Genomic DNA, 143,796 nt, shown 5'->3' on the forward strand with positions numbered 1-143,796 from the left:
TGACAAGAGTTATGCAGCTATCAGAAGCCCGGGGCTCTGGAACAATTCCACTGTGTGCTCCGTCCTTAACCCAGGCATAACTATAGGACATATATAATAATAATAAAGAAATAGGTGGATGAAACTGATAATGTCAGGTGATGCTGAAAATACACGGTTAAATAAAACATACAAAAAGTGCCACAGTCCAATAAGGGATAGTATATATGTATAGTTTTTTGTTTTTTTTTTCTTTTTTTATTAGTAATACTTAAAACTATTATTATTTGTTACATTGCTTTCAATCTTGTGTAACCCTTCAAATACCTATTATCAATCCACAAATATAATCAATAGGTCTGACACGTTATAACCCCATACCTGGGAACTTTCTAAATGAGCGGACCCTATACATATTAAACCTTCTATAGCTCCATACTTCCCAACTTCTACGAGGCATACGCAGAATGCATTCTCCGGTGTCCCAGACACCCAAGAATGAAATAGGAATCACAGGATTGCAGTACCGAATCCCGCTGTCCAGATGAGCTCTACCCCTGTCCCAAAAAGCAGGACAGAGATAGAGCTCGGAGGGATTGAGTGTTAAAAGCAGGACAGTTTGTAGGAACGTAGTCCATCGCAGGGAATTGTAGCCGCCAAATAGTTCTAATAATAGTGTTAATGAGAACCATTTAATTAGGCTGACTGTACTTAAGCAGGGATTTTTTCAGTGGAATGTCCGCTAAATTAGATGCTCATTAAAAAGGCATCAAAAATGTAAAGGCATCGGTGCCAAACTGTGTGACCCTCAGATCCACGAGACTTTGTAGATATCACCCCCACTGGCTAATCTTTTTTCATGGCCAATTTCCAAAAGAAAGTCTGATAGTAGTTATATATCATTAAAGTTTTGAATAACAAGACTACTTTATTTACTCTCTACCAATACTGTTATGTCCCTGACCAAGTGAGTCAAGTCCTCGTTTACATGAATATATAATAATTGTAATCAACCGTATGAGTGTCATATAGTTCACTGAATAGTACAATATCATAGACCAGGGCTGGCCAAGACATTGTGCTGCCTGGGACCAAGAATGAAATGCTGCCCCCTCACCAAAACCACACTCACATCCATTGTATGACACCCACAGTAACACACGAACACTCCAACTAACGTACACGCGCTCAGACACTCAACAATGACACATACAGCCAGACACTCACACTAACATGCACACACGCTAACATACTCAGAAACATACAGTACATACATACAATATATTCAGACACACAGACCCTCACACAACCAGACACATTAACACACACACACATACAGAGGTACCCACAATCATATACCCAGATACACACACATATGCAGACATGCGCTACCATACCTAAATACACACACATACTAACAAACACACAAACTAACTTACCCAGGCACACAAACACACACACAGTCACCACACTAACATACCCGCATGCACACTAACATACACATGTCACAGCAGTAACATACCCAAACGCACACATTTATCACACTAACATACCCAAACATACAGTCACACATAACTCATCATTGTGAAGCCTTGGCCTGTTCTTAATGTAGTGTGAGTTTCCGCGCTACTACCGCAATGTTGCGCAACATGACCCTGCATTCTCCTTAATAGTAATAATCCTGTCGAACGCCAGAAAAAACATGCCACCTGAGTCCCATTGACCAACCAGGACACATGTAAGGACCGGCTCTGTTTTTTAAGGAATGCTGTGATAAAAAAAAGTTATTTACCTCCTGTGTGATTTTCAGCATTGCTGCATATTTTTCACATTAATTTTGCGTTTTGTGAAATGTAGTAATATTACTCCAGAGAATAAGTAATACCAACAATTGGTATTTGTTTGATTTGTGTGAGTGTGAATCTCAATGTACCAGGTTAGTCAGGTTACTAGCTTTACGTACATCAGATTAATCCTTTTTTTGTACAAGTAAAGGAATCTAAAACTTACAGACACCAGTTTCCATGTGAATGATGGCCTGGTGGATCATGGCTGATCTGAGCAGGACTATGCAATGCCTGCATCTTTCCTAAAGGAACAGCATGTGGTGGAGGCTGTAACGGCATCATTTAGTAACAGTGTGAATGTTTGACCTAACCATTCTGGTCAAAGACAGTTTCCCAAGGGCTAGATTCTCCGAACGGACTAGAGGCAATACATGGGTTATGGTGTTATTCTGTACAATGTAAACTTTGCAAGCAAGAACATTTAGTAACTGATAGGTGAAAGGAGGTTGAATAGGGATTGAAGAGGTTAATTTTTGCCACTGTGTTAAATTGAAACTTCCCCATTAAGTGTTCCTCAATGTGGGTTTCTTATGATTATGTCCATATCCCCTGGCAAGGAAGTGAAAAGTTAAAAACAGAAGGCTGCATTCAGGGCCATAGTTTTCATATGGCACAGACAAATCAAACTGCAAGCCAAAACCGAACAGAAAATGTCTTTCCCTCCTTACGGTGGCTGGTATTGATAAGGAGGCTAATACATTGGTTGAGAGATTATCTTCACCACGACATCTGTATTCATCGTGCAAAACTGGGATACTTGTGTAAGATTTTCTCATTTTCATCACTCTTTTGTAGCATAGTTTTTGAACACTCCTTGGGACATGACCCAAGAGAAAATTCTTCGGACACACAGGCACCCTTTACCACAAAATACCTTCTGAAAAGGCAGAAAATAAACATATATGTTACCTTTTTACATATATATATATATTCAAATAAAATTAGCAATAAATGAATCATATAAATCAATGTGGGAGGAAGTACAGTTACGGTAAATCCCAGCATATCACTAGTTCATATAATACATGAAATCTTACAGTAAGATTGGCTCTATACTAAAGATGTTTAAAATAAGCAAAGAAATAATTGCTCTGCACCCAACTCTTACAGCTTTTTCACTGCTCAGTGCTGTGCTCTCTGCGCCACCTCCCTGGCCTATACACTCTACCATTATATGCAATCACACACACTCACACTGACACACTGTTCATGGACACGCCATTTGGTCTAATACTGTATACTCACACACACTCACTCTAACATTGTAAACTGACACCCAACAGATATTAACACTGGCATACCCCAAAACACACACACCTGAAAATTGTACACTGACACACAATGCAACACCGACACCTTCATTCTAACACCCCACATAGTCTCATTCTAGCAATGTGCACTGACACTCCCCTGTATGCTGACACATACTGTACAATGTTTACTTTGTACACTGTTGCCCCCACATGCTTATTCTAACCTTGTATATTGACACACACATTCTAACCATGTACACTGATGCCCACAGTCACACACACACACATATTCATTTTAACCAGGGCTAGGCACAGACATGGTCGATGGAGGACATTTTCACAGTTGCCGGAGTTGGCAAATGACTACAGCGTTACCGTGAATCATTCTATACCCTTTAGGCCCCAAACAGTATGAATCCATACATACACATTGCCCTTACACAGATGTACACTGCCCTTACACACGCCTGCTCATACACACACACACATATACACTGCCCACATACAAACATATACAATGGACCTTGTTTTGTGCAATGGGGCACAGTTATGGTGGAAAATGGTCTTCCTCAATCTATTTCTTGAAAGCATAGCATTGTCCATAATGTGTGTGTGGGATTATTATCAAGTGGGGGCCACAGGGCATTTATCCAGTGTGCCAGATGGCCAGTCTGGGCTTGTATGTGTTTGTATGTGTATATATATGTATTCAGTGGCATAGCCATTTTAGGACTTAATCAACATTATATATGGATGGATGGCAACAACTTTACATAAGATTTCCTAAAATATTTAATAGCTCACTTAACAGGGGACATTTTCTTCTGTCTTGGTGTCTACCGTTACATATTTTCCTTTTGAATGCTTGTGTGGATTCTAATTTTCTTCTTTGATTAAACCATTTATCTGACAACCTCTCCCTACCTTCCTCCCCCAACACATCCTCCTCACATGTACCTAATGAATGCATTGCCACCTTAGGTTACAGTGACTTGTAACTTATCACCCTTACACTGGTACTGGGATACTCAGCTGGGTCACATAACACAACGCTATGAGACTCTGTATTAGTAAAGAGAGAGATAGGCACTGTCAGTGTGCAAGGTAAGGGTGAGCGTGTAATTTTAGAGTTTAGCGTATGATGTTAGAGTGTGTATGCATGTTAGAGTGTACTGTTAACATAAAGTGTCTGTGTGAGTGTAGGGGGGGGGGTGTAGAATCCTTCCATGCATTTTCAAGGTGTCCCGTTTACGTTGATTTAATTCACTCTTATTTTCTAATGCTCATTTTGCTCATATTTTTTTAAAGGGACCTTTGACTTGATAAAAGATGTGGCGTGTCCTGTCCTGAATATTATATCATGTCTTCTCTTAAGAGCCATCACATACAAGAGATAACATTCTCAAATGTGTGTTACTTCTCATCCCCCACACGGACCAGTTAAACAAACAGTCAGAGGAATGCGTCGTTTTTTGTTTAAATAAAGCAGTTCCTTTGAATTACTGTTTAAGGGAAGTTTTCCACTTTTTTAATTTTAGTTTTGTAACACCCCACATTAACACATTGCTAATTGTCACAACACCACTTAAAGTCTTTTTTAAAAGCCAGTCTATTAATTTCTGAACATTGTGGATGTATTATATTTATATGTTCAACAGATGCATCTCTAGATTTCATATCTCTGTAGCATCCAAGACCAACACATTATAATAATAGTATTAATGATAATAATAACCAATCCTCAGTATTATTATTAAATCCTGGTATTTGTTGTACATTGACACAAGCTGCTTCAGGTACTATCAATGAGGGGTATACCATAGGCTCCTGCAGACCACCTTCTTTAGAGACACAGCCATTAGATCCTCACAAGAGCTTCCTCAAGCATTTCGTGTTAGTCCGTTATCATCACCCTGCCATATATCATGTATTTCCATAAAAGCATTTGTTTTTGCCTTGAGGATGCAGTTGGATGCTCCCGTTTTGGATAACTTAACATACAACAAAATGTATTGTTGGTGGTATGGAGAAAAACAAACCATCTGGTCCACTGAAATATTGAAACGTCTTGTAGAGTGTTCCTGTCCAGAAGACAAGTTGAACGTGTTGATATCATCATAGGTGCTTCCTTCTTGCCTTGTGTTATTGCAGTTGCAAATGGCAGACACATCAACCATTCTCTGTCATTTGTGTAAAGAATTGCTGCTATATCTGATGGAGGGGGATGCTGGTATGTGAACAGTAGGAAGTAAAACTTGCTGAGGCAAACCCTACAAGCAAAGAAGATGAATGCTTCACATTCTTCTATTTCTTTAGAACAGAAATTTATATGGACAATGTGGCTCCTATCGTGACAGGGACAGACATAAACATTTTGCTAAATGCAGTGTTGGATTAGCTAAAGGTCCAAGCATAGGCCCAACAGCTGCCACACAGACTTTTCCCCCTGAAATAACACATTAGCGGTAGGACATGGTTGTAAGCTGTTGGGAGACTGTGGTGGTGGGGTGTCTGGGGTGATGGTTTTGTAGGCAGACACCTCATAGAGTTCCTCCTGCTTTCTGTATTTTGCTGCACGTTGATGAGTGTATTGTGTGTCACGTTGATGAGTGTCTGTTTAGCTTGTGCGTGCCATCAAAATTTTCACCTCCAAGTCCACAAGTCTCTTAATCTAGCAGTGGCCGAATTGTGAGATGTTTAGAAAGCTCAGCCACTTGAAACTTCTATGTTATCTTCTGGATGTGCATTTTCATGCTATAAATAATCTCAACCTTTTTTGCTGTAATTTGTGCAAATATCTTTTTTCGATGTATTGTCTTGCTCCTGACTAGGCCTGTAGGGATTTTTATAAGAGGAACAATGCCATGAGTTGTCTACTCCACTGAGACCAAACATGACGATGAGAGTTATTTTTAAAGAGCAATGTTGGTACAAAATTTGAAAAGTGGGGCTATTACTGCCAGGCAAGTACTGCAGCTCTAAAGTGTTGGGAGACCACTTGACCAAAGTACTGAAACATCCCAATATTATTCCGTGAACCAGCATCCGCTGATTTTATTGCTAAGCGCTCACATTAAACTTCTAGGGGCCAGAAAGTAAATGTCTCTTTGGGTATATCAAATGCTTATGATTTTTATTGTTACTCACTTTCTTCCAAGAAACAAAATGTATTGTGTGAAAAAGAAATGTTTTGACTTTTGACAAAGTCTACCATTTAAAAAAAAATGCTCATTATATATTAAAATACATTAGAATCCTCTCTTTTTATAGATTTTGGGGGTACAGCAGGGTTGACATTATAATTTTAAAGCTTTTTCTGTTTCTGATGTTTCCTTATAGTGTGGAAACGTGGCCAGCTAAAGAATTTTAGAACGACTGAAGCCTTTGAGAATACCGGTATATAACAGAGAATTATAAAAGAAGTTTACTCGTCACTTGTAAAATTACTTTTTGTGTTTCTAAAGCTTTATGTTTGAGCTAAACCAATTTACAATTTCAGTTTTATAGTATAGTTTTATATTAAAGTAAACATTTCAACATGTCTGTATCCTATTAAAAGGTGTAAATCAAGACATACTATTTCGGCTTTGAACTCCTGCTCTGTTGTTTTGCCATTTGATAACAGAAACATGTTTTGCTAGAAGAAGAAAAAAGATAGTAAAAATATATATAAAAAATTATCTCACCCCTCTTGAGTGGTGCAACTTTTATGGTTGCTTTACATTTTCATGGTTTTCCTCTTACAAATGCATGTGAGGGTTCTTCAGAATTCTGTAGCCACACACAGAAAGAGACAGACACACTTGACTACTAGCGGCGGGTACCCCAGGGGCATGGTCTCTATGTCCCTAAAGTGCAGCGATCCATGGAAGGTCTGTTCTTACCTTGCCCCCAATGTGCTGTTGACACATGGTGGAGGAATCCTCTTCTGCAGCAGTCGTGTGTGACAAATGCTACTAAAAAATAGATTATAAAGACACTGATTACAGTTCCTTGCCTTCCTTTGCCTTCCCACTAGTTGTACCATTGCCATTGGATCGTGAACTGTGTACCAGACCCCTGCCTTGGGCTTATCCCTATCTCAAGTCCTGCTCAATATACCCAACCTTGCCTTGACTAAGACTCTGTCTTACCTTTCTGCACTGTGTTCCTGCTGTTCCTGTACCATTAGTTGATACCAGCTATCCATTGTGGATCTGATACCTGGCATGATGCCTCAATTAATTTCCCCATTGGTTTCAAAGGGAGCCCATCAGTGGCATGAATCATTTGACCATGGTAGAGGTGCAGGGCTGCAGCTTCTCCATTAGGTTAGATCTTTAGTTCTTGAAGAATGCATATTAAAGTACTCACAGAATTCTTTAGTATGCGTTCTTCTTCAGTAAACTATCTCTTCATGCACTTGAGCCCAGCATCTGACACAACCAGGCTTTTTAACAAGGGAGGAATGGAGCCATAACTATAATGCCTCCTTAACAATCTTGAATTTTGGTCCTCATGCGTGTCCACATGCATCCACTTTAAGACTTCTTATCCAGTATGAGGGTATTTTTGAATCATTTGTGTAAAGTTCAGAAACATCTCCTTTTCTGCATATGTGAAATATTTTCGAAGCCTCGCTCACCCTTTCATAGCAAGAATATATATTCTACAAAGGTTCTAAGGCCAGCTATACATTCTAGGCACCACATTGCATTCAAATTGTGTGTACTTATGGGTGGAATATGTAAAAAAAAATTAGAATATTTAAAAAGTATAAAAAAGATTTTTTAAAGACAGTAATGGGCATATAACAAGTAGGGCATCAGGGGAAATGCACAGGAAGTGGCACAAAGTTTGGGTGCCACTCCACGTGGTCCGAACAATTCAAGAGTGGGTGTGGCTATATTTAAGTCCCTCCCATTTAATCTGTACCCTTAACACATGTCTTGTCTTCCTAGTATGAAACCTGATACTGCTTTCCATTAATTTGTGAGTTTCTGCTCTCCCATATTATTAGCTGAGCCCATCTGTTATTTATATTCTATAGAAGTAGCATTTATTCTACGCCATATTCTTGTTCTGTAATCTTATAAATTATATTATTAACATATAATGTAAAAATACAGAAATAATCACTCCCAACACAAGGGAGTCACTGCTGAGAGCAAATGTTGATCTATATTGATTGACAGTAACATTGTGTGCAATACTAATCTTTTTGATACATTTTCTGAAAATGGTTAACTCTTTTGATTTATTACTTAGAATATACACAATAAAAAAAATAATATATATATATATATATAATAAAATTATTAAATACACAAAAAAAAACATTTAAATAAGACTCATGGAATGAATCACAATAAAAAATAATGTTCCAAATGCTGACCTCTTTTGTCTCCTTTCTTTCTAATATTGAGTAATTTGTGGTTTTTTTTTCGTGCTGGTGAGGATTAACCTATCAATACTCTGCCCTCAGCACGCTGTAAGGCACGGTCCCCAGAAGGTAAAGAAGATTCCCAATGGCAAAAAGCAGGTGTCATCCTCAATGAACCTTGCAACCAGTTATAATATTGTTCAAGATCTTCCCTTTACTTCTTGGTTTAAATTATATATATATATATATACATATATATATGTATATATATATATATATATATATATACATATATATATATATATATATATACTTACATCTGCAAACTACTCAAGATGTGTTTAAAGGCTGAATATTTAGTTTAGCCTAATATATAATAATTACAATATTTTATAGAAAGTAGGTTAATAGAATTACTTCATAATATGTAATTAATTATTATTATTATTATACTTTATTTATAAAGCGCCTACAGATTCCGCAGTGCTGTACAAAGATGAAAATATTACAGATAACGACAAGTACAATACAGCAATTGACATAGAGATACAACAGGAATGAAGGGCCCTGTTCCTGCAGGAATTTACAATCTAGGTGGCAATTAATGTATTTTTAGTAGATTGACAAGCTCGATATCACACTGTAATCAAAGGTTGCACAACTCCAGTGCTCAAGGGCTGCAGTTAATATTTTTTGCATATCCCAGCTTTAGCAAAGGGGTCACAGTTAAAAATCATTAAACTACTTGTTTTCAGGCAAAGATCTGGACGGTTTGTGGCCCTCGAGGACTGGAGTTGTGCACCCCGGTTATAATCCATAACTATAAATAGCAATCCCATGAGCTTTTAAGAATAGTCTATGCTACTATGAGCATGCTTTATGAATAAATAAAGACATATCACATTATTAGTGAAAAATGCATCAAAGTAATGCACATTTAGAGGAATTTCTGCAATGTCCAATAACTGTTTCAAGTAATCAGATATTGATCTCTATATTTTGTCCGGTCATATTGATGGTATAGCCTTTTTATAAGTAAACGTTATGAAGTTTACAACCAGCAGAGCCCAAGGAGAGAAATATATATATATATATATATATATATATATATATATATATAACATGGTAAGATAAAACATAAAAATAAGTGGAGTCAAACGTCAAACATTATGGTGAGATTATCACCGAGCAACCTCCAAAAAGTAACGCATACATACACTCCACAAATAGCACAGGGTCATGGGTGTTAATTCAGTATATGTTTTTTATGAGAGAGGCAACATCCAGAACGCTAATGGTTCCTAAATAGCCCTGAAACCAATGGATTTAGCCTTATATATCATCGTGGCCACTAATACAATGCCATATAGCATGTTCTTTTTATGAGTCTGTGTAATGTCTAGGGCTCTCATAGAAATTAATACAACCAAGTAAAAAGGCTGCTGTATATAGATCTACTCTATTTTTAATTTTTATAACCCCATACTAAAATGTATTTTTTGACAGTTTTGTATGATGAGTCATTCTGCTTACATTACAGGAGTGTGAGAAACACTTAGGAGATCAAAGCTGGTTTAGATACTATTAGACAAGCTAAAACCTGCCCTATCTTATGATGTAGATTTGGACAGCATCCAAGATATGTTTTAAGTTCAGGCTCAGTAAAAAACTGCAAGGGTCCAGGTGCCGGTGCTTGACGGAAGCAAAGCCAAAATCTGAAAGTCACCTGCTCCTCTTCTGGGTCTTGTTCCTGCCAAATCAGAAGCTGCCGTATGAGCTAATTCTCCATCTACTCCACTCACCTACCTCTGGATTTAGCACAAGCTACGTACCATTCAATTCAATGAGTGCACCTACCTTCCCAGGGAAATTATGTAACTCAAGGAGCATATTAACACCCAGTGATGTACCCTGGCCTAGGCCAACTAGGGGAGGCGGCAGTCCCCCTGGTACAAAACCATGGGGCAGATATCCCTCAAGGTTGATTAAGCAAATTGTGTCCTGCTTCTCAATGGGGTGTTTACAAGGGAGATCTTTGGTCTACCCAACCAGCCTGTTTACGTTATGGAAGCTGTGTCGGCTCAGCACAGCCTCCATAGACTTCATTAAAAGGAACCGCATTAAGACACGGTGTGTGGGGATATGACGCTGACCATGGGGGAAGAGGTGACTGGAGGCACTGCCCTAAATTGGGCCTACGGTGGCCTCAAAGGTAAATACATCACTCTTAACAACCATAAATTAATGTCAGTGGAGGAGAAGTTCAGACATGGGCCTGTGATTTTTGCATTTACTCAGAGCTGTGGTGGACAAGTTTTTTGAGTCTGTTACCATTTCACTAAATGTCTAATGTAAAAAAGAGCTGTTGTGTTTACATCAACATTAAAACATATTCACTTAACGTGTTATAAAGGGAACTTTATTTGCTTATTTATTACAACAAAGAAAATTACCTTCTTAATATAGTAAATAACTAAGAGGGCGCAACGGCTGTATTTATACATGCACCATTATACCATGTAGCAAGGAAGCTTCATGAAGAAGAAAAACAAGAAACAATAACACCTTCAGCAAACCTCCTGGGTTCTAGATGTTTGTAGGTGAGAATAAAGCTTCTTACGTATCTTCTATGAGAAACAATTCTTCCCGTCTCTTCTATTGTAATAGAGTGTGAAAGTTTGTGATTGTTTCATTTGGATGTATGTGCTGTAAAAAGTGCTGCTTAAAGCAGGGGCGTACCTAGAGTATTTGGCACCTGGGGCGGATCCTGTATGTGGCACCCCCCCCCACACACAAACACTTTAAAACTACATAGCTTCTATCGTTATATACTGGCGTAGACATTGAAGGTGGTACAGCATTACACCTTTCACTAGTGAATCTGATACAAGCCAAACACAACATTTACATGTATATTTGAAAAACGCGTAATCATCATATTTATATTTCAACTGTTTTGCTTACCTATGTCAGTAGAAATTAAACAAGTAAATAAAAATACTAAAAGCATCAGTAATGTCTGAGATGCACTGGCATCTTTGAGGTTAAGCCAGCCCCACTATTTTTGGTAAGTAAAACCACATTTACCGGTCGGTGCTTCTTGTGGTCTCAGTTTGCTTCCTTCATAAAGGCATATTTCTACTTTATAGTTTTCATTATCCTGTTCTGTCCTAAACTGAAGAAGTGAAATCTATCTTTGGCAGGATTATGCGTGTGGTTCCACGTAGACGAAACGTTCATTACAGTCTCTGCCAAGCAGATAACCCTTAGTAGATCTGCCATCCTATTCTTTCTCCTGATTGTTCAAAAGGCAACACAGAAACCATTTTTGTTTTTTGCGGCAACAACCTGTCAGTTCCTGTTTTTTTGTCTCCTGATTGTGCCTACTAAGCTGAATTTAACACTTATATAGCTAAATGTAGTATTAGAAATCTCATTCCTAGTAGTGTTGAATGCCTGGACCCTGCCCAGAAATAATAAATTATCATGTTCCCTTTTTCATAATATTTTAGGGGCTGCTTCATTGTCATGTGACACAACAGCAGACATTGATACGTTGTTGCCATAGAAACGTAAAACATCCTTTTGTGTTGTTTTAAAGTGATTTAACATAACAAACGATGGATAAATTAGTTTAACAGGCTTCGGTATTCAATGTTTTGTCTAAGTGGAACTGCATCTTTAATAATAGAATAATGTTACATGCGCAATGTTTGGTGGAGATTTAAACAATATTATTATTATTATAATTTATTGTTTTCTATGGCACCATCATATCCCGCAGCGCTGTACATAGGGTAGACAAGACATAACAAGTAGTATATAACATATCAATTTGGCTTGCAGGAAAAACAGGTGAGGAGGGCCCTGTTCATAGGAGCTTACAATCTTACAAACCAAACAGTAAAGATATTCCAAAACCAAGTATTTTTTTGTAAAGATTATTCTAAAAGAAAACCAGCAAAATACTTGTTTTTTGTTTAGATTTATAGGTCTGTACATTCTCATAATTCTCAATAAATGTATTATTCTAGAGCACCTTACACAGAAGCTATGTGATATTATGATAGACAGAGTCTAGACGTTCTATGAAGGGAAATCCCCCCAAAACACAAACTATTTGAATATCCCCTCTAACACTTCTCACCTATCACCCCCTCCTCCTCCACCCCCGCTTCCCTGTCCTCCTTTCTCTCTTCTGTCTCTGCCCCCCCCCACCCCTTGTCATGTGACGTCAGCGGAGGCTCCGCCGGCGACTTCCTGGTCAGACCCAGGGACCCGAGACAGCTGGGGACGGAGACTGCCGGGACAATGACAGAGACGGTGACTCGGAGACCCCCAGCCACACGTTAAGAGACGGCCTGGTGCAGTAACAGAGAGACACGGTTCGGGACAGTGTCAGGAGAGAGGGTGAACAGACAGACAGACGGACAGACGGCAGGCAGGGATTCGCCTAGAATGGCACCGAGAGCTTGACATGAGACCGCCCTGGAATGATGGTAGACAGGCTGAACTAGACAGCAGCCCGGGCCAGAGGCTGAGTGACACATTCACACATATCATATACATACAGATATAGGTAGAGAGACGGGGCGGCGGACACACTCATAACAGACACGTAAAAAGAGAACCGGGGGGAGGATGCAGCCGGCGTGACAGACGGACATGCACACGAGACACACAGTGACACACTGTCACATACAATCCACGCAGCGGGTCACACAGGGACAGACATGTGACAGATCCACCCAGCAGTGACTGGGACCGAGATGAGCTGAGCATGGACACCAGGACCAGGTGAGAGCCGTGCTGTGGAGATGGATAGTGGGGAGAGCCAGATAGATAGATACAGACACACATATATACTATATATACTATATATATATATATTCTACATAGGTATAGTACACACAGGCGTGTCATATAAATACTTATGTAAAGTTTTATTTTAGGAAGCTGTTGTAAATGGATAGTATACACATGGCTGTACTCGCAGCAGTGTTTCTGTATTGGCGCTTGCATGTGTTTATATACAGTATATATGCATGTATCTAAACACACACATGTGATCTGTGCAAATATATACATAAAATGCATTCACCCGGGCAGATGAGGAAGTATATAGGCTGATGTTCAAAGGTTTGGGGTCACTAAGGCAAGAAAAGCAAATTGCGTCCATTAAAAAAACATGAAATGGATCAGAAATACGGTGCAGACGTCGTTAATGTGGTCAATGACTATTGTAGCTGGATTTTTTATAGAATATAGGCGTACAGAGGCCGTTAATCACTCCCATCACTCCTGTGTTTCAATGGCACATTGGCGTTCACTGATCCACGTTTAAAAGACCAATTGGTCATTAGAAATCCCTTTTGCAATACATTTCATTATTCTCCGTAACAACTAAGTGACCCCAAACTTTTGAATGGTAGTACCTATATATTTACCTGAGACTTAACATGGCGGCAGATGGTCATTTCCCAGCATGCTGTGCAGCATATACTGTTTTTTTTTCTTCTTCTTTTTGCTGACATAGGCCGCCTTATCACAGGGCAGCGGAGGGTCAGTATGTCCTGTCAATCACACCTGTTACGGAGCGTCATTCCTACAGGAGTTTGCCCCTTTTATCCCACAGGACATGCCGCCGTCATTAGGTCACATAGTAGTATCGGGAAATGATTTCATTAGAGATCCTATTGAGCAGCTCCTTTTCCAGCTCCAGAGAAGACTTTATTGCATACCTAGAAAGGCCAGCAAAATATTTTATTACTTCGTGGTAACCGGTTTCTAAACCATCTGTCTTTCATTAAATCAACATTTTCTTCAGCAAACAACACTGAGATATATGAGATCAGTAAACTCCTTATCCCTGACAGTTAGATGCAAGTATAAACTATGCTATTAACTTTGGGATACAGCGACAGGCAAGCAGAGGTATTTAACTGTGGGTTTGAGATGTGTGTATTACACAGAAACAAAACAGGATTACTCTGACAGCTGCAAGTTCTGAAGAAGTCATTAGCCATGCCTTGTAGCTACGGTTCTCCAAAGATGACCAGTCTTGCAAGTTTAAAGAGACGCCTAATGACTAATGCATTGAGTTGAGCTGCACGCACACACACTGCCTACCTACTTTTATGATGTTAGGAGGAAGAGAAAGGAAAAGCATGAACTACTTTTGTTTTTTATTTAATGGGAAAGGAGCACCATTTTCCGCTGACTCTTAACCAGAAGACAAGTTAGGGTCTTAGGAGACACCTCAAGAATCCCATGTAATGATTTGAATCAGTGGTATTAAATATGGGAGCTGACTGCCCCAGACTACAAAAGTTTACTGATACCCATCTATCCTGTGCCTAATGCGTGGGGTTAGTAGAACTGACATATTTAAAGCCCCCACACACTATCTACATTGGATATCCATCCATGGTGGCACCAATCTATCTAGCACTGAATCTGTTTAATAATCTGCTGTAGGTTGACAACTGAGAAATGGGGGAAAAAAGTTTATTAAAGGGGCAGTTATGGCTAATATTTTCTGGAATCTGTGAGTCAAATAAGATAGAGAATTAAATAATTAGCGATTAGATAGATACAGGCACCCTACGCCAGCCGTATCCAGCCGCTGTATGGGGTGCTGATGGCCAGCGTTCCACATAGCAATTCCCTAGTGTGCCAGTTTGGGCCTAGATAGATTGATGATAGATAGATAGATAGATAGATAGATAGATAGATAGATAGATAGATAGATAGCTCTGTGTCTGACATCACACAGTGAAACACCCTCTGTTGACAGCGACAGCATTTAGATACAAAGTCTGAGAAACAATAATAATTACCATTGAACTGGTATTTTAATTCTGTAAATGAAAGTGGAATATAATTTACCACAAGGGCATTAATCACATCACCAGAGGGGGTGAAACAGACTCTATCATTATTTTCCAGGGAAACATTTCCTAGTTTATGCTTTATACGGAAGCAATTATTGTTAGCTGCCGGAATAAAACGGTTTTATTAGAATACAGCAGCCGCAGCTTTATGTTGTAAATTTTTTATAATGCGTCCTCACCCAGTTTACACAATGCATGCAAGTGACCCTAAATATGAATTGTTCCTCTAGCAGAAATTAATATAGGGCGAATCTTGACTAAGCGGGTGTTTACAGAATGTGTTTAGAAGTATTTCTATGGACTCTTTACTAAGAAAGAACTTGTGTTTTGTAACAGGGAAAAGCCAGAGAGAACCTTCGATTTGGCTTTGAAAGTGGAGTGTCCGGCGTCCGAGAATGAAGGTACAGTCATTAATGGTTTCTATTTATGATGTGCTTTTAAAACCAAGCAGTTACCTTTACAAACTTAACATTTTCTAAACAGGGCAAAACTATTTTTTTTATCATTTTAGAATGAATATATATATATATATCTTATATATATAAGATATATATATATATCTTTTTAACATGACTTATTATTGGTACAGATGTCAAGAAATAGTAGGTAGAACTGGTGAAAAAATATCAATTCCATAATAGGGTCCACAGGAGTTAGACTAAAACCTTTTATTAAAACTACATTTAAATGTGCTGAATTGTTTAAATAAATTAATTTGAGTCACATTGGGTTTGCGTTATTGGTTCCTATAGAGAAGCCCCTCATGGGAGCTTCCGAGTCTTCTGCTCATCCTGATTTTGAACGGGTTGTAGTCAGCCGTCTTTATGGATATGTGTATCACTGTAATTAGAATAATGCTTCTTTTAGAGCTTGGCGGCTGCTAAAAGAAGAAGAGGTTGTGTGGTTTAGTGATAGTGATAAGACCTGAAACCTGTATTTCATCAGAAATTAAAGAAGAACTGTGAAACCGCCATTCTCCATACTGTGTGAAAGAGACATTGTTAGACATAAAAACTTTTTACTGACAGGTCTTGTAAAGTGATATGTTTGAAGTAAGGTTACCAGATCAGTCATGTAAAGGGACACTCCAGGCCTATGGTGTTTAGGTGTGCCCTTTATTTTTTTGGTCCCTCTTGCACATTTATGGAGGAATTGTGCAGAATTCCCCCTATGCATTCACCGTCTCCTCCTCTGCCCCCCAACTCCTAGGCTTTCAGGAGATGTGTTCGGCTAAAGTGCCTGTACTCACTCCCTGCCAGCCCCGGCCCTGGCTTCTGCAAGAGTTCCAGGGGGGTCTAAAGAGACCCACCCTTGTCAAAGAATGGTCAAGAATACTAGATTGCCCAATTAATACCATGCATTAATAGCATACCATGCACACTCAATTAGGGTGAAAATGTTAAAGCAAAGTATCTTAGTTTCTATCACATAGGTGCAATTTCAAGTACAAAGTAAGTATAACAAAAACCTACCTTTCATTTCACCTTGAAAAATACCTTTTAAGGTGGAAATGTTGGCATATATTTTTTTATGCAATGCATTCTGTTCTAATTTTTTGGTAGCATGATTAATAAAGTAGAAAACCACAAACAAAAAGCAACATATAGTTGACTTATGATAGCACACCTACTCCAGTTAATGAAGAACCCAAGGGATACTACGGAGAGTAGGTAGTATGTCTATACTCTTAAACTATACATCATACAGGGCCAACCAAGTTCTTCCTGCAGCGGGAACTTACTGAGGAAGGACCTTCATAATAGTGAAGTCAAGGTGTTGAAACCACAACCCTCATGCAAATTCTCCTATCAACTCTTCCTTTAGAGCCCTAAATCAAATGACCTGGTAACCCCTTTTTCTTTTTAGAAAATCACTCCTAATAAATATGTTGTCGTGGCTTTTACTTGAAGGCATAGATATATTATACGTTGTATATCAGAGGATCTAGCTGTCTGAATTTTTTGTAAACCGTGGATGCTACTTTCAAAGTTCTTCCAGTAACAGTCATTGTGGTTCTTCTACTAACACGCCTCAGACTCTCGGTGGATCCGCTGAGTTTCTATGTGATGTGTTCACAGCTAAATTGAGAATAATACACAGCTGCCCCCTGCCTTATTATTTCCTGCTTGTGTCATTAACACCAGAGTCTTGGCAAAGCTTCAAAAGACTATTTAGCTGTAACACAAACACAGGAACTCGTTGGGAACCTTTCAGATCCGTTTAAATTGTACACCACTTAAACAGGGGGGAAGCGGCAATGCAGAATGGGGCTTACTATGGACTTACTAAAGAGTCGTAATGAGGAATAATAATTAATAAGGGTATCCTTTTATTACTTATTGGGTTCCTTGCTAGTTCTCCAAAAGGAAAAGAGTCAGTAAACTGCTTAAAAAGGGCTAAAAATATATGTTAGCCAACAGACATTAAAAAAATGTACTATGTTACACTAACCTTTTGTTTCAATGTTTAGCAATGATTTTTATCTTGCACAGAGTGATAAGACATTTCAAAGTAAAGGGGAAGCGTCTAATTATAGAATAAATGTACTGCGCTGCAGGCTAGCATTGGTTTCAACTTTATAGAAAACATTTTCTTGCACATCTCCGCGCCATCATGGAGAAGTCTACCCCCCCCATCAGTTTAATGTTTACAGAGCAGAATGTTTCACGACTTGACTCTGGATCTCAGTTTAGGGGAAAACTTGCCATACTTGAGCTTTATGTAAATTCCCATGCATTAAAGTGAATCTGTCACTTTTCCCAAATCTTACGCTTTAGTGAATAGGAGCAGCCATGGCCACCTCCTTTACTCAGATTATACGGGATTATTCTTCTCCATTACGTTATCTCTCATTTTTTATGTTACTGTTTGTCGTTGATTGGTTGAGATAGGATTTTGAACGGTGGGGTGTGGAGAAAGGAAAGCAGTTCAGGCACCTGATAAGGATTAGAAAGGGTTGCCCTGCCAGCAGATCTCTGGTTCCATGAAGTTAATGTTTGAACTAAATATCTCTAAAATACCGACACTGATTGTCCAACAAAAAGCACATGCTGTGATGGTAACAGTGTGATTCTGTACTTTAAGAAACCCAGACATGCTTACAATAAATGTAAACTTGAGAGAACCCAAGGATGCAAGGAGATCACTAGCAAATTATAAGGGCTGGTCTTAGACCAAATGGCACAACAAACAAGAATACTCTCTTCCTCATCCCTGCCATATTTTAGATTTAAAAAAAGCAATGTTTTCATACAAATATTGTGTTATTATTTAAAACGTAACATACAGCCTCTAATAATCAGCCCTAAAGTATTTTATTTTGTTGATCAGGGGTTTATACACATTTTGTTTCTTTGGCAACAGAGCTACTGGGAAAAGGTGTGAGAGATTATTTCCTCTCCTTCCTATATTGTTTTCTTCTATTTTATAATGATATTATTACATAGTGTCTTCATATTCTGCAATGGAGCCTCATTCGTGTTATCTGTTTTAAAAATAAGATCCTAGTCTGAATAATAGGAACGATCATTTACTCGCTAATACTCCTTATACCCTAAATTTATGCCTTAAATGCCTTCACAATAATTCAACATATATTCTTTACATTAAACTTACAGACCCAAAATGATACTTTGCAGTTATTTTTAATCTTATGAAAATATATATTTTTCCTTTTTTCCCCTAGTGTAGTACTAGTCTAAAGAAGAGGTGTTGGTTCAGAGGAGGCGTCTACTATGTGGTCGTCATATGTCAAAATTCACGCCCCTATGTTAAAAGTTATGTAGCCTTCTGGACACATTTTCTGTAAGATGATGCAACCCTTTTGTGGACATACTTTACAAAGTAAAATTACAAAAAAAGTGTGTTTTTATATTATTAATACATTTTTCATACCAAATGACTGACTATCTATATAAAAGTGGTATTTAAAGAAGGCTTTTATTGTCCTTGACAAACAATATATGATTTATGTGGGCACACTAGCCACAGAAATTAAAACATATGGTCAAAGCAAAAAAAAAAAAAGAGACCCAGTCAGTAGGGTGTGGAATGCTCCTGGTTATGCAGGGGTTAATTATGAAGTACTATTTGCAATCTTGAATAGGCCTTCCTTTTCAGCAGAAGTCTTTTTCCATTACACAATGTGGGTAGAGTGGATCCGGCTCAGCAGTCACACCTCTTTTCAAGGCTTGGTGATGTCACTGGAATGAACTAGGATAATTATTGTGAAGTTCCTGTGTCAGGAAAATAGAGCCGATGAAAGTGATGAGAAGGGAAGGAAAGGATTAAATTAAAAACATACATATATATATATATAAATATTTACAATATATATACAATATATATACAATATATATATTATACCCATAGGTGTAAATTGGTTCAACTGGGACAGGGCTGGCAACAAGGGCTTAGCTCAAGGGGTAGGTTCAGCCATGAGCAGTAAAAAAGCAGCCGAAAATATATTTGGCTGATAAATGGCTCAATATGTACTATCCAGTTCTATGTTAAGCACATTTACAGAAAGTGAATGTAAAGCCCATAATAGGCACACACAAAGGATTTGGCTAGTGAGTAAATACTGCCTAAAGTCATTATTTTTTAAATGGTCCTAGTGTCTATATATTGAATTAACACACTGCAAGGTTTCTGGCCGTGGCTCCAAATTATTTTAATCAGAGCTTTCCAGGGCCATTAGCCAACTTCTCCCCTTGCCAGCTTTCCCCTGAGTAGGATTAGTAAGTGTCGTAAGTACAAGCCCAGACAAACTTCTTCTAAATCTTTATTAATTTAATGTATTAAAAAGAACAGATTTGGTAAAGATGATACCTTTATTGGCCAAGAGAAATATAATAGGTTACAAGCTTTTAAGGTTGTCTAGGTCCCTTGTTTGGGTAATGAAAGCCAGTAAAGGTATCATCTTTACCAAATGTACTCTTTCTTCAACTGTTCCGCACAAATGCTTTCGTAGAGTTTCTATGCTTTCATATGTTAGGAGAAATTTTAGTTGTTCTTTATGTGGAAGATTTATAGAATAGCACCAATCTTAATTGTATGTAAATAAAATGCTTTCGGATAACCTCCATGGTGTCACGAAACGTCTTGAAGAACTCACTAGAACATTTTGTTTCAGGTGCCGAGAAACCCGCCAGTTTCAGGTGGAGAATTTGGCTGAGTTGAACCCAACCTATCAATATTGAATGCCATAGGTTATAATTCTTGGTGTGTTGCTCAAGCGTCAATACCACGCTGATGAGCTTGTGACAAAATGGCCGATATACGTTAGCTAGGTAGATGCGTAAAGGCTGATGTTAACTAGATAATGGTCCTAGCCTCAGTGAAGCACATTGTGCGATGGACACTTGAGGCGTTTGGCGTCCTAGTGCTTAAGCACGAAGCACCTCTTGTGTATGTCTTCCTTTAGATAATATACAAGTAGACATAAAAAGCATTTTGATTTGAATTGAGCTTTGTTTGAGACGTTGTAATGTCTATCCACCTGCCTTGTGTCTTTCATTTAGCTATGGGCAAGGTTTGGTTGGTGAAAGGAATCCATTGTTGTGTTACGATCCCGGTAGTCTGGGGCTTACAAAAAGACAAAAGATGTCAGTAGGCCCGCTCCACCTCTGAGGGGCAGATCATTGACATGCACCATAAAGCTAGTAAACAAAGAGAAATCATTTTTTTCTAATTAAAAACACAGATATTTTCTTTTTGTGCGGCGGCTGTGGGTCTTGGCACTTTGCCCAGAACAATATTGAATTTATGTTGAAACAAAATGCAGTGTAGTACCTCTCTAGGTGGGATTCCCAGACTGTTACTATAAATGCAGAAACAAAATGTATGGCTAGGTCTAACTAGGCTGAATTCCCAGATCGTTACTATAGAAGTAAGGCTTCGCTGTAGCAAATTAAATTTCTCTCCAGTCAGGTAATTTAACATCTCACTTCACTTCAGGTGCTTACGACTCGCCCTCTTGCATAATCATACACCTTCTCATTTTGCTTTCAACCTGGACGCAATCCCAGAATGGTGGAGTCCTTCATCGCAATCCCGGCTATTAGGCCCGAAGGACCACCTCTCCAACCTATGCCATTTGCATCCAAAAGTAAAACCATATAGTAATTGCTTATAAATCTAGTTTCAAATTGTTCCTTCCTGTTCTCACTTTCTATCTCATCAACATAAGCTTCCCCAATCCTAAGGATCACCTTAAAAGGTTCTGCTGATGGTCTGTGAGCCACAGTCTGAGTCCTTGTTCATTTACATAGGCAAAATGTATATACAGCTAAATACAACCACGTGCCGTGTATTTAGTGTTTAAAGGTGCCGTTCCACTTTGAGTTATATTTCCGGTTACCCAAAACACCACAAGTCGATACAAGCTGTCTTTCCATATTATATAAAGACATTTTAAAAACAGAGTATTGTGTGCTACATGCAGTAGCATGTCAATTTTTTTAATATACATATAGAGTAGTTATAATTATATGTTTTTTTCATTTTACCCAACTATGCTTTTTCATTTCATATGATAGAGGCAGTTAATGGATTCTCCACATTGCTGGCAACTTCAGCAGATGGTCGGTGACCAATTTCTCACTTTACTCAAGACAACCTTGCCACAACCCTAGCCTTTCGTAAGCCTTAGTATTAATATTATAATATTAATAATATTAGCTAGCTTCCATCAAGCTGTTTTTCCTACATCTGCTGTAGTTACCCTCAGATTTTTTTCTAGCGTTGTGGTAGGCAGTATAAATGTATAAAATGTACACTTTTTAAACATAAAAAATTATTTTAGAGAGCAATCTTTTCAAAACTGGCCTTGATTTAGAATTATTTTTTCCCTCTCAGCGTTTAAGAACCACTCAGGGCCATGTATAAAAAATATATTGCACCTCCGATTTTTTATGTCTGGTTTTCAGAAGAATCAAATAGGCCACATAGGAACATAATTGGTATAGAGACCAAAATAGACATAAAACTGCTGTCAAAAGTACGGCTACAGAAACGTTTAATATAATGTTGGCAATGGCCATATGATGTGTATGTGTATTTTTTCCAATTCTGCTGGAAAAATCTTCTGTGGCCCTTTTTAATGCAAATTCAGGAAATCACAAGAATGAGAGGCATACTTTAAAAGAGACATGTTCATAATCACCTGTGTGTTAGAGGCATGACAACACTCAAAGGTTTAAGATGTCTGTGCTAAAAATACTACAGATATAGGTTTCTATGTGAGTGTGATTCTCACATATTAAGCACACATTCCAAAAAAAGTAATTTCCTTTTGTGAAGATCTGCATGATTATTTCTCCCCATTTGGCATCCCCTACTGTTGAATCTCCGATAACTGTTGATAGAATCAGATATGTAAGAGTGGCGTGTTCATGACTGGATAAAATACAGCACATGCATACATAAAATAAATCTTTACCAAATGTTCTTGTGCCGCAAGGTCATGTAAGGTGACCCCGTGCTGAGCACCTGCCTCCGGGTTACAGTAGCCTGCCAAACATGACATTGTATCGGCCAGGTTATGCAGTGGAGCTCTGGGACCCCTCAGATAATGGGGCCCTAGGCATGTGCCTAGTATGCTTAATGAATAATCTGCCGCTGGATTTGTAGATTAAATAAAGCTGACCCTGCCACATTTATGCCAGAATGTTAACTTTCCATGAGGTTAACGTTTCCTCCAAGACAATTCCAGAAATCAGAAAGCAAAGGCTTTAGGTCAGTTTAAATAATTTATTTTATTTTCTTGAAAGCTTGGTCCATGGCAGCTCCGCTTGAAACCTTTGAACCCCAATACACCCCAATCCCGTTATTTGTTTCACCAGACGGTGTGAACTGATTAAGAAAACAATAATCCATGGTTTACCCATTCAGTTTCAATATGAAAGAGATTTCTTTTGGGGCAAAACCAAATGAGACCCTGTTAAGAGTCTTCCAGCACTGACGTGGTTAAATCCTAAATCTTTGATTTGACCCATCCTTGACTCCCAGCAGGCTCCCAGGATTAATCCCTATTCACAGGGTCCTTTCAGCATGGGATAATTCCTTACCCTTGGATTTCCTGGTGACAGGGGGATCAGGAGAGACATCTTAGTTCTCTTTATCCCAGCAGAAAGGAGTATTCTTTAGAATGTTGCTAGTACACCGAGGAATTGCCAGTACAGGAGTCACAATATTTCTCCTCTTACCGTCCCAGGCTCGGATCAGATTTCCAGCAACACAAGCTTACTCCATTCTTACCCCATGTGTGGCTGCATGGGGCATCAGACTAAGGAATGCCACTAACCTCTATCATTATGTAATACCATAAGCAATAAGGTCAACAAAAGTACCATAATCAATAAGAGAACAGGTGGGAGACAGGATGGCCACCACTCATATAGCTGTATGCTCTGCGACATTACCATATACCATTAAATCATTGCTTCCTGTCGTCACTGTCTATGGTGATATTTGTAATGTGTTTATCATATATCACATCATTACACTGCAGCATCTTATTGTTATAATGCGTGAAGTTCTATCATTATTCTTATCCATTAAAGTGTTTCATTATATTCCATTCGCTTGGAGTCCTTTAAAAACATCAGGTGTCATTGTATATTCCACTATGTTTTGTATGCTTATTGTTAGCTTCAGCCATAGCATTACACATTGATATAATGCAACACATCTGGCTGTCTATGGTCATTGTACCAGTTTGCTCTTTCATAAAGCCCCCGTACCTTTAATGACTTTGGTTGTTTAAAGGCTCTCCCTGGCCAGCAGGGAAATGTCTGTTTTCACCATATGCCCCTGTACTGAGATGACCATCGGCACCACAGGATCCTCTCCACATTTCCACTCAAATGACTGAGAAGATTCCCCTGACCTGCCCCCCCAATGCGATGACCGAGAAGACGCCACCAGTCAAGGACCCCCACTGTATGAGAATTGTGAGAGCTGGCCCCTCTGCCATGCTCAGACAACCAACACAAAAGACACTCTTTTGTCTGCCACAACAAAGACTCAACAAGTCTGGCACAATGGCCGAGTCTTATCACAGAGAAGCTGGACTGTGTGGGGCACCTTACAGCTTCAGTCCCCGCTAAGAGCAGGGAAGTCACCGCGGTGATCAGGGAAAACAAAGTGTTTTTTCTTCTGTCTCTCCATATGGCCAGTAATTATTTCAACTTGGGAAGACTAACTGTTTATTTTGTGACAACTTGCAAATTGCCCTATGAGAAAACAAAAGAATACAAAGTAAGGGTAGTAGTAACAAGAGATAAACCATTAGAATAAGAAACCATTAGATAAGAACCTTAAGCAGTCCTTGGTATTAGATTTAGGATAACTTCCCATGCACATGTTTAGGTTCCCTCACTGTATTAGCCTCTAACACTTCTGCTGGGAGGCTGTTACATTTATCTACTTACTTCTCAGTAAGGTAAAACTTCCTTAGGTAAGGGGTACAGGAGGGAAAAGAATGAGTCTCGCAGCTGCAATTGCTTCCTATAATTCCCGCATCTAACGAATGAGTAATGTGTCAGAACTAGAATGCGTCATCCAATCCATAGATTTACTGTGCTTTATACATTCCAGCACTTCTCTTATGTAGGGAAACAAGGGGTCTTTCCAATGTCTGGCTATGATTAGCTTAGCCACAAACAGGACATTGATCATAAGTCTTTGATAGTGTTTGCAAATGTTTAGAAAGCATATGTGGAGCAGGTCTAGATCTAGGGATTTTACAAAGTCTGTCGCAAGTGTGGATTGTAGTATCTGGAAAACGCGCTTCCGGAAGACTTCTACAGGGCTATTCAGTGGGGTAAGAAAAGAAGAGGATTATGATTATTTAAATGTGTGTGAATGTGTGTGCGTGTGTGTGCATGTGTGTACATATATATATATATATATTACATTATCAAAAACAACTTTTGTTCAAATAATACAATTTAATACATAGTAACTAAAATAAAATATACATGCGCGGATAAAAAATACCAGAAGCAATTTAACCCTTTCAATGGCAAAGATCAGACTGTAGCATCAAAAAGAAGCCACAGTGCTACACATGAGCTAAGTTTTATGCCACTGAATTAGACGTTATAGGCTTATTTAATACCACAGCACATTCACAGTCACTTCTATGGTGATGACTCTGATCAAATCATAGATTTCCCCTTTCATTCCAATTTTAGTCACACACATCTATTTATTTTCTTAAGCAAATTAATATATTCAAGGAGCAAGGTTGCTTCATACAAATATGTTGGTGGTATCTTATCTCCTGATTCTGTGTTCTGTGGATTGTGCCTTTATTATATTTGAATGCTATTAAAAAAGTAAAACTTTCCAATAAAAAACAAAACAACATATAGCCTTAATTTTTTTTTTTTGCTCTTATAACTAATGTAATACGCTTGTAAGTGGTTGGATTAATTGACATTATTGGCACTTCATTTTTTATTGAATAATATAGATCCTTATAGTTGCACCCCTTTCTGGCTCCATTCTAATTGTTCTACATGGTGTAATAATGCACTCAAACTTAACAATACCTCCGATTGCATTACCTGTATTCCAGCACAGATTTGTCTAGATGTTTCTACAGTTAAAGGACAAAGTTAACGATACAGTATGGTTTTTATTACTAATTCAATACAATGCTGCAAGTAAAATTGTACTAATAACTTTAGCCGGTGAAGGAGAGCCCATGCAAGCGTTTCTTTCCTGAATATGCATCCTGTCTAGGATCTAAATGGCCATGTCTAGGAACATTGTGCAAAAATAAGCCAGTGTATTATAACAAACACCTTGCATATAACTGGTAATAAACAATAACTTCATGAGTCATTAGCAGCACATGTCATTATAGCCTGGGGCCCACCTGCACTACATTACTTCCCGGCTTCTATGTGCTCCTCAGAGTGTTTCTTCACACATGCTACGTCAAGAGCACTTGTGCAGTAGACCCTGTCTGCCAGGAGGTAGGCACGGCCATCGCTAACATAGATGAGTAGTTTTTGGAAAGACTGCCTGAATAGTAGCTTCCCCGAAAGTATTTTTTTTTCTGGGTATATTCAGGGTGCTTCAGATATGTTCTTTTACACATCCCTATGAAGGTCTCACATTAGGTTCATCATTTTTGTGTCTGTTCTGCAAACACTGGTCAGCTTGGTACAGAGCGTTGCTGCTTGTGCTGGGCTGAGCATTGGACATCTTGACACATCCTGGTTCCTCTGCTCAGGAGGCCCAAAGGACACTACAAGTCATGTTCATAATTGACTGTAAAAAGCTGCACAGATCGGTGTTCTCTGAATTCTCTACGACTGCACAATCCATTCTGGACACAGGTGTTGCATGGAGATTCAAAGGGCTTGGAAGGGACATCATGTTGGCACTCCTGCTCAGAACATCCAACTGGAGACAGCAGCCACAAGGGGCTTCAAAGGCAGGTCTGTGATGAGGAGTTCCTCAAGTGATTTCCCCCCCTTGAGATGGAGACACTTCATAAGCCTATAAACAGGCTTGCCTTATAGAAGCCCTTTAACTATAGTGAGAGAATTCTGAAGTGTTCTGCCCTAGACTGACTAGGCCTAGGGCTGCAGGTCCAGGGGCAGCTCAGACTCCCTGCAATGCCACGACTCAATGAGCTGGTTAAAGGTAGATAACACTTTGGAGGCCTGTGTTTCCTTTAAGAGTGGGGTGCTGGCATATGACGTCATATCTCGATGCCCAGGACACCGGCGCAAAGGGAACGGCATTAAAGTGCCTAATTTTGTGTATATTATATTATGAAGTATTTCACCACAAAATTACATTCAGATACTTTATTTTTTCATCACCTAACAGTGGTGAGAACTGTGTATGTTTTAAAAGAATATGATTTTTTTTAAAATGTTGCTCTTTTATAGGAAAAGGGAAAAAAGATGAAAACGTTCTCTCTCGCTTCCTCTTTCTGTATCGTAACAGGACCAATGCATAAGCTTCATATCTTATTTTACAGATCTTATACCTGATTATGGTCATTTCTGTAGAAGTATCTTTTTTTGTTTTGTTAACTTTGTACAGAGCTGAGAACAGGCTTTACCCTATGAGGAAAATGATCAGCTTTGTTCAATTTGAACGTAACACAAAAATATAATTTTTTTAAAAAATACATTATTGGTCCTTTTGTTTCCATTATGTTATTTTCAGAGGCGCATGGCTGCATCTCCTTGATTTCTTGCTTTTTTTTTTTTAATAAATTCACATACTTCTTAAAATGTAAAACTAACCTCACACATTACCCACATGTTTGTTGAGAGGAACCGTTTCATAGTATGATTGTGGTCAACTTTTGAAATCTAATATGTAGCACTAAGCTTTAGAACTACACCCACCGCTTTTTGTATATCTATGAACTACAGGACCTCTTATCAAAGATTTGCAAAGGTCAAAGTCTACAAAAGGAGCTAAGGGTCAACATTTTAGTCTGTTACGTGACATTTCTTCTCTTAAAAGTGCATCTGACAGTGCCTACTCTTTTTTTGATGATAATACTTTAATTTTGTTAGTTTACTTTCTATCTCTCACTCTGTCACTGCTCAGCACTTTTTCCTCCCTAAAGGGCAAACCAATCCATGCTCTTGGATGCAAAACGCAGGAAGCAACCCATAGCTGGAAAAGAGTCATTAAAGCAGATCTGTCAGTTTCACAAATGATACATTTCACAGTTCAGCAGGCTAAACAAACCTATGTAATGGCGTTTGCAGAAATATATCGTTTTATGTGTATTATTTCATTTATTTACACAAAATCCACAATGCTAACTCCAGTAAGCAAAGGTTCTTACAGAACTCAATTTAGTAGGCCAAAAGGGCCGGGCCTGAAAGCTTACTAAATATTTATTGTACTGAACCTTTAGGGCAGGGACGCTTATAACGGCAGTTCTTCGGTAAAGCTATTATCACAATTAATTTAGGGTGAGGCTGCAATTTGAAAGTGAATGAGACGCAGCTTGGCAGCTGCACTCTGCAGCACAACAAATGTTAGGTTTTTCAGTGGAAACAAAAAAAAAAATGGTTTCTTCGTTGTAAATAGGTTAGAATAGGTGATAATCTAAAGTGTGACTTTGTCCTTATATAGTTCTGGCAATTGCTTATAAACATCATTTCCTCTCTTGGGATTCTCATTCTCTCACCCATAAAATCAGCAGAAAATTGATTAGACAGCAGGCAAAGAGAACACATACGCTAATCAAATTCCTACGATTTATCTGATGTTTTCGATTCTAGCTAACTGTTCTTTATAGGATCCTCTCTCTTGACCTGGAAGTACCAATCTCTGCTTATTCCAAATGGTTATAAAAAGGCTATCACAAACAATTGCACATTGAGTAACACAGGAAAAACACTGTTTATTATTTGTTGCGTTGGTAATCATTCGTACAAATAAAATGACTTATTTTGTTTTGACCACGATTTAAAAATAGGTAACGCAACATACTTAGGGGGAATAATATGACATTTAATTTTATTGTATTGGTCATATCATTTAGCCTGCTGTGCCTAGAACGCATTATTTTGTGTGTATATTTAACATACTTAAAGGAAATAATATGACATTTATTCTTTATTGTATTACTTGTATTATGCAGCCTGCTGTGGCAGAGAGTGTATTTTTATATTGTGGATGTTTTTTATGGGCCTGTTTACCAAGCGGATGGTTTACTACAAGATTATGTAGAAGTTAGGAGCCAGAAAGACACATCTTGGAGCAAGCTTTGGTTTTTAGGCACCAGTTATTGGTAGACCCATAGAGAGCAATATTAAATGCCACACAAAGTTAGTAGCCAAATCTAAATATCTAGGAGCCATGGTCTACTAAAATAAAATGTTTATGGTTTCTAATAGATGTTTCCATAGTGCCTACTAGACAGTATAATGAAGCGCTTATTTTTAGGGGGGTTAGAATAGACAAATAGATGTGACTGATTACTGTTCTATTCCATATATATATATATACACTATTTTCTTTTATATTGTGGTTGTTGTATTTATTCTACTTATTCGACATAATGTTATATGTTAAGGATAATATAATAACTTGCTTGCTATTTTTGGTATTTGCCCAGAATCAGTATGTTATTGACCAATTAAAGAGCCCGCAGAACACATACAGTATGCCCTTTTCTAACAATGAGTTGACCTTTGGGCAGTCATGCTATTCAAAATTATTGTTTTGGATTAGGGCTTTAAGATTAAATGTTTGGACCTTACAGGCATTCTGAAAATCCGCTCCTTACTTTAGCCTATTCCCCAGTACAGATCGAAAAATTCATTTTATCCTCATAGTAGATAATGGGGGGTTTCCTCGACCTGGCTTTACAATTTCTTTTAAATAAAATGATCAAATATTTATGTAGTTTAGTGGAATCTGTGAGATTTTCAGATTTCTCGGCAGATTTTACATCCTAGCAAACATTTTTTTTTTTCCATTTGTCATTATCGCGTTCCACCTGAATTTCTTGTTTCCTTACAAAGTTACACGCAGCAGCAAATTGACATTTAATGGGATGAAGGCAGCTGTGAGACATTGGACAATGTGCAATCTAACATACGTGTGTATCGTTTTCAACGCGCCATCATTTTTTTATGTGGCATATTATGCTACATTGTAACTCAGCAGACATGGTTATCAGTGTGACAAGTCAAATGCCTGCTCGGAATCTTTTGTCACATTGTAACCACTTGAAGTGTCATGTTCAAGAACAGAGCGTCTATAAAGCAGATTAGCGATGGGTCCCGTGTGTATTGTTTGAGGTTTCTGAATCAGCAGGATGGGCTCACAGAGAGAATAGCTGCACCATTCACTCATTCAGACACCAAGCAGTTACTTCGTCTTTCACTTCTTCAGCCCCACGATTAGGTCCCTCCGACATAACGTTGGTAATGTAGCTTATACTAAAAGAAATTAATAGCATTGCTTCGTTCTCGTGTCGAGACCTCCCCACCTGTTGTTTCTGTAAGTCTAATTGTTATGTTATATACTACCTGTCATGTCCTGTTTACCCATTCTACAGTGCTATGGACTATGATGGCGCTATATAAAACAATAAATAATAATAGATAATTTATCTAAACCCACTGTACAGGGCTATGGAATATGATGGCGCTATATAAAACAATAAATAATAATAGATAATAATTTATCCAAACCCACTGTACCATGCTATGGAATATGATGGCGCTATATAAAACAATAAATAATAATAGATAATAATTTATCTAAACCCACTGTACAGGGCTATGGAATATGATGGCGTTATACAAAATAATAAATAGATAATAATTTATCCAAACGCATTGTACAGTGCTATGGAATATGATGGCGTTATACAAAACAATAAATAATACATAGATAATAATTTATCCAAACCCATTGTACAGTGCTATGGAATGTGTCGGCGCTACACAAAACAATAAATAATAAATAGATAATTTATCCAAATTATATGAACAGACACAAGTAAAGTTACAGAACGGTCTTACAAAACGGAACTGTCATGACTCACATTGGAACTTCCTTTTACATACATTTATATATATATTAGTCATTTGTGGAAAGCTTTGTGAATTGACAGACTAAGACAAACCGATATTTTAGGTAAAGAGGCTCCGCTCGTAAGCTTACATGCCTTCCTGGTTTCTTGTACAAAAGAGGCGATAACATGGCGCATGCATGAGAACTACTCATAGGGTTGGAGGAAATGTGCCTCTATTTTTCAATTGGCCAAACTTTCTATTTTATTTTCTAGTACATTACAAAGTCATAATAATGACATATTTGAATAAATAGAGGCAACTTCACCTAAATAGTTTTTTCCTTTACATATTTAGGAATTGTCACTTTTCTGAAGGGGTGGTAGATAATTGGAACAGCCTCCTAGCAGAAATGGTAGAGGTTAATATAGTGCAGGAGTTTAAACATGCATGGAGTAGACATTGCTTTCCTGGATATAAGACACAACACAAAAACTAGTTAAGTCTTTACAGCATGAAAGAAACAAACAACCCCCCCCAGAAAAAAACAGAAAATTCTACATTTGGTGGGCTGGCTTCTAAGTTTGTCTTTCTGGCTCCAAGCTATTTAATATGTCCATCCTGTGTTCTGTCTTTAAAAATATAATATGTCAAAATAGGAAGAGAGATGTTTGGATATGATGTCTGAGATTATGTATGTGACCCCCAAACAGATACGCTACATGCAAGGAAAACCTACGTATTTATAATGTGATATAACTGCATTGTATGACGTTTCAATCATAGGTTTACACGGTTAATTTATGTCCACAAATACCAAGTTACCCACTGTGGGGTACTTTTTCATTATGCATTAATGGCATATATTTAGGGCAGGCAAATATCTGAAATATATAAGTGCTTCTAGTTTTATTTAGGCTATATTAATATCAGTGTCCTTAACACGGGTCTGTTTATTTAGCTTTGCGCTGTGGAATACGATGGCGCTATATAAAACAATAAATAATAATCAGTTTGATAAAGAAGTGTCAGACCCTCCGAGCACTGCGATGCATGTCTTGCCCCTCTGGTAGGGAAACTGTTAATAGGATGGCTTCAGTGATAATATACTGCACTCACGCCTCTGATTAATGCTCTCTGTCAATTATTTACAGACCCAGTCTTGCTGTGGAAGTTCCCAGAGGATTTCTCTGACCAGGTCGGTAACATCACAGCGAGGTTTGATTTTGTTAACATAGAAATCCAAGCGTATAATGGTGGCTGTAATGATGTGTACTGGCTGCAGCTTCTGGCATAATCTCTGGAGGGTCCGAAGGAACTGGGGCTGAGGTGTAGAATACACAGGTGTATGCTGAATGTATATAGATTGTATGTATGTATATATATATATATATATATATATATATACATACATATATACATACATACATACATACATACATACATGCACACACACATACACACACCTGCCTTTTTTACTATATAGAGAATCTAAACTTGTCTCTAAAATTTTATAAACTCAATATAAAACACTGATAATTATAAGGATATCCTTTTCTCAAATATATGTGTAAATGCTGTTAATTAGGACATATATGTTATTTTGTTCATATGGAAAGTCTCTGCCTGAACTAGCACGTGGTCCAGTAGTTTTCCATAAAGAACTATGAATTGTCATACTCTGAATTGTCAAACAACCTCATTTTCTCATTTTTAACACGGAAATGAGAAAAAAGTAAGTTTATCTTGTCTAATGCCATCTCTCTTTTGGCACCCACGCAGTAAAGGGTGCATTTCCTTTTTCAAGGGACATTATAAACCCTCGTACATTTATACAGCAACTTGCTGTGAAACACCATTGGGTTGGGATACAATCACAAATCTTGGGGTCCTGTACAAACGTAAAACAGGTCCCCCATGCCCGATCCCACCTCATGCTTCCACCACCACCCAACCCCAGTCCAGTGTAGAGGGCCACGAGGGCCAGGCCTCCTGTTTGTTTGGGCCCCATACACAGGTACTGGCTGTGTTGTGGATATTCTAAGCCAGGGCTACATACGGTAACTCAGTACTTGAAGGCCGCAAACAGGCTTTAAATTTTTGAGTATCCAGTTAATAGTTAATTTTTTTTACCATTAAATAATTATATTGAAGAAAACACAACATTTTCAGTAAACAAAATTCTATGAGTCTGCCCAAACATCTTAACCTATCTTAACTAGTTCTTATTGTTACTGGTTTATCAGCATGTTTCTAAATATCAGCAACCACAAATCTTCAGAGAACAGTATTATCCTATTCCATGCTCAGTGGGTTATAATGTAAGGATTTATTGAACATGATTTATTTAGTTATCTGGTGTACACACCAAATAAAATATGCTCAGGTACTGTAACTGAACGTATAAAATGCTGTCATCTGCCAGGAGAATAGTTCAAAAGAGCAGTAAGGTTAAGAGTGCAGGTTGAGGATTAGTAAAAAAGATTTTTTCCTTTTACCGGGAGGGTTTTTTTGAAAATCACATCAGCATATGGCACCAGCCAAGACCCCCCTAAACCACCCTCTTTCGTCTGCCAAAAGTGCCTTTGTTAGAGCCCCATTGTTAGGAGGACTTATTGACAGTTGTAGAACGCAGCTCAGGACACGAGGGACACCCACCACCCCAGGGAGAGGAACAAGCGTGGATTATGGAAATATGAATTGATCTTTAAAAGAACCCCCCCCACCTTCCCTTCTTGCAGAAAATACAATGGGGGGGGTGCTGTGACATGATGTGAAATCCAAGAATGGGCTAGAAGCTCACCCTTCCCAGCTGTTGGTAAAAAATAAAAAAGAAAATGTAGCGTTTGTACATCATAAGGACTCTTGAAAAGACAGCGGATAATGAAGCTACTTGTTAGACATATTCTGAAATAATGTATGCAGCACAGTTTAATCTCCTTCTATCCATGCATTGGTTTATTAATGCAGGGGAAGTTGCCAGCAGGTTTTAAAGATACAGTCAGTCAATCTTACTGGTTGGGATATATATATATATATATATATATATATATATATAGATATATATATTATACACATATATATATTATACACATATATTGTGCTTGTCTGCATGGTGTATACATGGATAGACATGCATGTTGGCTTTGTGTATATGTCATATATGTGTGGATCGAGGACTTAGGCAAAACAGAGAATGTAATATACACAAAAACATGTTATCACTCTGCAGTACAAGAAAAGTAATGTATTAACTGGGATCCATTTCACAGCTTTTTCCTGATTTCACAATTTCATGTGATTTTTGTTAGACAATTTTTATATTTTAAAATTATTTTTAAATTAGGATGGCAGTGTTATTTATATGGTGCTGGAATTACGTAAATAAATTAATGTAATGTTATGTTATGTTTAAGCTTATTATAGTAGGAATGTGGATGGAAATGTTTAAAACATACCATGAAATTGTATACAGCAAGTAATGTTATCTATCTATCTATCTATCTATCTATCTATCTATCTATCTATCTATCGATTAAAGGTTCTTCACCTAGCATTTTCACAAACAAAAAAACAAAAAAATGATTTGTGAAAAAGAGCAATGAGGACACCTTATGGCCATGGAGTGAACTCACACAGCGCAGGCTGGGCAACAGTGTCCTTCAGCATTACCAAACTACAGCACTCGGCATGTTCAGAATTGGCAAAGCATACTGGGAGTTGTAGTGTAAATATATTTGGAGGGCTATTGTTTCTGAGCCCTAATCTGTAGCAGCTCTTTCTATTTGCTTTTCCATAACTCCACCCATATGTGCCCCTGCATCCCCACCCACAACTACAAGCACTCAACACTATCCTGGTAACCGCTCTCAGAACTGCACCACCAAACATTCCGTAACCAACTTTCAATCAACTTTCTATCATTTCAGTCTTCTATTCCTGCTGCTACAAACCGCTCACACTTCTAGCTCCATTATGTAAAAATAATCTTCTGCAACTCTATTATTTAAAACTTTAAACCACCTAAGCCACCTCCATAACGCCACTTTTAGTAGTCCTATATGTTTATTCAAATACTCTCGTGTGTAAGCGACCCATTAGTTCAACTTCTAAATGCTTGCCACCACCTCAAACTGTACAGTTCCAATAACTCCTCGTTCACTGGCCATTTCACTGTTCCTATAACGTCACCTTTAAATGTTCATCAACATCTGCCATGCCATCTACCTGCACCATTAGCCACCAAAACATTAAGTATCCCCATAATGCCAAACTGCTCCAAGAGCTCCTATATCTAGACCTATCACTGCTTCTGGGGTTCAGCTATTATGTTTTACTTCCATTTTAACAAAAAGTATAAAATCTTCTCAACAGTTCCTACAACTTTTTGAAAACCCCCAATAAACAGCCCCATTTTATTTCTTTTTATTGTCTGTTCAACTATCTACATCGGTTCCTGTCATTAAATTTCCTGTAACTCAAAAATGACGGCTTCAATGCACCTCATCTCTGTTTCTTTTCTCTTAACCCCCCATTCTTTATCTAATATTTCCATCACTTCAATTGTTTTCCCTATTCTTATCCTCTGCAAATGCTCATATAATTAAGGGAGAGATTTCAAGCGTCACAGATACACAAGACAGGTTTCTATTGATCGTTAAAGCCCTGACTCTCGCTATCAGGGAAAGAACGTCAGGCTAAGGGGCTGCTTTTGTCTACGACATAAGCCGACGGAGGATTTTTTTCTCCCCCTCCCTGTCTCTGCACTGTTTATAAACGCTCTACAGACCTGCTGGCTAAATGAATTTTAAAGACTACGAATGTTTTAAAGTGGATATTCCCTAGAGAACGGAGCCAGGCAGCTCGCCAGCAAGAGACACACCGCCCTATTCATAATACACTATATGTGTGTCTCCAGGTGTCTATGAACCTTTGTATGTGTTCACATTTCATTCATTCTTTTGTAATGTTGAATTGTATAAGGCCTTCTGTATTCTTATATGACCATGCCATACATATGTCTCACTGTATCAAAGGCTTCCATTTTCTAAGCATCGTATCCATTTGAATGGATACGATGCATGTTGAATATTTGGGGGTGGCAGACGTTCCACTAAATGCCCATATGCCCCAATCACTTCAACAAGACTGGTACACTTTGAATGACCTGGTCACTACTTGAAGTCTTATTATGATGCCCCTTGTCGATATAACTCTGAACTGAAAAAAATGCATGAGTGACTCCACTTTGATGTGCTTTTTGCATTCTCCTTAAATAGGGTTCACCCTGTGTCTTTGTGTGTAACTACATGATACAGACCTTACAGTTTCCTAGTAATGGTCAACAGATTCTTCACATGTTTTGGTGTTTGGTGATATTGGCCTTTTTGGATTTGGATGTGTTCGACCAAATCAATCAAAAACCTCTTTCTCATATTATGACGATAGAAGCATTCTTGAAGCTCCAAGCATTGCGGTCTATCACTTTAAAGTAAAAGTTCCCCAATTGTGTATTTTTTATGCATTTTAGGGCCATTTTTTGCATGGCCTCTAATATATTTAACTGCGTTCTGTGGGTTTGTATCAGGAGGTAGTTTTTTACATTTGATGGTCTGCAACATGTAAAATGTACTTATGTCTTGAGAAATGGCTGAATGTGGTCACTGTAGTTGGAAAATAAGACTTTTGTCTCTTTTAAGCCCTCTACTGCTTGCCTTTACTGAAACCAGGAACTCCGCAGAACTCCCACTGATGTCATTGGAGGAGCCGCCAATTGCATGCACGCCAGCAAAACGTCAGATAGCATACATGTGATTGGCTGCTGCAACTCCCAATAAGAACTGTTCTCTTCTGGCTTCCATATACTGACCAGTCAGTCCATCTGCTCTTTGAAGTGCAAGATATGCTTGCTTAATGTGTTCCACTATCTATCATTATAGTAATAAATACAAGAACTTTTATAAACGTGGCAATGGATTGTAAGCAAGAGAATATGTGATTTTTCTACAAAGCACATTTAAAAAAAAAATAGCAATAATTAAAATAGGGAATTTCTGTATCTTATTTTTCTTTTCCGATTACGTTAAATGATGTGATTTGTGAGTGTTTTTAGGGACGCTTTGTCAATAAAATAAAATAAAATAACCCAGCTGGAGAGGCCTCCTGCCGGCGGCCTGTCTTTTCCAGTTTATTGTGTAATTGAGATAGAACTTGGCAAAGACCTGTCAGAAATCACATCGGTAAGAGGACAGGGATCGTTTCCATATGGCTTGGAATCTCCTGTGGAATCCATATGGCTTTATTAAAAGAGAATCACAGCAGGAGTGTGAGAATCGCAGCCATTCACGCAGAGATCCAGTTTATAATTCCCCTTGTGATTTTTGCTTGTGGGTCCTAGAAATATCTTTAAACACAGTATCATGACAGCAGAAAAAAACTAACAGGGCCACCAATTCCAGTTCCCGGATGCTAATGTATTCTTAGTCTTTATATGGTCCAAAGCGATTAGCATTGCTAAATGTTTTAACACCATACATTTCTGTATGCATTTACAAAATCCCCATTGCTGATTAGGAATTCAAAGTAGTCCACCAACCAGGTACAGTCATGGAACACTATGTACAGGGGTGGTATCCCTGCGACTGTCCGTCACACAGGCGTCCCATACTTGCATTAGAGGCATTGAGGCGTACATTTTGAAGGTGCAAAAGACCCAAATGTCTGACTATTTTCTCTCCAAAAGCCTAAGCCACCTTCTGCATTTACTGCACAGAGCAGCTCTGTGTCTGTCCCCACCATTCTTAACTCCACTTGACTATACAGAACCTATATATTAAAGATAATATGTATTGCTGTCTCACTACAGCCAGAAAGACAACCTGTAAGCCAGCAGCATACCTGTGCATTGCATGCCACAAACACCACGATATCCTCAAATCAGTTTTACAGGAATATCTCTTCATCATTTCTGTTTTCACTATTTCTTTTAATCTTTGAAATTTCTTCAGTAGATTATACGGATCTGTCTGCACATTTAAGAGCCTCTGTTATGATCATCAAAGTGGGCCCTAAGGATCAGATTATTGGTCTAGCTGGAAACGATGGCAGCAGAGTGGTTACAAGATCAAACCGCTATTTACTAGAGCGTTACTCTTGTCTGGCATTATAAGACATTTTAGCTTTTTACATCTGTTTAAAATAGCAAAATTAGAAAAACGTCTTCCAAAGAGTTTTACTATATCTGGTTTCCCAGTGACATCACAGTCATTTTTTTTTCTTTTGTAGGACATTCTGTGCATGGTGCCAAAGTTCTGCTTTCCCTTCGCCATCGAAAGGTATGAGTCCATTACTTTTTACTTCTCAGAAACCCTCAAGGGACTAGGATAGGCGTTCACAACTTCAGTCCTCGAGAGCAGCAAACAGTCCATGATTTTTGGTATCTCTGCTTGATCATAACCATTTCAATAAAAAATTCATGAAATTACTTGGTTTCAGAATGAATTGTCTATTTGCAGCCCTCAATGACTGGAGCTGTGCAGCCCTGGCCTAGGGTATGCCCACATAACCCCAAATCTGGTGATTTGTGGTCAAGAAACTGTCAGATTAACCTGTTTAAGGAGATCCTGAATGCCTACATTCTTTGATGTTTCTAGTAATAAAAACTAGAGTGTCGTGCCCCCCATAGGACCAAATAGGGCAGTGGCCCCGGACCTTGCTGTCAAGATGTCTAATCATCAGTGTCTCTATTCCAGCAACCACATGACAGCAGCTCAATCCATGTCAGGGCAAATGGTTTGGGCCCCTAAAATTAAAGCCACTTTGGGGCTTTTTCCCCTAATGATACCCCAGATTATAACAGACAATATGACATTTAATCCCCAATATGCATACATAGACAACTGGCAGTGCTTTATGATGATGAGCATCAATGTAAATATAGGAATTATTTGGCCTTTATGCTGCTCCAACACTCTCAGCCAGTATATATCTGCAAGTATTTGTGGTTTAATCCGTTTAATCACTAAATGGATAGTTGATAGGAAAGTTTGCAGTAGCCTTGTTGCTTTAGATCCTCCACTCTGCTCATAATGAAGGACCAGCACTGGCAGGTTCCTCCGTCTAGATTGACTGAGCTGGCCGAGCATAATGCTTAATTTAATGGGTGAAATCAATTAAATATTCTGCGGTTGTTGTTTTAAGGACAGGCAGTCTCCTATAGTGTGACACAATGTGTATATACTTATAAATAGAATGTAATGGTGTTGACGACTTATGTAAATAGCATAGGATGAATTTGCTTCTTATGAGGGGTCTCTTGACTTCTAGAGGTAAGCTAACATGCCATGGTCAAAATAAATGACTTTGTTTTTAGCTTTGATATAATACAAATGTTTTCTTCTTCGTTATCAAATATGGGTTAAATCAATCATTAGAACACAAAATAAGCATCAAACCCTCAATAGGTTTTAATGAGTAACTCTCTGGTATTCTCTTCATAGTTGAAATATATAAAATGCCATGGTTATTTCTAAAGCACCAATTGATTATACTCAAGAATGTATAGTAATCTGGAGACTCTCTGTATCCCCCTAACCGCAGAGTAACCCAGACTCAAGTTGGACAGCACTTCACATTTGTTCTGACTGATATAGAAAGCAAGCAGAGGTTTGGATTTTGCCGTCTGACATCGGGGGGTAAAATCTGCCTGTGTATCCTCAGGTGAGTAAAGGGGGTGTGAAGCGGACTGTGGTGTGTATTCCTGAAATTCTTTCTCATTACCTATATTCCCAATATTCTGTCACTTCTCGGTGTCCTATCTGTATTTGTAGTTTAATTATGCTCAAAAGGGACTATTTTACCTCTAGAAGAGCTGTTTCAAAAGGTGACAAAACTAGCAAATCAATTAGTTGTCTGTTTTTAATAATTCCTAATTCTCTTCTCCCCACCCTCACAAAGGTTACCATAACCTGCCAAATCAAAGAGCCCCAAAGGGGGGCAGTTACAAAAAGAGATAACTTAGTAGGGAAGAATAATTATGCAGATCCTTCGAACACGAAGTTATGAACCATGTCAACATAAACTCAGTTTCTAATACATATACTGTATATTGTTTATTTAAATATAGAAACACTATGGCATATGGCCATTTATTCACCTGTTTACCTGATTGCTAGGCTTCTGTTCTATGCTTTATGAGCCTTCCTACACTGTTTCTTCCCACTGTGCATTCCCACTTCCAGGTACTTTCTCTCATCCACTCTAATTCCAGCCAGCTAACCCACATTGTTTCTTACGCTGTTTTCCGATCCCATATTGCACACCTCCCCACCTTCCTTCCTCTTTCCCTTTCTAGAAGGCATGTGTATCCTTGAGCAAATGTTCGTAATCGATCAAAGCTGTGTGTCCTAGACGGAAAATGTCTGTGACCTCTACTTGCAGACGTCTGGACAGAGGAAAAGCGGCTTCCCCTTACTTTTTAGATGTGAACTTGCAATTGAAGGGCTTTAATCAATAATTCGAGACAAGTAACCGCTCACCTGCCCCTTACTACAACACCCATTTCCCCTCCGCCACTTAACCCTTGACTCCTTCAATTTAAAAAGTGTCCCCCTGCAGTGGTACCCAAGTGACACAGGAGCCTGGAGGGAGGTTGGGCGACTAATAAGTAGCAGATTTGGGTATCCTTTCCAGGGAAACACTTTGAATCGCCTTCTAATGAGCCATGAAATATAGGGAGGTTTGTTAACTTGGACAGGCCAAGCCAGAGCATAGTATTTCACACCGGGCCCAAGACTCAGCAAGCCGCTGACCTTATATATTACATACAGATGGAGGCACTTCAGTGCATTATAGGATACATAATTATTCTGTTATTTCACAAAACTCATGTGAATCTGTCACTATAGCGTTATAATCATATTTTTTACATAATGGTATTTTAAATAAAAGAAAATGCAGCTATAATTTGTAGATATAGATATATATATATGCGTATATATAGATATGTATTGCACAAACACATGTAAAGGTAATTCATTATGCTGAGGTATGGACACACAATTGGGATATGTAGCGGTATCGTTGCGGCTTTTCAAGCAGTGAAATAGATGCTCAGGGTTCATGTGGAACACAAAGCCAGCCTCCATCATCCACTCCGTCTAATGACCCCCATATACTGAAAGTCTGACACAACATTGAAATGCATGACCTCTCCACGCAGAACCACGCAGTTTACTATCCCTCGGCTGCTGGGACATAAATCTGCCACCCACAGGAGGGAGAGACCCACACCATGGGACAGGCTATTTTTCATTAGCTAGTGGAAGGCGATATTCATGCAGTAATATGATAAATGGCCCTGCATTGCGGTGAAGAGCACTGTGTCTTCTCAGGTAGATAAATCAGTACCAATCATCCGTGCTGCGGCAAACACTGCGGGGATAAATGTACAGTTGCGTGTGCTTGTATGTTGATTGTATGTTGATATGGACATGCTTGTTATGTGCATGCACATATATGCACTGTGCATATTGAATGTTTTGGTTAAATAGCACAATAGTAGCAGGTTACAAGTGGTAACAATAGTCGAGAAACACCAGTGGTCCAGGATTGTAAGCTATAGGAACCAGATAGGAATCCTGGACAGTTTTACGGATTGGTTCAAGAGCCACCGGGTTTAAACCTTAACAGGGAGCAGTAGTTGACATGTTTTAAGATACCCATTGCTAGGCAGATTGATGATTTCCTGCCAATTGTAATATGCCCGATTAAATGACCCATCTGAATCTGATGAAGGCGAGTAAAACATGGTTTGCAATGAAATTACCGGTACTTTTCCGGTACGTAATTAAATGTGAAAATAATAAAGAGTCCAGTGATGTGACCATGACACAAAAATGTAAAAAGTAAAAATAAAAATGTTAAAAACCAAAACATGTAAAAATAGGTTCCCAAACACCTTGTGCCCGTTTCGCTAGAAATATACATTAAAAAAACCCCTTTCTTGGCCCCCAAAGTACAAAAGTAAGAAAAAATTGTGTAGAATGTAAGGGGACATTTTACACGGGGTATAACATTTTCATTATATTTTCTAGGAATCTATTTTGTTATTAGTTCTAGTAGATGAGCAAAAGATTTTTCAAAAAAGTCAGAAAAAGTGTTTTTTTTTACCATATTTTATTATTTGCAGGGGTGCCGATCAAACAAATGGTATCTTCTCCTGAAAACAACACCAATATATATAACTTGTTTGGGTACTGTTAATGAAAAACAAGAAAATTACAGCTAAACACAAACACCGGTGAAAATTTGAGAAACGGTTCAGTCACGAAGGAGTTAACAATGCTAAAATGAAAGCCAATAAAAACCGGCACTGCCATTTATAGAAAACAATGCCATTTTAGTCTGATTTTCTACACAATCAAAGGCAAGTCTAGAAGTAGATGAGTGTAAAGTCCATTATCACACCCCTAAAGGGTTAAACTAACACTCAGCACAGATGCAGAGAAATGTAAAAACGTTGGGGCCAACAAATTAACCGTTTCATTATCGTATGAAATGTAATAGGTGCCGGCATTGCAATAAATAATAGTGTAGTTTATGCAGTGCAGGCGTAGTACAATTTAGTAACTACTAGAATTAATAATAATATCAGAAAAAAAATTATTACTGGATTTAATTTATTTTAAAAATTCTAAAGATATTTTTTTTGAAACTTTTTTTTAATCCCAGAATATTTTTTTAATTGTCCAACTTTTTAAATCCACTTTATTCTGCTGCTCCAATGCTATTTAGAGGTGTTATTCTGATATAGAACTGTACAGCGTGATTCTTGTGCAATGAATCTTATCAAGGAATGACCTTGCAGAAAGGATCATTAGACTGGTTGCTATAGTGATAAGACCACTTTACAAACTTTGCACCAGGATCCACAAGATACACCAGCCCTGCAGGGTCTCTATTACATCCATTGACATTTACCCCTTCCCAATTCCTTCTATTTTTGCTTATTTGTCACATTGAAATGTTTCATCCAACTAATTGTAATATAAAACAATGCGACCAAATGCAAAATGCAGCTTTAAAATGATCATGTGATTTATTAAATGTAATGTGTTAATCAAAACCTATATCCCCCATGTGAAAAAGTAATTGCCCCCTAACCCTCATAACTGGTTATTAAGCGATTCGTAAACTGTTGGCACTATATAAATAAAGGATAATAATAATAATAATAATATTAGACGGCAACAGCTGCAATCATACGTTGTGATAACTGGAACTGCCTTTTACATCGCTGTGCAGGAATTTTGGTCCACTCTCCTTGGCAGATTTCTTTTAATTCAGCCACATTTGGAGAGTTTTTGAGCATGAACTGCTTTTTTAACGTCAAGCCACAAAATCTCAATCAAATTCAAGTCAGGACTTTGACCAGAGCATTCCAAACACCTTCATTTTGTTTCTTTCGAGCCATTCAGAGATGGGCTTGTGTGCTGCAGATCATTCCCATGCTGTATAACCCAACTGTGCTTGATCTTTACATCACAAATTGAAGGCTCCACATTCTGCTTCAGGATTTTTTGGTAGAGAGCAAAATTCATAGTTCCAGAAGCAGCAAAGCAGCTCCAGACGAGCACACTACCACCCCCTGTTGGACTGGTGTTATGCCGGGTGTAACAGGACCCGTGTCCTGGATGAGTCGTCAAAGCACTCTCGGAGGAGTTTTAGTGGGACGTTTCACCACTTCATTTGTACATAACGACGCTCAGTCTCAGAGCCTTAGAAATGGCTTTGTAACCTCTCCCAGACTGATAGATGTCAGTAACTTTGTTTCTCGCCTGTTCTTGATTTTAATTCGATCCCGGCATCACGTGCTTCTTCTTGAGACTTTTTAGCCTACTTTACTTTGCAAGACAGGTTCTATTTCATTGATGTTTAGATTCAATAGGGCTGGCTGTAATCATGCTTGGTGTGTCTGAAGAAATTGAACTCAATTATCAATTACATTTGGTTAATAGTCTGATTTAGTAACTAAGGGGGCAATTACTTTTTTTCACAGGGATGGATAGCATTTTCCGTTCTATACACAACATATTTTAAAAACTACATTTTGTGTTTACTCAGGCTATCTTTGGCTAATATTAATATTAGTTTGATGATCTGAAATATTTAAATGTGACAATTATGCAAAAATAGAAGAAACTGGAATGGGGGCAAAAACGTTTTCTCGGTCCTGTATGTTTAGGTGTGGAAATCGGTATAATGGTGCTTACAGCAGACACTCTGGTTTCCCATGTTGATCTCCCAGCCTGTGTGAAAAACGTAGGATGTACTAGGATGTAGTCAGTCTTAGAGTTTTGAAAGAATGTTAAATAAATTGTGACACATTGGTCGTCCCACATTGTTTGATATCTGTCTACGCTCCCAATCACAATATGTCGGGTTCCCGTGGGTGTTTTTAAATTGGATCTGTCACTTTTCCCAAATCCCACACTGCACAGTTTTGTATATAAAATAAACTCGTTATAGCGGAGTTCACAAATAAAAATAACATGTGAAGAGGACAATTTGATATGAGTACTGTGCATTGTTAAAAACGAAAAACAACATTGTGTACAGCTGCGAGTGGTACGGCAAATCTTACCACTGATTGGCTGCGTTAAGCAGCCAATAAGTGGCAGGAAACACTGACAATCAAATCAATGGAAGCGCTTTCTATGCAGGCGATAAATAAGTATTTCATCTGCAATATCCTCTCCTGCACGGCTAATGGCTAAGGGATGAGGGCCGGTACAAATGCAGATGGAAGGATTCTGCAGAGTTGCCCCACACATTTGCAAATGGGAAAAAATAAAAAGTGACCACGCAGCTAACAAATGTGGTAAAGCGATGCCCGGAGTGTCCCTATAACTTCGGTTTTGCAGGATCTGCATTATTACGCCTCCTAATTAAGACTAGTTTTGTCACATTTTGCCACGGACCTCTGCTTCACTGGGGTACAATGACCCCTTATAAACAATATCACTGAAACAAATATAAAGATTGAGCAAGAAAAGGTACAAACTGTAAGTAGTTTTAATAAATACATCTTGTTAAATTATCTGGTTACGCTAGGTTTTTGGTATACAATTACAGCACAGTGGTGGGATTTCACTGGTGTAAGCAATTGCTGATACTGCAAAAATGTTACTTCTATACACATTCAAAGACATGTCATTATCGGCAACCTGAAAATGATTAAATGCTGACTGAAGACACAGCCTTTCAATTTAAAAGCAAATTAATTGGTGCAAACAAAATTCAATACTATTTACAGACACAATAGTATGTACACAACAACAATACAGTAACAAAAACACACAGACAATGACAGAAAATGATACACAAATTAAAGAAGCAATCAAGCTACAGAGACAAGAACAACATTACATATAAATATAAACACTAGTATATACATAAAGACACAACGAGGATATTATATGTACAGACACTGGTAGACACAAAAAGAAATCCTAATATACAGCAACAATGGTACAGACACCAGCAGAGCGATATATACAGTCACAACACAGACACTCATAGACACAAAGGGAATATGATATATACAGACACATGAAGAAGACAGCAACAGAATCTCATATATATATATATATATATATAAAAACATTGACTATAGAGATAAAAGGTAACAACGGAATCTGATGACGTTAATGGCGTTAATGATACAGAGACATTTAAAGACGCAAACAAACAAACCCTTATAAATAGAGCATTGGCAAAGTAATGCTTGCACATAAAGGCAGGAACAGAATGTGATGGATTGTGGCGTTTCTTTTCTCTAGTTACCTTCCTTGGTTTGAGGTGTACTACAAGCTATTGAACACTTTGGCAGACTACTTGGTAAAAGAACAGGTAACGCTTTTCACCATAATCGGCATACCAAATATTTGTTTTCTTTATTTTTAACCTTACAGTTCATAGCTTTAAACTTTTCTGTTTTTCATTTCAGTAAAATGGTCTCTATAAAATGTTTTTATTGGGTGATGATAAGTTTCCTTTGAAATAGAAAAATATTGTGAAGAAAGTGTAGCATGTGTGACAGGGTGAGGGGGGGGGCATGGTGGTGGCTGGGGTCTATGTGTTTGATAACCCCAGGGAGAATAGTTTGTGGCAGGCAGAATAGAGGACATTCTGTGGTTTAGTTTGGGTCCCTGGGGAGGTGCATTTTGGAGAGAAGGGAGGGCCAGTGCTCCACTCCACAGTTTACTTCCAGCCGGTGGGGAGTCCAGTCCGGGTGTTGTGGATCTCCCAGGTGGGTCATCACCTATTGGCAATGAGCAGCAGTGGGCAGTTCCCTGTGAGGGATTCAGTGGGGGGAATCCAAGCAGTATGTAAGCAGCGTGTATTTCCATCCCTAAGACTGTGTGGTTATATGATCTCAGCTCACACATGATTCTTTCTTTTAGGAAAATGACTTGAATGATATGTTAAAATCACTGTACAACCACCCCGTTCCTGACGCTCACACTCCTATCAGCCTGAGCTTGGTAGGTATATTACGAATACTTACTTTCCAGACCATGTTGCAGGTGTGAAAGATAAGTAGTCATTATGTGGGATATTAGTCATGAACTTTTGTTGGATGCACTAGGGGTTTTATTCACCAAACACAACCATAGTTATAGGTGGAACCCTCAACTCATGCTGACCTTGCTTTTAATTTGTAGTTCCCTCAGAGAGATTTGCTGACAGAACTTAACCATAAATTATACAGAGATAGAGCTGGACCTTCATAATTTATCTTGACTTGAAGTGTCAGCTCATTGGCAAATTCACTTTTTAGTGAATAACCCCCCAGGTTAGAGATCTGTCACACCAGTTCCAATGAATTCATCTGAGAAGTTTTTTTATAATCTAGTACGTAACACAGGAGCTAGAAAGCTTTTTTGGCTATAGGGAAAACTAAGCCCACCCTTCTTAATCTCGTTTCAACCCGTTTCTTTAGTATGTTAGTTTGTTGCATACACTGTGGGCTTACTCGAGTGTGTGCCGTTTATCGGTATCTACTTTTTTGCTTAGCTTGCATATTCTTTATGTAATGACTTGCTTGTCATACCAAAATCCAGCCATAAATCCAGCGTCGATCACCAATAAGGAACGTACGGTAGTTTCTGTGATACTTTTTAAGAAAAAGGAAACTTTCTCCTACCGAATCTTACCCGTAGCACGCATCATAACAACACTTCAGAAGACACTACACAGCCCCCTGGTACCTGGTTAAACATATCTCAGTGGCTCTAGTTGTAAATATAAGCTTTAGCAGACATTTATTTGATGATTGTTTATTATTAATTAGTCCTTTGTTCCTTTATTGAAGCGTTTTTGTCATTTGTACGACAACAACCATATAAATTCCCTTTGAAGAAGGCACTTGCGGTTGAGCTAATGTTACCTTGCCATATGGATCTGCATCCTAGCTGGCCTGTCTCCAGAAAATAAGCATTACATTAATTATTACGGTCCAAAAACGAGTCTGCTTGCCTTTTAAACCAGTTTTAACATATTCTTATTAACAGAATTCTGACACAGCGCTTATTTTACATGTTGTAAAGCTGATGCAAAGTGATCGGGCAATCAGGAAGGGCAGCCTGGTGTCTGCTGGTAAACGTTAGCTTCCAAACACAAGAGGCAAGAGAGTATTAAGTATATCTTAAAACCCACTGAACCATTTGGACAGCTGCTAGCACAACATTGTCTGTTCGGTATACCCGAAAAGGTGTTTTTAGATGACGGTTCTGCTCTCGGCATCCCATATTGGAGCGGCTGCCTGAACGTGTAGAAGTGCAGCTTTATTTAAGAGCACATTTAAAATCAATTTGCATAAATATATTGCTGGCTACATAAAAAATAAATAGGTAGAGTCACTGATGTACAGGTGGATTTTCTGTTTCTTATCTGCAAGAACGAACAGCTGTTTATTTCCAGCGAACACGTTTTAAAAAATGAGCCATCTCCTCTGTTGGTAAGTTTCAGGGTTCGGTGAGTTCTTTAATCCTAAGAGACAAATTGCCCATTCTCAACAGCGATTACAATGAAAATTCTCTCTATTCTTACTTCAAATTGTCATTTTTTTTTTCAATTTTGTTGTTTAAAATCAAAATCCTAATTTTCTTTTTACCAAGAGACAACTGATTTTGCAGTTCTAAATCTCTGTCTAATAAATAAAACCCTAACATCTTGGGATGACTAACTATTTCAACTAAGTTGCATGCTTCTTTTTTTTATAATTGAGAAATAATCAGTTATAACATGTCTTTTGTATATGTGTATATATATATATATATATATATATATATATATATATATAGTTCTCAGTTCATTTTCTATGTACATGGTGGGGCTCCTGGTATTTAATTATTAATTATTCTGAATTTTATTTTGGTCTCTGTTTTTCCCCCACATCATTATTTTTTTACATATGTCTGTATCTGTTTCTAAAAGTCTAACTTAAATGTCCCAATGCTATTTTCTTGGAGCTGGTAGATGACAGCCTTTATTGCGCAACCTTTTAGCAGCTTCTCTTTAGTAAAGCACTGACTATAATGATTTCCTATCAATACCATGTGATGGAAAGCAGATGTTGATGTATATCTGGAACGCACCAGAGGTACACATACCATAGGCACATCTCAAAATGTCTACTTCGATACATTTAGGTGGTATTTAGGATCAAGGAACAGATACATTCATAAAAAATCGGTATCAAAATAGTTAACAAAAAGTGGGTGTCAGACAGCAGTGAAATGTTTGTAGATGTTGATAATTGGGCACCCCAACTTTAAAAACAAAAATAATGCACTTTTGGGCTGAAATGTATTATTTTTTAATCTAGCCAGATGCCATAGCAAGGACATCTACGCCCTGTCAAAAAAAACATGCATAGATGCTAAGTGTGTGGTTTATTCCTCTGGCAAAGAAAAGGTTAACATTACCGCAGTTCCATGAGACTTTGGGAAGTCTCTGAATACAGTTTAAACATAAAAAATGTCTGTGTTATGACACAAAATGCACGTGTCGATAAACAGGCAACGGAAATGCAAAATATTGCCCCGATTTTTGTATTTAATCACCGAATATTGATATTGTGTATAGAATACAGTATAAAACACACACTGAACTCTCATTGTGTAAGATCATCTTAAGATTGTGTTAACACTAAGAGCAAAGTTGTCTGGCACTCCACTCAACAAGAGCGATCATTATATTCTTCTGTCATTCATTGTTGCAATAATTTTATGTACACATACCACAAAACTCATTAATCATATTACACCCCCCCCTCTAGCACGAAACCCTCAATTAAGATCCTTATTAAGACCTAATTAACCTGCGTTTGTATTTTTCCACCCCTCCCTCTGCCTAGCACTCGTATTTCATTACTCCTGATGTAACCGGACTGCCGACAATCCCTGAAAGTGTATGTATCTAATTGGTTTTTAACCACTTGTCTGTTTTCCTTGAACGAGCCTGCTTACTTGTTAACTTAATCACTTTGCACGTTCTGTTTTGTATTAGAGAGACCTGCGAGAGTTAGGAAAGCCAGTAACAAGACGGAGTTGCTGGCTACGTAATGATTCAAAGTCCCCACTTCATCCAAAGTGAGAGGGCATTTATAGTCAGGGGAGACATAACATTATATCTACAGAATAGCATATATGTGGGCTGTCGGGTCATTCAATCTATCAGAGGAATCAAATCTAATAAAATCAATATAATAGTCTAAATGCCAAAGTACAGTTAAGGGTGTGGGAATGTCTCCAAAATCAAGCATGACAGCCCCTTTAACCCCTTAAGGACAATGGGCGGTCCCTAAACCCATTGAAAACAATGCATTTTGAGCCCGTACATATACGGACTTTGTCATTAAGGGGTTAATATTGTTCTACGTGGTAATATGATCAACAGGTTTCAAAATATTTCATGATTGTTACATTGTAAAACATGTATCAAACCAGAACATAGATAATATTATTCAATGAATGAAAAGACATCTGAACAGGATTATGTTATGTCTTCACTGTGCCTGGGAGGTCACATTTTCAATCATAGCAAGCCCCCTACGCAGCCTTTCACCTGTTCTCATGAATACAAATCAGCCCCTAATTAGTCAATTAGCTTTATGTCACCGTACTTTCTATTAGCACACTGTATTAAATAGAGCAAATTATGAATGGTATGTATGCTTATTAAGATTAATAGGGTCAATGACTTCTGCTTCTTTGATAATTCAAGAACTATGTTTACAAGGTGTATGATTTTTTGTTTTGTTTTGTGTGCATTTTGCTGTTAAGACATTAACATGCACTGATTTAGGTTGATTTAGGGATATTTACCATACAAGATCTAATTTATATACTGTATACGCACGCACACACACTTACACATACGGGGGGGAAGAGATATCCTGAGGACTAGGAAGCGATCATTCATAAAATAAAAAAAAAGAACATGGAAAAACATCTTAAATGCACCTGAGAGCTTATCAAATATGAGTACATCTCTGCAACAGCTTCCTTTACATTTAGAAAGTTACTAGGTACAGGACCATGCCCACCATGTAGGTGACCTTTGTAGAGGACAAGTGAGAAGAGTGCCGCGGCCGCCACCAGTTCGCCCCTATATTACTAAAAACCACTAGAAATATTTCAGAATAGGCGTTTCTTTTCTCAGAGGACAGTAGAAATGTTACCTTATTGCTGCATGTGATCTGTCATTTCCGATTAATCCTGCAGTTTTACGGATGCTCCCTATACATGTCCCACAGACTTGCTACCTGCATTCATTATCCTCGCTCACCTGCCTTGTAGCGTAATCACTTGCTACAAGCGGTCACTCTACCTCGCAGGCAACTACTTGATATTTTCTGATTATCCCAGTGCTGCCGCAAAGGTTTCAGTACAAACACAAACCAAGAATCATTGGCATAAGGTATTGCCTGGTGGATTTAACGGGGCTAGTAATCTAGGAAAAGAAAGCAGTGCAAGTTACACATCTCAGTGGCTCCCCTGACGGATCTTTAAGTTTGTGCCGCTATGTGAATGTACATAGACCAAATATTATCTGGCGATTCCAGCTTGTTTAGCATATGTTTTATAGCTTTAAACTCATTCAGGGAGATTTTGTTATGTTGCTATGGCAGCACAAACTTAAAATGGCCCTCCCTGACATCGCTATAGATTAGAGAAACTGTTGGCCTTGAAGGCCACAAACAGTTCGATGTTTGTGATATCCCAGTCCGAGCACAGCAGCTAAATCAAAATGTATTATTTAATCACTATTATTAATGCTCGATTGTTTTATCCACATGAAGGTATGGGGCTCCTGGTCTCATTGAGCCTGGGGCTTGGCACCCCTAGAGGTTTATTCACTAAATGGGGAGTTTGCTGGAGAGTTGCAGCTTCTTATCACTAACTTCACTACATGGTATTAAGAGCCAGTCCCAGACGGCTTCTACTTCAAAAGTAGCTTGGATGTCTCTGTATAATGCCTATTTAAATGAGATTTCTTAAAATATACCTCACTGATTGAACTATACATTATGCAGAGTCAGCTCAACCCATCTTGCAGAGAAGTTTGCCTGGTATTTTATAATATGTTAATGAATTTTGGAAGCACAACTCTCCTGAAAACTCTCTTGCCAACACCCAATCCTTCATGTTGTGTACTGTTTTAATTTAGTGGCCACTAAGACCACCAGGGGTTCCTTGAACACCTAGTCCAACCTGATAGTGATAACATGATACACACATTTTTATTTGGGCAACGTCCCTAGACTCTACTATAGTCACACCTCACATTAACGTACATGTATGTAAAATAAAAATGTACTTTAAGTGAACCACAACCTTTTTTCACTGAAAACCACAAAACGCGATACGCTCAATAGAAGCTTGAAAAATGAACTGAAGAGCTGTAGTATGTACAATTTCCAAGAATATTTTTACATGTTAATCATTGCTTTGTGGCAATGCCCACCGGTATAATATGTGTGTTTTTCCCCAGAGGAACCTGACGGAATATTTTGTGGCAGTGGACGTGAATAACATGCTTCAGATATACGCCAGTATGCTCCACGAACGCAGAATCATCTTCACATCCCGCAAACTGAGCACGGTGAGATTTCTTTCTACAGTTTGGTGCACATATAGAAAAGGTTATTTCCTAGGAATCTTTTCTGAGTTTGTTGTAACTTGGAATCTTGGAATATTTGCTCTGATCTTAGGGAATTTTGAAGATGCTTGGTGAATACATACCTCTATCACATTGCTGTTATTAGACCTGATTTCCCGCTTTGACAGTAAGGACATGTGGATATCACTTGCTTGTGAATAATAAACATCATTTTATATTTTTATATTTTTCAGTAGTTTAAACTAATCATGTCCCTGTAAAAGAGCATTGAGTGGAGTAGAACTCACTGGATGAGCTGTAAATGCTACTAGAGACAGTATCTACCACAAGCTTCCTTCAGTAGGCAGCGCCCACAGAGAATACCCCACACATATCTTATTTTAAGTGTTATTCTTAGACTGAGGCTCGAAATTTAATAATCAAGAAAGGTCCGTTACTCTGCTACTTCAGTAAAACGGTAGTGAACCAGCATTGTCCGTGAGACTTTCTATTTTACCCTTTAAATGAAGGTGAGAGGCGTTCTTACCCACTCAAAGCATTAGGAGTCTGTTTTTCTTATTTTTTTTTGTTTAAGCTCACATTTTTATATCTTATTTTCCAATACCACACCATCTCATGACCAAGCGCATGCATCATGATTAATCCCTACCTACCTATCCTCTCCTGCCTACTTCCTAAATGCTTCTCTGGCAAACCCTCACACAAGCCACTTGACAATCCCGACATCCCAAGTCCACCTGCTTGGCTTTCCTGAAAAAAAAGACTGACTTACAGGAACAACATTTTAAATACATTAAAGTTCATTATTATTTTTCTTTTCACTGTTCATCAAGAGTCCTTAAAGCCCTTTTATTTCATTGGTTCTTGGAAACCCTCGAGAAACATAATGAGTTTTTTGATTATTCACACATGCAGAAGGAAGATAAAAAGCCGGGTAAAGAGGTTCTCAGAATAGAGTCCGCCATCACCTGGTGCAGATAGATTTTCTTTTTTTGACCAGAAGAGGGTTATTTTAGAGTGTATTCTACAAAACCCCTCTTCACTTTCTCAAGCTCTCCTTCTGCACTTTTTTTCTTCTACATACAATACCTTTCCTTGACTTCTTGTGCTTATTTTTTTTTTACATTTTCACTGTGCTATCACAGAGCCTCAAAGTGCCTACTTGGCACTGACATGGTTAATGGTGGGCCTTTTTATACTTTTGGTTGCCCTTTGTCTATTTGTCTTTGAAAAAGATAAGCTTTCTGTTTAATTTAGTTCATCTATGTATAGATGTACCAATTACCGTATATTCTCGTATTATTTATATAATTATACAATTTAGGAATCCATGTTCTTACCCAATTGTTCTTTTCTAAGATTTTTGTAGAGAGCTAGGGATGTACGTTCAGAATAGAAACTTTCTCCCATATTCTAAAAATTGCAGAAAATACCACTTTTAGCCCAACAAAAACTAGAAAAAAAGATTTCTACAACCAGTTCTTCATGAAACTTACATTTCCTTAAATGATGTAAATGCTGTTTACAGAATAAAAACTCACCAGAAATTGGGGTCCATTCTAGCTTCTGCTTGATTATTCCTCCTATTATGTTGTGTCTGGCCTATTAAGTTGCCAACTGTTGTTAATTGGTCAAGGCAGCCATTAAAAGAGTTTGAGGAGCAGAAGGGAATAACTTCAGGACAGGGGATTGATTAGATATTGCTAGTTTGGCCACTTTTCTGAGCTTATTCGAGGTAAACTTTGAAGCAGTATCTTCAAAACAAATGACTAAAAAAGCAAATAGTACAACATACATGTACTTAGTTTTTCATAAATGTGTCAAGATGAAGCTCTTCTTTAAAGGGACAATTTCATATCTTTCTGAGTATCCCTTAATTACCATTAATGTGTAGGGTACTTCATGCAAAAATGGCCATACAGGACCCATGACGTATCCTGTACGTTATGTCTATTTTACACCGGCAGGAATTTAGCCCTGCCAGTGCACAGGAGCTTGGTCTCCCCTCTGACAGCTGGGGCCAGAATGTGCGGCCCCGAGCTGTCAGATTGAATGTGACAGCACTCTGATCACCATTACACTCAAACGGGGTTTAAATGCTCTGTAAGTTTGGGTATTTCCTACTGGTGACATCATTACTGATGTTGCCTGGGAATCCCCTTCATGGGACAGGGACTCCTGGTGTCTGTGCCATCATGTGTGTTGTCTATGCAGCGGCCCCAATCACAGATCTGTCCTCATAGGATTATGAAAATTGCTGTACCGGGGAACACTGTTTTGTACAGAGGAACTTAACTGGGGAACCTACTGATTGCTATGCAGAGGAGCCCTACTGATGATGTCATCAGTGACATCACAGATTGTAAAAAGTCACTAAAGGGAATCTCTAGGCTATGGACTGCCCTCTGTTAACTTTTTTTACACTAATATCTAAGAAAAGGTTAAAAAAATAAAAATGTTTAAAACTCCACTTTTTGTCTTATCTTTACCTAAAAAATATATATAAAAAAACATTTCCATCCCCTACATTGCTCCTCACTATCATAAAAAAAGTAAAAATACAGTAAGAAATACCCCTAGAAAACACATCTCCTGTGTGGCAAGCAGTGGGGTTTAATGCATTTGGGGATTCTGCAACTTTATTTTTATCTTGGGGAATCACTTTTTTCTTTGCTTTGATTATTCGTTTGCAAAACAACATTTTGATACAAACATACATACATAGTGATGGCAGAAAACAACCAAATAGCCCATCTACTCTTCCCTTCTTGAATCATGTTTTACTTATTAACTCTTTAATGCAGCTTTATGCACATCACAAGCTTTCTTGAATTCCTTTACTGCATTTGCCTGCACTATTGCCACTGGAAGTCCACTCCACATATCTACTACCCTTTTTTGCATTGTATAATTTTCTCACATTAATTAATTTAGGGCAGGTTTTTTTGTCTTTGTCTTTATTCTGAAGGTGAAGAAAAGGTGAAGAAATACTTTAGTGATTTCTTACTTCTACCAAACAAAACATTTCTAGCTGTTTGAAAATTCTGTCTACCGCCATCTCTCGTATTTAAGGGGCTAATTATATTGTAAGGCATTCATAACAAAATATATCCATAGTGTTTTACAGAACTGTACTTAGAAGAACCCCGGTCTGAGAGTAGACAGAAAGAAAACACAAAACTAGTTTTTTTTCCAGGAAAATATTTTTTGTTGGCGTCTTCCTGGGCAGAAAATGTCCCATTTTTCTCTCTTGATACATTCCTTCAGTAGGAGTGAACTCTATTTATCTGGGAGGAGGTGATATAGTTCACCTTCACAGGCTGGCTGCCTTCGAGGGTACAGATTTATCTCAACAAGAAAGGCTAATTATTAAAAAATAGACCTCACCCAACTTCTCTCCCACAGTCCGACGCAGAAATATTTCTACATTTCGTTTTTTGTAATCAGCTGTAAATCTTTGTCAGAGAATTTGGGGAGCCAAAACAGAACAAACGTCCCACATTTTCCATTGTTAACCCTTCGAGTGTAACGCGATTTCTTGTACAAATTCTTCTAAAATGATTATTCTGGAATAATAAATTTATAAGTTGCAGTTAGATGTTCCTGATTTGGAGAATCTCTTCACTCTCTATTTTTCTTTAATAGGCTTGAACTATCATAATGTATATATTTTTTTTATTTCAACGTAACTTATCCACAACCTGTTAATTGAATGCGTTAATTAGTATTGCTTTTGATTTATCTTGTGTTCAAGATCAATAAAACAATGGAGTCTCTTGCTTTATAACAAGGCCTTGAGTCAGGGCAAGTCCAGAGCCGTTCAATTAACCCTTCATAACCCGGGATGTTACAAGATACAGGATGCTCCAGTGACATCTCATCGCATACATAGACACACACAAAACACAAGAACGAATCATGGTTGTACAACAAGGTATCAGTCGCCCTTTCTCTGTGTCAGAGCCGTCAATGAGCCGAATCCCTGTTCTGGAGCAGTGCCGGTGTCTCTCATGCTCGCTCAGGCATAGGCGGCCCTGTCATATGCTTGTATGATTGCTCCCCCTCAGCATGCATCCCATAACCAGCCAAACGAGGCTTTACGTGGCTGGCCCCAGCCTGACACAGGCCTCGCTCCAGTGCAGCTGGTGATATGTTAACTAGAGTGTGTCTGATAATGCAGGCGTCTGCTTGCTCCTCTATCGCTTTTGGCTCTCTGGCTGTGAAGGAGTTAAGGCGGCATCCCTTAACCATTTTGCTGCCAGAAGACAATGGCACAACACATTAAGCATTGCGGTTCAGATGTGATTATGCATATTTTGCTAGAGCTTTGTATAATATAATTATGTTGTGAGATGTCTCCTTCCATACGATAATGTGTCAGCAGATTTGTTATTTTATAATGTTTTTCTAAAACTTTGTATAATAAATATAACCCTGAATTATAGATTTCCCTCCACATATTCGTATAATGCATGTTTATAGTTAGCCACGACTGGCCAGATCCTACTACTGGAGATAAATGTATCCCTGGTAATAGAATACCAAATCTCCCATAGACTGCATTACAAAAAAAAATAGATAAACAAAGGGGCAGATTTTAAGTAAAATAATAGAATCTATACAACTGCAGTAACTAATTTCCTCCTTATTCCTAAATAAATCCACCCTGCAGCACTTCCTACCATCCTGAAAAAAACCCATCACAACGCCTCTTAAAAATATAGAGGTTACAGGTTATAAATATTTAGAAATTAATGCTTTTCTAAGAATCCAATGCTTTCTGCCTTCTTCCGTGCAGTAGCACCATTGCTTCACCTTGGATGGCCCTCATTCCAGGGGTACATTAAACCATCTTACATGATGTTTGGGGACAGGAATGTTTCTGTAGCTTGTTCTTTGAGTAAGAGTTGGCTTAAATATCATTACGGTAGTTAAGAATTTATTGCACAGATTATCTTGCTGACTCTAGGAATTCTACATTTCTGAGATTTTTACAGACAATTAAAGATTCCCTACCATTTTTATTACGTTTAATTTTTAATTGTGTAGACATGTAAAAATGTAAACCATTCATAGTTCCTGTAGGAATTTTGGCAGAACTTACCCGCTTCCAATGGATCTACTTGAAAAATAGTTACCTTTTTACATGTGACTCTTATCTACGTCACGCAGATACACGTTGGGATGTCCAGTCTGTCGTAATAGTAATTTTTCTGCCCCCCCCCCGCATGAACATCACATGTGGCTTGCTTGATGACACCATTTGTCCATCTAAAGTCCACTTATTAAAAGTGGTTTTGAGAATAAAGCGTTGTACAAAGAATATGAAAAAAATATGAAAACCCTAGCTTAAATTGGGTGACTAAAGACTAAATGTCTACTTCTCTGACAGTCTGCAGATATGTGAAATAGTGATAGTCCAGCAGACATGGTAGGGGTTAATGGTGGGTGGCATTTAAGCATGAATTGATAGGCATATGGTTATTATGCATATGAGTCAAGTTAAACTTTTACAACAGGTAGAGACAAATAACTACTAAATGGGCCAGTTTGTTCTTGTCTGGTTTAAGAAAAATCCTCACATGGATGATTTGGGACAGCAAAAGTTTTCATGTAGGTAAAAAACGTGTTTCTATCTCATATTAAGGCGTTTCCTACCATATTTTTCTGTCAACTGTGCTAACTACATTTGGTCATTTTCCTTCATGAAATGTTGCTTGCGGATGTTACTTACCCTACAAAATGGCTCTTATGTGATATAATCTCCTGAGCTGAGCATGCACATAAAACGACTGCTGTGATATATGACTGGCCCTTTAATCCACTGAACTTGTCAGTGTCCATCAAACTCGTTATGTGACTCTTACAAGGGACTAACCCTTCAGCTCTATAAAAATGTCACTGCCATTAGGTCACTGGAACTGACTTTTCGCTCAACAGTCCATAACAGACACATGGTAGCTGTTTTGCTCACCAAAAGATGTTTCTCTCCCTGCAGCCACAATCCGAACATTTGTTCCAGGGACTTGATTTGTACATGTTTCTGAAAGCAGCTTTCAGCACTTCTACTTTGCAAGTTCTTTTATTTGCTGCCCAGACCTCTGAGTCTATCTGCGGCAGTGCTGGCCCAGGCTGCCTCCAGCTGTGATAGCACACAAGCTGACTCCTGCTCAGATAAAGCCCAGGTCCTCTCCAGTGTACCAAACGTCAAGGATCTCGCCAACTTAGTGTTCTGTTCAGATAATGCTGCGCTGTTCATCGGCAGAGATAAATCCAAACAGCTCAGCGTGTAGGATCTGCTGTTACTGGATGAAATGCCAGGCGCCTGTATGCTGATCACCATGTTTTACATACAAACATAGAATTTGAAGATAAGATACGTGAGACCCATTTTCCAAATGTTCTATTATTGAAGTAACTTGTTGGCTGCCAGCAGTGGGTTTTGTTGGGTAGGGCCATCAGCAATGGCTTACATAGTGATATCATGGCTGACGCTCCCTTATATCTTGCAATATTAGCCTGACTTATAAACATGCATAATTTTATGTATGTATCCGGTTGCTCCCAATCCGTAGGAGATGGAACATGATAGGAACAGCACTGTATAGCTTTCATTTATATATATTTGTACTTTGAGTGGCAGTGTGGCTTTACAAGCAAGATAACTTTTCTTGTATCCTCATTTTAAAATGAGTGGTACCTCAGTAAAAGTATTAAAAATGTAAATAACAACTTACTAATTCCATTAATATGATAGTTTATAAAGGGTTAATGACAGCAGAGCTAATAAGTCGGTGATGTTGCACTGTCACCACAAGACAGCTGTCTGGGCAGTGGTGACAGCGTGTGACAGAGCGCAGTCTTATCCCAGGAGGGAGCGTTCTGCAGGATAAGCTCACCTCCCATGATCACGACCCTTTCCAGATGCTCCCTGCCGCCTCCTGGTTCTCCCTTGTTTGGCAGTCAGCCCTAACGAGCTCTCTGGGGAGCTCACAGGCCCCAGTCCTAGCCATATTTAGTGGGGTTAAATGAACTTGGTGGGCCAAGTCCCAGACTCCCATCACAGGCCCAATTATCCCTGTTCAGCAGCCTCTAGGATTCACAAAGCAGTTTAGAGGAACTATAAGGCATGCTGGGATTATCCTTGTGGTGTTAGATCTGCCGTTCCACATATAGTGTTTCAATGTATGAAATGCCACTCACATGCATGTAATATGTATCTATTAACATAAATGCATAATGTTGAAACAGAACTCTGCACGTGTATTTGTAGATGTTGACATGCTGCTATATTTTACATTGAACTGTCCCTTCTGTTTTTCGTATTTCTGTCAACACCACTGTACTGTAAGCTTTTACAAGCAGGGTCCTTCGTATCTTCATTCGTTTTTATCCCTTAAATCCCTCATCATATTTAGAAACTTCAGAAATGAACTGACCAGGGAGTCTTCAAATATTAACCCTTAAAAAAAGTAACTGGATACTAGTAGGAACCTTATGGCTCTAAGAATGGTCCATAGGACAACCATACCGGTTAAAGCATGCAAAGATATTCTAAACTAGATCACCTGAAGATATTGCATACCAGCACCAGATGAGATGCTTAGATAATAAACTGGCCTGCACCCGACTGGGTGGCTATGAGAACGTACCCATCCACAACAGGCAGTTGGAGACCCCGAGGTGTAAGTTGAAAACATAAAACTCACAGAAAACCCAGAGTCCCGAGTAAAAATCTGGGGTTTCTAAGTAAATGAATGAATATTTCTCAAACATATTTGCATGTGTGATTTATTGTTCCTTATAGAGTGTCTAATTAAATGTATCACGCTTGTAATCTCTGGTCTTCTTTTTCTTGCAGTTAACAGCCTGTGTCCATGCCTCTGCCTCCCTTCTCTACCCCATGTACTGGCAGCACATATATATTCCTGTGCTTCCCCCGCATCTACTGGATTACTGCTGGTCAGTATTTAGCATGTACAGTATCACACTGGACCATACCATTTGCTCCTAACAGTAGACCACAACATAAACAGTCAGCACAGGTGTATATGAACATGGAGGTAAATAGTCCATATGAAGAGAGACATGATGGGTGCTTTTAAACTGCAGCCCAGTTTGAGCTTAGAAAGCTATTTCCAGATTTCTGTCTTTATCTAACTGCTGCTATTAGGGCGCCACACAGCCAGAGCACCAGCTGCAGCACGTCATCCTCGTAGCATCTTGTCTGCAAACAGAAATCTGCCCAAGCAATGGCTTACAGCTGAGAGACTTGCGAGCCTTGTAGATATAGAGACAAAAGTTCCTATCTCCTTTTTGGCAAATGAAATATATTTTTTTTTTTTCAGTTTGCAGCCACTCTGATATATAGTCTACATGAATAAAATGTATACAAGATACAAAGGATAGAAGTTCAACCACCCATATAATTATGAAAATTTTATTATATTTGCTAAAATCAGCACCTACAGTTTTAGTTAATCCCTTATTTATTTTAACATTTGTTTTAACCCCGTTTGCCCCTTACAAACAAATGTTTGGTTGGGAGCAGCCAGCAAAATTCTTTGCCACAGTCAAAAATCTGTAGACATCATGATTTTTCTTAACCCCTTAAGAATGGGCGGTCCTTAAACCCATTGAAAACAATGCATTTTGAGCCCGTACATGTACGGGCTTTGTCACTTTGTCAAGGGGTTAAACAGGTTTGTAGATCAAGAAAGGACAAACAATATGTATTTTCAGACTAGGATTTGAATATTATCAGAGTTGGCGAAGCATCCTGTGCCATCTACACACAAAGATGGATCCAGTATGTAGAGGCACTTTGCAAATAATAATATAATTCTTTTATTTGTTGTCTTCTACTAATGAAAGCACCATGACAATCGTACATATTGGGACTCTCTGTTCCACACGGTTCTACATAGTACCGAATACCGTTTAATGAAAGGCCTTAATGAGTCCAACTGTGAGCAAATTCAAAGGGTGTACATTTTAGGAATAAAACTTTCCCAAGAATTAAATGGTAAGTCATGGAGATGTACATCCAGTCTTCATGGCTTAAAAACATCTCCTGGAGTAGCCAGAAAGCAGGTCCCATATATGTGTGATTCTAAAGCTCAAATTGGGTAATATGAGGTCATCCAAGAAGTTATTTTCTTGTAGGGTTAGTGGGGCTGTCAGGAAAGCTGCAGGGTTTAACTCGCCCACTTTCCTCTGTGCACATTGTGAGCACGGGATGTAGGTGTTTATGGTGTAAGGTTTGAATGAGAAGAAATTGAAGGAGACAACAGTAAGATGACATTTGATGAGTACAGCAATATCTTTACATAGCACAGGCCTAATTTAGAAAGGAAGACCGAGAAGAATACAGTGCTCCGCTGTAGTTAATGTGTCAAAATGAATTTGCATTAGAAATGTTATACGGCACTTGGCCAAACACTATGGTATTTAGATTATATTCTGATTGTTCTTGAGTATTTACAAATAACGTCATCACCTTACAGGCTAGTGCAGACGGTACGGTAGGGATAACAACGTGAACTATGTTGCTGCTTGACTTGCATGTTATTTGTTGACAAGGTATAGGAGATAAACTGTGGCTGGAGGCAACTGAAAGCTATTATCGTACCTCAAATGAGACATAAAATATATAACGCCGTAACTTTATGATATTACAGCATACAATATCAGATTTTCTTTGGCCTTAAGTAGAACAATTACTGTACCTATACAAAATACTTGGTGTCTCGTACAAAGGACGTTTTTTTCATTTGTCAAAGTGTCAAGATCTCTATTTTATCGCTTGATAAGAAACTTTATAAAACCTTTGTCAAAGTTTAGTTATGGGTGATAGAAATCAATGATACAGACTGCTTATTCTCCTAGAGCTACACACCCCCATAAAATGGTAACTTATTTCAGGGTGGCCTTTAAACCACGGGTGGTCTTCTCTTCTCCGTTAAGAAGAAAGATTCTGCTGATTTGCTAATTACTTCTCCACAGAGATTAATTGTTCGGAAAGCTGCCGTTTTTTTGCCCAGAACTGTCCTATATCTTCTCAAAATTGCTTAATTTGGACAAATCAGCATCCCAAGGAGTTTGAATCTGCTCCTTTTCCGTGACTTATTATCTCCATAATTATATTTGGGGCATTCCAGTGACAGTCACAAAATAAGATTCTGGCATCAAAAGTGAAGAGACAAAAAGGCCTTTCTTAAAAGAAGACTGCTCTGAGATTTAACCCTTTGCTTCCAACAATGTTGACTGTGTTGGAGAAGACAGAGACGTTAAAGACAACTTCAGGGAATCCCAATGCATCATGGCTTCAAAACATAGCCCACTCTCAAACAAAACAATATGAAGCTTGGGGATACTTAGAAATATAGATGCTTTGATTCTTTGGATTCTAAACATTTATATCAGTCTATGGCTAAATAGTAGGATTGCATCAATCCTGCAGTTTATTGTGTGAAATAAAATATATATATATGCTGTGACTTGGAAATATGTTTGCCATGGATCTTTTTTTTTTTTTTATTGTATATTCCCTTTAAAATATGTATTCTAAAAATACATTAATGACATAATGTTTTTTTATGAAATGTACATATACAAAATGGTAACTCATCCTTGTTCTCTCTACCTAGTGCCCCTATGCCTTATCTTATCGGAGTTCATTTCAGCCTCATGGAGGTAGGTCATATGTTACACACATGAAAATACGATGTTTCAGAGACTTTGTTGCATAAATTAACATTCTGTAACTGATTAAAGGATCTGCCTACTCGCCATCAAGCAATTTGGGTTTGATACACTGCGTGACATAGTTCTATGCATTTATATAGATAACGTCAATTATATAATCTTAGTGTATAATTCTACAATAATAGAAAGAAACAAAAGAAACAGAAATAAATGTGTGTTAGAGTGTGTGTATGTGCATATCTGTACATGAAATGTGTATTAGGAAGCTGAAAGTGCTTTGTGATTAATTAAACCAGCAAATGTGGCTTTTTTTTTAAAAAAAAAAAAGCACTTAAAAACAAATGTTCGCCGTTGGTGTAGTATAAAAAGGGAGGTGGCATGGTTAGGGCTGATCCCCTAGAAACATCTCAATTCCTAGTAATCTAGACATAATCAACATTCATTTTTTTTTCTACAATTCATTCCACAAAATGCATTCGGTGCATTAAGTCCTAATAATTACTGCCACTCTTTGGTACAGTGTATTAAATGGAAGATAATAAAAAAGCATTATGATAAAGAAAATGTATCATGTTTTTTCATTAACAGAATGCCTTACGCGGTGATTGACCCAGTTCTATATGTTTATAAAGGGATTAAGCCCCCATTCAACCCAAGAGCTTATTATCGGATGAATGGAATGGTGTAATTATGTTTGTTTGCCGTTCTTTGGAATGTAATAGCATGATCGCCATCATACAATGTCCGTATTCACACATCAGTGCTTCTACCTGTACACAATGAAGACATTCCTGCCAGTACCACTCGTCTCATACAGGAATATGTGATAAATATCTTGGTTCACAACTCTGCAGTAGAACGTAATGAGACGTATTCTTTAAAGTGGGAGCTTCAGCTCACTTATTTCATTATGATTTATGAGGGGCCAATGCAGACATGTTTCTTCTGCATGCAGGACTTTGATGACCCTATGTAACACATAGTGAGATGTCTTGACAATTGCCCTAATGAAAGCACTAATTCTTAAAGGCATTATACAGGGACAAAGACGCTCATGTAGTGCATTGAGGTTGGTGAAACTACACCTTTCTTGCAAAGTCCTATCTTAGTTAATCAAAGTGTATGAAATCTCAAAACTCTACGAGATGACGACTGTGTGACTTGCTTTAGTAATAAAAGCAGGTAAAATATGCGTGTTTCATGCTTACAAAAACTGAGCTAAATGTCCTGTATTCAGCTTAATACCTTTAGAAAACCCGTAGAAGTCCGTACAAATGCACATAACACCGTCTAATTACTTTCCTGCTAATAGCTTTTACATTTGGTCATTTGGATATATAACAGCCAGGAACAGCTAATCCTCCGCATGTTACGTGTGCAACTGGATTCATCACTGCACAAAGCATTTTGTTAATTTCTTTATATATATATATATATATAACTATATATATATATATATATATATATATATATATATTTAACTTTTTTCTATTTAATCTATGTAATACAGTGTATGGCACGGCTATCCACATTACATCATTTAGTAAGTGAAAATATCCTGGCGCTATATAAATCAAATAATGATGATGAAAGTGTTTGTTCTACATCCCGTAGATCTGTACGGTTGCGCCACCAATATATTTATCGCATTGATATGTTCCGCATCGATTTTCTTCTTATTCGTGTGATGTTTCCTTCTCTACGCAGAGGGTTAAAAGCCGCTCACTGGAGGATGTCATTGTCCTCAATGTTGATACCAATTCTCTGGAAACACCCTTTAATGATCTCGGTGCACTACCCAGTGATGTGGTAAGTTCTCATTCAATGGAATAACCCATCAAACATGTATATGTTCTTTCTTTAAATATTTCCTTTAGTAGCATACAAAGTTATGTATGTATGTTCTTATTTATCTAAGCTTTAGTGCTTTGCTGTGCAAATACGAGAAGGTACAGTAGTCATAGAGACATTTTGATGGGGGTTTAATAGACATAAAGGGATTAGGAAAGGAGGTCCATGCCTTGAGTTTATAGTCTAAGCTCTCCACTCACTGCATATATGTGCCAATTTACATAACATATGTTTATGTAGGGGTGACATTTGACATTTTGAAGACGTGCTATATATAGTGCAATGTCTATAGATATATTCCAATACTAAATTACTTAAAGAATTTGGATTTTTTAAATAAATATGTAATAAAACCTTAACACTGCTCACCACTGCCACAAGTTATAGCTTTGCAGTTATTTTTCTGGTCTATAAATATATTTTATTATTATTGTTATTATTTTATTATTACATCACTTGTCATATGATATCCACACAATGATTCCAGTACAGTGTTTCCTTATGGTGAAAATGTACGCAGCATATAATGAGGATCTGAAAGTTTTTTTAATGCAAAACATAGTCAATAGAACACTGATAATACTCTGCTAATTTAAAAGTAATACTCTGATTACATCAGAGTTAACCCCTACGTTCCTAGGCCGTGCATTAGTCATACAATGCTTTCCTATAGAGAGTCACCTCATTTGTCAGAATTTAAATGCCTGGACCCTAATTATAGCAGACTTCGTTAGAGTCACTTTCAATGTGCCTGCATCTCATCCTAATCATTGCCGCAAAGAGTAGCTTTTTTCCTCTTCACAGCCTCTCTTCCTTGTAGCCTGATACTAATTATCAGTCCAGTTCGCTCCCCACCTGCTTGTCTTACAATTAGCCATACCATGACTGCAGTCCGCACAATTACTGACTTAACCGACGATGGTAGGTGGCAGGAATACCACATAGAGGCACCTTAGGGTATCCCATTTCTTTTTCTCTTGTTTAATTAAGTTTTTCTGATCTCCGCATTCTATGTTTGTTACAAAACAAAGTGTTGTTGGTCAGATATGGTTAAATCGTGTATGGCGTAAGCAAAGGGGCCGTTTTCTCTAAAGCTTAGTGATTAGTATTTTTCTCCGTAAAGATCTACATGATAAAGGCATACATTTGACATGGCCAGTAAATGGTTATTAGTTCTGCGCAGTGATCTGTAGGAACTCTATCACTTATTAACAAAACCTCTGACGAAAAAGAGCTATCTGCCATTATCTTACATCATATAGGTTCTGCACCCGCAGTATGGATGTAAACCGATCCAACCAAACGATCTTCAACTCTACAAGCCACATTTCCAATGATCCTCTCCCAAGTGTTTCATTAGCTTCCCCTGGTTACTGAATTTATAAAACAAACCATACATAAAAATAGCAAAAAAAAATCAAGCAGAAATTGTGGTGTTCCCCTCCCTTTGTAACATCTTATGTGATAAAATATAACTTCTCCACCTTGGGTTGCATGGATTTGTTTGCAGTTCTGTTGTTACAATGGATGGACCTTTGGGTGCTATGTCAGTAAACAGGGGTTAGGTAGGAGGGCTTCTTTTAACTTCTAAAAGTGACCATGTAGTTTATCACCAGGATAATTATACTATATTATATATGATATTATATTTATTATATGTCCTTATATTGGAAAATGAAGGACTTCCATAAAGTGACCTTCACGGGGTCTAAATTATTTTCCCCTGCAAAGATTGTTAGTTTTTGTGTCCAAATATGGCTTTTAGAGATACTTCACCCAAGACAGTCAGAGTAAGTTATTTTTGTACTGAAAAGTAATTTTATTGCCAGCCGAAGCATTGAAAGTGTAAGATATATTTTTTAAACTGCTCGCCTGATTTGGTTGTTAGAGAGGTGTCAGTCACCTCTGCTGAGCCCATTAAACATGTCGCTGCCGTCACCTGCCTCTAGTCTTAGGAAGGGCTCGGGGCTCTGAGATATTGAAAGCATGTGATACTGATTATTAGTCTAGATAGTACTGATCCCTGCGGAGGTCAGAGGTCACACTTGTCCCCCATTAGAAGTCCCTTCTCCGCAGGGATGCCCCCACTGCGTCCTTTACTATAATCTTCCTAATGGCTGCCTTCCAGGATTCGCACGTAATATTTCAGATTTACGGGCTGTTACAGACGCTGTCAGCCAGTAGCATTTCCGCTCCCACTAAAGCATTTCAGATTGCAAAAATAAATCAGCCAGAGACTGGAAAAAAATCAAAATAACAATAAAACGCACTTCCTGTCTTGTATCTAAAATGTGAATTTTATTTATTTTTAACAAATAGTTAAAAATAAGCAAGCTAAATCTACTTATTAGCAAATAAGTTCAATTTAGTGCAATCCAGCTAAACATGGACAATAGATGGTTCTACATATGTGAAATCCAGTCTTGGTTTTTACCTAGAAGAATCAGTCTATTTGGAAGGTATATAATAACTAGACTTGGGCACCAGGGGGCTCTTCGTGTTCGTCTTCGTGCTCGTCTTCGGGGAAAAAAAAATCTTCGTATTCCGCGAATATTCGCCCGTTCCTGTCTTCTCTTCGGGCGAATATTCGTTTTTTCTTCGTTTTTTCCGGTTAAGGGGTTAATACGGGGTTAACGCAGCTCTGGCGCCAGTACTTTAAATGTGTGTATCAGCAACTCCATTGGTCGCCAGCAGGGGGCCTCCTGCTGTCGACCAATGATCACAGAACCATATATAGCTAATATATGCTCGGGCAGAATATTCTGCTACTCAATGTAAAACCAACAGAGGGCAGCATTCTGTCCGATGATATATTAGCCATATGTGGCAGTGTGTTAATTTTCATTTATTAATTATTTAAATAAAATATATTTCCATGATCCGCTGGTCTCCCCACTGCAACAGTTAAATGTCCGCACTCGCGGACATTAATTTTGTCGAACTTACAAACTCTTTTTTTCTATTTATTTTGGGTTTTTTTGTATTAAACTGTTAGACGAAAGGATCATGGGAATAAATGCAAATGAGCACACGGCCCCATATGGCTTATATATCTTCGGACAGAATGCTGCCCTCTGTTGGTTTTACATTAAGTAGCATATGTTTGAAATCCAAAGTTATTCTGCTACTCGACGTAAAACCAACAGAGGGCAGCATTCTGTCCGAAGTTATAGTAAGTTATTTATGCTAAGTTAAATGTCCGTACCGGCGACTTTGTTGGTCGCTGGCACTGACATTTAACTGACACAGTGGGGAGACCACTGGTGTCCCTGCTGTGTCAGTTAAATGTCCGTACCAGCGACTTTGTTGGTCACTGGCACGGACTTTCAAGTTAACTGGTGCAGCAGGGTCCCAGGTTGCTTTTTTTTTTCTGCCTAGCAACTAGTGGTAAGGGGCCGTGCGAGTGAGCCTATTGGTCGCTTGCACAGCCCTTTACCCTACAGATTTCTGCTCCCGTTATCCAACGCAGCATTGCAGGGGTTAACGGGAGCGGAAATCAGGAATTAAAAAGGCTGTGCAAGTGAGCCTATTGGTCACCTGCAGGGTCTTCCTCTGGCATCAACCAATTGTTTGATGCAAGAGGAAGACCCTGCAGGTGACCAATAGGCTCACTCACACTGCCCTGTAACCCCTGACGACGAACCTTCTGATTTCCACTTCAGTCAACTCCCGCGATGCTGTGAAGATAAGGTAAGTTAGATGGGGGAGGGACCGGGTAGATTAGTAGACGAAGGCGAAGATTCTTCGTGTGTGAGTCTTCGTCTTCGCCTACGTTTTACCTGCACTGTCTTCTCTTCTTCATGTCTTCGGAACGAACACGAAAACGCACTCTTCGTGTTCGTTTTCATGTTCGCCCGAAGACGAATGCACAAGTCTAATAATAACCATATGAAGACAGTATACTGGGCATGGGAAAAGAATACTACGTAACTTAACCTATGCTAACGTTACTGTTAAATATAACATAGGGTAAACAGGTGACCCCTTTAATGGAGGAATGCATATCAAAAATGCATACTGCAGGGCTCCAATGTAACTGCTGTCCTGCATGATGCATTGTTAGGTGTCAGTAGTTAGGAGTCATCTAAGTCCTATTTTATTTTGGTCTCCTATATCTAATAACCTATGTTATAGCATTTATAGATTTAACTGATATATACTTTGTGTTCTCAATACCCCAGCGTCTGGCAGCCTTTGAAAAATGAGTGAGGATAAACAATCAGACAAGTAATTACTTACCCTGGCTTTTGCCACTGTGTTCCACCGAACTCCACATCTCAGTTCTGCATTATAAGCTAAATATGTGCAAAAGTGCTATGCTGACTGTTAATCAAACAAAAACACAGTCCATAATTGAATAAGACTGGCATCACAACAACACGGCTATTCTGTCTCCCTCAAAAAGCAATTTCCAAAAATGTTGCATCTACATTCACCTCATTCCTCAATAAATTAGTTTTTTAGTTCTTCAAGCCCTTATACTCTTAAAACCACCGTTAACACAATACAAAGCCCCAAACACCATATAGGTAATATTGCACCAAAAGTCTCCAAACCAGGTCAAAATACCTTTCATGCTGTGAAACCAATGCCAAGCCAACCAAACAAAAAAACAGTCGAACAGACAGACACAGAGTTTAAGATGCTCCGTTCCATCTCGTTCACACAAGTTAAAATGAAACTGTCATCTATGAAAACATTTCCCGTATAATAGACAATCCTGTATAACCTGCCCCTGTAAATTACACCCTACCTGATATTTTGTAGGTATTAAAATTCTACTGTTACTGACCCGATCTAATCAAAATGCTGTGTTATAAACAATCCAGTTTGCTATTTTCTTGGTCGGTGTCACGTCAGGCTGGATCTAGCATACCGCTCACATGTTTAAGGAGGATAAATCCCTCTTTTCTCTCCGGGACCTCAGAATATTGATGGCTAGGAGTGCGTCACAGTGTTCTTCAAGTAACAAGGACTGAAAGTCACAATAGTATGTGTAGAAACTGCATACTTTTCGTATTTCATCTTCTAAATGCCCAGTCACATAAAAATGTATTAAATTGTATGAGATTATTTGTCTGTTCAACAAGGAAGACTAAGAAAAAAGTGAATGTTTCTATTATATATATATATTCTCTTTAATGCTTTCTGTATAGTTAGGTTAGTTTATTTTTTCTATGTTCATTAGAATAGGGGATTATAACCCCTTTAAAAATGCAAAAATATTGATTGTAATTACAGCAATAATAATGAAAAGGGAGAAAAATATTCAGTACGCAAGAGCAACTGATGGACCAGGGAAAAATAAAGCCTATGGCAAATAGTTAAAAGAATATACATATTATATTAAAAATGCATAATAGCTTAATAATAGATTTCGAGAGATTCTTTGTATGTAGCTCGGTGCACTATTCTTAACCTCTTTCATGCGCTACCATAATTACACCCAGTGGGGCATCGTCTTTCTTTTGATCTGTTTATGCACGAGGACTGAACTCTGCAGAATGTCACCCGTGCCGATGCCCTCATCACCCACTGCGATGTCCTTTTTTTCTTTTCTTAAGCCTCTCCTGGCCCTCGTTAGCAGCCCTTCAGGATTACACGCTAATTAATTTGACTCTTCTATTAGGATCGCTAAGGGAGGTACTTTCATGCCTTTGTGGCTGGTCAGGGCCATCTTAACCCCTGTTTTTGCTTACAGGTATTTGAGGTGCCACTGGTGGCTCTTTTATGCTATATATATATGTAGCCAAGGTGGTTGTAGTTGAGTCCCTGTGATTTGAAACATTTTATCCTGCCAGTTTAGGTCTACATTAAATTGTTGTGCCATGGTTTCCCATGCATAATGCAGATTTAAATTAATGAGGTTAACTCATTAACTCTAACCCCAGTTCTCCCACAACTCAATGTTTAGTGAATAAATGCCTTAGTCAAGTCCTTATTTGATGCAAGACCAGAACAGTATTGTACCATAAATACTGTGTGTAAGTCAAGAGCATTATGGGATGAGACCTGAATGTCACCCGAGTCACCCTACTATAGACAGCAAGGCTTTGTGAATTGGCACAGCACCAATTATATTGGTGGGCGAGTGTGGAGAGTTTACAGTTGGCTCAGTGTTTACATATAACATGGTCATATACATCATAGGCTCCGTGAAAGGTTCCAATGATATTTCAGTGTTCAACACTATAGAAAAAACAGTCCAAATTGATTTTACACAATACGACAACCATGGAGCGCATATAGAAGGGGAGGAAAAAAACAACAATAATAGTGCAATATGTACACACAATTAAAAAAAGGGTATCAGATCCACTCACAAACAAGTTGGACAAAGCAGGCTTGTCAAGATTTCAGTAGAATATCAGTAGAATTGAATGCCTTCTAAAATCTATAAAAACAAGGAAACCAGAAATGGTGCAGTATCATCACAAACATGGACCAGGAAGCCTGGATACACTTACAGTTGGAAGAGACACAGCTATATAGAAATAGTGTGCAAAAACGCAATGTAAACAAAGACAGTCCCAAATCAGCTGCTATGGCGATCTGCAAAGCTCTCTCAACGCGTTTTGCCAATTGTTCGTTGGCTTCTTCAGGAGAAAAATCAAATCCAATAATATGTGTATTCAGCAAAAGTAATCAGTTCTGATCGTGTTCATTCCTCGATTTAAATACATGAAGACTTCCGGGTTTCAGTTGCCTCACGTCATCACGTATGTCGTACGGCTACCAGCCTATCAAATCGCCGTTGCCGTAATGTACGGAGTTGCGTCATCGCGTACGTCGTGGAGAGCAAAAAAAAAGCAACTGTCCTCTCAGAACTTTGCGGATTCGTCCGGACGTCTTTAGATCACGTCGTGTGACTCTACCGCTTCAGTTAAAAACGTATAGTACACAATAATAAAAGTGAGATCAATTGCCTTCTCAATCTCGATAAATAAATACACATATATATAAATTCATTCTATATAAATATTTCTTAATAAAAAATCAACGAGTAAAACTGTAAAAAGTATTTTAGTGATTATTTGAAATATGTACTTCCTTCTTTGTATAGATTAAAATAATATATATAGACATACTAATCATCCAATCCTTATATTTTAATTTCAATTGTAAATTGGAACCAAAATTATGTGCATATTCGTATATTTAATAATGTATATAGTAATGGATATTAAAATATACTTGATTTTTTATAGAAGAATATTCAGTTTTAATAGATGTTGGGGAATGCTTGATTTTTTATATATAGAAATATTTTAATATTTTAATATTAGTAAACATAGCTTGTCAAATATCTGGAGTTGGTTTTTCAGCCATATCACTTAAAAAGAGAATAGACTTAATTTCATCAGTGCATAATATTAAAGTGCAATTTGTTAAAGTGCAATTATTTTGCAACAAGACCCCATATTCAGGGTTGTCGGTTGTGGTTAGGACAAACGGATTGTGCAAGTGCTATATGTTGTTGATTACAATTGTCAGGAACAATCCTACAAAACACAATTTGGTTTATAAGAACAAGGGAGAGGACAGGTACTTGGGGATATCTTATGATTCTAAGGATGACATAAAATGATATACAAACACTTTTTACATTACATGATTTCTGGGAGACTTGTAATAACACAAGGAAACAAATGTGTTGCCTTATCTAGTAATCCCTGGGTGAGAATGTTATTATTGGTTAACATGGTACATTGCAGGGCAGGTTATCACAAAATGGGTTAAATGTCCATCGATCACCAGAGGTTTATGCTGTTTATTTTATGGAGACTGAAATCTGCTGAGAAAGGCCGTGACTTCACCCCAGAGTTGGCAATAGCAAAGGGACACTGATAATAGAACCTTGTTTATGTGGATGGCGTGGGGAGAACAAAGTGAGAGAGATTGTATTCTCACGTCAGGGTGCCCCCACCTCCCTTTTCATTAACAGTTCAGCAGGTGTAAGATACGGTTTTATAGAGGGCTCTGAGATTTGGACTCGCCCTGTAGGAATGATGCCTGCACCCACTGGAAGTGTTTCACCCCTTGCAGGCTCAATTTCCCAGGTGCTAATTCACTTTTGTTCTCTCTTTTTTCCTCTCCTTGTTTCTCTCCTCTCTTCTGTTTTCTACACATCTCTTCCACATTTCCCTTTCCTGTACTTCACCCCTTTGAAACCGCTCATTTTATTATATACTTTTCACACATTTCCCTTTTTTGTTTTTTCTATTCACTACTCTCCCCTTTTTTTACAATTTTCTACCCTTGTTTTCTATGTTGTCATCTTTGTCTTTTCCCATCACAACGATCAATTTTCACTCCATGTTCTCCCTATCTGTCTACTTCTGTTTCTTACATTTCTTCTAAATTTTCTTTTGATGTTTCCCATGTTCTCCATCCTAATGTTTCTTTGTATTTCATTTTCTACCCACCCACCTACGGCTCTTTTCACTTCGTTGTTTCTATCAACATCCTAATTCTCCCAGGTCTCGACCCTGAAAAGCAAACTGAAGAAGCAGTCCACATCCACGGGAGACGGAGTGTCCCGCGCCTTCCTTAGGGCCCAGGCTGCACTGTTTGGGTCGTACAGAGATGCACTCAGATACAAACCCGTAAGATTAATTTCCTGTTTTAAAGAAGACTATGTAATAAAGCAGGACATTACAAACAGTGGATCGTCTGTGGGCCTTTTGGTAGCAATTTAATATCCTTTCTAATAATGGTTTATAATCCATAGAGACAGAAGTTTGCAGTTGTAATATATGCTTGGGTGTAGAAATGTATGTTTGTTGGATGGGATTGTTTTAGTAAAAAATCAACAATTCCCTGTTAGTTAAGGTAAAGTAACTATTTCACTTAGTAATGTAGAGTATATATGCACTTAGTATGTGTAGTATATATGCACCATGTGTAATTCAGAAGCTTGAATTGGGGGAGAAAACCTACTTATTAGTGATTAAATCTTTATTGAAGCCAACCAGTTGGATAACTTGATATAGAAAATAGCATTTTTTACCCAGTTTTTTAAACCGTGTGTGCAGAAATATATTCCACATTGTGCTGAATAGTAGTTGTAGCCTTTAAGCCCAACAATCATTTCCCATGAGGGTCTCTTCCCAGGTGTCTACACGTTCAAAGTAAGCCATTAGGTGCTAGATGCTGTGCCCATTCTTCAAGGTTTGGAAAGTGGATGATTAGAAATGAAGTATTTATTAAAGTGTCATTTGTGTGTTCCTCAGTAGTAGCTTACTGACAGTGGAAAAATGCTGAACCTTGACCTTCTTCACCCATTTCCTCCAGGGTGAACCTGTCATGTTTTGTGAGGAGAGCTTTGTGGCCCATCGTTCAAGCACCATGAGGCAGTTTCTTGAGATGGCTGTCAATCTTCAGCTGTTCACACAGGTACGTTTGCCTTTGTGGCTGTATCGGGGTCACATAGCTCACCTGTCTTTAAATTAATATATAACCATGTGTAATATAAGCAGGGCCATTCAAGCATATAATAAAATTTAAAGAGTTTTGTCTGGCTTGGAAAAACTATCTTGACTATCACCAGTCATCCTGTTGAGTTATCCAGAGCCATCCCATAAATTAACCAAGAGGATGATGTGATTTATGTGATAATGACAATCCTCCTTTGTATAGTGGTGACGAATATTTGAAAACAGGCAAAATATAAGAAATGTTGCACAAGAATTTTGGAAATGAGTACCCTGTACGGATGGTTTGTGCTGGATCTATAAAATAAAATATAAAAAGGCACAGGTTACACTTTATGTTCTTCTTCTTGTGGATTACAGTTTATAGATGGGCGACTGGAGAAGTTGAACTCAGGACGTGGGTTCTCTGACATCTTTGAGGAAGAAATCACTTCAGGTGGATTCTGTGGCGGTATTTCATTTTTTTATTTAGGATATTTGTGGATGCTAGTGGTCCGAACGCTCAGTATTCTCACGCGTAAATCTCGCCATGTGTTTTTCAGGAAACTCCACACCCTACCAGCATTGGGTCCACACAGTGAAGGTAAAAACACAGTATGTATAGAAGCACCCCTGATTTTTGTTTTTTTATGGCTAATGAGTTCTCCTCTTCTTTTTTAAACAGAAGGGTGGTGCTCTAATTAACACTGCGATGACCAAAGCCAGTCCAGCTGTGAAGAACGCCTACAAATTTGTAAGTGTGTCCAACACGCTCCCATTGATATTTTAGTTTAATGAGTTGATTGGGAGAATTTAAAAGGTTAAAATGTGTGTAGGAAGTTGTGTAATAATATATGTCATATATAAATTAAATGTCCCTCATTTTCACACTTAGAAAATATATTTTGGTATATAAATATATAGCTATAATGTATGCTATATTGGGTGATATATGGCATAACACCTAATCCATTCCATAGTGGATTTGTTGGGGCTGGATGTGGGATAGGGCATGTCCAGACCACAGAAGGGTCACATGCCCATCATGCCTGAAGAGCAACCTTTTGGCACAATAGTGCCTGAAAATTGGGACTATTCTGCAAAAAACAGGGACACTTGAGAGTATTTGCTAGTTCTTTAAACTAACTACATCTATGTGACTATCTTTTATTCCTGTGGGGGGAGAGAACGTCACGTCAGTTGAACTTAGAGCACTATGGTGGCCCATCCGATAATGTCTTCTCCCTGATCCTCCAATCATAGAAAGTGCCAACATTTTGCTGTAAGGTGAACTTCCACCAAAATCACAGGGCTTTCGCACTGGAAGCACCTCCATTTTGGAAGGTCCTTCCCTGTTCCAGCATGACTGTGTCCCTGTGCACAAAGCAAGGTCCATAAAGACATGGGTTGACAAGTTTTGTGTGGAGGAGCTCAACTGGCTTGCACAGTGTCCTGACCTTAACCCTACTGAACATCTTTAGAATGAATTGGAACACCAATTTCGAGCCAGGTCTTTTTATTCAACATCAGCACCTCACCTCAAAAATGCTGTTTTTTACCTATGGTTTTGGAATAGGATCTCCAACAAGCTCATTAAGATGTGATGGTCAGGTGTCCAAACACTTTTGGTCATATATAGATGAGATGACGGGAGAGGACCTTCAGTACAGGGGAGCTATAATTCTTTTAGCCATAGAATCAGTAGTATAACCCAACCTTGGATCAAATAACCAAAATCCTATCATATATTATCGGAACATTCTTAGACTTCTGCAGGCTATATAGCAATATTATTAAAATCTGTTTTTATAAGTCTGCATGTGTATATATATATATATATATATATATATATATGTGTGTGTGTGTGTGTGTTTGTGTGTGTTCTAAACCATGTTGAAGCAATATGTGTGATGGGGATATTTTTTCTAGGATGATTTATGGGCTATGTGCATCAGACAGTAACTATCAGATTTTAACTATCTTAAAATAATATTTCATACCACATTATATTAATCAGGCTTGAGTAAAACAGCCCCCACAATAACATGCCATTCAACAGTCATATGAATAGGAATACTATATTGTAGCTCTCGGAAAAAGACATGGAAACTGTTAGTGATTTGAGAATAACAAAATAATAAAATCACCCTTTTGTTATAATATACATTTTATAAATATAGTGTGTGTGTGTGTGTGTGTATATATATATATATATATATATGGTAGATATATTTATATATTTTGGGGAAAAACATCTATTAATATATATTAAGTGATAATACAGTGATAATTACTTTTTTTTTTTTTTTTTTTTTACTACTGAATTGCTTCAATTGTGTGTCAGAGAGTCACAGTAAAATCAATACAGCTTTTTGTTTGGGTCACCAGCAATAACAGAATATTGCTGCTTTACCAAATATGGACCACATTTCTTTACAATTTGTATAAATTGTATTGAGTTGATTGCTTTATACCACAGCTATTGATTACCCTGAATAACTTAAATCACAGGACCTGCGTGAGGCTGCGTGAAACATTCAAATGTTTACTATAGTACAGTATCACAAGGATTTGGTATGATTATTGGGTTTGTCTAGTGCATGTATGTAAGGCACGTATACAGCATGTTACATTGTATGTATTTTATTATATGCAATGTATTTTAACATAAATTGCATATTACTTTTTGAAGACTGTTACGGTATTATATATATAGTCTTTCTTTTTAAAAAGATCTTCACATTTTGCTTTATTGGCAGGCCAAGCAGGGAATGAAAGAGGTGAAGAGCAAGCTAAAGAACAAAGTAAGTGTTCTTGGTGTCTTTTCATGAAATATCTAAGTCTAGGCTGAAGTGACATTATGTTTATTGAAAATATAAACGCTAGCACTTTCTAAACACAAGAACAATATACTCAGTGTTTACCAAGTATAACGGCTGAGAAATGTCTGTCCATATAGGAAAGTCTGGGAACAGGTACATCCAGACATAGTAGATCTTTTCTGACTGTATCAAAACTAGTCAGGGCAAAATGGAATTATCTCTATATAGCAAATACGTTTCAGAGCAACCCCTGTCCTGTTAAATGTCATTGATACTGGGGATGCTTTCAGCATGTGTCACGATAAACAGCTTGCTAAAAAGTTGTCTTTTTTCATTTATATATTATTCTGTTTAAGAAAGACACTCATTCTAGTTTAGTATGGTCTAGTAGGGAGCATCCAAATACCGTTCTAATCACCTTCAAAGGAACATAATAACTGTGTTTGGCAACAGAAACTGAGAAGAGGAGTCATGTGCGACTTTATTCAATAAAGCAGGAGCTTGCAGGAGAGCTGCCAACGCTGGCTTGCAGTGGTCCAATAATGGCAAGAGTCTGCTGCAAAAAGCACTAAACTGGTCCTGCATTATACGGGAGAAGCTCACCAGGGTTGGCCCTTTATGATACATACTAAATGTGGTGATTTGAAACTGCAGCCCTTGTGAACACTCCAATCTTAGTAAATAAACCCAGTTGTCCCATTTGAACCTGCGGGAAAGGGCAGGTTTTAGATGGTAGAAAATTAGAAAGAAATGAAATAAGATATTGAGTTGTGTTAACCAAAGGAGAAGACATAGGTGAATGGGAAGGTCTGTCGTTTTGATTTTGTCTTCACTGTCCTTGAGAAAAAAAAACATAAGCAGACACCCATGAAATTCCATGACATATCCTTATGTGAATAAAAAAATGTACATTGTTATCTGAAAGCCATCTGAAGTCTAATTCTGATGTAGTTTGTATTCTTATTCTTTGTCTGACAAATGCTGAGACGTTTGTATATAAGAGGTTCTAAATGTTCTTTTGAGCCATATTTATTGATGGTAAACTAGAACCATTCCTGTACAAAGCTCTCAGTCTGCTGGTTTCTTTAGAGATTGTCCCGTGTTGTACCAGAATTGCTCTTGATTTACTATCTAAATAGGACTGGGTGTTTCCCTGGTTTGACATTTTAATCCAAATCCTAACACTAACCATAACCCAACATATTTTCTTTAATCAACTTAACACTTTGAAATTTATAATTAAATAAAGGATTTTTAACATTCCAGTACTTAGGTTCCTCAGACGAAATGTTTTTTTTTCACATATTTGAAAATTATTTGCAGGACATCGAAGAAGAAGAAGACATAGGAGATAATTCTGAATATATCCATGCTAGGACTTTCCCATTAAATAACACAAATCAGACTGGGATTAAAAAAAAGAGGAAAGTTTCTCAGGTAAGGAAGGAGCTACAATCATCTGCATGGCAAGAAGAACACACGGGAAAATAATGAATAATAAATAGTATGAAACTATATTGCACGCTTCTCTGACAAATAATGGATGTGGCAGACACCAATGGAGCTATATCACCACACCAATAACCTAAGAGTTGTATTGTTGCTATTCTTCTACATCCTGGCAAGTTTTGATATTGGTTCAGAAACAACCTAAATGTGAAATGTACTAAGTTCTGGGCTCGTTGAGTACCTATCCTGTTACCTGTTATTTGTACAACCGGTATTTCAGACTATGACATGCAATTGTTTTTAGTAACATTCATGCATGAACAATGCAATCTGGTAATTTCCCTGTGTAAAAAAAACCCCTCCCTGCACTTCACTATCCATGGGCTTTAAGTACCGCAACATTGATTAATGTTATACAAATATCCCATTGTAATAAAAACAACCCAGATAACAGTAGTGATGTTGGGAACTAATCGGTTAATTTACCAGTGTCCAATCAGGGAGTGTTAAATGTAACATAAGTATGGTCCTTGTAGCAGGTAACTGGTTAATTTCTCCATAGACAGGGCAAGTGTAAGACTTTTTACAACCTCAGTTTCCATTCTATTGCTAAGAACCATTGTACCAAAGTATGAACAAAGATAAACAAATTGGAATATGCTACAAAATAAAGTTTTAATTTCTCACTAGAATAAATCATCCACGTCATATAAAAAGTAAGGACACTGACTGATGTAAAACTCCTATGTAATTGCCCAGAATGGTGGCTGAATTCTTCACAGAGACATGTAGGAAAAATGGAGAAAGGAGAAATGGCATAACTAGTAAAGCCCTCACTACAGACGTATACGATGGCACAAATGATGCAACGGTACGCCAGCGTTCCTGAGCATCAGCTCCACGTTGTTTTCGGTCACCTTGACAATGTTCAGTGAACGTGGCTTGCCTCTCTTCCGTGCTCCTCTAATTAGCAACAGTGACTTCCTCGTTAGCCTGGCAGGGTTTCTGAAAATGTCAACATTCCACTCAAAAATCACCAATTAAATCTGGGGGGGGAAAGACAGATAGGCCTAGCACTAATTCACTTGCTATTTGAAAGCCACAGGGCAAAATGGCACCGAAGAGTTAACCCCTTGAATCCATTGTGCAACTGACCTCTAATGCGCCATGCTATCTTCAGCACACATTGGCCTTAGGAATTGGTGAAATCCACACTGGGGACAAAATTCCCCAGCATAATAATACTGCCTTACTCAGTCATATCTTTGTCTTCCTGGGGGCTAATTGATGCTTAGTGCCGTGCAATGCTTGAATTCCCTATGGCAGTGAAATGGTTTAAAACCAGAATTCTATATTTAATCCATCGTTGGAAATAATTGTAATCATTCCTGATGCTGCATAGTTTTTAATCCAGCTGCTGCGATTAAAGTGAACTATTCCACCTCTCATATAATGAATTGTTTTGTTGATGTTACCGCTACGCTTTAACAACTAATCCCAGATTTAATCTATCTGATATGAAAATCACTCCATGTTTGAGATACAGGTTCCGAGCAATGTGACTAGCGGGGAGTTCATAAATAGAATTCTGGATTTAAGTATCGGTAGAAGGGGGTTTTGGCGCCCTCTATTGGCAAAAATAAGAAATAAACTTCTAAATCACATTTCAGAAATCCTAAATCCTTTTGTTTCTCACATCACACCCTTTTAACTTGTGTGTCCTTTTTCTTTAACCACACTTTCCCATTTTTCCCCACTACTGTCCATCTCTTGCTTTAACGTTTGTCTCTGTGTGCGTTTGTTGCTCTCATAAAAAGCTACAAGTCACTAGTTTCTTCTTTTGTAGACACGAAGGAACAGGCCGCTAACACTCATGGTGAACCACAACTCATGTCCAGAGGATTCCGATGTGGGGGATAGCGCCAGCAAGTGAGTAACCATACAGATGGTATCTCCCATATAATGAATGCTGCCTCTAGCAAAGGTTTTGTGAGTACCATGAATTGACAAATGGTTACCCCAATTCAGTTTTAAGCTTAGTAGCCCAGCAGTAGTACACAAGCTCACTTAATTTTGCCTACACAATAATGATAGCAACTAACAAAGTTGCTTAAAGTAACAAGAACTAACGGCACTATTTAAATTCTGACTGGAATCTTTTATGGGATGTATAATACACAATGAACATGTTGCTTTGTTACGAGACACCTGGCTGAACTTGACTTATAGGCCGAATGCTGACAGCTGTCCACTGGTGATATGATATGGGGAGATAAATATTCTTTCTACTTTTTCTGTATTTCAGAATTGTACGTATACCAAGTTAATCTGCAGGACCCTCCGGAACTAATTCCTTTATTATTGTAATAGTAATCGTGTTAGTATCCTCTTTTAGTTAATTTCTGTGTTCTGTTACTCAGATACATATTGTCACATCTGCTTCCCAGGGTGTCCTCAGAAGACAGTGAGGAAGCCTCTGGATATTTCTACGATAGCGATGCTTCATATGATGACATCAGCCTCTCATCTCGGAAGGGTGGGGAAATGGACCTTCTTGGGGAGATCTTGGACACATTGAGCACTCACAGCTCTGATACTGGAGCAGGGCGTCTCACAGCCGCAAAGAGCCTAGACTTCTTCAGATCCATGGAAGATTTGGACTACAAGGTTCCAGTAGGTATAAATGTCTATTGTTGGTAAAATCCAATACTCAAACTCAATTCAAATAAACTAAATTACTACTGATGGCCTGATGTAGAAAGCCACTAATCAACACATTTACTGTCAACAAGGGAGGCACATCGCTGTGATATCATGGTAGCAACTGTCTGTAGGTTGTAGGCGTCTCCAAAACCATGTCACTCTGCCATTAAAGATATATGCATTACAGCAGTGTTTATGTTCACATAGGATGTATAGATTGCTGCAAAGAACAAATGGTTCCAGTAGTATAAACGTAACATTTATAATTAACGCTATATTCCCAACAAAACAAGCAGTGGGTCCAGACTGGTTTACTGTTAAGTAGCAGACATACAAGACCACCTGTCAAGAGATGCTTAATCTGCCTAAACTAACAGCATTTACTGCACGTATTGACTATACAAGAAACTTGTGGTTTTTGTGACCTCTGTTGAAGCCAAGCGAGATTAGTGGCATTATGGGTCTAATTAGAGGAAAAATAAACTTTTGCTTTAATATCAATTATAGAAAATTTCATTGCAGTGCCTTTGATTATTTGTATTTACTCAAAGAAGATACTCTAGCATACAGTGCTGTGAAAAAGTATTTGCCCCGTCTCCTATTTCTGCATATTTGCTTTTTGCATATTCCTATTTACATAGGTGTAGGTATGAGTATTTTTATTATAGTGTTTACGTGCGGAATGTTTTTTATTGGATAAGGAGATGACAGTAGTAATTAGTGATTCGTAATAATGATACTGTGGTCAGTATGGAAGATATTAACATTTTTAACCCTTTATGTTGCTGAAGGGGTAAAGAAGCATGATGATGAAATAAAAACTGTAAAATCGAATGCTACCTTTAACTGCAAGCTGTCCATAAGATTTAGTATTTAGGACAAAGAGTGCCCTCTTGTGCCAAAGCGCAATATAAAATATGTAGGCTATTACATATTTTTGGAACACAGTGGCTCTTTTTATAATCGGCCCTCTTGTGGCCAAATGTCTCTCTAATTTATGAGGCTGGCACCATTTTGATGCACACCTTTATAACATGAGTAACCTGTGTGTGTGATATCAGACTGACGTGAAGATGAACTCTGTGGAACTATCAAATGTATAATGTGTAATGAAAACCTTAAGACACTGATGTGTTCGTGATACCAGTAATATATGCCATGACCAAGAAAAGTCTCTGCTGATTGAACGTCACGGTAAGACTTTTAATGCAGATACCTTTATAATAATTAAATGCTTATGTTCCCAACAGAGCAAGCCAAGTGCCCCCAGTGAGAACAGCCCAACGTCTTTGTCTGTGACATCTGGTAAAAACTGGAACCTCGGTCAGGATGACAGTGTTCTCTATAGGAGGCATCTTCCATCCTCTCCCCGTAAAACCTGTCTGGAAGTGCCATCTTACAAAGACTATCAACGACCCAGGTCGGAGTTCCCGGCAGTCGTTTCCCGTGATGCTCCTGGAGGGGAAAGTCCTGTGCGTCCCACATCCGTGTTTTATGCACAACAGGTGGACATAGGCTTTAGGGAAAGCAACTGTAATAATGCGCTTTCACAGGAGGGTTCAATGACCCGAGTGCCCTGGGAGAAGGACGCGCATGAGTTACCAGGCCCGTAACGCAAGGACCCACTGGATTTTTTTTTGTACTGCTACAAACTCCAGCCTAAAGTATTCATGTGGGCAGGTTTGTATAGAAATTGGAATCTGGATCAGTTACTAAGAATTTTTCAAACTATATCATTGATGAATCCCGACGCTGTCCAGGATTTAACCGGATCTCTTTCTCCAGATCAAATATTATTCACTGGCATTTCAGATCTCAAATATTATCATTATGTCCGATTAACTCATAGGAATGCAAATAACATACAAAGAACAATACAAAGAAACATTTCACCTTCTTTCTCACTGGATAAAAGTAGATTTTAAAAAAAAACATTTAGATAATCTTAAAACAACCACCTAGTTTTTAAAAATATATATTTTAATGAGCCTCAGGAGGTTTGTACACTCAGCAATAGAGGTCATATTAGATGGTAATTGTCTCCAGAAAGACTATATTTTCTAGGGTAGATTATGACACTAGTATCTAGTTGTGAATAACAAAAAAACATATTCTGCTCCTTAACACATTCTGTTCAGCGATGGTGAAAGTGGTTACGATGATGATTTTCTTTGTGTGTGTGTGTGTGTGTGTGTGTGTGTGTGTGTGTGTGTGTGTGTGCAAATCTAAAACCAAGCAAACAGGAAGAATAATGTATGCCACTTTATCTGTTGGTAAGTAGAAATTATGATTCACAGATACTTGAGTCATAAGATAATGATGAAGGTGCTGAAGAAATGGAGGCCGTTAGGACATCCAAAACCACCATCCAGATCTTTGTCATTTGTGCGTAATAATATGAAAAGGTACTATACTACAGTATAATGTTACATTGCTTCCCGTTTTCTTCTTAGTGACAATATAGGTTTTACAGAGATCTGTGTCATTCTCCCCGCATCATCCATAGGAAAATTGGGAAAGGAACATTGATGGTCTGTAGACCACAGTTTGATAATTACAGAGCTTGGTTAAGGTGTTACAAATTTAGAATATAATTTATTAACTTGGGTTGATCTCTGCTGGTTTCATGGCAGCCAGAGTGGTAATTGAAGCAGCTGATGTCACAGCCTCGTGTTTCTTAAAAGTATGGTGCGCTCATACTCTAAACTGAATACAGTCGGGTACTCAATCTTATGAGTCCATGTCAGTCAGTCTGATTCTGCTCACATTCAAAGAGGTGTCCTACTCGTAGAAAGTTCTTCTCACAGGCAAAAGTATTTAGCATGTCAGGCCAAACATGTTTCTACTGCAAGATGGTATATGTGAGATGGAGATCTGTTAAATTCAAATAAAATGTAATGGTACTCTATAGAAAACCAGCTCAGCCCTCCTTGTAAGAAAAAAACATGATGGTTTCGTGAATAAAAACCCAGAGTTTATAGGACTTTCTGATTGATTAGAAATACTAGAGCACTTGTGTGTTTTAGACACAAGATTAAACCTATTGATGTATTGAACCGTTGAATCTACTTTATAAGATTCCTAAAGTGGATTCTCTTGCTTTTGTATTTTTAATATTGGAAACCTACACCAAATGCTTTCTTGGCTGGTATCCTCCATATCAGAAAGAACACACGTAGAAGTAAGAACTTTACAAAGGCTATATCCTGCTGAACATCCACTCGTATCAAAGCTGATCCTAGATTTCTAGGACACCGATGTTACAAGACCATGTTGATGAACAGTTTGCTTAGAGGGTATTAAATGGCTAAGTGCCTTTACTTCTTTTCAGTAGTCCAATAGTTCATAACAGTTATACATTATAACTTATTTTTTTTAAGTTTTAATATTGCACTGTTAAATATCTACTATACTTAAAGACTAAATTTATTGTGCAACTTACTGTATTTTGTAGCAATCACTAAAATGTTTAAATGCTTCCGCATCTCAGAATAAACCATATAAACATTAGATACATGCAATTGTATAAAACCAAATGTAACTCCTTCACTGCAGGCCTTTACTTTGACATTGATTGACCTCTACTACTATGTTTTTCTTTTATAGCTGTGTTATATGTAAAGAAAAAAATGTTTTTTCCTCTTTAAAACTGTACCAACAAATGACATTTGTTGATATTGAGTTAGAATATGGAAGTGTATTGATGGGGTAGAACAGCTCATGTAAAATAAAACCTTTTCATCAACAAAATTTAACCCTTCCATTGACAGCGAAAAAAGGATTAATGTAATTACCTGAATTAAGCTTTTCAGTGGCTTTCTTTTTGATTTTTTAATCAATTTAGGAGAATCACATAAAAAAGACTGGATCTCTATCTTTTTATAGAAATAATTTGTGGCTAATTTTAAAAGTTATTTTAATATGTAAGTAGATACAAATATACAGGAGTTAACTAGTCTGATGAAAGAGTGTCAATTTTCCTATATCAATATTTTGGATAATCACTGTGTACAATAATTGATGATACAGATTATGATATTCCTTTTTATTTATTTTAATTGTTTTTTCCTCTATCAATGAATGCACATCTCATGTACATGGGTTGAGTTCAGAATATTAAATCATGCGGGCTTATATGTTATGTTTTTATACTAAGGGTAACACATGCTGTGTCCATCATTTCACTAAATAAAAACAGAAGATTTTTTTTAACCCCCTCACATCCATTGGTTTTTGACACATTTTATTCCAACAACCAATCCCTTATTTTTTTAATGCACTCTAAGAAAATGGGAAAAAAAGCCTTGTTTGGATCCATCATTAAGTATGAACTCTCCATCACTTCCATCGCCCTTCTTTTTACTCCATACATAGTCAGAGACAACCCAAGTTTGTATATACTAAGCTTCCAGTGTACTGAAATGTATATGAATTGGGAGATTCCATATCTGAGTGTTTCTGATACTTGTTGAAGCAGTTTACTTGGCATAATTCATATGCTGTTACATTAAGAAACATAGTTTAGCTTTGCACAACTTCACTTGTGTAAAAGGAATATATCTACTGTTCTTTTTAGTCTCTTAAAGGGTTAGTTCAAAGGATATAAGACTGACTTCAAACAAAGAAAAAAAGCATTTGTATGCGGAAAACAAATGCATTGTGAAGAATCAAGGTTGACAGTCAATGCTTGAGACCAGCCGTGCACTTTAAAGGGAGTAAATACAGGGAAAATGTGTTACTACAGCACCCCAGCCTTCGAGGGGCAACAAAAATGACCCAAATAATCCTAAATCAGCATGCGATGGGACACATTTATAAAAGGAAATTCTCAGAGCACTAAATGTGCAGCAATCACCATAGTAGCAAAAGTAGCTTTAGTTTGCACACTTTCTTAAATCTTGGAATATTAGGCTGGGTAGCTGCCATAGCACTTGCCAAGGACTTATCGTTTATATATTTACATATCTATATCTCAATGCACAGAGTTCAGCAGTACATTCTCTGGTATCACACTTGAGTTTTCTAAATATATATATATATATCGGGAAGGATTTTATAATTTGTTGATTAAAGAACACATATTTGCAAGGTTTCAGCGTGAGACGTGTCTCTTGGTTCCTGCCTCTGGAGATACTCGGCAGCTGTCTGTCATTCATGGTGCTATCCAATTGAAAGCGTGTGTTGACGGCTGGCCAGTACCTTAGGAAGTTGTAGATTCTGTCAATTGAAAAAATATTGGCTTTGAGGATGCGTTACTGGTGGTTTTTGATCCTTTCTACCTTCAATGGAACATAGTTACGATAAGATGATGAAGTATTTTAAAAAAAAATAATGTTTGATCAGACGGGTTGGATTTAATGACGACAGTGAAAGAGATCTTTTTAATTTATCAACTAATACATTGAAGTATGATATACTGTAATTAAAACAATATCAGGTCTGCAGAATTTGTACGGTGCCAGAATTTGGTGATAAATTTGCTTAAGAGAAAGGATACTGAAATATTGTTTTCGTCTATTGAGTAATAACATCACTTAACTGCACATAACGTGGAATGCTACTGTGTTAAAACTGCACTAGAGAAATAACAGTTTGTAATAAAGTGTCCACACTGTGTCATTTAAATAAAATATGCATTACATTGTGTGGTGTGTCTTCTGTTTCTAACTCTTTAAATATTTTAGGTTAAGTAGTCTTACCCCACTTCTCTGCTGTTCACATCTTATTTGAAAGAAACACTTTAAAAAAGAAGCATGTTTAAACTAGCTACACTTATAAAGTTGCATTTATCAACATGTAATAACATTGTTGTACCTGAAAACAGGAGGTCTGCCTGCTCTGACTTCAACGTCTTGGGCTATTTCAATAACACTTTTTATTTGTGTGTGTTTTCACTTGCAGTAACACATGCAGGTATAGGTGTTTGTACAATGGCTGGACCATTTTGGTTCCGTTTATGAGTTTTGTTGTGTAAGCAAAGCGTTTTACTGCATTTGTGTTTTTACAGAATGGGATACTGGGCATTGAGTGTATTCTGGGCCACAGTGTTACTCAGCCCTTTGGCTAGACATGTCCCTCTGGCTGGTTAATGGCAGCAATGCCTTACCCTAAAACTAATGGTAGTTTGCTGGATTAATTTCAGAATACTTAGATATTATTGTAAAAAACTACTCTCAATGATCAAGTCCAACAGCAAATAAAAATATAAATACCAGGGTGTCTGGATCTAAAATAATACTTTATTTCATATGCAAATAATCAATCTCACCATACCCTGATCAGCTGTTTTTAAGTACAACAAGTTATAATGTATGTCGACATGGTGGCTTGCAAGCTTTCCACTTGCTATGGTGTAGTTGGTTTAATGTGTATTACGATTCATCCAGACCATATTATAACATAGTAGACTGCATCACAGAATTGTATATATTATAGATTAGCGCACACATTCATAAAATGTACTAAAACATTAGTACATCATTTTATTTTACAGTAAATACCATTGGTTCTGATTACTTGCGCTGGTTCCAAAGTTTATGCAATAAACATCATGAATCCAAATGTAACTTACCTAACATGACCATTAGGACTTCACAAAATATCCATTACTAAATAAGCAGAAAAAAATCCTAACTAATAAAATTATATTGTTCATGTATATCACTAAGTTGAAGTTGGTTTTAATGCTATCTGAGATTTTTGCAGCACAATGGAGACTGGATAAATCTTTATTCTAGGCATGTAGCTATATTGTATGTGGTATTGAATGTATGTATATATATATTGTGACAGAAAGGCCAGTACAGTAGTGGATGGGCGGTATATACGCCCTACTCTGGCTAACTTTGTGTGTCCTTATGTGTAAAATTGAAGTCCCAGGGAAAGATGTTGTTTGACTACAAACTGCACTACTGGCAGTTTGCAAAACATGATAAGGGTCCCTGGGGCGGAGCATCTGGAAGAGCAGGGTGGGCCAATGCTCCAACAGCACTAATTGCTGTATTGATCCAATCCAGAGTCTGCATTCTGGACAGGAGCTCCACAGGTGTGGACTAAGTAGCAGCTCACCTGTGGTTGATTAATTAGCAGGCAGAGGGTAAAAGGAACTGAGCCTGATTCAGGAAAAAAGGCCATTGTTATTCCAGCTGGGAGAGCTGAGGAACTGAGGAGTGTGGTTTCTCTCTGAAAAGCCATTTTGATGGAAACTTGTGACTTGTTGGAAGGTGAATGTTTGGAGCTCTTTTGTACTAAGTCAGTGCTCAAGCAAAGACTGTTATCCTGTGCTGCTTATAACTGCTGCTGTTTCTTCCTGTAAAATAAACATTGATACTGAGCTGGATGTATCCTGGGCTTCATTTACCCTAGAAGACTGTGGTAACAACCAAGATCCTTGACAAAAATCCCAAGGAAAAGGGAGGCCTGTCGCATAATATATATATATATATATATATATATATACACACCGCTCAGCCATAACATTATGACCACTGAGAGTTGAAGTGAATAACACTGATAATCTTGTTATCACCTGTCAGTGGCGGGATATATTAGGCGCAAGTGGACATTTCATCCTCAAAGCTGATGTGTTAGAAGTAGAAAAAATGGGCAAGCATATGGATCTGAGCGACTTTGACAAGGGCCAGATTGTGATGGCTAGACAACTGGGTTAGAGTATCTCCAAAACTGCAGCTCTTGTGGAGTGTTCCTGGTCTGCAGTGGTCAGTACCTATCAAAAATGGTCCAAGGAAGGAAAAACATCGAACTGGAGAAGGAGTCATTAATACACATGGGGGGGCAAAGGCTGGCCTGTGTGGTCAAATCCAACAGATGAGCTACTGTAGCTCAAATTTCTGAAAAAGTTAATGCTGGTTCTGATAGAAAGGTGTCAAAGTACACAATGCATCGAAGTTTGTTGCGTATAGGGCTGCTTAGCTACAGACTAGTCGGTGCCCATGCTGACCCCTGTCGACTGCCAAAAGTGCCAACAATGGGCACATGAGCATAAGAGCTAGACCATAGAGCAATGGAATAAGGTGGTCTGTTCTGATGAATCACGTTTTCTTTTGCATCACATGGATGGCTGGATGCATGTGCGTCACTTACCTGAAGAACACATGGCACCAGGTTGCACTATGGGAAGAAGGCAAGCCAGCAGAGGCCGTGTGATGCTTTGGGCAATGTTCTGCTTGGAAACCTTGGGTCCTGCCATTCATGTCTATGTTACTTTGACACATACCACCTACCTAAGCATTGTTACAGACACGGTATTCCCTGATGCCATTTCAACAGGATAATATCCCTTGCCACAAAGCAAAAATGGTTCAGGAATGGTTTGAGGAGCACAACGAGTTCAAGATGTTGACTTGGTCTCCAAATTCCCCAGATCTCAATCCAATCAAGCATCTGTCAGATATGCTGGACAAACAAATCTCATCCATGGACTAAGCACTGGGAAATTGCACTTTATCCAGGAGGTGAGACTCAGCGTACTGGGAAGGCTGATAGAGAAGATTTTGCCATCAGCCGTGCTTACCACTGTTGGAGACTTACCATCGTATGGCGTCATTTGGCGGTGCACAGACGCAGGCCAGAGTGTGAGGACTGCAAGGGAGCAGGAGAACAGACCCTTCACCTGCAGCTAGACCTTAAGGGATAAGCCTGCTGCTGGGCCACAAAGGTAGGTCCTAAATGTAGATGTGTGTGTGCAAGGTATGGAGTTTGTATATGTGAGTGCAAGTGTATACATGTATGAGTATATGTGAATGTGTGTATATGCAAATGTATGTATGTGAGTGTGAGGACACAGTCCTGTGAGAAAGAAAGTGCACCCTCTTTGAATTCTGTAGTTTCATATCAGGTCATAGTAAAAATCATCTGTTCCTTAGCAGGTCTAAAAATTAGGGAAATACAACCTCCAATTGACAACACATGACATATTGGACCATGTCATGATTTATTCAACAAAAATAAAGCCAAAATGGAGAAGCCATGTGTGAAAGTACACCTCATGATTCAATAGCTTGTAGAACCACCCTTAGTTCTGTATGACGCTGCCAGCTCTTCTTTACAACATTGCTTTAGTTCTTTGAAATTTGCAGGCATTTCTTTATGCACAGCTCTCTTAAGGTCCCCCCACGGCATTTCAATCGGGTTGAGGTCTGGACTTTGACTGGGCCATTGCAGCACCTTGATTTTTGTCTTTTTCAGCCATTCTGTTGTAGATTTGCTGGTGTGCTTGAGATCGTTCCCCTGATGCATGACCCAATTTCAGCCAAGCCTTAGCTTAGTGGACAGATGGTCTCACATTTGTCTCTAGAATACTGTGGTATGCAGAGGAGTTCATGGGCGACTCAACAACTGCAAGGTTCCCACACCCTGTGGCTGCAAAATAAGCCCAAATCATCACCCCCTCCACCATCGTGCTTGACAGTTGGTATGAGGTGTTTGTGCTGATATGGTGTGTTTGGTTTTCTCCAAACGTAGGGCATTATGGCCAAACATCTCCACTTTGATCTTGTCTGTCCAAAGGACATTGTTCCAGAAGTTTGTTCAGATGCAACTTTGCAAATGTAAGCCGTGCTGCCATGTTCTCTTTAGAGTCTTTTTCCTGGCAACCCTTCCAAACAAACCATACTTGTTCAGTCTTTTTCTAATGGTACTGCCATGAACTTTAACATTTAACATACTAACTGAGGCCTGTAGAGTTTGAGATGTAGCTCTTGGGATTTTTGCAATTTCTCGGAGCATTGCAGGTCTAACCCTGGGGTGAATTTGCTGGGATGTCCACTCCTGGGAAGATTGGAAACTGTCTTGAATAATCTTTATCACTGTAGAATGACTGACTTTAATTTGTTTGGAAATTGTCTAATAACCCTTCCTAGTTTGATGGGCAGCGATAATTGCTTCTCTAAGAGTATTGTTGATGCTGTTCCTTCTTAGCATTGTGTTAACACACACCTGAATGCTCCAGACCAGCAATCTGCTAAACCTTTCATAGAGGTGGTCAGTTAATCAAGTGCATTTGCTTAGCAGCAGAGATAGGAAGAGGGAGCAGCACCTTAAAGAAATTCTCAACGGTAATGGTGGATAAATATGTAACAATAAGACAAAGGGACACAGTATAGTGTAGTATGTTTGGGATTTCTTGGAAATGCAAAACCATAGAATTAAAAAACTGTACTTTCTTTTTCACACGACTGTATGTAAATGTTCGTATGTTTGAGATTGTAGAAATAACTTTTGAAGCCGAAGTTATAGGTTTGTATTATATTTCTACCTACAAAATTGAGTGTAAAGTTACACCTGCTTACTATATTCGGGTGCATATTATATCCCAGGTTTATGGTAATTAAAGCTTTACATTAATGCTGATGTATTTTTTTTTCACTCTATTATATTGTGGACAACCCTGCCAGTTTATTGGGGATAAATGGACCACGATTTGAGATCCAGTATTCTAAGAGGAAATAAACAACAAGTTGTACAGATCAATTCAATTTGAATTGGTGAATGTATAGCCACTGGGGTTTTTTTAGTGTTTATCGGAGAATTCACGTGTAAACGCCGTAATAGCAAGGATTTTTGTCATGTTGACTTTAATCCTGTACATTTTGTGTAGTTTGTGTTGAAAAGGACTAGAAAAAGTGATCTGTAGTTTGTGTTGAGAAGGACTCCTGAATGTGATGTGGGCAACATAATTTTTGTGCCATTTGGCCAGGTTTCCCCAGGATTCAACCATGAGGCAAGAGTCCCGTCACAGCTGTGACAGCCCCTGCAGTTACACAAGTGAAAAAGGGTCAACCATTTAGCATGTACCTCCCCACTGGCCAAGGAGGAATGTTTTACATAGAATTATGTTTTTACACAATTATTGATTACATAAACATTCTGATCCAATAGGGTGATCTTCCTCTAGTAAAGCAGCGCAGGGACTGCTATCACTACTGACCTGTTTCCCTTGGAATGATTTGCCACTGCCCAGATGATAACATTATTGCTCTCCTTTATGTATGTGATCTTAAAATAATGAAAGACCAGGACATTTAATAACGTCTTGTAGCTTTCCTGAAACATTCCAAGCCCTCAGCAGATCACCATCTGAAATCAAGCACTAAGAGAAGCAAACTACATTTTGACTTTTCTAAATCTGCAAGCAAGTTCACGGGGGGTAATTAGAAACTACAGGGCCCTGTTGCAAAAATTGCCCTGGAGGCCCCAACTTCACCAAGCAACATGCCCCACACCTTTGCTTACAAGCAGCTTATCAGTGCGATCCTAACCCTCAAACTCTCTGCATGTGTCATCTTTGCCTGCAAACTGTTTGTGCCATCTTTGTCCCTTGCAACATATACTCTGGTACACATATGTAAACACACTTACACAAATGTAAACACATATACACATGCACTTATTCATACTCAGTAACACATAATCACACTCTAAGACACACACCCTACTCCCTCTCACACCACTTATATATGTATATATATATATATATATGTATATACTGTATATATAGTAAATATATATATATACATTAATGCTCAAACACACACTCATGATAACACTAAATCTCACACCACTTAATGCTCGTACATACAAATGCTTTCACATAGACATTCATGCTCACGTACACTTATCCATAGACATTCATGCTCACACACATTTATCCATAGACATTCATGCTCACATACACTTATCCATAGTCATTCATGCTCACGTACATTTCTCCATAGACATCCATGCTCACACACATTTATATAATTATATATATATACATATATATATATATATTCACACTTTAAATGACGTAGAATAGAAACCAATTATTTTCTATTACTGATATGATAAAAATATAGAATTTGAAACCTGTTTAATCCTGAATAATTCATTGATTCTTTTTCTGAAAAATATTTTCATCCCAAATTTTTCTGAGATATATTTACATCCAATAGCCTTGGATTTCGAGTTCATTAAAATATGATTTAAATTTACAGGCCCAGGTGTCAAGCATTTTAAATTCCCCTTCCTGTTTTCCCTGTGAATTGAGTTATTAATAAGTAATAAAAATCTAAAATGTATGTACACTTCTCCTAATATATGACTATGTTAATACACATAATAAAAATGCAGTTATTCAGAACATGTACAAAAAAGCAAAAGGGTATTTAAGGATATTAAGAACCTGTAATCTTTTAGCTTATTCTTGGTCAGTAATTAGGTAGAATTTGAGATTTTTCACAGATGTGGTTCTGAATGTACAGTTTGCTTAACTCAGGCGATGATAAGAGGTTAAATAAGAAAGATGATTTACTGGCATGGATGGAATTGGAGGTTAATTTGATGTGACAGAATTTAGCAAATGTGAAGTGAAGCTTTGCCGCAAGTTGTAAAGTTGGTTCTCAACAGAGAGCCCTGTGATAGTCAGGCAGGTCTTGTGGTGGTTTCATGTCAGTTGGAAAAAATGCTGCAGGTTTTAGACGTTAGAACCCCAAACAGCAGGGCCGAGGGGGGGAAAAAACGCAATACAGTGAGTGTGGGTAACATGACAGAATAGAATAGAACATTGTATGGCAGTACTATGCAGAAATGGTTAAATAGCAAAAAGTGATCTCTATGAGTAAATGTTAAATATATTCTGGAGCACATTGCTCAACCCTTTTTTATAGCACAAGCACCACGTTACCCCCAAGATTTCTGGAGTTAAAATTTAAGACACCTCTTTTGGAGGCTGTGACAAGAGGTAGGTGGGGGCAGAACCAGCATTGAGAGTGGGCATGGCTTGCCCTGGAAGTGGGTGGGTTGGAAGGAGGGACACCCACCAGCCTTACCTGAATAGCCACCTCGGGATGGACACCTCAAAAACACAGTGCTAGGACTAATGGTCATAAGACATTTGGTCATAGGACATATGGTCATAACACGCAAAGTCTATGACCAATAATCCTAGAACCCTATTCACTAAGAAGCAAGTGCATGCAATTTGGCAGAAAACTTACATGAGTTGAATAAAAAAAACATAATTGAAATAAAATTAAAACTTGACTCACATCTACTTGTATGCAGGAAAGTCCAATTGATACAAGATGGAAAAAACAAGCAATTTGCAGTTTATTAACCCATGAGTTGCTTAGAAGTTGCTTACAAGTTGTACATTTTACCTTTCATCGGTCTGAGGATACACTTGAGCCAGCAATCACTCTTTCCTCCCTAGTTAAATTTACAAAATAATCAAAAGTAAAAGAAACAGTGTCCTCGAATTTTGTTTGTATTTATTAATTTAGCCATTTCCATTCACAGGACACGGGGGGGCAGTGGCACAAGTTGGACTCCAAACCTCTCCACACCTTCATCCCAACGGGCAGGGGGGGTGGGAGAAAGGTGTGGTCTTTATTCCTTTTTAACCAAGTCCCACTGGGCACAGGATGGGGAGCACAAGATGGGCACTATATGTTAAACTCACGTTAAACTCACCCAATATCCCTGAGAATGGGATTGGGCTGAGTGTGGTATAGTTGAGATCTATACCTCCAAGGGTTAATAAGTTACAACCATCTTCCTGCACACGAGACGGGGAAAGGGGAACATCAGATTTTTCCTTTTCTGTAAAGTAATTTTCACAGCTGCAGAAGATGATTTTCTTACAGGAAAGAAACTAAAGAAGGTCTCTGGGCCTCTGCTTGTTCTGCGGACAAGCAGGACACCTGGTTCCAAATTGTCCCGAGAAGCCAGAAAACTCCAAATCTTAGAGTAGAGGATGCGTCTATTCATCCATCTGAAGATGGACAGGCTCTAGCCTGTCTTCTCTCTTTCCATTCTGCCCATTCTGACAAGGTCCTATCCGTGCGAGATGTGCTCCTTCATGCTTCTGTCACACCTACCTCCAGCAGTTGTCCCGGCACAATCACAATTCTAAACACAATCACTTTTAATGCAATGTAAAATTGTATAGACATTAAAAATTATGTATAAAAACATGATGCTGGTGCAAAAGAAATGGATTGGCCCAGTCCGCAGAACTGGTTTGTGTGGAAAACCTTTAAAGTGTCCCATTTTCCGCAAGCAGTGTCCCAAGCAGCCTCGCTGACCGATTTTGTGCAAGCAGTGGAGGTCATAAAAAAAGTTTATTAAAACAGACAGAAACTATTTGGTTGTTTTTACAACTTTTAGCAGTACATGTGACAGTGGTCAATTACAGATTTTATTTATAATATTTAGTCTAAGTTCACTAATTGTGTGTAGGTTTTAATAGTGTTTTTTTAATTTAAAAAAATCTGTATATTTTGCAAACTGATTTTAGATGGGCCACAAAGCACATAAATGGCATTTGCATACTTTTGTCCTGACTGTGGAGACAAATCATTAAGTTCTGGCACTGCAAAGGTTAACAATGTCCTATGACATTACAGCCCATCCCTTAGCTTATTAACGAATTTGGCATTTTCCACTAATTAGCAGTTTGCAGTTTTGCCATTTGTCTTTCATGTGGTCTCTGGCCGTGCGCATTTCATGCCATTCTGTAAAATGTCACTGCTTTCATTATTCCTTTTCGTTCCCCGTTTCCCACTCCATTCCCCCTGTGTTCTAAGCAAGAAAAGGGCTTTGGGGTCCAAAAGGCCACATCTCTGAGCATCGGATTGTGGTTACTTAATTATCCATATATCGTTTGCTTGGCTTGATGCATAACATACACACGTGTTTATAAGGTTGTTTTTGCTATTTATATTTAGAGACAAAACTAAAAAACTAAAAAATAATGAAAAGTAGAGAAAGCAGATTATTTCAAAATGTTTTTTATTTATTTATTTATTTAGCACCTACAGACTCAGTAGTGCTGTACAATGAGGTTATATGTACAGTGAAGCATTCCAACCCCTGTAAATTTATTTTACCCGGTATATTTCATGTCCCTGAACAGAGGAACATGTGGAATATTTAACTGTGCATTGATCATCTGTGAGTTTATACATTCCACAAAAAGCCAAATGAAGAAGTGCATAGAAAACCATAGCATTATAGTAACTCCATGTTGTATTCGCAGAAGAGCCATGTTTATTATAATCAGTCTCTTCCATTGTGGTGCTATGTATATGGACGTGTCTGAAAAAATATTCCTTTGGCATGCCCCCTCAACAGGTGTCCAGATTGGTGGGGTTAAGAGAAATGGTCACTGCCACCTTACCTGAATAACGCTAGCATTGTGAGGAGGCTATGTGGGCGCAGCAGTTCCATTAAGCTCCTTGGGCTGGTCAAGGTTGATGACCCCCAACCGGTCCATGCTCCCCACTGTCTGTAAAAGCTGGGCAATGGGGCAGCTACCTGGGACAGCTGAATAGTGCCTGAATACAGGGGCTGTCCCTCTACAACCGGGGCTTTTGGAAGTATGTTTTTTTTGTTTGTTTGTTTCTTTTACATATTTTTGGTGGTTGCTTCAAATTTTGCGTATGTCACGGTTTGCGTAATTGTTCCCGGTTTGCATTGGCAACAAATTTTTTCCTTAGGGGCCTGAAATATTATAGTGAAATAATGACAGAAGACTGACAGTTTAGTGACTTTGGGTAGAAAAAATCTGTTGTCCCGTATTCATGTTAACTGTAAAAAGTACTCTGTGTGATAAATCCAGGCCAGAATTCAAGATCTAGATTCTATCACAACAATTGAAGGTAAAATTTAGGGTCCTTCTTTGGCTTTTTTGTTTTACTTATAGTTTGTAGGCTAATAGATATGAGCAAGAGACAGCTTTTTATTAAGTAATCTCATACTGCCATATTATCATAGTTGGGTTGATCACCATTGCAAAATCCCATGAATTGAGTCAAAGAGTTTGGTCAGCCCTTGGACTCCTTGAGCCATAAGTGATGTGTTTCGTTCATGTTATCTCCTATCATTATCTTTCCCTAAAAGTAATTGAAGTTTATTTCCACTTAACGCAGTATATAGTTCCATCTCCTTTGTCTATAATTTGTTGGACTCATAGAAATAAGCCATTAACAAAAGCCCTAGATTTAAAGGGGAATATTTTCATATATTGAGCATTAAATACAGTGGCGTGTGAGTGTTTCAATAAACGTCTTTTATCTGCACACCTGTGGGTCACCATTGTAGTTGTGTGATGTAATAACCCTGCATAACCCTGATAACCTCATAGTCACCAAACATTCTGGGCTCCAGAAAAGAGGGACATTAGTTAAACAAAGAGGGTAGAGGGATTTTATACCTCGTAACTTTCTTGATTTACACAGAACCATCTGTTTTGTAAACCAGTGATCCTACCGTATGATGTAGTAAGGCAGCTTTTAGTATTACTGTGTAATAGGGAGTGATGTCACATCCAGGCACCCAGTACACTGTGGCAGAAGGACTGGGAGTTTAGGGTTACCCAATTCAAAATGGAAAAACTGGCATTAATACTACATCATAAGATGCTGGCGTTCCCAGTACAGTAGACGCTTTCCAATACATCAGATTGCCAGACTAATAAAAGTTCAGAACTGCGTCTATTGTAAATACTCCCTATGTATAAGATAATGCGGAAAAGGGATACCTGTAACAAAAATCAAATAATACAGTTTAAGCATAAAATCCATAGTTGATACTTTTTGTATGAAATTAAATTACGGTACCATAATACAACCGTGAAATCCAAGGCTCATTTATGGCGTAATCATGCATTTAGTTCTACAGGATATGTAATCATAACTTGGTCAATAGTGCCAGCTAGTGGAATAGGAATGTATGGTGGAATAGCTGGCATTCACTTGGCAATGGTCTACATATTAACAGACGGTTAACTGCAAGTAATTGGTTTATTAGAGCATAATGTTAGGCCTCTGGCTTTGCACAGAACTGGACTTTGGGCTATGGCATTAAGCAGGAGGAGCCACGGAACCCTCTATTTTTACAATCATAGGCCCTTAGGCCTATAAAAACCTAGACCATGCCCCATAAAGCCTGCAGAGAACCGGCCAGCATCACTCCTAGAGGAGGGGTGGACTTGTCATGAGCCGGACAGGGCATATGCTAGAATGGAGACAGGAACAAGGGTGTATTTCAGGTGCTGCCCCAGCCTCTCCCTTTGCTCCCATTGTCCTAGACATCATACCCTGGTGCTCTGTGTCTTAAAGGCATGCAACATATTTTAAGGTATCTCATGGAGGCTGCATCCTCTTGACATAGTCCTCTGTAGTGTTAATGGGCCAATTAGTGAGAATAGAGATCTCCCTCGTAACTGGCCCACTGAGCAGAGGCACAAGTCCCCTTCTCTAAGGAACAAACACCTTATTGCATACAGGCTTTAAGTATTTCAAATCTGACTCATTCACGTTCTAAAAGATATGGACACATTATTTATATATATTCAGTTCATCATAACTGGGAACTTCTCTAGGCTACCCCTATGGAGCTCTCCTGCTCCTGATATAAGGTTGGAAGAGTTTGAGTATGAGTTAAGGAGGTGGGACTTGTTATTGAGTATGAGTTAAGGAGGTGAGCCCAGCTAGCCCACAAGAGACTTGAAAAGGCCAGTGAGTGGATAGGTCCTGCGCAGGACAAACCGCTGCTCTTCTTCCTGACCTAAAATGCAAGGTGAAATTCTTAAGCGTTCCCAGGTATGGGTTTCATAGATAAAGGCATATTATTCCTCCTTGCTTGGATCATCTTTACCAGTCATCAAAGGATATGAAGTAGAAAAGATCTTTATTTCAAAACGGTATATGCTTGTCTTTCACTTACATGAGCTGCAGGCACAGCTGACACAACAAAGTACAAACTACCATCACACAAAATCAGGCATGTTACATTTAACAACATATGATATGACCTAACAATTACAGGTGTGTACTATGCATTATACATACAAAAATGCACATTCTATTCACACAAGTACAATTATGTGATTATGGTTATGGTTAGGTAGGGACTTCATAAGTTTAGCATTTCAAGGCAATATCTGTTATACTAAAGCGCATTATGGCACATATAATGTCTAAAATATAATTCCAATGTTGTGTCCTACATCATTTAGAAGAGTCTAGGTACGGCAATCATCTCCGTGGTGGCTGGTATTGGTGAACATGATGGTACCAGCCAAGTTGATTATGTGCCCCATCAGGTTAAGACACCAAAATGTATTGCTTGATAACAATAATAATTGGTAAAACATTTAAAATGTTCAGTTTGATTTTTTTCTTCTACCATGCATTATTTCGGTATTATTTGGTACTTTTTTGTATGTCTACATGAGTAGACTCTGATATCACCTGAAGTGCAATTAGAAAAAGCTCTGTTTTGGGTTTCTTGGTAACTTATTTTGCCAAGGATTTGTCTATATGGTGGTTGGGAATGACACACATACAGAAAATGTGTCCTTAATGGTAACATTCTACACCGAATATAGCTGATTGCTATTAATTAAGACCAGATACATTAGTAGTATGCAGTTTTACTTGTTTTTTACAGGTTGTGTGTAGCCTTTTTGTAGTAGAGATAAACAAGCAGTGCTTTGCCATCTGTTTTGCAATAAAATGCCCGTTTTTGCTTTATTTTCTGGTATATCATCCAGTGAACATATAGCAAATGAATATAGCAACGGAATTTAGGCATGCATGGAATGGGCATATGGCTTCCAAGAAAAGAAGGGTACCTTTAAAAATGTGATATTACATTTATACATAAACATATGCTTTTTGGAAGATTTGGGTGTATTTAAGATGAGTGATCTGGTTTTATAATGTAAGGTCATTTGCATAATAATGCTCTACAAAAGGTTTGGAATCAAAGGCTTCAACAGAGATGGGATGCTCTTCATGGGGTCAGGCAGCTGAAGCAGAAGGTGCTGTATTTTAACATTTGAGTATTTACAGAAGGAAAAAACATCAAATTCTCGTTTGACAGCAAGAAGACTCTCTTAAAGGAAGCAAGGTCTTCATAAGACCAATAATCACTTTAACAAACTTATCTCATTGTGATTATAAAGAATTATGTTAAAAATGAATTAAACACAACTGGGAGTTCTCCAGGTCAGAGTCAGTTCCTCCATCAGCGGGCAGAGGAGCTTAATTTGGCCACACCCTCTCCCCACCCCTTTAAAGTTTTCTTGGCTGATCTTGCCTCTATGTGCAGCTTGTCTTGCCTCAATGCAGGGCTAGCTCCACCCACTCACTAAGCCACTCCCCTAGAAGAAGAAACCAACCCTGCTCAGTTTCTAGGTTCAACAATAATAAATGCATATGAAAGTAATTAAGCATTTGGAGGAAGAAACAACATACCTCCTCCTTGGGGACTAACACATCTCTCGCAAGGTAAGGCGTATCGAGGTGGGAAGAACACCACTTTTGGTAATAATTTGTGGCACCCTTAGAGTATTTTCACTGGCCCACTGCTAAAAAAGTTAGGTTTAGGGCAATAACGCCTCCAGTGACGTAATGCAATAACTAACTTTTTTTTATTCTAGAAAACTTGAACGCTACCTACTATATGCTGAAGGATACCTTCACAGGGACACAACAAAAATAATACTATTATAATATAGTAACATACTGTATAAAACCCAGATGTTTTCAAATGTCAAATTCATATGAGATTTAGATGTCAGAATTCTGACATGTATTTTTATAATATTATTTGCGTACTAAGGACACCACACATAGATCTGATTTACACCTTGTACTAAACACTGAGCATTGCAAAATTCCATCTTCTTTAGGAAAGGCACAAAGATCCATTATATTATAAATTAATATTTATATTAATGTAGTCAGGGGAGTTTTTCATTAGGTACACTATGCTCTACCTCAACTAACTGTGCAAGACTGGACTTTTACAGAACACTACACACACACACACACACACACACACACACATGCACACGCACACACACACACAAACACCACTGATGGCTTATGCTATAAAAATAAATTCCAGTTAAAGCGTAAATGTGTAAATGGGCACAGGGAGGAAATAAAGTGTATGTTTAATCTCTTGGGCCACAGCTAAATGACTAATGGGACCCTAAAAACAAGACACTTTAGACAAGCATCCGTTTTGCTTTAGAGGGAACAAGTAACGTAGGGTGGCAATAGAAAACTTCAAGTAAGTTTCCAGCACACTGTCTCACCTACCAGCTCAGCACACATACATCCATGTAATAATTCACATTAAATGTAAGTGAAACACAAAGAAACAATACTTAAAACAAATATTAAAACCAAGACATTTCACTGTGGAACAAAGAAAAATTTAAAGAATGTGTATCCAGCTTGCAATCCCTCAATTCCCCAGCTGCTTCATTCAGCAAACAAATATCCCTATATTGAATTATCATCTAGGCTATATACCAGGACCAAGCTAGTGAGGAGTAGTGCTGGACATCATGTGTTTCACCTATGGCTTCCTAATGGTCCGTTTCCTTTATCCCATAGTGATATGTCTGATAGGAGTTTCATTAATTGTTTTCAATTTTGTTTCACATATGTTTCATATGAATTAGTTAAAGCTATGCTTTAGAATACTATATTTCCCCATGTATAAGACGCACCTTTTTTAGAAAAATTTGAGGTCTAAAAACTTATATAGTGGTGGTAGATTTTTTTTTAGCGGAAAGAGGACCTGCTGCTTACCTCTGTGTTGCTCAGCAGCGTCTCTTGATCCGTCGAGGCGACACAGGAACCCAGTGGAGTCACGTGAATGTACATCACATGACTCCGCTCCATTCCTGTTCGAGCAACGCAGAGGGAAACAGCGGCCCCCACTGAAGTCTGCGAAGACCAGAAGATCTGCAGTTCAGGTAAGGGTGGGGGAGTAAATGAATGAATATATCTGTGTGTGTGTGATAGCATGGGTGCGTGTGTAGGGGGCACTGGGAGGCTGAAAGTGATGTGCATATACTGACTGCCTGAGCATGATAGAAGTGTGATTGCTAACAATTGCTAGCAGCTAACATCCATCACACTCATATCATGCCCAGGCAGCCAGTTCAATAACTGTATGTAATAATTTTTTTTCGAATTTCAAGCCTCAAAATTAAGATGTGTCTTATACATGGGAGCATCTTATACATGGGGAAATACGGTACTTGTTTTCATTATTGACTTCCATCACATTCTTTGGATTTAAGAAGTATCTTTTGGCTGAGTGAACCACACAGTAATAGTGAAACATGCCCTGACAACAGCCGGGTTCCACTTGTTCCCACTCATGGTTGTAAAAAGTGTAAAAAAATAAAAATATGTACTGAAAAACATCAATATTTTCTTTAACTCATTCAGTGTCTTAAAAGCAATATGGACAGTGACAGTTCAGAAGCACAAATAGTTTGGAGGCTTTCATATCAGTCTCTCCAGAGGAGGCGGCTGAACAATATTCCACATCTCCACGCGGGACCCTTCCTTCTCCTGCCTGCTTGGGCTGTAAGTTCCTTGGCTTGACCTCATACTGGCCACTGCAATAAAGATGCAAATTCCAGCACATGTGGCAAAGAACAGTGCCAGGACCACAGAGGCCACAATGGTAAAAACCCCAGGTTGCAAGGAATTGGATTGCTGGAAAAAAGAATATACAATTAGTTCCGTGGGTTATATAATAGTAATATTAGTTTTAGTAAGCCCAAACTGCCATATTAAGACTCAATTATCACATATTAGCAGTTTTTCAACAAGTTGACTATACTAAAATCATGGATGGATTTAGACCCAGAGGCCCTCTAGACCCAAGGAGATTCAGGGGTCCCCTTCTCATACTCCGATACCTACCAGCCTCCAACAAAGGTCTACCTGTCCTGGAACAGGAATAAGGCTGGATATTATATGGTGTCCTATTCTGGTTAAATCCTTCTAATACAGGCTTCTTCTAGTCCTCATGTGTGCTGCTCAATGAGTGATATGGCACCAGCGTGCAGGAACCCCACAAAAAGGCAACAGCGTGAGATTAGTCTGCATAATGAAGGAGAGACCTTGTCTAGATGCTGAAAAAGCAAAAAAAACCTGAGGACCATCTAAAATTTGGCCTAACGGTTGAGGGTTCTTTGGTGAGCATTTAGTGTTAAATGATATGTGGTAAATGCAGCTGTTAAAAGCAGAGAACGTGGCTTTGTATGAGGCTAGGGTTGAGTGTAGGGTTTATCATATGTGGAAAAGATGTTAATTGCTTGGACGGGTGTACGTATATTATAACAAATCAGTTAATTGGTCGGAAGAAGTCATATTGTTACAATTTTAAGAGTACACCTATGTAAAGGGAATTATCTCTTAAATGGAGCTTTGAATTTTGGGAAGATAAACAATAATAAACCACATTCCAGCAATCTAGAGAAACTTATTTTGGCAGTCTGACACTTAATATAGGTGTTTGATGTGCCCAAATACCTACTTGATGAGTAAGTACCTTGTTTTCATTGAATGTTACATTTAAAGTACTGATACATTGTGTTTACATTTCATTTTCGAGATTATAATCTTTATTTTAACCTGCTGCTCTTGTATAGGTTTCATAGGAGTAAACATTCTAAATCTAACTTTCTTACCCTTAAAAAGAAACCTTATGAAGTTTGGTGCTTGAAGACAAATATATACAATAATTTACCATGAGAACCCTGGAGGTTAACAATAGTTACTACTTAATAAAATACCTTCCATAGCTTCATCCCCTGATAATCTTCCATGTCCAAATGTAAAATAATAGGTAATATGAGAATTTTCCATTATCACTCTAAGCTCCTTCTGTGGCTATATTTTGTTAGAACCCAATAGAAATTAGATGCTGGTGACCAGAAGTAAAGCTCTGATAGAGGTAATGAACAGAATAGTAATGGTAAAAAAGATGAAGAAAACAAAAGAATGGAAATGAATTTTAATGTAAAATAGATCACATAAAATAGAAACCACAAGACAAACATACACAAATGAAACATATAATAACTGTGTTGAAGAATATTATCAACATACAACTAATATGATAGCGGTTGATATACCGGTAAATCAGATGGATTCCTCAGAAGTTCAACCATTGTTTTTAGAATTTAAGGTATCTGACTTTACTAAAGACTTCTCTCGATGTTCCCTCCTGCCCTTGTGTAATGTCAGATATTATGGAGTACTGGTATATGATGTCAGGCAGTAAGAGTCATCTGCAGGAATAAATCCATTGGAATAAACAGTGTGTGGGAGTAAGAAATTGGAGAAATGTGTTTTGGACGAGTGTAGAAAGAATATGAATTAATGAGTAAAATGTGCAGGAAGAAGGTGATAAAAGAAGAGGGAGAAAAAACTATCTAGGATAAAGAAAGAGCTGGAAAACAGAGGTTATTTATATATATACACAAACAGTATGTGTGTGTGTGTGTGATCAGTTCCTACACAGAGCAGTGTATGTGATCAATGAAGAAGGGAGAAGGTGGTGATTTTGTTGTCTAGGGCTGAACTGAAAGCATAGCAAGAATGACTGGTATACCGTAGAACTATCTGACTTTGACCCAGAGTCTCTAAGTGAAGCACCGCTTCCCTTGGTCTCCAGGGCATTTGGCTGCACCTACCACTTCACTCCCACCCACTGAAGGCTGTCTGAGGCTAGCCCTGCACCTTCACAAAGTCAGTTCCCCAAAAGGGAGGAAACTCTGGGTAACCTAATCTGAGAAGATTCAATCCTGTTGGAACAAATGCACCGTAAGCTTACGTAAATGTACATGTCCCAATCTACCTCATCCAACTTTAACAAGTCATTGGATCTGTGACATCAAATCCGTAGGTTCGCCGTCAGTTAAGGTCCATAAGTGCAGTTGCACTTCATTGGTTGATGGCAGAGGAGGCCCCTGCCGGCGACCAATAGAGTTGCTTGTACGGACCTTTAAAATCCTGGCGCCAAAGCTGCTGCGTAGTGCGTACCACGTTAACCCCGTATTAACCGCTTCTAAAACGAAAAAAAAAAACCCCGAAGAAAAAAAAGTAACACGAAGAATGTACATGAACATTCGCCCTAACAGAACACAGGAACAGGCGAATATTCGTGGAATACTAAGAATACTAAGAAAAAAGTTGGCCAGCGCCCAAGTCTACTAAACAGTATATCTGCCTGTACATGTGTCAGTGTCTGTCTGTAAAAGCCCAGCTTTTATTGTTTCAGTAAAGGATTTCATTATATTTGCCCAAGGTAAGCTCACTATCCATCATAGTCTTCTTGCTCCCCCCACTCCACAGCTGGTTCATCCTCCATGCGTAGGATCAGGTAAGAGAGCAGCTGGAAGAGATTTTGCCAGAGCAGCATTGACACGAAGAATGACAGGTCGCTTACGTCAATTTCACACTGTTCCCCAGCATAGTTCACATCACAGATGCACAGAAAGCGATTGGGGAGGTTTTGGCACAATCCTCCATTCATGCATGGATCAGATTCGCACTCATCAATGTCCACCTCGCACCTGTAACAAAAAACAGAAGTCACAATTTAAAAGGACGAAAGGGAACGAGGAAGTGCCTGGCTATATCTCCTCCTACTGTGTGAAACATCTAACATTGTACTTCTCACCATACTAATGATGACTACTAGACATCCCAAGATTTTTTATTATTGTCTGCTTATTGCACTGATGGCAACGTTTTAGTGTCAACAGAAGGTGCTCTGCTAGTATAGTCCAATAATATCTGTAAAAAAAAATATGTTTTTATGTAACTCACCTTTGTCCAACAAACCCTGCGAGGCAGATGCACCTCAATGCTCCGTTTTCCTCTGTGCAGTTACTGAAGTTATAACAGGTAATGTTTTTCTTCTCATTACCACAGAATGTGGATGGCAGCCTGTTATATCTAGAATAACAGGGGAGAACCGTGTGTGAATTTGACATACTGTTGGGAGTCCGAGACTGTCCAGCATTACTCTGAACAGAAAGGAGTCAGCAGCTGGCAAGATGCACACATTGTACTTTTATGAATCAGATTACTATTAATCAAAACCACACACTCTTGGAGATTGTCAAGGATTGTATTAGTAGTAAACAAAACGGTTTGCTCCTAAATGCAATTTTTTTATTATTATTTATTGGGATTGGGAGCAGAGGGGGTCAGAGGTTAAGTATGTCAATATTCACTTTTATTGCTGTTTCTTAACAGTAGTATCCCCCTAATATTTTTATACACAGCAGATAAGGTATAGTCACTTCCAATTTCAAAACCCCAACAATCTTCCTTAGTCGTGCTCCGTCACCTGTGTAACAGGTGGCACAACATCCAAAATAACAATTCTCCAATGTAAGGGTTTATTCACACATGGTGCTCCATGCTCGGTCTGACGTGTTTATTCACAAAAGGCTGTATTGTCAGCAAAGTTACATATGTAACCTACTCAACTTGGTGGCCATTGCCTGTACTTGGTAGATCAAAAACCAAGAGCAACTCATCTGTTCAGTAAAACAGTAAGCTGTTGTTTATTCAACATGCACTGGACACTGATAAAGATGCAGTCAAGCACTGCCTAGTTTGTCTGTTTATTGAGTGTTTGATTTATTCTCACATGCCCCTGAGGAGTTGACTTGTTTTTGTCAAACCTGAACCTTTTTTTTCAACTACATTTTCATCTCAGCTCAACTTTTTCACTATAAAGCTGGTATGCTTTTCGTTTCAAATTGATGTAAGCTGTGTGTTGAGTTTAGTCAATTAGACTTTAAATATGGTCAACTGGCAATGGAGCTGGCCCAACTTTCAAATAGACACTTTAGAAATAGACCTCCTTAAAGGAGGCAAATGTAAAACCCCTTTAAAGATTATTATTATATAAGGAGCTGCAAAGAGGTCAAAGGTACAGTAGCCAAGTGTGATAAGAATAATCTAACCCATGCAACCTACCAGACATGCATAAATACGGAAATATGATTAAGATTTTTAAAGAGGTGGAATTAGTCATTGTAATCCCGTGTACATATCTACTCACCACACATGAAAATATAAATGTGAAGGAACATTAAAATATGAGTGGGAGACCATTTAAAGCAGAAGATTCAATTATACTTTTATCTCTTAAACTAACCTAACCTGAGATATTATCGGGAAGAACCAAAGTGTGGTAGAGATGACACAATTCTTTAAAAGGGAGAAACAATTGTTATGTTTTTCAAAAACAGGGTAAGGAAAGGATGCACATCTAAAGTTTCTGAGACCAACTAGTAAGCTAGTAGACACACATTAGAGTAGATGTAGGCGATACATACATTCTTACCAAGCTGAGAGGGGATGCTTCAGAGGGTGAGAACAAACTGTGAAGCACAATAAAATGAAGTGGTTGTGTTAATAAAGAGAGAGTACCACCAGACGACAGACACAGCACTATGAGCATGAAGATGTAAAGGAGAATATATTTTTGGATCGCCTTTGTATTTCTCACCTGCAGTACGGACCAGTGACATTAGCTGGACAAAGGCAGAAGAATCCTAGTGGCCCCTCTACGCAGGTAGTACCGCTAGGACACATGTGACCATGGCAGATGTTGATGTCACAGTTAGTTCCAGTATAACCAGTCTGGCACTCACACGTGTAGCCCCCAGCTCCATCAGTGCAGTTGCCATGTAAGCATGGGTTGGAAAGGCACTCATCAATTTCCATTTCGCAGAATTTTCCTGTCCTACCAGCTGGACAAGTACAAACTGGGTGGGTTAAAAAATCCTGGCAGTTGCCCCCATTTAAACAAGGATGGGAAGCACATGGATTTAAAGACAAGCAACCAATACTGACACTTCCTGGTGAAGTCTTAACAAACTGCTCTATTTGAGGTTTCTTTAATTGGTAATCGTTTTCTCCAAAGTATGGTAGATGTAATCCTCCAATCACCACAGTTCCAAGGCAACCTGTAAAATCTTGAAGCTTGCCTTGGTTGTGTGCCCCCAAATAAATATCTATACGTTCTTTGAGGAAGTTCAAATTCCCGGTGGCAACATTACTAATTTCATCTGTCTTTCCATCTATTTCCATCTGCCATCTAGAAGACTGGGATCCTGGCGATGTCATGGATATGGTGACATTATGCCATTGACTGTCGCTCACTTTCTCTTTTCCAGCTAGAGTCACAGCATACAAGCTGTTGCCACTTTGCAAGTTTAAGACCAGCCGAGAATCTCGAACAGCAAGCATGATGGTTTCTGGTTCCCTCTCAGCATGTAGCAGCACTGATTCAGAACATCCAGTGCGGAATCCCAATGTCAGGTTGGTGAGATCCCTCGAAATATTCCCATTACTCATATAGCGGATTCCATGCCCTGTGCCTCTAAAAACCACACTGGTGATACCTGTGCAAGGAGAATAACGTACATTGCCAGTCACTTTAATCCTAACATTTGATTATCACATAATGGGACTATGCAGAGAATGATGCCCACGGGGGGGCCAGCATGGGCTATAGTGGGCCTTGACTGTTGCGCGGAGGAGGGGTAGACTTTTTGGCGGGAATTTCAGGGGTGGAGTTGGGGGAAGATTATATAAGTGGCTGCTTTCCCGGGCTCAGGAACCATTCTTGTGGTTAGCTTACCTGGTTGCGTGTACCACCCTCCCTCCCTTTTTGTCACAGTCTGTGTCACAGTCGGTGGGGCAGCAGTTTGCCAGGTATCCAGGGGGTTAATGTGGTGGTAAGTGAATGGTTGGTAACATCTGGTGGGAGGTTCTTGGCCGTCAGTGCTGGGAACCTCAGGTCAGGGTGGGGGCATCTGGGTATGTCCCTTCCTTAAGTGGTATTTGGTTATGGTACCTGGATTACTTGGCAAGCTTGGTGTGTTCATTGTGTTTATTGTATATATGTGTACATGTTTGTGTTTTGAGTCATTGTCCTTGTTAACGCACCTATGTTTATTGTTTCACGTTTTGGCGTGACAATAAATAAAATTGGCTGTGGCCTTTTCTTATCCATATTCAATGGTGTGTGGTGTCGTTATTGGGGTTATGGGGAATTAAGCCTAGCCCGGAAAATCGAAGAGCTTCACTTGAACAGATTTTAAGGCACTGCTTCAGAAGTCTGGCAATGGAGTCTGTTTAAACCTTTCCTTCAATAATTATTATCAGGAATATTTGTAATTTGACACAAAAGCAGGCACTTAAAGACTGTTGCCATAGAAATGGAAAATATCTCTGTGTTTTATGAGATTCAATCTTCAGGGGGTAGTAGTAAATTAATATTTGAGCAAAAGATTATAGTAGAGTAAAAAAAAGGAAGATGAATGCCATTAAAGAAAAGTTTGATATAAAGGAGATTAATAAGATTTTAACGAATGAGGTGAAGGATGAGTCGTGTAAGAAAATATTGGGATTAAATTGTGAAAATTTGAGGATTCGGTATGAGCCTATACATAGCTTTGCCTTTCCACTTTTACTTACAAATCTTAGTAAATGTTTTTTGAAGAGATCCCTGGATGGTTTTAAACTTCCCGAGCTTTAGGCCCTCAGTTCCTCACTGGCTCAAGACCACAAATGTCTTCTGGAGACCACCCTGTCTGCAGCTTTCAGGTGTTACGATGTATCTACATGGTGTATGAATCTGGATTTGTGAGTGGGGATTGAGATGCACTGCTTGATGTGGTTTATATTCTGAAACACCAGCAGCTCCTGGGCCCTCCGGTTGCTGGCGGTATGGTGAGAGGGCAGCATATTCACTGGTGTAGTGTCAGGCTATATTATATAGTCTAGTGGAAATATCACTCAGGTTCTCTTTCTGAAACAGCAAACAATTGCTTGTTAAATGGATGTTACATCCTGGTACTTACATTCAAATCCATTAGGCACAGGCTGGCACACAGCTTTAGGAGGGCATTGGATGATCTCACACCACTTCAGCTCCTCACATGCCTTCCCTGTAGTATTCGGGGGGCAGGTGCAGGTAAAATCATCCCAGACTGGGTAACAAGCACCTCCATTCTGGCAGGGGTTGGACTAAAGAGAACACACACATCAATAATTGATCTTGGTAATGTAAAAAACATTTGCAGTTTCTCTCTTTCCACATTACCCTTATCCCTTTTATGTTATCCTTTATCAAATCTTTCTCTCTTCTCACTACTTTTCACTGGGTCATCCTGGTATTACCCTTGTTCCACTGTCCACCATATTTACATATATTCTCAAATAAGTAGGTGTCTCACCTTACAGAGGTTGTCACTACTGCATCCCTGTGTCACATTGTGCAGGATTTGATTTACAATGTAAGATTGAGAATCTGGGAAGAACTCCAGTTTTCTGCTGCCTATCCTCAGGTCTTGAATACAGCCCTTAAAGTACCCTTCTCTTTTTAAGGTTTCAGTGGCATCTTCTAGGCCTCCCACATAAAGCACACTTAAAGCATTAACCCGTGTTGCAGCAATTGAAATCCGAACCAAAGACCTTGAAGACACAAGACATTCCATGGTGTTCTGAGTCACTTTTAAAGAAATGAGGTGGAATTGGCCATCATTGATGATGTGTTCGCATTTCAACACAATGTCATTGGAGTTCCTCACTACTAATTTACCACCTTGAAGTGAGACTACAATTCCATATGAAGTAGCGTTTCCCAAAGCGAACAATAATCCTGAAGGCTGCAGTGTTCTCACAAATGCAGATAAGTCGATGTCATCCGTCTGTTTATTGCCCAGGTGAAAAATAGCATATGAGGCCATATCTCCATGGCCAAATCTTCCAGATTCATACTCTGTATGAAAAAAGTATTTTGGATTATATGGTTATGAAATGTAAACTTGTTTAATAAACATTTTATCAACATTTTTATAATATGGGAATATGAGAAAGCAGAATTATTATTTAATATTGCACAGATTCAGTTCATCTTTCATTTGTGAAAATATCTTGTATTCATTCACCTATCTTATGTGGAAAAATGTTTTAGACATTCAATGGCTCCTTTATTTTGAATAACTTCATGTTCTGTCCTAAAATATCTAGGGACCTGTCGGTACATCCCACAGGTGAAGAAAACCCATCCTTTAAAAACAATGGAAGATTCAAATTAATGTGAACTTTAATGTCACTTACTCTTCATTTCCATACCTTGGCGGGTGTATGAGTCTGCGTGAATGGGGGAATTAATGAATATGTGTGTGTGATGGCATGGATGTGCAAGTAGGGGGGGCAGGGCACAGGGAGGCTGAAAGTGATGTGCATGTATTGGCTGCTTGTGCATGATAGGAGTGTGATTGCTATAGTAAATTTACATGATTGCTAACAGCAATAACACTCCTATCATGCCCAGGCATACCCAGATTCCAGCACAGCTAACATCACACTCATCCTGGAACCTGGGCATCATAGAAGTGTAATTTTCGAGCCCCAAAACTAAGGTGCGTCTTAATTAGTTTTCCACATACAACCAGGTAGGTTTAGATAGCTTTTAAAAACTGCATTTTGTGTTTCCTGTGGTTATATTTTGTCTAATATTACCATTATTTAATGGTCTCAAACATTTAAGTGTGAGAAATATGTAAAAATAGAAGAAATCAGGAGGGGCAAATACTTTTTGCAATTTCACCAACTGAAAAAAAAACAAGCACAAGCTACAGGTAGTTTTACAAAAAGAGATCTAATAATTCTAAAAGCTATGTTGAGGACAATTCTCCTTTAATACACTTCATCCTCCACTAGCTATCTGATTTCCCTTCCCTGTGTCACTGACTTGGAATATGTGAGCATTTTAATTTTTTATTTCCATTAATTTCATTGGGACTTAATATTTAATGATATTCGTTCCCAACTTTGTTGTATCTGCAGCTAATTGTAAGTGCGCCTAACGTTGTGTTTTTCTAAGTACATGTAATATTACATAAAACATTTAACAGGTACAAATATTTCTGGGTTTTTAAAAATATAACTATGGTCAGATTTTCTTTTAGGTTAACCTCTTTGCCCTAATGTGGACCAAAACATGCATGATGACCTTACCTGATGAGCAGTTATTCCCTCTGTAAGGCCTGTAGCAATCACAGTGGTAGCCGAGCCATAGGTTAACACACTGGCCCCTGTTTTGACATGGAGAATACTCACAATGATCCTGTCTCTTGCATCCAACTTCAATACTGTCCAGCATTGGACCTTCAGCTGTAACTGTCCTGGAATCCACCCTAATATCCCGCATGCAGCCAACAAATCCAGCCTGATGTAACACTGTATTACTGAAATAGCTATACACCCCAGGAGCTGCTGGTGTATCTCCTCCAAAGAACAGATTATCCAATGTAAAGCTGGTTAAATGACTCGTTATATTGTTGGCGACGCTCTGAGCACATCTTATAGTACAAGCAGTGTCTAGTAATCTAAGGGTTATAATATCTGTAAATATTACTTCCACTGCATGCCATCGATCATCACTGATGTTATGTGACAAATGAAGGAATGTCTTCTGATGACCATTGACATATGAAAATAAGAACATATCACCATCCTGTATAAAAAGTCTTAGGAATGTAGTGTTATCTCCCAGGTGGAATATCAAAGCTGAGATCTGAACAGTTTGAAAGCTCAGAGATATATTCGAAATAGGACTGTCTTTGTTTTGAAAAATTAGATTTCCAAGTGGAAGAACAGTTTTGCCATTGAAGGAGAATGTAGTCTGGGTCCGACAGTCTGGATCAGTGAAACCTGCTGGACACAGACAGCTGTACAAGTGTTTTCCATCTATTAAATATGGGTTGCATGACCCGCCATTATGACATGTGCTCCCTTCACAGCCAATAAGCAGCTCCTGACAGTCTCTTCCTCCATAGTACTGCCCTGTCATGTCCTTGTTGGCTGCACAATGACAGATATAGCTGCCATTGGTATTCTCACAGGTGCCTCCATTTTGACAAGGATTTGTTTCACACTCGTTGATGTCTTCTTCACAGTGGACACCTGAGAAATGAAGCAATGGCAGCATTAACTGGTCTTGTTTCAGAAATACCATTATTGTATACCAGCCATGGCACTATTACAAAACAGGAACATCACAAGGGCTTCCATAAAGGAAACACATTATGAAAGCAAATATGAATTCACCCACATAATTGATCTGTTGTTGCTTGTCTAACTTATATTTAGTTTGCCAATTTGGTTGTTTTCTTACATACCAGAAAGAATGTAGGTTTGTCCCCAGCTTTTTATGCTAGACAAATATTTTAGCTCTCTACGACTCTCTAAGCCTCATTCAAAAAGCATTCTGTCTGGTTTAAGGCATATTCTTTTGTAATTGGTTTGGTAAGTAGGAACATTCAAAATATTTTTTTGGAATTTAAACCTAAAGTTCAACAACATTCACAAATAAATTCATATTAAACTCCCAGCCGGATTCCCAATAAACCTTGTCTGCTGTATACAAATAAAACATATCTCTTACCCACAGTTACGAGAACTGAAGACAAGTATAACCATATAACTGGACTGATCATTCTTAGTAGCGTATGTTGCATGAATGATTAGCTGTGTCTCCATACATCATGATAACTGTAGCCTGGTACTACATTACCTTTCTGCACAGAAGTGGCCTGGTGCTTTCTCGTCAATCCCATAAGACAGGCTTAGTCTAATTCTACTTATCACTGCTTACGCAACAGGCAATGTTAGTAATTTGTAATTCACGTCTCTTTTCAACTGATGTTGACCTGTGTTATGCCACTGGGCTAGCAAAGGTGCCTCATTCACATAGAATGACTTGATAATCTTCATAATAAAGCAGCATGGGGAAATTAGGTTAAAATGTTTCTGCTTACGGCTCTTCTTCTGGTGACCTCATAAAATATATATATGCATTAGCAATGGACTTTGGGCCAAGGTTTTGGGATTTCAACACAGAGTATTTAAAAACAGAAGTATATATAATCACATACCCCTTTCTGATTCTGCGCTACACCGATGTGGCTCTTTCTGTATAAACTTTTATAAAATGATATTGATGAAATACAGTATAGAGAATTATACAACTCTTCACCTTGTGTGTTAAAAGTACAAGCAGTGTATCCCACTCTTTCCCCATCATGTGTGTGACTGCCGGCCCTCTCTTCCCCCTCTACCTATATATACAATTCTCAGGGCCGCCTGCCTATGGCGCCTACTTGGAGGGGGCGCCGGCAGCCGCGCAGCCGCGAACTACCGGCCGCGGTCATTCATTAGACATACTTGATAAAGTATGGATTTCTGTTAGGACCAGTGGTGTCGCTACAGGGGACTACTTCATAGCCCTGAATGGAAAATCTGTATAAATGTGCACAGTCAAAGCGGACTCCACTGTTATCAAATCTGCTTTTGGAGACCTAGCAACGCACCTGGTTAGAGTCTCCAGCATCATGAAGTCAATGTCAAAGATTGTTGTTGTCTGTTTAAATCTGTGTGACCCTCACACGACAAGATTGGGCATTCCCTTCCAGTACGAGGCTTTCTAGACCCTGATGGGCTCTCCCATTGCTCTCCCTGCTGGCTGATTGCGATTATTGTAATCGACAATGCAGGGCTATCACAGGGTGATCAGCACAAACAGATGAGGAGGATGAGAGGTATGTGTGTATGTATGTATGTATGTTCTAATGTGTTGCCATTGGTGGCTTTTGTGCCTAGAGGGAACAGGATTGTAAATGGAGGTAGCTCTTCTAGTACATCTTTCTGCTTTTAGTACATTTAATTTAGGTTAACCTGTAAAAAATAATTTGATTGGAAATCTGACACCTCTTCCCTCTGTAAATCACTACACTGTCTGCCTGTATACATCAAGGTTCAATTTGAAATCTTTACTCTAATCTATAAAGGTGCTCATAGCAGTTATCTAAATACATCTACCCACTTATTGCCAACTTCACACCTGTTCAGTTCCTCTGCTCATCTTATGATCTCTACCTCTCATACAAGACCTCTGAAGGGCTGCCTCTGTCCTATAGAATGCTCTATCATGGTTTATCAAAGCTATCTAGTCTGCTAGTATGGAATGTCTCCACCCATGATTAAACCAGAATACAGTTTTATGTTTCTAGAACATCTCCCAAACTCTACATAATGGCTAACCTTAGTCTTTTCTGATATTTTGTATTCTGCATGCTATTCCACATTTTACTACCCTCCTTTGGACTCTCTAAAGAATGCCAATATTCTTCTCCAAGTGGGGTTTCCAGCACTTTACCCAGTACTCAGGATGAGATCTGCAAAGTGGCAGATGCACCTCTGCTGTTGTTGCCTCCAGCTATACAACCCAGTACCCTGCTTGCTTTTTTCAATGCTTACCTTTAAGTCCTCAGAAATAATTATTCCCAAGTCACTCCTCTGTTGTCACTGATAGGACAGTACCCAATTGCATTTGTTTATTTATCAACATTAAAAAGCCAGATGCCATACTCTTGACCATTCTTTTAATTTGCTTAAATCATTATCTGTTTGGCTTATTCCACCTGGAATGTCTTACCTTTCAGACCTTTTGTAATATCGCTAATAACCTCCCTTTCAATACTAACTACAATAATGTGTCTTCTGTCACTTAGGATGACCTTATCCAATATGTGTGTAGTAATGTGAAAAAGAAAGTACAGCTTCTTTGAATTCTATGGCTATACATATCAGGACATAAGGACAATCATTTGTTCCTTAGCAGGTCTAAAAATTAGGTAAATACAACCTCAGATGAACAACACCACATGACATATTACACCGTGTCATGATTTATTCAACAAAAATAAAGCCAAAATGCAGAAGCCATGTGTGAAAAACTATGTACACCCTTACTACTAAATCTCATACTGTACAGGCCTCAGCATGATTATAGTGTTCATAACAGTACAATTTCAAAATATCAACAATTTCCTTGTTACTTTATATACTAAATTTAGCTAGGGGAATAGCTAAATGGTTATGCTGTATAGTACCTAAGTATGATTCCGGATTATTGCCACAGCCATTGATATCCATAATAACATATAGAAGAAGGAGTTGTGAAACTCAGCGCCAAAAGATGCACACTAGCAGCTACAAAGATCAATGTGGAATTCCTCACAACAAACCAATATTATAAGCATACAGACAAAAAACGAAAATTCAATGGGTGCTTAGTGTGACAAAGTGTTAAAAAATACAGAATTCGTGACTAATCACTGTCTAAAAAACAAACATTTTTCAGGACTTTCATTCTTAAATGAACACATTTACGATATATAAAGAACTATAATATAAAAGATACTACATTTCTATTAAAGCTTGTTTATTTTATCTCCTTATCTAAGGTAAAAGCTGCTGATCGTTCCACAATTTTGGGAATAATTTTGATGAGCCTTCCAATCTGCTCCATTTGTGAGTGCAATATTAAACAAATACAATTGAAATAATTTTGTCAAATTGTATACACTATGATTTGCTATTATTTTTATTTTTTACATTATTAACCCTTTATGAGGATCATCCAACGACCTTTCAGGTTATAATATTTTTTTAACACTTTGTCACACTAACCACACATTGATTTTTGTTTGTTTTTTGTCTGTATGCTAATACTGTATAGAAGGTCTAGTAGAGCTTGTCATATGACTCACTAGAAAATGATGATTTCACATGCCACAACATACACATTACCTGGCCCGCAGAGACATGTGATATTCCCAGAGCCCTCTAGGCACGTGGCAGTATTCTGTGGTAGAGGGGTCTCACAGTGCAAACCAATAAACCCCACCATGCTACAGTTACATGTATATCTGCAAAACAGTATGGATTATTAAAACATGAACGCTAAAGTATAGCTCAGAACTCTTTTGCAATCATAGGAAATACATCAAGGTATAACGTACAAGACTCACCCATTGTTTTTATCCAAACACTGTCCACCATTAAGGCAAGGAGAACTGTTACACTCATCTACATTGTGTTCACATAAATCTCCAGAGAAACCAGAAGGACATGAGCACGAAAAAGAGCTCTGAGAGTTGTGACATGAGCCTCCATTCAGACATGGGCCAGATGAACATTCATTAAACTCCAACTCACAGTCTCTTCCTTAAGAAAGGACAAAGAATGACATAAGACTGAAACAATAACCCTAAACTAGTAATTTGATTCTAGTGACAAAATGAGATATAGCTATACTAGTCCAAGAGAAGATGGAGTCTTCATTCAATGGTAGTATCTTTTATTGGGCCCACATAGAAAGATCACATAAGATTTTGGGAACCCAGGCAGTATATGACATATTTTCGTATGATTCTATTTTGAATACGAGATCTAGAATAAGAAGCCCTGAAAGCTTCAATGACTCATTTTTGTCTATTTTGGTCCATTCTAACGAGGGGAAAAGTAAAGGGGTAAATGATGGTACAGTTAGAAAAGGAGGGGGTACAACAGCAAGGGTGAGACAGGGCAGGTAAGATATCGGAGGGGGTAATAAAGAAAACTATGCAAAAAAATGTGTACCTCCCAAATGTTGCCTTTTAGTCCCCAAACAATCTGACAAACCTATGCATATATACTTATTGGTGTGTGTGGTTTGGCAGTGATACATACCAGAAGCGGTAAATTTATACCTACTTTTTATGATGACATTGCTAGTCGTGCTTTAGCCAACACTGACCGCCGTACACATATTCTAACCCCTGCAATAAATCCTAGTAAGCAAAAAGCTCACCACTCCTCTCTGGTTACCGTTGACACCAAACACTAGCATACACTAGAAAACCCTACAACCCATTGTCAAAAGTGCAGGGAACCTGTGTTTTTACCTTATTCTGATCCAATTGCACTCTTCTAATGGGCTTGTAAACTGAACCCTTGTCTCATGACTATAATGTAAACACATCCATAAATTTAAAATCTTTTTGCTTTACCTCAGTTTAGACACCTGCTCCTAGACCAACAACATCCTTCACCAAAGAATGAACACAGGATGACACTCACAGTGCAGTAGGAGCTGAACTAAGCTATGGGGTATGCTGACGCTAACAATCATCCCTGACCCATCTTGCTGTGGAAAAATAGTCATAGACATATTTGTACCCCTGTAACATATTTGTGCTTATGACCGCTGCCATGGAGGCGTACTGGTGTCCCGTGACTCAGGCCTATACAGTACCTCCCCATGAGCCCTGCCTTGTTGCCCCAGTTGGAGGGCAAGAACCCTTCTCTCCACTTGTATGCTTGCTGGCAGGGCCAGCCCAAGACAAAATGCCGCCGGGGGCGAAGTTTAAAATGCCACCCCCCCCATTATCTACCCTGCCGCCCCCCATTATTTACCCTTCCTCTCCCTCCCTATTATCTACCCTACCCCCCCCTTGTACTTACCTTTCAGCAGTCCTGCAGCGAGTTTCCTTGCTCGGTCTCGGTGCCGGCTTGTAATGCTGAGCGCCGGAAATGATGTCATCTTCCGGCGCTCAGCATTACAAGCCGGCACCGAGACCGAGCTAGAGGGCTCGCAGAGGAGAGAGAGGGGCGCCAAGCAGGTACTGACAACTTGGTAAGTGAAAACCACTCGACGCCCCTCTCTCTCTTTCGCTTTAAAAAAAGGGCAGTTGCCCCACTCACCTCCATTGTCGGGTGGCCCTGCTTGCAGGATTCCCAGGCCTCATGCCTAATATGTTGGCCTCATCACTCATCCCAATTTGGTGGTGGGGACTGTCATTGCTCCTCACGTGCCTTATGCCTCTGGAGAGGTCACTAGGCATTTTAGCTAGTACACTCCGCAACCATGCCCCACCATCCTGACTAGTTGTCTCCCTAAGTAGCATGAATGCAGGAAGTGGGGTGCAACAAGATGGATGCCACACGTCTTGTGATCTGTGAGCAGGTTAGTCATGTGCCCCTGTACTCCTTTGTTTTTGGAAAAATTTTAATAGTGTTTCTACTAACAATTTAAAGGGCCATTTATTAAAGTTCAAAGAGGGTGCAAATTGGGAAAACAATTAAACAATTGTTTGATATGCTATTGTATATGCATCCATCCAACAAAGTCTCACATGAAATTTATGATTTCAGTGTATGTACAGCTTCAGTAAAATGGACTTAAGAGTACACAAGCGTCAGGTATGTATCTGCAGCAACCACGCCATTTCCTAGAGACTTGACATACCAATTTTCCTCAAGGGTGTAACAAAGGCTTATGTAATGTAAGGGGGCTTCGGATGCAGCCATGTAGGTCCAAAACAAGATACATACACATGAACAAAAGCTTACAGGGAAGTCTCAAGAGTTTTTTGTTACGTCATATTTAAGGGGGACTGTGGAGGACCACTATATTTTCTATATGTAACACCTTGCTGACTACATGATCTATGGGTACTTAAAATATCTTATAAAGGACAGAAAAAACTGCCAAGGTTCATTGAATGTTGATGTCACTTGCATGCAAAATGTACCAAAGTAAGGTTGTTATTAAATTAAATTGTAAGAAATTTGCAAGAGAGCGCACAAACTAACCCCTATGCATTACCTGTATACTTTGGATGGCACACACAGGTGTAGCTCCCAATTTGGTTCAGGCACGTGGCTCCATTTTGGCATGGCTGCGAGGCACATTCATCCACTTCAATGTCACACAGTGGTCCCTGGAATCCAGGCACACAATAGCATGCATATCCCTTGCCTCTGTTTCTGCATACTGCCCCATTTTTACAAGGATTCCACAAACACTCATCTTCAGGTGTCTCACACAATGTCCCTTTGTATCCCATAGTACAAAAGCATGTTGGTCCTCCTTCACCAACATAACACTCCCCACCATATTTGCAAATGTTCCTATAGCATCTCTTCATAGGGATTTCGCAGTGTGTCCCTTCATATCCAGCTGGGCATTGGCACTCATATGTTTGGGTAAGGACAGAGACCTGGCACGTAGCATTCCATGGGCATGGATTGGAGTCGCAAGAATTCACGGTGTCTCCACAGCCCCCTTCAGGTGTGCAAGGCAAGTCCTCATTGCAAGGAAGCAAATGGCAGTAGGTGGTGTTCCCACCACAAAGAGATTCTACAAACAGAAGAGATTACGTTAAATAACACTGTAACAAAAGCATAGGAAGGGGAACATATGTTAAAAAGAGAAGAAGTTTAGCAAGATTTTATAGTTTAAGAAGTATTATATTCGTAGAAGACCAGTGCTATATGTGTGAGTGTTTGTCAACTCTATTATATTAGTTTTAAAATACCTCCCTGCAACATTAAACTGTCCTTTAAAGCATGAGCAAGTTTAAACGTCATGAGTAACGAAGGGATATCACCAAGAAATTTTTGGTCAAGGAGGGGTGAGCAGGCCCTGCATAATTCACAGTTCAGTCAGTAATGCTAATTTTTTACAATGCTTTATACAGGACAACAATACAAGACATTCTCACATTGGTTGTCCCTTCATATTACAGCGTGAACCCCATCAGTTGAATCTGCAACTCTCCAGAAATGTTCCACTTTATTAAAAAAGTTGTGTTTAGGATTTTATCCTTTGTATATTACAAATGATCACGTTGACATAGTTCTCATTATACCAGTCAATGTTCACGACTGGAACGGTGGCTCCAAGTATCTATGGGATAGTGTTAGATTTTATTCTATTGTTTGGACACCTTAATGTTACTACAACTTCTATCTCCAAGAGGAATAAAAATCGATGAGTTGAGATCGCACTAAATATTAACATTGTTGACCCAGAAAACCATTGTTTTTGATGCTTTAAAGGTTGGTATGACGCAAACATTACATAAAGCCATCTATATATTTGTTCTAATTTAACATGTTTGAGATCTGCTTAATGATATCTAATTAGGTGTTTGCCAAATAAAAAGCACGTAAAAATGTCTATCGCTGCATCAGGGCATTAATGTTGTTAGCTGCCACACCATCCAATTAGTTGCCATAGAAACCTGTTGATACCCATTTAAACCATTACCATGGCAACTGGTGACACAAAGACACATCAGCAGCATGTTTTATCATTGGGCAGCAGTCCTGTATGTCCTTTCTCTTGATCTACATGCAAAGAATATGTACAAAGATACCTAGCTCAGGGTCAAAAAGAGTTGCTATAGACTAATGCATTTATTAACCAAGAAAAACGATGTAAAATATATACAAGTATAATCTCTACAGTTCTGTCTCTATTTTTTCTACACGTAAGGAAAGGCTGTCGGATATAGTAAAATATCACCTAAACTGTTAAGTTTCCAAAAGAAAAGCAGAAGTATGCTGGTTATTGCTTTCCCGTGTGCCAAACGACCCTCGCTTAAGATAGACGGGGGCTATTTGTGGATTAACATTTGGCATCATGTGAATTCGCAGCACTCAGCAGGACCTGCCAAAACTTGAAGCACAGAAATCAGAATCTGAACCGACGCGGCAGAAAATTCAGTTGCTCGGAGTACATTTAAGAAGCAGAACAAATTAGCAGAGATTATGGTAAATGAAGCTATTAATTGGAAGAATAGAACCTTGAAAATATCACCATGGAATGTTCCTAATTGTGTTTCAGGAATGATGTTAACAAATTGTGTTTATACATTTATAGCTTTGACTAATTTTATTTCATCCTTTCACCCAAGACATATGGACATATATATTGCTGACATACAGACTTCCTTCACAACTGGCCCTGCCACCTCCATTGCCACGGCACATTGGTGCAGCGCTCCCCATACACCTACCTGATTGAATTCTGATTGTATCTATGGTTGAATTTTTACAATGCTTTGAATTCTAGGTCTCCTTTACCTCTGTGATTCTTGAATAACAGCCCACTGTTAACAGCCCACTAACGTTTCCACCTTGCCCATTTATTAATTGAGGGTTAGAACTTTATAATCTAAAGAAGAACTTTATAATCTATCTACATTCATTATAAAGTATGAAGTGTCAAGGTCTCTAAAACCTCATACCCAGTTAAGTTATAAGAGATGCATTCAGCTGACCTCACCTCCTGCTTGCTAGTGTGGACACACACGCATACACACTCACACTGCATTGCTTGCTTCCACAGGAGTTCTATGGGGTCACGCTGCATGCATGTGCAGGAAGACATTGGAACGTCCCTTTTGAGAAGTGCTTCCCAAAGTGGGTGATACCACCCCCTGGGGGGCGCTGGAACAATCCAGGTGGCTGTCTCAGGTGCAATTGGGGGGTGTTGAATAAAAATAAAGGGCTGATGGAAGCATAAAGAAAGAAGAGAAGAAAATGTTGAAAAAATGTTTCATCTGTTGTGTAACATAGAATTAAAGTGGTAGTGATTGCTTTATTTTCCAAATAAGCACACAAAATGCAAGTTATAACTATAACCCAGTACTTCCCAAAGTGGCCTATACAGCCCCCTCCGAGGGGGGCGCTGTATCGATCCAGGTAGATTTCCAGGTGGGGGAGCTGAGTAATTGTTTTTCTGAAGAGGGGGAGGTAAGCCAAATAAGTTTGTTGGATAATTTCTGGTAAAGTCTGAGTAATGAAAAATAAAATGGATATTATTTATTATAGTTCAAAAAGTATATTTAGTATATTTTGTGATAACCAGCACACTTACAGTATATTTATTATGTTTTTCCGGCAATCATAATTAATAATTCAGCCTCACCTTCCTTCTCATAAAGGAGCTATTTGTTATTATTAAAGATATGCCATATATTTGATTTTTATTACATGATCACTGCAACACCAGTTCACAGCTTATTATGAATATATATATGATCAGAATAGCTGTAGCTGTAACAATCTGCTTTGATGTTTTTGTCTTTTTTTTGCAGGACATGTAAAATCTGTGCCTGCGGCTTTCATAACAGTGACGGACGACAGACGGTGACCCAGATTACAAGAGCCCTTTCAGTGTTTCTTTGTCCTGCTTTTAACCACTTAGGTGCCACATTGATGTGTATTGTACTGCTCAACAATGTATTGATAATCATTCTTGAGCCTCGAGGCTTCAATGGTCCGAGGAGTCAAGGATTGTTACTGTTTGTTAGTTTATAATAATCAATGAAGGCTTCTGTCACTAATCAACAGTCTAAACATTTCCAAGGAACTATGATTCATAAGCAGCCTTTGTAGATTAGATAGTATAGGTAGGAAGGTATGTAGATTCATAGATAAATGGATATATAAATACTGCAGATCCATACTATAAGTAGACAGATAATATAGACAGATGTATATAGAGAGACACACAAACGAAAGCAGGGTGGCTACTAAATAACTTAAAATGTATGATTTTACACAGTGTGTAACAAGCTGGTGGCCGAGGGACCTGATCTGCTTATAGTGATATAGCACTAAAGCTAATACTTACAACAAGTATTTATATAGCGCTTTTCTCCCGGTATATGCATACGAGAAAAAGAGTGAATTATCTGAAGGATTGGGAGAAAAGATGGGTTTAAGTCTTTTTAGTGTGGCACTATCAAGCGCTGGATATTTACTAGACTTGCCAGATGGCCTGTCTAGGTTTTGACAAAAGAGTATAATTTAGTAGTCCCCTACTTCACAAATCTCTACATTTTAATTCTTATTAAAATAAGTAATATATATATATATATATATATATGTATATATATATATATATATATATATATATATATTTACATATTAGGAATGAGATTATTCCTTTCTCCATTGGTAGGTCGCTGATAGTTGTGGGTTGGCTCATGCATACATTCTAAGGTGAAGTGAGAGCTCCTCAAGAAACTGAATAAATATGCCAGCTTGTCCATCTAACGCTAAGTCATCTTTCTTGAGGTTAAGCAAAAAAAAAGAAATATAACATAGCTGAAACAGCATTTTTGAGTGGGGTACTCCTCCCAACCTTCACATTTGTGGTGGTACATTCGTTGTTGCAAGTTTCTAGATCCCCCTGACCACCCCTGCCTTATAAGACCACCACAGATTGAAAGGCTGAAACCTGTAATCAGGAGTAGGCAAAGTGTTCGTACAAGGACACCAGTGTCCGTGTAAAGGTCCATAGAACGCTATTAAGTTGTCCACCATAGACTCCAGTAAGTGTCCACCATGAGCAAAGTTGGTGCCCACCCCTGGCCGTAAGGCACAATAATACACTTTCAATTAAATCAAATATTGTATAGGGATTTGGGGTACATTAATAACTTATAAATATTTATAATATCTGATAGAACTAAACTCGAGGTAGACCCCTCTGTGACTTGGTGCCTGCATATATACCTGAAGCAGAAGACAGGCAGTAGAATCCACCAAATGTCACAATCCCTGTGGCAAACTTTTCAATATACTTGATAAGCCAGTGCTTTCAAAACAGCTACTACTGGTGCTAAGCTACATTTCTACCAGTCTGCTAATGATGTCTGTATTCATTTATATCCTCATCCCAATAATTTGCAGTCCATGATCTCCACCATCAACTGTCAGGAAGATCTACAATGCAGAACCTATTCATTATTCATGTCCAGATCAACCCACTTAGATTTCTGGGTGCCAATTATATCTTCTTGTTTGACTGAATAAACACGTTTTGGAAATATGAAATAATCCAAAACATCTTGGCAACATAAAAATACATGATAATGATATTAAACAATGTTGCCTTCTCCTGAACTATCTGTATGTATTAATGTATATTTGTTACGTATGTGTTAACGGCCCCATTTAAATTGTACAGCGCTGTGTAATATGTTGGCGCTTAATAAATAACAGATAATAATAGTAATAATGTTTCCCTTTGATAATGTAAACACAATGCAGATCCGCTTGAATAATAAGAGAAGCGAGGCATGGACCAGACCTGTGCATAAACCTGTCCTAACCGTATAATAAAGCGACGGGCAGCCTCTGACCCTCCAGCTTCTGTGGACCATGAAGCCTGGACAGCAGGGCAGAGATTGCCTATCCCAGATACTAAATCCATCACAGAGCATAGCGACTCATATAGGAATGAAGTTTAATAATAGTGCTAATAATGTTATTAGTGCATATTGTTCTGAGGTGTGCTAATTTTAAGTTAAGCGCGGACGTACCTAGCAAAACATTTGGATTTGTGCAGAGTTTCTAGTGTCAGCAGGTAAAGTCATCTTCTGCAAGGAATCAATAAGAAAATATCAGAACTCACTTCGGAATTGGAGAAACATCACAGCCAAGAGGTAGATCCTGACAATCCCAGGTAGCCGCTTGGCTCTCATTGTCTCCTACTGTTCTAAGCCTCCTTCTCCATTACTCTTTTCAGGGAGGGTTTGCTGATCATCACAGCTCTTGCAGGCACATGCAGCATCTGTTCTCCTTTCATCTTCGCATCAGCCTAGACATACACTCTCATCTACAGGATAGCGGGGTGGAATAACGCTACAAGTGGTTTGGGCGGTGAAGAAAACCTGGTGTAGATGCAGGGAATGGACTGACACAAGGCAGAGGAAAACGTGCTCAGGATCTGATTAATAAACCTACTGCTGAATAAGCTTGAGGATTCAACTCTTCAATGATCCAATCAACTAAAATGTTTCCTCTTATCCCCTTCTTTACTGAGGTTGCTTTGTATCGAAAAACCTGAGACTTTGTCTGCATTTTTACACCCTGTTTCCTTAACCATGATTCTCCTGTTTCGTGCACCCACACACATTATATGTATTTTTTTCAAATAGAGCTTTCTTTTGATACCATTGTTAGATGTATAGTCCAACATTTAGTATGAATAATACATGAAAATAATCACATTTAAACATAAAAAGATATATTATATTTTACTATGAAAAAGGTCATCGAGCTAGTTCAGTTGACCCGACATGCATAAGATTTGTTAGATGTTTTTTTGTAAGTTATAAGGCACAACATGCCTGTTCCCTTTTCCAAACTTGAAAATGTTCTAATTTTATTTTGTAAAGCCTATATCTTATTTGGAAGTGTTTAGCAGCCCAAAATACCCCCACAAAAGACAACCCAGGGCATTTTGCTAGGAGCGTTTGGACACGTATCATGTCACCAATTGGTTCCTTGGCAAAGGGGGCCGTAACGTTAATTTTTGTTTCTTTTTTCACTAAACTTTCCATGTTTCTTAGGATTGTTTGCACAGATGACTTGTAACTGTCTTAATGCCTGTGCTTGCCCTGTGTGCAGCCGCTTTTGCTGCTGCAGCACAATCTCCTTCCTTACTCCGAGGCATCACTTCTTTTATTTTTTTTAATATTGGGGAAAATTAAGACCTGCACCAAGTGGCTGGATGTGTCTGCCTACCCTGCATCTGCACCTCAATGCAGTTTTGCGTTAACCCATGGGCACACTGGGCAGTTGGTTCTACCTTAAGGGAGCACGAGGTCTGTGCAAGCAATTGATGCTGAGCACCGGGATTTGACATCATATGGGAGCAACAAGAGGGAAGATGGAAGATGAGAAAGGTAAGAGATGGGAGAAAGAGAGGTGGGAGAAGGGGCAAGTGTGATCCAGTACGTTTGTGTGTATCGGCAAGCATCTATGTGTATGTATGTATGTATATGAGAAATGCATATGTGTGTGTAAGGGCAGTGTATGGGTATATGTGTGTTTGTAAGCAGGCGTGTGAGAGGGCAGTGTGTGTGTGTCTTGGCAAGTGTGTGTAGGGGCAGTGTTTGTATATAAATGTGTGTTTTTTGGTAGGCGTTCTTCCTTACTCCTGAGGATCAATAATTAGGCTTTTTCTAATATTGGGGGAGATGAATTCTGTATTTTACCATATGGTTGGATGTGTCTGCCTGTGCTTGCCAGTCCTGTGTCCTACCCTGCCAATGTCTTCCCAGTGCCCATCTTCTACTGCTGCTGCTGCTGCCTTATCACCTTCCTTACACTGAGGGATCAGTTTATCAATTTGATCCGATATTTGGAGACGTTCAGTCCCATTGCATGTGTGTATTTCTTAGGAACTGAACAGTTAGAAAAGCAATTGGTTGTCCAAAACATATTACAGTAGGTCTTAATGTCAGAAGAATGGTAGAGAGTGTGCCAGCTGCAGTTTAATGTTAATAATAAAATAATGCACTTGAGACATAAAAATACCAGGGCAGAATTTAGCATTGGTGGCACTGTTCTGTCAGTGGCAACCGAAGTGAGGGACTTCAGAATAAATATGTCTAATGACTTAAAGGTAAGCAGATAATGCAATAAAGCATCTCAAAAAGCAAGCAGGATGCTGTGTTACTACTTTACAGATCTCTGGTCAGCCCACACCTAGTATGCTTACAGTTCTGGAGACCCCCATCTCCAGAAGGATATTGACACATTGGAGAGACTTCAGAGGAGAGCTACAAAAATGGTAAGTGGTTTGCAGGACAGAAATTATCAGGAAAGATTGGAGAATCTTAATATGTATAGCTTGGAGGAAAGAAGAGACATGCGGTGTGCAATAGAAATATTTAAATACTTAAAGGGATTTAATAAAGTACAGGAGGCAAACTTCATTAAAATGAGGAGCAATGTTAGAACAAAAGGTTATAGTCTACAACTAGAGGATTAGAGGCTTTAATGTAATGTAAGGAAGTTCTACTTTACTAAGAGGGTAGTAGATATATGGAACAGTCTCCCAGCAGAAGTAATAGAGGCTAATACAGTGAGGGAATTTAAACATAAAGCTATCCTCACTATAGGACCTAACCAAGGACTGATAGGGGTTTAAACCCCTTACATCAGGAAATACGGGCAGACTAGATGTTGCTTATTGTTCTTATCTGTCTCAAATGCTGTTTCATTCTAACAAACACTCCCTATTAGACTTACACAAGCTTGCGAGCAGGGCTCTCTCCACCTAATGTATCAATTTGTCTTAGTCTTTTAATTCTAGTCTTGTCATTCCCCTTGTATAAATGTATTGTAAGAAGTGTTACGTAAATTGTTGGTGCTATATAAATAAAAGATAATAATAATACACACATTACACTTACACACTCATGCATACTTACACACTCACTCTAACATACACACACACATACTCACACACTCCCTCAATATCATACCCCATCACTTCCTCACTCGCATGGGCGGATCCAGAGCTTAACGTCGGCAGGGGCACTCAAACTAACACACACACCAAGACACACATAAATACTCAACACTAACACAACTAGACACTCAACCATAACACACCCACTCACACTAACATGATCAAACACTAATACTAACACACAAGCAAATTCAGCATATATATATATCCTTTTTCCATCCATCACCAAAGCCACCTCCACGTGTCTTGTGAGAGGACCGACCTCATTGGGAGAACTCATGGGGGCCCGGCTGGGTGTTTTTGGGGGGGGGTAAGACCGCTCCATGATGGCTCCTTTTGACCTAATAAAAGTGATAATATTGCTTGGTACAGAGGCTTGCATATTTGTAGGTTTGGGCTAGTGGTGTATGCGGTCCATAGTGAAATCCAAATCTGCGTGGCATGGAGCGTGTTGTTCTATCTCCTTACCTCCAAAGATTTCAGACGCTTATGCCACCTAGATCAGCTCCATGCGTCTAATCCCACGCAACTTTCCCACACTATACTACTTTCATCTAATTCTGCAGAAAACTAGGAGAGAGCGGCAAGGAGAAATAATGTGTGTGTTTTGGAACAAATCCTGTATCCGAGGTCCATAAACTTGCTTTTAGGGATCGTAAGCACCATCCTCTAAGGCAATAAGGCTCACCTTCCTGTGCCACCTCTGCCTCCTAAACAGCCTGCATGTGCCACTTCTGCCCATAAACTTGCCTTTGCTAAGTCTGCCCCTTAAACACTCTGTCTGTGCCATCTCTGCCCCTAAACAGCCTGCCTGTGCCACTTCTGACCCAAAACACTTCCTTGCCACTGATCACGGCATAGACAGTCATTTCGCCCAGCAGCACTTGCACATTTCAGTTTTTCACCTTGGATTTTTGACATCTTGTCACTCTGCGCCCACTTATGTGTAATTAAATTGCTACCACAAACCTTTGACAAATGTTGATGATAGAATGAACGCAAAGTGTCAAAAGAGTTTAAATACCCTGCGGTAAAGAAAAATGGTCTGATGGGGACAGCATGACCAGATCTGCACAAAATGGTTTTGAAATAGCAATACGCTGCTTGTACTTATTGCCACTTGGTGGTATGAATAATGCCTAGTTATTAAAACACTATATTAAAAAAAAGTTTCATGTACTTATCTCAAAATATTATTAAAACCACAGTATCCATACATTTTGGGGTAATACATATTTCTATAGGAAAAAAAGGATTAGTTTTACCATGTACAAAATATTTATAATATTATTAAGCCTGATTACGACTTTCACATACTAGTAACAATGTATGCATGTATTATTTTTATATAGCGCCAGCATACTCCGTAGCGCTGTACGACGGCATGAGATGGGTGTTCTCATCTACAGATGAGGTTTTAATTCCACTAACGAAATCTGTCAACTTTCGTAAAGCAAATAACGCGAATGCAAAGTTGTATATCCCGTCTTCGTCATATGTTCATAGAACATGTATTCGTCACGATTAACATTTCCAGACGCCTCCGAACCGCAGCACGCAGGGTTTCTCCGCTGGGTGACGTCACGCACAGAGAAGGCGGTCTCTCTTTTGATTGAAAGCTTCATCGTCTAATCAGGGCGCCCGGCAGACACTGGCAACTCACCTGCTGTGGTGTTGACGAACTCAGAAGCCAATAGGCGCCTGAATTAGGCGGAAATGACGTTATCCGGATGTCTTGGTGCAATAAGCCAGCCGGGGGTAGATTCCTGTGGAAGGACAGAGGTACCACAGGGACGGGGTATGTAGAGAGTAACTGTCTTAGTGGTAAGTGGGCGACAGGAGTTCGCTTTTCTTTTTTTTAATAACAGTGCGAGATTGCGGAAGTGTTATTTTTTCGCTGTAACCGTTCATGGAATAAATGTCCTTCCCCGAGTGTCTGGGCTGATTGGTGTTTATATCCCCCTGGCCACTCATTGTACAGTTACAATGGTCAGTGTAGTTAAGCACAAGGAGCCACGTGTGTCCTTATCTGTGACTGAACTACATCTCCCAGGCTCCTTCTTGTTTGAGCTACCTGGGTGGGCTATAATTATTCTGAAGATTAGTGACCTGACATGGGCAGATCTGCAAAGTTCATAAAATGTAACAGCAGCGATAAATCACTCTGCCCACCAAGTCTCATGTAAAGCCCCAAGCATTATTTATTATTGTTTTATATAGCGCCATCAGACTGTGCAGCGTGGTACAAAGTTTAGACAGGACATAACAAAACAAGAGATAACAGAAACGGGTGAGGAGGGCCCTGCTCAAAGGAGCTTACAATCTAGATGTTGGTCTCAGAGGAGCCTTATCCCATGCATGTGTAAATTCCCTTGCTGCATTAGTCATTACCATCTATGCTGGGAGGCTGTTCCAGTACGTTTATTGAGCTATCATAGAAAAAGATGTAAAGTCACCCAAGCTTGCCTATTGCCTATGAGACTCCTAAAGCTTGGGTGTCTTTACATCTTTTTACATGTTGGCCGGATAGAATGTATCAGGGAAAGACTCCCTTTTCTCTTGGGCTACAATGAACGTATCCATTTCTTACCAAGTACGACGGAGAAATGCTCTCTGCATGGACGGTTCCTTTTCTTATTTACTCGATATCTTCATTGTTAGGCAATTTCTTAAGGAAGTAGAGGGTAGTGTGTTACTAATACTTTGTAAGTGTACTTATGCTACTTTAACTGTATGTGTGCCAAATAGAAATACATGCTAATTTACTAATTACTATAGAAACTACACTTACCATTTACATCAGTTTGCCAAGAACAGAGTCGCCTTTAGAGTAGACCAGGTCGTGGTGAGATTGGTTAGAACCAGTTAGTAGACTTTGAGATAGTAACTTTTAGAGTTCTTTTAGATATCGTTAGGATAATTACGTGTTAAAAAAACTACCAAAAAATGGCAAATGTCCCCCAACTACATTCACAGGGACCACGCAGCTATCATGAGCATTAACATGTATATGATGTCCCTCTAATGATACTCACTATGACAATATATATTATCACGGGATAAAATATTGTGCTAATTAAAACCAAATATCTAAAAAAGTAGCAAAAATAACTTTTACTTGTTTGTACAGATGCTTGTCCTCTTATGTTCTAATCTGTTCTTCTTTCGCTGACAGGATATGCACATACATGCAACGCCGATGTGCCGTTTTAGCAGAATAATTTTTAATATCGCTCACTGACCAGAGATTTTAAGTTTGTTTTAAAAAGAAAATGAAGAAAAGAAGAAGAGCTTTTGCAAACGTTGACCCCCATCAGTCCAGGGAGAATAGGAAAGAAACCCCGGCAGGTTCTGCTTGTGTCCAAGGCGATGCAGAAGAGTCGTCGTCTGATCATGTCGCTGTTCCTCAAGGTTCGGATCAGAGGAGGTCCTTGTGCTCCGTTAACTACAACAAAAACTTGCTGAAGTATTTGAACGATGACCGCCAACGTCCGACATCCTTCTGCGATCTACTTGTTGTAGTGGAGGGAAAGGAATTTAAGGTGCACAAAGTGGTGGTAGCTGTGGGCAGTAGTTACTTCCATGCTTGCTTAAGCAAGAACCCACAGACTGAAGTCGTGACTTTAGACCACGTCAGTAGCTCAGTATTTCAACACTTGCTTCATTTTCTTTACACTTCAGAATTTTTGGTGTGGGAGAACGAAATAAGCATAGTCTTAGAGGCAGCAAAGTTTCTTGATATCATAGACGCGGTGAAGTTGTTGGCTGCTGAGAATGACGGTGGCTCTCAAGTTGGAATCCAATCAAACCCAAAGGTAGACGAGTCCGATAATAAAGCGGAAACCAGTAACAAGTGTCAGGTGTGTGGACGCAATTTCTGCTACAAAAAGACCCTGGAAAACCATATAGAGAAAGCCCATGGTTTTGGTAAACAATGTGAGGCTTTAAACTCTGATCCGTCCACCAGAAAGTCAACCCGAAAAAGGAAGTGCCCTGCAAAATTTGCAAATGGGAAGGAGTTGGAAAACAACAGTATGTCAAGCAGCGAGTCTGACAAAAGCGACCAAGACAGAACGCTCTCTTCAGAGTCTGATAGTGAGGCGAACGAGGAAGAGAATGAGCTGCGGGAAAATGAGCAGGCAGAGGAAGGAGATGATGGCGAAGAGACATCTGGGGAAGATGATTGGCAAAGTGCTGAGGAGCTTGATGGACCCGAAGAGGCCAATGTGAATTCTGACGCTGGTGGAAATTACCCAGAAGGACTTGCACCCATTGTGTTACAGAAAAACAGTAAAAAACTGTTAAAATGCCCAAAATGTGAAAAGATCTTTGACAGAGTTGGTAAGAATTCAGATTGTATGAATATCATTTGTATTAATGTATGTTTGTTTCAATAGTGTGCTTTGTGAGGGCAATCATGCCCCGTGTTCTTTATTTCATGGATTGGATGAATGAAGTCATATTTGCTTCAGTGTCTCAGTCCCTCTACAAGACGAGCTGTTCGTTTATATACACCCCCCTCCGGCTTCCTGATGTTGCATGTGACATCTGCTGCCCCAGACAGGCTTACCAAACATGAATGCACGTTAAACATCGCATTTGATGGTAGATCGGAACCATTCGACCCACTTCGTCTACCTGATGTACCTCTCGGTTGAGCTGCTCTGAGCAGGAGATAAATTCGGCCGAGGGCTGGGGGCAAGCAAATAGGATAAACTTATTATAGAGAGGATTACAAGGAATCCCCATGCATTTGCATTAAAAACTGTTAAATATAAGGTAACTTGACTATTGTCTGCATTAAAGAGGTAACGAGGGTTGGGAACGTACCTCTTGGCTTGTTTTGTAAAGTGTGTCCACTTATGGTGACAGAGCCCAGGAATGAAACCAGCAAAAATAAGCATTGAAATGATGAAATCGCATTGTTGGAGGTGTATATTTTACTTGCTTGGTCGATCATGTACTGGCTTTGACTGGTAATAAAGAAAACCATACAGTTTCAGCGTGGTTTGTCTAGGGCTGCAACTAACGATTATTTTAATAATCGATTAATCGGCCGATTATTTTTTCGATTAATCGATTAATCGGATAAAAAAAACAATATGCAAATTTTTCGTTTATTTAAAAGAATTTAATGAACTGGATGTTAAAAAACAACTTAAAATTTACATTAACATTCTTATTTTGTTATGATGTAATAAAAAACAATATTTTCAAAGTACAAGAACCCAAACACAATATTTATGAAACAAAATAACCCCAAACATTCTGAAAAGAGGTGGACTATTACTGTTCAAGAAACTTTGCCCCAGCACTTTGCACTTTGCACCCAGCACTTTGCACCCAGCACTTTGCACCCAGCCCTGGCACTTTGCACCCAGCACTTTGCACCCAGCACTTTGCACCCAGCCCTGGCACTTTGCACCCAGCACTTTGCACCCAGCACTTTGCCCCAGCCCTGGCACTTTGCATCCAGCACTTTGCACCCAGCATTCAGCACTTTGCACCAGCACTTTGCACTTTGCACCCAGCCCTGGCACTTTGCACCCAGCACTGGCACTTTGCACCCAGCACTTTGCACTGTGCCCCTGCACCCAGTCTCTAACTCTGCCCTGCACCCAGCCCTGCCCCCACATTCTGCCCTGCCCCCACACTCACACTCTGCCCTGCACCCACTCTGCCCTGCACCCACACTCACACCCTGCCCTGCATCCCCACCCCCACTCTGCCCTGCACCCAGTCTCCCACTCTGCTCTGCACCCACACTCACACCCTGCATCCCCACCCCCACTCTGCCCTGCACCCAGTCTCCTGCCCTGCACCCCCCACCCCCACTCTGCCCTGCACCCCCACCCCCACTCTGCCCTGCACCCCCACCCCCACTCTGCCCTGCACCCACACTCACGAACCGCTCTGTGCGAATGGAGCCACTCGCACAGAGCGAACCGCTCTGTGCGAATGGAGCCACTCGCACAGAGCGAACCGCTCTGTGCGAATGGAGCCACTCGCACAGAGCGAATCGCTCTGTGCGAATGGAGCCACTCGCCCAGAGCGAACCGCTCTGTGCGAATCGCTCTGTGCGAGTGGCTCCATTCGCACAGAGCGATTCGCTCTGTGCGATCTGTGCAGAATACTTACCTCCGGAACGCGTCACATCCGTCACGTAGCTAGAAGGCGGAGACGGCAGAGCATGTAGCAGAAGCGGGGAACGCTCGCGGAGGTAAGTAAAAGGAGCCGAGTGCTCCAACAACGAATTGATCACTCGATTAATCGATAACGGAAATCGTTATCGATGATTTCCGTTATCGATTATTATCGATTTTATCGATTCGTTGTTTCAGCTCTAGGTTTGTCCTCCTCTCCTCTCAGGCAATTTTTTGTAATTGCATTGAAAAAAATTAAGCTAACCTGTATCGGTCTGCTAAAATACTGAATGTTCCCCCTTCATCTTGGTAAAGAAGTGTGTCTTGTGTGTTCCAGGGAAGTATGAGAGTCATACTCGTGTACATACGGGGGAGAAGCCCTTCGAATGTGACATCTGCCAGCAGCGGTACTCCACCAAATCTAACCTGACCGTTCACCGGAAGCGTCACGCCAGCGAGACAGTCATTCACAGTAAGGAGCACAAGTGTCCGTTTTGCAGCAAACTTCACGCAAGCAGGAAGACCCTTGTTAAGCATGTCAGGAGGCAAGTGTGTGTGTATGTATGTATGTGTGTGTGCGCGCGCGCTGTTCAGCTTATAAAGCCTGCGACACGTTCCTCCATCTCCCGCAACAACCGTGTATTCGTAATCTGTTAACAGTAGGTTTGCTTATGTGCCATATCAAAATATTAAATACATTAGGAAATAGACCCAGAATAAGTATTTTATTCACAAATAAATTGAAAAGGCCAACACCTTTTACATTATATTTATGATTATGATATTATGATTTTGTGTTTGTTTGGTGATGGTGTTTGTTTTGGATGTGCTCTATATGAATGCAGTTCTTTCGTACATTAATTAAAATAACGTAAAGGCCACCGTGGAATGTCCCTAGCTTTTTTGTACGGATCACCCAGACATGCTTTGGCATTGTTGTCCTTTATTGCCTTTTCTGGACTGTAGTACCAGTATAACTTTTTATATTCATAATTTAAAGCCTATATATTTTCAGTGATTGGGTATTATCTGAGTGCCACCTATACTTGTGTATTATACGGTAACACACTAGGTGGGGCCCGGATTATACACAAGTACCAGACATTCTGATGATACTTTTTCTGTGTTGTTGCTATTGGCATTACGAATAGCTAGCATATGGCAAAAAAGTCAGCCACAGCTGTAAATGTTCTGGTTCTCTCTTCCAGATTTCATCCTGAAAAAGCACAAGAATTCTTGGCTATTAAGAAGATAAAGAATGAAGGCTGGAAATGTGATGTAAGACTTTTCTTTGTACCGGTCCATTAAACTGTGGAAAATGTTTACTGTGCAGAGATGCCTTTATTGCATGTATTGGCTAGTTTTATACCAAGGCATGCTGCACTGGCCACTGAATTTATCATAACCCTTTTTATTACAAAATAGATCAGAGTATATAACCAGTTTGTGCTGGGCATTTTGTCCTAGATCTGCAATAAATCGTTCACAAGGCGGCCGCACCTTGAAGAACACATGATCCTGCACACTCAGGACAAGCCCTTCAAGTGCACCTACTGTGACGAGAAGTTCAAATCTCGCTTCAAAAGGCTGAAGCATCAAGAAAAATTCCACTTGGGTAAGAACTGTTTAAGTTTAACTTGAGTATATTGTAAAGAGAAGACTTGAAGCCTTAGTGGATACATGAAAATACGGTTCACGACTTGTCGCTTTACCTAACCTGCTACGTTTACCTAAATAGTGGGGCTTAGGAGACAAACAGCTCTATACAGCTTGAAAGTAATGAAATGTTTATTTCATTCACTTTTCCATTAAAATGAGTGCTAAATTCATTTAGAATAATTCTTCTCTTAAGTTTATTGGTGAGCTATATATATGAGTGTGCTTTCTGTTTCTTTGAAATTAATTTGTCCTGCTAATTATATTCCAGTTAAAAAATGATTTTTAATTCTTTCACAACAGGACCTTTCCCTTGTGACATTTGTGGACGTCAGTTTAACGACTCTGGAAATCTGAAACGTCACATTGATTACACGCATGGAGGGAAAAGGAAGTGGACGTGCTTCATCTGTGGAAAATCAGTTAGGGAAAGGTAAGGATATCTGCCATAAAGTCTCAAGTATAATATGCCCTTTACCCCCATCACTGATTAATGATCAGATTCACCAATCGATGTCGGTGTCCTAAACGTGTCACTTACAAGTGATCTGATTACAGATTTCTTACCTTTACAATATTTGACCAGCTTTTAATGAATTATTGTCTGATAAATGACTCTTTAAAGCACTGAGCATTGATCAGTCTCACTGATCATCAGCCAGCGATCTAATCTGGTGAGTGTGTATTAACCACAGTGTAAAGTTATACCTGCCTATTATACACAGGTGCGTATTACCTGAGATTATATGATATTTGCTACAGCGTGCGTGGTTTACCATGAATCTGTATTAGGAAGAGCGTTGAAGTAATTGAAATATCCACTGATTATTTTCTTCTTTAGAACAACACTGAAAGAACACTTGAGGATACATAGTGGGGAGAAACCGCACCTTTGTAGTATATGTGGACAGAATTTTCGGCATGGCAGTTCATACAGGTAAGCAAGATCCTGATTCAACAAATGGTATAGATTTTATTTGGTAAAAACTAAAGCCAAACTATGTCCGAAGGGTTGTGCCTGACCTTAACCCTTTCAAGGTAAAGCATAAGAATTTACCGAGGCCTTGATCAGTAAGGACAACACTTCTCACTGGATGTAGAGAGTCCGGCCCAATTCCCTAGATATGAGACTGCCCTTGACTTTCCAGGACCCTTATTATCGTGTTTTTTTGTTTATTTTTAATAAATGACTATTCTTATTGCTTCTTAGGCTACATCTTCGTGTGCACCATGATGACAAGCGTTATGAATGCGACGAATGTGGGAAAACCTTCATACGTCACGACCATCTCACCAAACATAAGAAGATACATTCTGGTATATTAACTGCTGCCAACTGCTGAAATAAATTGCAATTTGGGAAACCCGAGCACCGTGGGGAAAATGATTTACTTCAGTACTACTGTATGATGTATAAGTGGATTAGATTTTTGCATACTTTAATAGGCCTACGATTGTACTGTTTTATTGGTATCTAAATAGGTTTCGTTTTTCTAAGGTGAGAAAGCACATCAGTGCGAGGAATGTGGAAAATGCTTTGGGCGCCGGGACCATCTGACTGTGCATTATAAGAGTGTACATCTAGGAGAAAAGGTCTGGCAGAAGTAAGTGGACAGTATACATTATCTCGACCTCTTCTGTCTTATCCTTCCCTCGATTCCTGCTTGTTGTGAGCAACCTGGAGGTAAACTGATATGGCATCAAATGTGGAGTTCCGTTTTTAGTAAAATGCCATTTCTTTTGTCCAGGTACAAAGCCACTTTTCATCAATGTGAAGTCTGCAAAAAGGTCTTCAAAGGAAAGTCAAGTCTGGAAATGCATTTTAGGACACATTCTGGTGAGCCACTTTCTCAGTGTTATGGTGATTTACTAATGGCCTTTGTAGAGCGTTTTGGGATGTCTCCACCAGACATAGGTCCTCACAAGTGTCCATAACCTTTTCAAAGGGGATACTTTTTACTGATTAGACTTCCAATCTGACCCGCGCCTCAGCCATTTACCACTCAAGTCAACACTGCTCTGCCCCTTTTCTAGCATAACATTATATAGAAACGAGCGTTTACATGATATACTGATACATCTAGCTTTGCCTGGCTTGTTACGAAAGCAAGGTTTGCGTCCCATCTAAAATACCTCAATCCTACTGCATACCTGGGGCTTGGCTTAGCATATGCCACCCTGCCAACTTGCTGTCCAATCAGTATTACAAGCTTATAGAACATTACAAATCTCCACTAACCAGGTATATTCTGATGCACTTATTCCTTGTGTACTGTGGTGTAACCTGGAAGCTGGATTGGAAGTGCATAGAAATTGACAGCATCTAGTCTGCCTATTTTTCCTCAGGTAAAGACTCGGGCCTTAATCCTTTGTCTTGTGTTTAATTCAGGGTAGATGTATGCCGTGCTCATGAATCCACAGTCTTCTGTCCAAAAAATGATAGTCAATTTCAGCAGTACCGTTTTTTTTTCTTGAACTTCTAGGTGAAAAGCCATACGAATGCCACATCTGCAACCAGTCATTCCGAATCAAGAAAACGCTGACGAAGCACTTAGTCATCCACTCAGATGCCCGTCCCTTTAACTGCCAACATTGCAATGCCACTTTTAAACGTAAAGACAAACTGAAGTATCACATTGACCATGTTCATAACTCCAAGGCAGAAGAAGAAACATGTGAAGAACCAAAAAGCTTCCCGGTCGGATCAGAGAACACTGGTGCGGATATCTGCGTACCGCTCACACTCGTGCCTGTCGATCTTGCCGAAACAGAGGGCGAATTAGAGAGGCACAATTCATCTGTGCTTCCGGCACCAGACTACCCACGAACCCCTGATTTAGCCTTTCTTGAGAAATACACTCTTACCCCACAGCCGACGACACTTTTACACCCAGTGAGACCGGAGCAGCTTCTGGAGAGCAGAGAACACTCTTACCTGGGGACTTTACTGGGACTGGAGCCTCCGCATCCCGTGCAGAGTGTCGTCACAGGAGAACATCACTGATCCGGTGCTTAAACATTCCTTGTGCTTTACCCTGAAAGGAACCACCCCAGCCTGGTTTATGATTGTTTTCTTTGATGGCTACACAACCGTGTTTGTTGGAATTGTAACTATGTGGCTGCTTTAAAGCTGGGAGTCCAGACAATCCATTTAGAAAATGAATACTGCCCAGCTCTCCTTATCTTGAAGCAGACCTGTCATCGACATATATCATGATTAAAAATATTTATTAAATCTAGCTTGTGCTTTCAGTTTGTGTACTTCAGAGATATTTGGTAACATAAGTATTTTACCCCAGTGGCATGTAGGACAAACCCTGAATAATTACTTCTCGGTCCTGAGTTCCCTTTTCGTAAGGCTGTAAGAGCGATCCGCTTTCACCAAAGAAGATGAGGAACTTGGAGAAATCCCGTAACAAGTATTTAAATTACATTTCTGATATGTCTTAAACATAATTCTGTTGCTTCATTAAGCATGGAAAACAAGTGACCGGTACGCTTGTGGAGATTTCTATCGTAACTCAAAGTAATCTTAACCATTACAGGAAAAAAGTGGTCTTCTCTATGTACTACTGAGTGTGGTATTCTGTTGTGTAGATGTGAGCGAGTGTCCATGGTCTTCTGACCTACTAAATAATGTGTAATTTAATAAAACACACATTACATTTTAGGTTATAAGTAAGGTGGATGCTTCCAATAACATTGTTCTCTGGTAACCTTAATTGCAATTTCAAATATTTACATGCTAAAAAATCGTCGTAAGGTAAAGTATTCATTCTAATTGACTGTACGATCCATCAAATCTGGGGATAGAAAACAAAAAGCCTGCACTCTTCTTTAGAAAAAAGGTTTAGTTATTGTTATTATCTTTTATTTATAAAGCGCCAACAATTTACACAGCGCTTATTTGTGCTGCCATTGCATAAAATAAAGTGCTGGAGGTAGGACAGGGGTGCTGATTGCTGAGAATGTGGGGTCCATTTACTTAACTGCACGAGTGTGTAACATAGATCCAGAGATGACCCGTTAAGACATCCAGTATTTAGAAAGAGAGGAAAAAGTAACTATGGTGTCAGTATAACATTGGTGCCAAAAAAACTAAGTAACTGATCCATGCCAGTTGTTAGTTTGTTTGCGGTTTTGCAATGTATCTGTGATGTTACATTTTACTGCTTTTATTTTAAAGGTTCTGCACATATATGTATTTTCCTGTGGCAACAGCCTATCAGTACCTGTTTAGTGTCACGTGACAATTAAGCGATCCTGGCAGAAATTATGAATTAGACAGAATTGTACATTACTGTTTGCATGAAGGGTTTGGGCATTCAGCGCTACTAGGAATGGTGTTCTCAGTGCAGCATTGAATTTAAATACTTTCAAAACTAAATAGATTAGGTGGAACAGCTCCTTTTAATTTGAAGTCAAAGTGAAATGCACCTTCCGTGTAGTGAGTTAATGAACAAATGATAGAATCTGCTATGTACTTGCCCCAATTTTAAAGCAACAGCTGTATGAAAGGATAGCGAGTTTTAATGTGATGAATATTAAATTTCATTTTTATTTTACACTTTAGCAAACTGGGAAGCTTTCACTGGTGCCCCATGCTTGACGCTGGGGTCGTTTCAGTTACTGACTGGCTACGTTTCCAATTCATATTAATACCTGCCGTTTCATGGAGGTTCGCCGGTCTTTGTACGGAACTGAATCGTGCCATTATTTAAACCCATTAAATGTAAATGTGATTGTACTTCGTCTTACTAAATACTGTTTTAAGATGTCAACCTTTTATCAAGTTTCATATGAAAATCTTTTATTTGATCAAGCTTGTGTGAATGTTTAAAAAGAACTTGCACAGTATAAAATAGAACACTCAGTTTTATGAATGTTTTAGTCCTGAGAATTGGCATTGAAGCAATTGTAACCATTGTATTAAATTGAAAATAGAACTACTGTATCGTTGCCTGAACTTAATTGATTGCGTGGGTGATAAGGTGTTTGCCTTTTGTTGTTGTTGAAAGATTTTAGTTAATAACTTTAAATTAATGAAACTTTGTTTTAGTTTAATTTGCGTTAATGTTCATTATCAGAACGGTGCCGATTTACGGAGATAATATATTTGAACCAAATGTGATTAATCCCTTCTAGGATTATGAAATAATTACTCAAACTACAATGAATATGGGGACATAATATATTTATTATATATATAATATAAAACATTTTATGGAGGGGGGCAGAGAAGGAGCTACCTCTGGACTCACGCAGAGTCATTCTTCAGCACGCAGGAGAGGAAAACCCCCATTTTTCAGGAGGAAACCTCTGGGGAACCATGGCTTGAAGAATTGCCCTTCCCTCTGGGCACTAAGAGGTCACTGTGGCTACATTAAAGCAAAAACAGGAAAAAAAAACAATTTGAATTAAAGATGTCAGATACAAAGAAAAAGATCCACACTCTTCATAGAAGTTCTTGCTGGAATCCTGACGCTCTGCAAATCTCTTTGCCGGGTAGCCGACACTCTGCAGTTCACTTTGCCAGGAAGCCAGCTGTCTTGGGTGCTCTTTCAAAACAGTGTGTGTGTGTGGAGAGCCAGTGGAATATTTGCAGCTATGAGATCACAATGACAGCACGTTTAACCCCTCCACTGCCAGAGTACCGTATGCCACACACAGCTTTATTTATATAAAAAATGTGAACAACACAATATGTCTTGCTGCTCATTACTTTTACATTTTATTTCACTGAAATTGTATTACTTACGTGTATGACTACTGTTTTACTTTTCACTTGAGAAGCTGTGATGTTTGTGATATGAGAGAAGAAAGTCAACCTAAAACCAGGAAACCCCTCTATTGAGCCAACCAGAGCCTGAACAACATATGCAGAAAAAAATTACCATCAAACACAGGCTCATAAATATCAAATATCATATTACCAAATGTTTTATTGTAAAAATAAAAACAAAAACGCTGAGAAGCTTTTGTGGGCTAAAACCCTCAGGTATAATGGTGATGAGGGCCCTGGGAGTTATAATGCCTCAAAAATGGGTGCACCAGAGGTGCAAAAAGGTTGTCATGCTTGTACAGATGTGTATGTTGTACCTATACTTGTTTCTTTAGCAATATTATTGAATTTGTGACCACCTTGCCTACCCTGTGATAAAATGTGGACATATGTTGCGTACCTGCATATGAAATACAGGTGTGTGTGTGTGTATGTATATAAATATGTATATATAATCATTAAACCATATCACTCACAAAAAGCACGCACTCACTGATCTTCATAAATATTCCATAGGTTGATTCACATTAATAGGTTTCTTCAGATTCAATCATTATCAAAATATATTTATATTTGTTCATCCAAATAAGTAAAGGGTGCATAAGCAACTGTTTTTTTTTTAATAAAGCGCAGTGGAATAGATGGCGCTATGGAAACATATAATAACAAATGTAGCTGTGTAGCTACTGAGGCAATTTTACCTGAAGTAGCCCTACTGGGTCAGAGTAATCACCGGCATGTCAGCCATTGCATTACATCGTTATGTCCTGTGTTGTATTGTACTGTACTCTACGGTACGGTGTTGTGTTTTGTTGTTTGGACCGTGTTGCTATAACACTGAATGAAGATATTACCCACCCAGCGCATTTAACCCCTTCAGCACCGGGACGTACCTGGTACTTCCTGGTTACTGGTCACCGGTAGACCGGGACGTACCAGGTACGTCTCCTCCAAAAAACGCCCCCACATCACCACGATCGCGGTGATCGTGGAGGCGCTGCTGCTACTGTCTGCCCAGGACTCCTGGGCAGACAGCACAGCCTGTCTAAGCCCGCCCCCATGCCTACGATCACTCCCACGGAGTGATTTTGTAGGCAGAAACAGCGATTGCAGAAAGATCTGCAATCGCTGTTTCAGCTGCCACAGGCAGCTTCAGGGAAGGGGTGGGGGTGTTGAATGGGTCCCCACACAAGTGTGGGGACCTGACCCAACACCCCCCTGCTGCCTGATCGCTCCATGAGAGCGTCAGTGCAGCGTTAACCCCTTCAATGCCGCAATCGCGGCATTGAATGCCGCGATCGCGGCATTGAAGGGGTTAATTCCCGTTTTGTAGGGGGCTCTGCTGCTGGTGGTCTGCCTGGAAACCCAGGCAGACCAGCAACAGCAAAAACGAGCCCCCAGAAGTCCTCTGATCAGTCCTGTAGGACTGATCAGAGAGACTCCTCCCCTACAATCTCCAGTCTGTTGGAGATTGTGTCCCAGCTGCCAGAGGCAGCTTCAGGGACAGGGAGACAGGGTTCTTTGGTCTCCACATGAGTGTGGAGACCAGCCCCCCCACCCTCACCCTTCCTCAGTTAACCCCTACCCTCCTCTTCCTCAATTAACCCCTTCAATGCTGCGATTGTTTATGACCCCCATCGCAGCATTGCAAGGGTTAATATTAGTCCCCACAAGCTTGTGGGGACTAAATACCAGTCAATGCTGTGCTTCAATGGAGCATCAGCATTGAAAGAGTTAAAAAAAAAAATGTAAAAAATAATAATAAAATTTTTTTAAAAAATAAATTAATTTAAAAAAATTAATAAAATAATAATAATAATAAAATAAATAACAGCACTGACCTGAAAGTCCAGGGTGCTTCCAGGTCAAATGCTGGGCTGATCAGATCGCTCCTGGCCAATAGGAGTGATCGGATCATTATGGCAGCCCACGGATGACCCTGCTCTACAAAGAGAGAGGGGTCATCTAGGGTAATTATGAAAAAACAAATTATTAATAAATGAAAAAATCATAATTATTACCTGATCACTTGTCGGTGACATTTTAAGTCGCTGATTATTGATCGGTCTCCCTGATTGATGTCAGCGGCCTAAACCTGTCACTTACAAGTAATCTGATAAAAAATATTTAAAAAAATGTAAATGCACATGTTCCAGTTTTGCCCTCATAGCTTCCTCAAATAATGCATGAACCATGCATGTGAGGCCTTGTTGGACTCATGGGATGTTGGTGAACAAAATGTGGTGCTTTCTTCCACTGTTGCACTTATGGTGTGCAAGAAATTCAGTGCAACGTTGAAATGTATGCGTTAAAAACGCAATAAAATAATTTCCCTGTGAAGTTTGGCAGACATCAGTGAAGAAATGGCTAACTGAAAACTGTCAAAACTACCCTAGTTGAACACC

General features: G+C 38.9%; 3 protein-coding genes across 6 annotated transcripts; 2 read left to right on the forward strand and 1 right to left on the reverse strand.

Annotated features, from left to right (window-relative positions):
* Window positions 1-12,678: 12,678 nt before the first annotated feature.
* On the forward strand, window positions 12,679-82,907 carry DENND1B (DENN domain containing 1B). 4 transcript variants are annotated; one of them, XM_053468919.1, is made up of 23 exons: window positions 12,679-13,238; window positions 15,671-15,735; window positions 32,013-32,056; window positions 38,143-38,192; window positions 39,457-39,576; window positions 45,699-45,768; window positions 46,323-46,403; window positions 47,819-47,878; window positions 49,280-49,333; window positions 51,919-52,029; window positions 59,909-60,009; window positions 62,697-62,742; window positions 64,462-64,563; window positions 73,086-73,211; window positions 73,900-74,001; window positions 74,400-74,490; window positions 74,582-74,622; window positions 74,704-74,772; window positions 76,778-76,822; window positions 78,164-78,277; window positions 80,136-80,218; window positions 80,737-80,962; window positions 82,243-82,907. In XM_053468919.1, the coding sequence occupies exons 1-23, from the start codon at window positions 13,222-13,224 to the stop codon at window positions 82,603-82,605; spliced, it is 2,181 nt and encodes a 726-aa protein (XP_053324894.1). In that variant the 5' UTR covers window positions 12,679-13,221; the 3' UTR covers window positions 82,606-82,907. The 4 variants fall into 4 exon arrangements, with proteins under 4 accessions (XP_053324894.1, XP_053324895.1, XP_053324896.1 ...); XM_053468920.1 differs by having other exon boundaries at window positions 74,400-74,475; XM_053468921.1 differs by lacking the exon at window positions 47,819-47,878.
* Window positions 82,908-102,233: 19,326 nt separating this feature from the next.
* CRB1 (crumbs cell polarity complex component 1) lies at window positions 102,234-120,117 on the reverse strand. Its single transcript, XM_053470299.1, has 12 exons — window positions 120,066-120,117; window positions 119,354-119,887; window positions 116,736-116,931; window positions 116,515-116,633; window positions 111,880-112,827; window positions 110,091-110,635; window positions 109,716-109,881; window positions 107,354-108,251; window positions 107,181-107,225; window positions 105,655-105,783; window positions 105,272-105,398; window positions 102,234-102,528 (listed from the first exon to the last, which is right to left on the reverse strand). The coding sequence occupies exons 1-12, from the start codon at window positions 120,115-120,117 to the stop codon at window positions 102,313-102,315; spliced, it is 3,975 nt and encodes a 1,324-aa protein (XP_053326274.1). The 3' UTR covers window positions 102,234-102,312.
* Window positions 120,118-129,511: 9,394 nt separating this feature from the next.
* On the forward strand, window positions 129,512-138,848 carry ZBTB41 (zinc finger and BTB domain containing 41). Its single transcript, XM_053469810.1, has 11 exons — window positions 129,512-129,634; window positions 130,986-132,151; window positions 134,291-134,498; window positions 135,162-135,231; window positions 135,421-135,568; window positions 135,913-136,042; window positions 136,451-136,546; window positions 136,820-136,926; window positions 137,108-137,213; window positions 137,358-137,446; window positions 138,093-138,848. The coding sequence occupies exons 2-11, from the start codon at window positions 131,083-131,085 to the stop codon at window positions 138,611-138,613; spliced, it is 2,544 nt and encodes an 847-aa protein (XP_053325785.1). The 5' UTR covers window positions 129,512-129,634; window positions 130,986-131,082; the 3' UTR covers window positions 138,614-138,848.
* The last annotated feature ends 4,948 nt before the right edge of the window (window positions 138,849-143,796 follow it).

This window comes from Spea bombifrons, chromosome 6, assembly GCF_027358695.1.
Source record: "Spea bombifrons isolate aSpeBom1 chromosome 6, aSpeBom1.2.pri, whole genome shotgun sequence".
In the NCBI taxonomy this organism is placed as follows: domain Eukaryota; kingdom Metazoa; phylum Chordata; class Amphibia; order Anura; family Pelobatidae; genus Spea; species Spea bombifrons.

Bases quoted from the DNA above. Each gene is read 5' to 3' on its own strand.
- DENND1B (XM_053468919.1), top strand. The intron at 38,193-39,456 runs GTATGAGTCCAT...CCCTAACCGCAG, and splicing joins TTTCCCTTCGCCATCGAAAG to AGTAACCCAGACTCAAGTTG. The intron at 49,334-51,918 runs GTATGTATCTAA...GTTTTTCCCCAG, and splicing joins TGCCGACAATCCCTGAAAGT to AGGAACCTGACGGAATATTT.
- CRB1 (XM_053470299.1), bottom strand. From the start codon at position 120,117: ATGACGTTTAAACTTGCTCATGCTTTAAAGGACAGTTTAATGTTGCAG. The intron at 119,888-120,065 runs GTATTTTAAAAC...TTCTGTTTGTAG, and splicing joins CAGTTTAATGTTGCAGGGAG to AATCTCTTTGTGGTGGGAAC. The intron at 109,882-110,090 runs GTGAGACACCTA...TGTTCTCTTTAG, and splicing joins GTAGTGACAACCTCTGTAAG to TCCAACCCCTGCCAGAATGG.
- ZBTB41 (XM_053469810.1), top strand. From the start codon at position 131,083: ATGAAGAAAAGAAGAAGAGCTTTTGCAAACGTTGACCCCCATCAGTCC. The intron at 135,232-135,420 runs GTAAGACTTTTC...ATTTTGTCCTAG, and splicing joins ATGAAGGCTGGAAATGTGAT to ATCTGCAATAAATCGTTCAC. The intron at 135,569-135,912 runs GTAAGAACTGTT...CTTTCACAACAG, and splicing joins TCAAGAAAAATTCCACTTGG to GACCTTTCCCTTGTGACATT.